The sequence below is a fragment of the Megalobrama amblycephala genome, linkage group LG12, assembly GCF_018812025.1.
Source record: "Megalobrama amblycephala isolate DHTTF-2021 linkage group LG12, ASM1881202v1, whole genome shotgun sequence".
NCBI lineage: Eukaryota > Metazoa > Chordata > Actinopteri > Cypriniformes > Xenocyprididae > Megalobrama > Megalobrama amblycephala.
Genome location: NC_063055.1, coordinates 37,180,147 through 37,285,939, shown reverse-complemented (window position 1 = coordinate 37,285,939; position 105,793 = coordinate 37,180,147). Strand labels below are relative to the sequence as shown.

The 105,793-nt window shown below is 36.6% G+C and overlaps 4 protein-coding genes across 9 annotated transcripts; 3 read left to right on the top strand and 1 right to left on the bottom strand.

Moving 5' to 3' along the window:
- Window positions 1-670: 670 nt before the first annotated feature.
- tgoln2 (trans-golgi network protein 2) lies at window positions 671-13,431 on the top strand. Its single transcript, XM_048210987.1, has 4 exons — window positions 671-819; window positions 2,464-3,470; window positions 3,576-3,659; window positions 11,941-13,431. The coding sequence occupies exons 1-4, from the start codon at window positions 771-773 to the stop codon at window positions 11,941-11,943; spliced, it is 1,143 nt and encodes a 380-aa protein (XP_048066944.1). The 5' UTR covers window positions 671-770; the 3' UTR covers window positions 11,944-13,431.
- A 2,513-nt stretch (window positions 13,432-15,944) lies between these two features.
- On the top strand, window positions 15,945-29,319 carry stambpb (STAM binding protein b). Of its 2 annotated transcripts, XM_048210981.1 has the most exons (10): window positions 15,950-16,149; window positions 17,836-18,073; window positions 18,455-18,530; window positions 18,648-18,743; window positions 20,684-21,050; window positions 21,130-21,254; window positions 23,774-23,911; window positions 24,142-24,254; window positions 26,555-26,654; window positions 26,737-29,319. In XM_048210981.1, exons 2-10 carry the CDS (start codon window positions 17,868-17,870, stop codon window positions 26,791-26,793), a joined length of 1,278 nt encoding a protein of 425 aa, XP_048066938.1. In that variant the 5' UTR covers window positions 15,950-16,149; window positions 17,836-17,867; the 3' UTR covers window positions 26,794-29,319. The 2 variants fall into 2 exon arrangements, with proteins under 2 accessions (XP_048066939.1, XP_048066938.1); XM_048210982.1 differs by lacking the exons at window positions 26,555-26,654; window positions 26,737-29,319 and having other exon boundaries at window positions 15,945-16,149; window positions 24,094-24,235.
- A 165-nt stretch (window positions 29,320-29,484) lies between these two features.
- On the bottom strand, window positions 29,485-66,035 carry fkbp15b (FKBP prolyl isomerase family member 15b). 3 transcript variants are annotated; one of them, XM_048210957.1, is made up of 30 exons: window positions 65,832-66,035; window positions 62,469-62,575; window positions 58,836-58,914; window positions 57,929-57,998; window positions 57,771-57,845; window positions 57,590-57,688; window positions 57,364-57,513; window positions 56,565-56,633; window positions 56,346-56,489; window positions 55,789-55,916; window positions 55,635-55,683; window positions 54,180-54,305; window positions 53,919-54,009; window positions 53,706-53,782; window positions 51,768-51,810; window positions 51,512-51,621; window positions 51,330-51,428; window positions 51,163-51,257; window positions 45,837-45,939; window positions 43,982-44,014; window positions 43,137-43,308; window positions 39,942-40,078; window positions 39,695-39,850; window positions 39,416-39,568; window positions 37,551-37,643; window positions 37,135-37,224; window positions 36,143-36,250; window positions 35,455-36,041; window positions 33,075-33,210; window positions 29,485-30,016 (listed from the first exon to the last, which is right to left on the bottom strand). In XM_048210957.1, exons 1-30 carry the CDS (start codon window positions 65,879-65,881, stop codon window positions 29,936-29,938), a joined length of 3,510 nt encoding a protein of 1,169 aa, XP_048066914.1. In that variant the 5' UTR covers window positions 65,882-66,035; the 3' UTR covers window positions 29,485-29,935. The 3 variants fall into 3 exon arrangements, with proteins under 3 accessions (XP_048066914.1, XP_048066917.1, XP_048066916.1); XM_048210960.1 differs by lacking the exon at window positions 33,075-33,210; XM_048210959.1 differs by lacking the exon at window positions 43,982-44,014 and having other exon boundaries at window positions 65,832-66,034.
- A 397-nt stretch (window positions 66,036-66,432) lies between these two features.
- LOC125280443 lies at window positions 66,433-74,596 on the top strand. 3 transcript variants are annotated; one of them, XM_048210996.1, is made up of 8 exons: window positions 66,433-66,563; window positions 68,388-68,509; window positions 68,646-68,781; window positions 68,857-68,929; window positions 69,020-69,132; window positions 71,171-71,246; window positions 71,617-71,770; window positions 71,830-72,089. In XM_048210996.1, exons 1-8 carry the CDS (start codon window positions 66,559-66,561, stop codon window positions 71,835-71,837), a joined length of 687 nt encoding a protein of 228 aa, XP_048066953.1. In that variant the 5' UTR covers window positions 66,433-66,558; the 3' UTR covers window positions 71,838-72,089. The 3 variants fall into 3 exon arrangements, with proteins under 3 accessions (XP_048066953.1, XP_048066952.1, XP_048066951.1); XM_048210995.1 differs by having other exon boundaries at window positions 71,844-72,088; XM_048210994.1 differs by lacking the exon at window positions 71,830-72,089 and adding an exon at window positions 74,390-74,596 and having other exon boundaries at window positions 66,434-66,563.
- The last annotated feature ends 31,197 nt before the right edge of the window (window positions 74,597-105,793 follow it).

Genomic DNA, 105,793 nt, shown 5'->3' with positions numbered 1-105,793 from the left:
TTAGGTGCGTATTAAGAAACCAAACATGTATGTATGACAAACATATATAGCATGTAAAAACTGCAGCGTTGAAATAAATCATATTTTAAAAGACATCCGTCACCAGACTCCAGTCCGCATTTTATATCTCACCACGACGCTCTTTGTGTAAATTTAATTTTCTTTAATTAGGTGCGTATTTAGAAACCAAACATGTATGTATGACAAACATATATAGCATGTAAAAACTGCAGCGTTGAAATAAATCATATTTTAAAAGACATCCGTCACCAGAATCCAGTCCGCATTTTATATCTCACCACGACGCTCTTTGTGTAAATTTAATTTTCTTTAATTAGGTGCGTATTAAGAAACCAAACATGTAAGTATGTATGACAAACATATATAGCATGTAAAAAATGCAGCGTTGAAATAAATAGCATTTTAAAAGACATCCATCACCAGAATCCAGTCCGCATTTCATATCTCACCACGATGCTCTTTGTGTAAATTTAATTTTCTTTAATTAGGTACGTATTAAGAAACCAAACATGTAAGTATGTATGACAAACATATATAGCATGTAAAAAATGCAGCGTTTAAATAAATAGCATTTTAAAAGACATCCGTCATAAATCACATTTTAAAAGACATCCGTCACCAGAATCCAGTCCGCATTTCATATCTCACCACGACGCTCTTTGTGTAAACACGGAAGTCGCTGCGCTGTACCGGAATCGCGTTGGCTGTCAGTCTTGTGCTCCTGAATTACTGTATCACCGAATCAAGCCATGATGCGCTTAATAACGCTGTGTTTCGTTGTCCTCTTCCTGTCTCAGGGTAAGTTAGTGTATTCCTCTCTAGTTACACTGCTAGTCAGATGATGTTTGTGGGATTGGCTGACAGATTGATAAAGCTCGTGACGTGTTTACTTGTCAACCATTTCACTGTACTGAGAAATCTGTTCGATTGCTTCACATGTTAGCTAATCATTAGCCATCTACAGACATTTCTTTACACTTTTGCAAGATTTGAAGTAAAAGTGTTGAAGAATGTGACGGGATCATCCACATTCCTGCTTCAGTGTCTTCCTGTTCGAGGCCATTGTTTACACGTGTTGCCTGTTGAAAGTCACCCTGTATTTCTTAGTAAATCAGTTTAAAATGACAGACTGGTGGCAAATTAAAGGGAAAACCCACATTAAGTGTCTTAGTTATGTGTTGGGCCTTCAGAACAGCTTCAGTTAAAGGGTTAGTTCACCCAAAAATGAAAATAATGTCATTTATTACTCACCCTCATGTCGTTCCACACCCGTAAGACCTTCATTCATCTTCAGAACACAAATTAAGATATTTTTGTTGAAATCCGATGGCTCAGTGAGGCCTTCATAGCCAGCAATGACATTTCCTCTCTCAAGATCCATTAATGTACTAAAAACATATTTAAATCAGTTCATGTGAGTACAGTGGTTCAATATTAATATTATAAAGCCACGAAAATATTTTTGGTGCGGCAAAAAAAATTAAATAAGGACTTATATAGTGATGGCCGATTTCAAAACACTGCAAGATTCGGAGCATAATGAATCAGCGTATCAAATCAGCGGATCGGAGCACCAAAGTCACGTGATTTCAGCAGTTTGGCGGTTTGACACGCAATCCGAATCATGATTTGACACGCTGATTCATTATGCTCCGAAGCTTCCTGAAGCAGTGTTTTGAAATCGGCCATCACTAAATAAGTCGTTATTTTAGTTTTTTGGCGCACCAAAAATATTCTCGTTGCTTTATAATATTAATATTGAACCACTGTACTCACATGAACTGATTTAAATATGTATTTCGTACCTTTATGGATCTTGAGAGAGGAAATGTCATTGCTGGCTATGCAGGCCTCACTGAGCCATCGGATTTCAACAAAAATATCTTAATTTGTGTTCTGAAGATGAACGAAGGTCTTACGGGTGTGGAACGACATGAGGGTGAGTAATAAATGACAGGGTGAAATAACCCTTTAAGAGTTAGTACTAATTAGTGCATTTATATTAAGTGTACTTAAGTACCACAGTTGGGAAAATTTACTTATAACCAGTACATTAGTAATAAAATCAATTTAACTATTAGTGGTATTTAGTATACTTTTTTGAGTGCACTGAATTACTACTAAAGTAGAAATATACTTTTGATTAGTTTATTTATAGTGTATAACTTTTTCATTTAGCACAAAAAATAATAATGTACACTTTCTTGTATTTAAGTATTTTTTAGTGCATTCAAGTATACTTTTTTCCCACCTGGGAAGTTTTTTTAAACCCATCACCTGACAGATATCACTGAAGAAATCACACTTGTCTGTTTGACATTTGTCTAAACATTTGCTGTGTCAATAAACAAACAGAACAGTCTGTGCTTTCTAGCCACTCCGTAAACTAACCCTTTAAACTTAAGATTTTTTTGTGATTCTCTCTCTTGTGGTATTTTTCAGTTTGCACCAGTCCATTGCCAGATGTAAATAATGGCGCTTCAGAAGACGGTCATGAAACAACGGTTGAGAAAAAAAGTGATAATCCGCTAAAAACATCAAAGGGTATCCCTGATAGTAATGGTTCTGATGATGATAATAATAAAGCAAATAAAACATCTTCAAATGAACAACTGGATGAAACAGATGTTACAGACGCAAAGAAAGAAGAGAAGACCTCATCTGAGAACGAAACACAGGTTAATCAGGTAACTGCCCCTAAAACTTCTAAAGATGGTTCAGCTGAAGAGAAGCAAACCCCACCTAACCCTAATAAACCAGTGGGAGAAAACAAACCCACAAAAACGGCTAAAGCTGAAGGTGATTTGTCAAAAAAAGGTGGAAGTGATAAAGACGGTCAAGAAAACAAACCCACAGAAACGGCTAAAGCTGAAGGTGATTTGTCAAAAAAAGGTGGAAGTGATAAAGACAGTCAACAAAACAAACCTGTACCTGATGGCACAGATGTATCAAAGGAAGACTTAAAAGACCGAGATGGCAAAGCTGCTGTAGAACAAGCAGTCTCTAAAGCTGCTAAAGAGGAAGAAAACGAAAAAGATGATCCTAAAAAAGATGAAGGGAAGCAGAACACACCTGCCCCTGATAAAGAAGGAGATGAACCAAATGGAGGAGAAAAGAAGCAGACCACAGCTGACCGAATTGCAGATGTTAATGCCGAAACTGTTGAAGATGTTGACGAGGGTGATGAGAATCAGTCTGAACCCGAGAACCCTACAAACAGTGAAGAACAACAAAAGGAAGAAATAGATGTTGATAATGACGGTTTAGATGGCACTGATGATACAGACCAGGGTGCATCTGACCACAAGATCGAAAACGTGGAAGGTAACAAATCAAATGGCGGTCAGCAGGTCGAGCAGAGCGCAGAGAGCAGCCACTTCTTCGCCTATCTGGTGTGTGCCGTCATTCTGGTGGCGGTGCTGTATATTGCCAGTCACAACAAGCGGAAGGTTAGTGCGCCTCCTTCCGTCCCGGAGAGATGTTTTTTAGTTTGTGCTGCTGCATTTTAAAGATGTCAAATAAATGCTTATTTTTCCTTTCACCCTCTCCTACAGATTATTGCTTTTGTCGTCGAGGGCCGGAGATCAAGAGGCTCACGGAGACCCAAAACATCAGATTACCAAAAACTCGACCAGCATGTAAGTAGCGATATGTACACACGGAGAGTTAACGCTTCTGTCTGTTAGTTTGTTCAAAAATATGATATGATATGATTGAAAAACATGTTTCTACATGCAGTACCAGTCAAAAGTTTGGAAACATTACTATGTCTCTTATTCTCATTAAGGCTGCATTTATTTCATAATAAATACAGAAAAAACAATAATATTGTGAAATATTATTACAGTTTAAAATTATGGTTTTCTATTTTAATATATTTTAAAATATAATTTATTTCTGTGATCAAAGCTGAATTTTCAGCATCATTACTCCAGTCTTCAGTGTCACATGATCCTTCAGAAATCATTCTAATATGATGATTTATTATCAATGTTGTGCTGCTTAACATTATTTTATAACCTGTGATACATTTTCAGGATTCATTGATGAATAAAAGGTTAAAAAGAACAGCATTTATTCAAAATAGAGATATTTTCTAACAATATAAATCTTTACTATCACTTTTTATCAATTTAACACATCCGTGCTGAGTAAAAGTATTAATTTCTTCCAAAAAAAAAAAGAAAGAAAAAAAATTACTGACCCCAAACTTTTGAACAGTAGTGTATATTGTTAAAAAAAGATTTCTATTTTAAATAAATGCTGATATTTTTTTAACTTTTTATTCATCAAAGAATCCTGAAAATGTATCACAGGTTATAAAATAATGTTAAGCAACACAACTGTTTCCAACATTGATAATAAATCATCATATCAGAATGATTTCTGAAGGATCATGTGACACTGAAGACTGGAGTAATGATGCTGAAAATTCAGCTTTGCATCACAGAAATAAATTATATTTTAAAGTATATTAAAATAGAAAACCATAATTTTAAATTGTAATAATATTTCACAATATTGTTGTTTTTTCTGTATTTATTATGAAATAAATGCAGCCTTGATGAGCAGAAGAGACTTCGTTCAAAAACATTAAAAATAGTAATGTTTCCAAACTTTTGACTGGTAGTATATGTTTATCAATTAAAGGCACAATATGTAAGATTTTCATACTTGCAAACTAAAGCTGCATGATTCATCGTAAAAAGATCGCGATCTCGATTCAAGCGCCCACGCGATCCTACTTTATTAATGACATCGATTCTCCCGTGTCTATTAAACCTTTGACAAAATCAAACCGGAATGTTCAAATCTGTGTTCGCGCTGACAGAGCCAGAGACAGCCGTTTTGAATCATAGATATTAGATATTTCTGTGTTACAAATATTCACATTATCACAGAAGTACTGAGATATAAGTTTTATAAGTTAGTATTTAACACCGATGTCTATGATAGCGATCAAAATAGAGCAAACTACCTTTTGAAATGAACTTGGCACGTCAAATAACGGTTGCATCTAATTCCACTGGGTGGCGACAACTGACTGTTAAAAAATGTATTTGTCATTGAATCGTTCATTCAATTGATTCGTTCAAAAACACTGATTCATCCAGCAATGAAACAAGTATTTATTAATGAGTCATTGAATTCACTCAAAACCATTTTTAAATAATTAATTCAAACATTTTTCAGCAATTAGAGTCAGCACCTGACAGAACCTAGTAAATTACATGTTATTTTATTTGGTTTTATATTAAGAATCGTGGGAGAATCGTGATCTCTATTTGAAACCAAAAAATCGTAATTCTCATTTTATCCAGAATCGTTTAGCTCTACTGCAAACTAGTCGCTTTTTTTTTGAGAAATTCGCTGTTTTGACACTATATATATATATATATATATATATATATATATATATTAGGGATGCCACAATTCTCAATATAATATTGAACCGTTCGGTACGACATCCACAGTTCAATACGCGCTTGTGAATTGCGTTTTTTTCGGTTTTACGTTTAAATAATTTATGTGCGTTTTATTTCTCTCCGAATTGACTGTTTGTGTGTGCCTGTAAGTCTACGAGTACTCCTCCCCACGAGTAAATATTCAATCACTATGCTCTAAAGTTAGGGGGCGCTGAACCATCATTCCACACTTTAACATGGCGAGCGGCGGGGAAGTGAGGCTACAGTACGAGGAAGCGCCGGCGTCTTTCAAATCCGTGGTGTGGAGACATTTCGGTTTTGCCGTTGAGTATAATCAAAGACTATAGAATAACACAAGACGCGTCACTCGTATTGTTTTGAATGGGAGAAAGTGAAACGCGCAATATGGTGGAATAAGTCCCGCCTTCTAAATAAGAGCCAATCGCTGACTGATAAAGTCATCGCGTCACTGCAGCGGCCGTTAGAAGCACCGGTTTCTATAGAAACAGTCAGACGAGTGTCTCCTAAATGAGGCACAAGAGACGCGCATTAGCTTGATCCAGCCTGAAAAGTACAGATTTTTTGTCATGATTCCAGCGTTTGAGAAAAAAAATAAAATAAAATGAGGCAGTTGTTGTCAGATTTTATTGGTGATTTCAAATATTAAATTTAATCGAAAGCTTGGTAAACAGCTTTGGAGAATTTGTTTGTACAGTTTGTACATGGGCTACCAACAGCTGTGAGATGTCAGTGTTAATTTTAAAATAAAAAAATATTTTATATTATACAATACACTAGAAACTAGTGGACTTTTCTTTGCTTTTAAATAAAATAAAGGAGTATTGCAATAAATCGTTTTTACTTTTTCTACTAACCTCTTACTGTTCCTATTGCCTAAGCATAGAATAACAAACTGAACCGAACCGAACCGAAAACCGTGGTTAAAAAACCGAGGTATGTATTGAACCGTGGGCTAACTGTATTGTTGCATCCCTAATAAATATATATATATATATATATATATATATATATAATTTATGTGAATCGTGTAGATTCAAAGAGGTTTTTTTTGTTGGGGGTGGGGTGTCACGGTGAAATTGCAAGCACAATAATAACCTCACAAGAATCGAAAATGGGCTGCTTTCCCATAGACTGGAGTGAGACCATAGACGCCATGTTTCTTGAGCTGTTGCGATCTTTTCTGCCGCTCTGTGGCGCTTAACAGTGCATCAGTTCACACAGAGTGCACATGAACTGACCATCTCTTCCGCTTTACTAGTTAAAACATGAAATAAACATGCATGAACCTTGGAAGGTACAGTACAGTCCAAAAGTTTGGAACCACTAAGATTTTTAATGTTTTTAAAAGAAGTTTCATCTGCTCACCAAGGCTACATTTATTTAATTAAAAATACAGTAAAAACAGTAATATTGTGAAATATTATTACAATTTAAAATAACTGTAATTTATTCCTGTGATGCAAAGCTGAATTTTCAGCATCATTACTCCAGTCATTACTACTCAGTGTCACATGATCCTTCAGAAATCATTCTAATATGCTGATCTGCTGCTCAAGAAACATTTAATGTGTACAATTGTACAAAATATTTGTGTACAATATTTTTTTTCAGGATTATTTGATGAATAGAAAGTTCAAAAGAACAGTGTTTATCTGAAATCTAATCTTTTGTAACATTATAAATGTCTTTACTGCCACTTTTGATTGATTTTATGCATCCTTGCTGAATAAAAGTATTCATTTCTTTAATTTCTTTTCAAAAAAATAAAAATAAAAATTCTTACTGACCCCAAACTTTTGAACGGTAGTGTATAATGCTACAGAAGCTTTGTATTTCAGATAAATGCTGTTCTTTTGAACTTTCTATTCATCAAGGAATCCTGAAAAAAAAAGTACACAACTGTTTTCAACATTGAAAATAATCATAAATGTTTATTGAGCAGCAAATCAGCATATTAGAATGACTTCTGAAGGATCATGTGACACTGAAGACTGGAGTAACGATGCTGAAAATTCAGCTTTGCATCACAGGAATAAATTACTTTGTCAAATATATTTAAATAGTACACAGTTATTTTAAATTGTAATAATATTTCACAATATTACTGTTTTTTACTGTATTTTTAATTAAATAAATGTAGCCTTGGTGAGCAGACGAAACTTCTTTTAAAAACATTAAAAATCTTAGTGGTTCCAAACTTTTGGACTGTACTGTATGTTGAAAGATATAGTACAACTTGACAAAATCTGTATCATGTCTCATGTAATCAATCAGTGAGTGTTTCAACCGTGAAAAAATGTCAATAAAACGGATAGTAAAAATGTTACATTCACCATCACATTTACCTCAGAAAAGCCGTTCAGTGTCCAAAAATGCATTAGTCAGCTACAAAAATGAACTTAGAGAAGAGCATTTTTGCTACATATATGCACTATAGGCTATTGCATATTCCTTGTATTTGTACTTAACATGTGCTTCAATATTGAATGCATGTTTGAATAAATCCGTTTTATGACAGCCACCATTTAAATGTTTTATATAGCCTAAAAACGAGTAAAAACATAATTATGTCATTAAAAATGTATTATTAAAAGTTATAATAACTTTTTTTTGTAGTAGCTTACAAATCAATTAATTTTAACCTTTAATAAAATAATGATGTACCAACTGTGGTTCCCTGTATAGTTTACAGAATTAGTTGAGAGATATTTTTTTTCTTTGAGGAAATTTGCCATGTACTGTACCTGATAGGCCCCAAATGAATCAATACTGAATCAAAGGTAATCAAATCGAAATCAAATCGCAAGCTCCTGAATTGAAATCCAATCCAATTGTGAAATTTGAGTCGGTCAGTAAATGTTTTTTTACTTGAAGCAAACGTTGCCTTTTCCATTTATTTTCTTGTCAAAAAATGCACCAGAATGCTTCGTTTACATGTTAAAAACACAGTTTTCTCATGGGGAAGGATGTCCCCACACCCCCCTACAAATATTTAATTAGTCACCTTTTTTACCTCTTGTGAGTTTGCAGGTCTGGATTTTTCTGACAAAATATCCAAAAAACACTTGCACAGTGTGATATATTTCATGCAGCTGTGTACTTGCATTATCCCAAAAGGATTTGTAAATCCAGAGAAACTCTAATTTGAGATAATGGCTTGTCCCTTGTCACGGTCGCCTATCAATGACATAATATCCGCACTATCCTCTGGCACGCAGCTGTTGTCGTTCAGTCATCATGGATCACGATTATTCATTGGCAAGTGCAGAAAAAAATAAAATAAAACGTAAACGTAAGTCAACTAAGGCAAGCACGCTTTTGGACAAGTGGAGAAATAAAGCAAGGATCAATATTGGCGTGCCGTTTTCAAGATTGAGAGAGCTTTGTGACAAACTTAGACTTGACAGAGACTCTCGCATGTTTTAATAGACAGCTAAGCAAGTATATATTATTTATTGTACAAGTAATAGTCATGTACAGATGATTTGAATAGATATAAATGTCACTAATAGCACATATAAACAATGTGAGATACAGATATCGCTGATAATGCATGAATTGTACATAATTCTGCGTGGGTTATGCTGATGAAATTACACATACAGTTATATTGCATATTGTTTGTACTTCAGTAATGCTTTTTATCAAGTCTGGTGAACATGTATGTGGCAGTGAAATTAAATACAGTACGTGTTGCACAAAAATATTCAGCCATTACTTGCAAATACTGTGGGTTTGTTCAAATTTACTTTTAGTATGATTGTTTTAAACACGTAAACTGCGCAGCATTAACCCACCAAATCATTTGACAAATAGTCACACATCAGTAACAGGCTAATATAGCATTACATTTCACGTTCCTTGCAGCAAATTCATTACGATGACATAAAATAGTGTGATCAAACGTGCAGGTAAAACAAAAACTAATTCATTACCTCATCCGTGAACATGATTTGTGAATTCCATACTTCTCTGCATCTCCCATCATTCCTCTCTCCTTCATAGCATCATCAAGCTTCGCCTTTATTGTTTTGAAAATGATCTCTAGTGACAAAAACGTACATATTGTGCCTTTAAACTTCATTTTTATTTATTTATTTATTTATTTTTTGGTGGGTAAAGTCACAAATTCCAGGGTAATACAACTGTCCAGTATCATAATGAAGAAAAAATAATAAAATAAAATAAATACCTTTATATATTTAACAAAAATGCTTATTAATATTTAAAAAGCCATCAAATCATTCATGTTGTGTGACCAACATGCAGAAACAAAACAGGAAATGATGTCATAGAGAGAAACCTCACTATATGTCCAGAGCCACTGAAAAACAGAGTTGCGACGCTCCCATAGACTTCCATAGGAATGCGGAAGTAACGCGTGTCGCGAGGCAAGCAATAGTTCCAAACACTGGATATCTCTGGCATTGAACTGCATTCGTTTCAGTTTCTCGAGCATCATGCCGTTGAGTGACATTTGACATTTTAACGCATTAGTTGACCTCTCAGGAATCTAGTCGGTGCAGTATTTTATGTAGAGCATTGTAATTAATGCTTATTGCGAGATAATAGATAGGTATCTAACGTGAGCAACACTTCAATAGCTACCCTAACCAGATGCTAGTTGTCATATTTTTAACAGTTTTAGTCTTTCTGCAATCTTTCTCTCTCTGTAGGAGGTCGAATGAGTTTCTATGAAGAACAAGGAAAAACATCTTATCTAACCCCTTCACTGGATATATTACATAATAAAGAGTTTTGTTGAATGCAGTTGCTTACCTTGTTTTAAGCTTCTTTCTTGGGCTAAATTCAGTATTTGCTTGCATTCATTAATATTATTTATGCTTATGTGACTATCTTAAAATAACATTAGGATGTGAGTGATTAACTTTTTTAACATTTAACAAAAATCTATAGCTACTTATCAAAATCTAGTGTTTGATAATGTCTAAATATATTTTCAAATGCAAAACCTAAAAAAATATACAGGTTATTATGACCGGAAATACTCTTTTGAGCAACTAGACTAGAGCTATACAGTATACATGTACATTTATTAAAGAGACATACAGGCATCTAGTATGGCAGCACATATGAATATTATTTTTCCGGCCACCAGATGTCTCTGATTAGCCAATTTGCATTGGAATTTTCATCCAATCAATGACTCGACACCGCAAATATGCAAATAAGAACGTTAACCTAGGGTTTAATCCCAGATAAATTGTGAGCAGTGTGAAACGTGAAGCAAGATAACCCAGGATTCCATTTACCCGGGGTTTAGAATGATCCAGGGTTAACTATTTCAAGTGTGAAAAGGTCTCTAGGGTACGTTTACACAACAACAATGTACTAAAAACTGAAGTTTTCCTTTGTGTCTTTCACGTACAGATGACACCATTGTCAAAGCGATCTCTGTTTACATGGATTTGCAAAAACGAATTAAAACGCTGGTATTATTCATGCCAGGCCAGTAGTTGGCGACGTCACTTTGTAAAGAAACTACGCATCTATAGACTGAACGTATAATGTTTTTGTAGTTTACACAGAGACGATAACGGTATCGCTTTCAAAAACGTGCACTTTGAAACCCGTTTTCAAAAGTTTGCACTTTTAAGCCCCCAAAATGCCGTTTTCGAGTAAATGAATGGCCAAACGCATTAAAAGTTTTTTTCGTTTTTAGTTGAAAATGGTGTTGTGAAAATGCCCCCTTAAAATATTTGACCTTTTTATGACAAGTCAAGGTTAGTTCATGTAGTAAAATGTGTGGAAGCTTTTTGCTGTTAATTGCATGACTTTTTTTTTTTTCCCAGTTGTGAGTTTATATCTCAATTCTGAGAAAAATAGAAGAATTGTGAGATAAAAAGAGTAGCAATTACCTTTTTTTTCCTTTTTTTTTTTCTTTTTCTTTTTTTCTTTTCATGGCGGAAACAAGTTTCCATACAAATGTCATGTGGTGTCTTCACAAAACATAGTAATATTTGTAAAAAATGTTTTTTTGAGAAAATATGTTTAAAAACTTGAATATGTTCTCAAATGCATTCAGGGTGTTTGAAGAAAATATGTCATTACATGGTTACACAACATGACATTTTCGAATGCGGAATTTTAGAGAATCTAAAAAGTTAACATAAAGAGAATGTGTTTTAAAGTAGATTTTAAAATGATTTTTCCCTATCTTTATCATGAATGCTCTTGTTTGTCATTTAACCCGAATGCAAGTTTAACTCAGTTATGGCAAGTAAATAAAAAGTATAATGTAACCTCATTAAGAACTGCACCATATTATATGGTTTCTATTAAATCATAAGAACAACAGTCCAATTTTGCTTATTAAACTGATCAGAGTTAATCAAATAAAATGGTCTAATGATGTTGCAAATGGAACGTTATGTAATTTTTTTTTGTGGAATTTGTCAATTTTCTTCCATTGAAATGAAATGTTTTGTGTCTTTTGTGTTCTGTTTTCCAGTGAGAAGACCCAGTCAGATGAGTCAGCAGTGGATGAACCGAAATATCTAAACTGTGATCTTGAAACTTGAATTATTCATAATGCGGCGTATATTAATACTCATAAATATTGTTCAGCAATCGTCACTAACTCATCTAAAATGACATTAATGGCGTGTCCTCATCCGTTCATAGCATGTCAGGTATGTTGGAAACAAAGTCTGTCATAGGTTACTGGGGTCATGATCTTTTGTCTTTTAGCATTAATTAACTACATAAATAATGTTCCCTAAATCGGTACATACTGTAGATGTTGGTTCAATCTGTGGCCTCTCTTTCTATTTAATTACCGAGCCTTGTTGGTAGAGTTTCCTTGTTTGTTTGTTTTTTTTTCTTTTCTCAATTTATTGCTGGGCGAATTGTGTAATACAGAAGGAAACAATATATATTTTTGAAAGTATATGTTAGCTGTTGATGTTTTATGGGAAACTGGGAGTGATTGATTTTTGAATTGCTCTGAGATGTGCTGTATGAGTTCTTGAAGCTGATCACATTTATAGGGAATGTGAATTGCACTTTCTATCAGTATAGATTAGTAAAGGAGTGTGCTTTTGACATGCTCCTACTTTACATATATTGTACACACTAAGAATGCTAAATCATCTTCGCAGGGCTCAACAATAAGGATATTTTCTGCTGGCCATTCAGTTCAGATTCATACTTGCCCTTTTCACTGGTCCCGCAACAAAAAATATATATTTATAAATATAAATATCATTTATATTTTCCGTTAAACCGTTACGTTTTACATTTACGTTAGATTTTAAAACATAAAAAGCCATAAATTATACCTTTTATAATGTAACACCATAGTCCAAAAACTCCTCAAAACGGCCCTTTCTTGGAGAAAGAAAAACTGATTCTGATTCTGACAAGATGCACTTTCATTCATCAAAAAGCTTTGATGTTCAAACAAGCCATCCTGTTCCAGAGTAAATCCACTGTTTAGCTGATGAAGAAGCCACCGTCTTATTGTTTTATTGTTCTTTTCAGCAGTTTATGATTAATTTAAAGATGTGTTTTTGGTGTGCAGTAGTATTATAATTACCCATGCTTGATTCATGAAGTGAGATTCCTGTGCCAAATCCAGACATTGCCCAGAAACGAGCAACAAAAGGAAAGATACTCATACACCTCTTGATCCTAAAGATGGGAAATGGATATTTTATTGGGTGCCGTGTTATAAGTTATGTCACTCTGGTTGTGTCTATTGTGTGTATTCTCTGTTGAGCCTGTGATTTGATGTTTAACCAGTGGCTTTGCACAACCATTTTTCTTGAAATAAAGAACCTATTTTGAATTATTACATGGGTAACAAAATACGACGGGGTTTAACTTACCTATTTACTGTGGTCTATCTTTTACCACTATTGCAATCTTTTCACGAGTGATACTCTTTCTACGCTGAAAAGAAAATTGATCAAATAAAGGTTTGATTTTTTTTTTCCTCTGACTCGTCTATTTTTGTCACCTGAATCAAGGTTATTATTGACTAAACCTAAAACCATAAAAAAAATCATTACTTAAATAGTTAATGCTCATAATAAAATAAACATTGCCTAAAATAAAATACAATATAAAAAACTAACTTATTATATTTTAGCTAGTTTCCAAGGCAACGTTTCTCTTAGTTTAAGTTAAAGTAATAAAATAACTAAAGTAAAACTTAGTTTAAAAAAACTACACTGAAAAAAAAAAAAAAGATTTTTGATTCTTGAAATAAGCTAAAATGAGCTAAACCAACACAATTGCTATACACTTTGCCCTAACTTAATTTCATTGTGTTCAATCCACTTAAATGAAATTTGTGTTGGAACTACAAGAATGATTTTCACGTGCTATATCGGAAATGTCCCACTTCTTAAGTTGATTACAAGCTTGTTGCATTCAAGTGCTTTGTTGTCGGAAAGAATAGGAACCATGAACACCAGGTTTATTCTTGCCTATGGAACTTGGGTATCAAAAAATGTGCTGCCTTCACGTATCTGAATTATGAGTTTCCTAGTAAAAAAATGGACATGAGTACCGTATCTCAAGCCGTATTTTCCACTGGGAAGCTAAGGAAGCCAGAGTTGGGCGGGCCATAAACGGGTTAAAGGGTTAGTTCACCCAAAAATGAAAATTCTGCCATTTATTACTCACCCTCATGTCATTTCTCACCTGTAAGATCTTTTTTCATCTTCAGAACACAAATTAAGATATTTTTGATGAAATCCGATGTCTCTGTGAGGCCTCCATTGCCAGCAAGATAATTAACACTTTCAATGCCCAGAAAGCTACTAAAAAAACATATTTAAAACAGAATTTTCATTTTTGGGTGAACTAACCCTTTAAAGTGGTGCATATTTACATATATGAACAATCATTTGACGCATACTGTATGTTTTGACCGAAATTCCAGAATCGTCAGCAAGTGGTAAATGTTTATGGTTGTCAGTGAATGGTACGCTAAATATAATTTTAGCTTTAAGTAAGCAATAAGGTACTTGAGGCTGTGCTGTATCGTGAATAAGTCACGGCTAATGGACGTTGTTAGGCACGACGCGAAGCCGTAACTTATTCACGATACAGCACTAGCCTCTCGTACCTTAATGCTTTTATAAAACGGGTACCACACAATACAAATATTAAAGTAAAAAAATCAATGCAACTTCCATGAAGCAAACTTCTTCTAAAAGCCTTCTTACCGCCGGAAAAAATAGTCCCAAAGTAGTCCCAGCAACAGAAGTTACATTATTACGCCATTAGATGGCGGCAAAGACTGTCTTTATGAGAGTGTCAGTCAGTAGCGAAGACTTTTACATTGAAAAGATGAATTGTTGTGAAGACAGAACAAGACGCAACTGACAAATGCTTTGACTAGCGCTGTCAGTCACGGGAAAACCCCTTAACTGTTCAAAGGACAAGATATCGCAGCGGACATTTAAACAGATTTTTTATTATGAACCTGAAGGAAAATGCTAAATCTGAATGCAGGTAATAAACTCGCTCACTCGATCTCTTTCTCACAATACTCTTCTACATATTACAGTGAGCTTCAATGAACAATATCAACTGAGAACATACAGTTTACATTGCTAAGAGTGTTATATAGTGATACATTGGGTGAAGCTGATTGCCATTTTTATTGTGAATAAAACACAGCTATTGACCAATCAGAATCAAGGACAGGAACTCCTCCAGGTCTCCTTGATTTGATTCCTGTTCGTTCCGACGACAAAGGACTTGAATGCGACAAGCTCGTAATCACGACTTCAGAAGTGGTCGGAAATTTCCGATAGCATGTAAAGGCAGAGATATCCCCGAACTTCCACAACCTGAGAAGGTGTTCATGTCCAATTTCCAACTAGGAAACTCGTATTTACAATAATTCCGATATCACGTGAAACTGGGGCGGTGGATTATAATTCCCATCATGCTTGGCTGGGTTAGCATAATATTGAAATTAAGTGTTATTATTTCATGTGTTTGACTTGTTAGTTAATGTTCAGTTATTTAGGCTATGACATTTAAAAGAGTTTCTGTTAGACTATGTTGAAGGTTTTGTGGTTTACCACAGTGCTGATGGTTAGGTTGATGAGGATGGCTGCATTTTACAAACATATTAAAAAAAGAAAGCAAAAGCTAATAAATTCAACAAAATTATTACAACTTTAACAAAAATTAAAATCTAATTCAAAATATTATCAAACTACAATAGTACATCAGTGATACTAAAATAACACTGACCTAAATGCCATATAATTAGCCTAACTAAAATATAATAAAACAATACAACAATAACTGCAACATTATTACCACTATCAAGAATAATTATAGTAATAATAATAATGTCCTATAAATTATTTATTTAAGAATGCTTCCTGGTTTAATGGCAGTACATAAACAGTTTATCAGTCAAATATTAACTGACACACCCTGAATCTGATCGATCGGACGAGCATGAAAACCTTCCCACGCCTGTGGAGGGAGACAACACTGATCTGAGAACAGCTTATCCTGCTGTTTGCGTCACACAGGAAGAGGAAGTGAGTGAGTATTTGAGATTAAGGATGGACACAGAGCTACAGAACGTAGCTTTTATTTACATGAAGTACAGCTAAAGGCAATGTACGGGTTTTCCCAGCTAATGTGATTGTGATCTGAAAGACAGACTGCCATTATTACCAAGGTAAGGCTTGTTAAAGCTTTAACATTAGCCATATTCATAAACATCACACATACACCATAACAATTAATAACCCTAACGAAGGTATAGCTGCTGGTTATTATTATTTATTTTTTTTTATATGACGCAAAATAATGTAAAGTATATCACTTGTTTAGAGCTTTATTTTACATCTTTATTTGATCCATTCTGTCAGCAGCACAGAAAATAGTTCACTACTCAGTGGTTACTCACTAGAGTAAGAATGTACACATACATTAACACCTGGGTTTTATTGATCAACGTATAATGCTAGTAAATGTTTGCACCAAAACGTTTAATTTACATGATTGTTTCTCTTTCTCTGAAGTAAACGTTTTTTGCTACTGTACCTTTAAGACTAATATATGTAAATGAAGTTGACGTTTATTAAAGAGACAGTTTAACCAAAAATGAAAATTCTCTCATCATTTACTCACTCTCAAGTTGTTCCAAACCTGTATGAATTTCTTTCTTCTGCTGAACACAAAGGAAGATATTTTGAAGAATGTCGGAAACCAAACAGTTGTGTTTGACTTCCACAGAATTTTTTTCCCTATACTATGGAAGTCAATGGGATGCATCAACTGTTTGGTTACCCATATTCTTCAAAATATCTTCTTTTTAGTTTAACAGAAGGAAGAAATTCATACAGGTTTGGAACAACTTGAAAGTGAGTAAATGATGACAGAATTTTTAATTTTGTGTGAACTATCCCTTTAAGTTGCTGAGTTCTTAGTGTTTATAAGGATTAGTTCACTTTCAAATTAAAATTTCCTGATATTTTAATCACCCCCATGTCATCCAAGATGTTCATGTCTTTCTTTCTTCAGTCGAAAAGAAATGAAGGTTTTTGATGAAAACATTCCAGGATTATTCTCCATATAGTGGACTTCAATGGAGCCCAAATGGTTGAAGGTCAAAATTACAGTTCCAGTGCAGCTTCAAAGAGCTTTAAATGATCCCAGACGAGGAATAAGAGTCTTATCTAGTGAAACGATCTGTCATTTTCTAAAAAAAATTAAAAGTTATATATGTTTTAACCATAAATGCTCATCTTGAACTAGCTCTCTTCTTCTTCTCTATTAGAATTCCAGCAGTGTAGACGCTGCTAAGTTTATTACTGCCCTCCACAGGTCAAAGTTTGAACTAATTGTTATATACTTGCACTAGCATATTGTATATGACAGTTTAATTCAGACTTTGACCTGTGGAGGGCAGTAATACATTTAGCAGCGTCTACACTGCTGGAATTCAAATAGAGAAGAAGAAGAAGAGAGCTAGTTCAAGATGAGCATTTATGGTTAAAATTTTAATTTTTTTTTTAGAAAATGACTGATCGTTTTGCTAGATAAGACTCTTATTCCTCATCTGGTATCGATTAAAGCTCTTTGAAGCTGCAGTGAAACTGTAATTTTGAGCTTCAACAGTTTGGTGCCCATTGAAGTCCACTATATGGAGAAAAATCCAGGAATGTTTTCATCAAAAACCTTAATTTCTTTTCGACTGAAGAAAGAAAGACATGAACATCTTGGATGACATGGGGGTGAGTAAATTATCAGGAAATTTTAATTTGAAAGTGAACTAATCCTTTAAACGTAATAAACATTAGAATAAATGTTGAACTCTTTCATACAGAAATCTTGTTTTGTCTGTAACGTTTCCTCACAGGGTTGAAGGCCTAGATTGGAGACATTGTCCACATGATGTTGGACCACTCCGATGTGAGTTTGACCCCAGAGGAGCGGGTGCGGGCCTTGACGAAGAAGGGCAGCACGGTGGACATGAACGAAGCCGTGCCCGTCCGCAGATACTTCCGCTCGGGCATGGAGATGATCCGCATGGCCCACGTGTACGGCGAGGAGGGCAACACAGAGCACGCCTTTGTCCTCTACAACAAATACATCACGTAAGAAGACCTCTGAACGCTGCTCTAGTGCTTTCCTTTCTGTGTTAAAGTGATACTCCACCCGGAAATGAAAGTTCTGTCATTTACTCATTCCAAACTTGTATGACTTTCGTTCTTCTGTGGAACATAAAATATGTTTTGCTTGGGGGTTTTTTGTCCTTACAATGAAAGTTGATTGGGTCTAATGTTGTTTGGTTACTTCTTTTCTGTTCTCTGCAGAAGAAAGTCATGAGGGTGAGTAAATGATGACAGGACTTTAATTTTTGGGTGGAGTGTCCCTTTAACTTGAATGGGAGTCTCAGTTATGGGAGTGTGAGTGATATTAGTAATGTTCCAGTTTAAATGCAACAGGTTTAACTCCTGTTCTTTTTAACCCGGCAGGCTTTTCATTGAAAAGCTTCCTAAGCATCCAGAATATAAGCTGTCTAATATTCCTGAGAAGAAGGAGACGTTAAGGGTAATGTAGTCTAGTGAAGTCTAGATGGGAAATTATTGATTTGAATGTCACCAGACTGATCAATATTCTCATCATACCATGTTAGTTGTCTTAGTTTGTCTGTTGCTCCTCACACAGAAGCTGAAGGAGACGGCTTTCCCTCAAGCAGAGCTGCTGAAGAAACATTTACTGAGAAGATATGAGAGAGAGTATGCAGAGTACATCAACAAAAAGGTGAGGCACGCTGGTCAACATTATCATGGAATAAAAGGGAATTTTTGAAACAAGTCATATTTCACCCCAAAATCAAATATTATATTTTGCATGAAGAGAATGACTCGAAAATTAGGACTAGTATTGTTTTTGTGCATTGTCACTTTATTTCCGTGATGGTTTTAACACATTTTTTCCCCTATTATCTTTATCATAATGCACATTTATTTACTTAAAAAGGACCTATAATGCCCCTTTCACAAGATGTAATATAAGTCTCTGGTGTCTCCAGAATGTGTCTGTGAAGTTTCAGCTCAAAATACCCCACAGATCATTTATTATAGCTTGTCAAATTTGCCCCCATTTGGGTGTGAGCAAAAACACGCCGTTTTTGTGTGTGTCCCTTTAAATGCAAATGAGCTGCTGCTCCCGCCCCCTTTCCAGAAGAGGGCGGAGCTTTAACAGCTCAACAACAACAAAGCTGGAGAATCTCACGCAGCCAAAATGAGGATTGTCAGTAACGGTGTTCAGCCTTACATTGTTCAAACCGGAGTCGACACTGATGGAGAGACTCAGGAAGAAGTTACAACTTTTAGACGTTTCTGAATGGTTAGTGGATAAATTTATGTAGTTGCTGTGGAGTTGATTCAACTCATCCACTAGCATGTGCCGTCATGTTCATCTTTTGTGTTGAATTGACCCTCGTTTGTGAAGCAGTCCGGCGTAAAATGACGGCATGGTAACAACACTCGACTATAAGAACGCTTTCTCTTCTCTAAAGCAGCCCAACATGACCACACCCCCTTTGTTGCATGTTCTCGGGGGCGGGGTTTATGTAAATTTTAGGGTTTGTGATGTCACCAACCCAAGAAAAGTCATTGTAGTCCCTACCAGCTGTTTGTTGTAGTCCTTAAAAAGTGATTTCTGTAAAAGAAAATATCTTCCTTTGCATTGAACTTTGAGCGTCGTAACTTTGCAGATGTTGTTTATGCTCAAACAGCAACATTACACACTAACTAAAGTTAAAAATGTGAAATCATAATCAACCACCCCTTTAATTTTCAGTTTCCATAATTCCACATGAGTGTATTCTATACACATGTATAAAAACTTGAAAAAAGTGATTATATTGTTATAGTTAAACAACAAGAACTATTATTAATTGAGCACCAATAATAATAGTATATAATAATTGAGTAATAATCATCATATTGGAATGATTTCTGAAGGATCATGTGACACTGAAGACTGGAGTAATGATGCTGAAAATTCAGCTTTGATCACAGGAATAAATTACATTTTAAAATATATTCACATGGAAAACTGTTATTTTATATTGTAATATTATTTCACAAAATTACTGTTTTTACTGTATTTTTAATCAAGTAAATGCAGCCTTGATGAGCAGAAGAGACTTCGTTCAAAAGCATTAAAAAACTTCAGACTTTTGACTTCCAGTGTATATATTGTAAATTAAATTAAAACATTAAAATAAAATGTTAAATAAAAATACATGTATAATTAGTTTATTTTAATATATGTATTACAGTAATATTTTATTCTTTTTAAATTAATGATCAATTAGCGTCGCACACCTGTAGGTCATAGATAAGTGCGTAGGATAGAAGACTAGTGTAGTCAAAATACGAAAAAACAAGGAAAATCCTGCACACTATCAACTTGAAAATCATAAAAAAGTTCTTTATTGGCAACGTTTCAATCGTATGATCTTCATCAGGCATCAACCTGGCCTGATGAAGATCATTTTCCTTGTTTTTTCATTCTTTTTAAATTAAAAATATGAAAAACAGTCTGTTATTTTTTAAAATAATAGTCAAATAGTAATTTTCTGTATGTATTATTGATTTTGGGAATGAAATATGGGCGTTTTTGGTGCGTGTCATCTCAAATTTAAAGATGCACGTGTTTAATCAGATGAATCTACTTCTGTCATCCACCAGCGTGCGGAAGCACAAGCACTGGAGCGCGAGTTGTCTCGGCAGCGAGAGCTGGAGGCGGAGCGGCAGCGTGTGGCGGACATGCAGAGGAGGCAGCTGGAGCAGGAGCAGTTCAGCATGTTCGAGGAGATGATCCGGCAGAAGGACCGTCAACAGCGTGTCCACGAGTTCAACTCGCCAGCGTCCCCACAGGACGACACGCTGCTCATTCCTGGGATCCAGGGTCCACCGCTGCCCTACCTAGAGTCCCCCACTCCCCCTCAGAGTCCGCACTACCCCTCGGCCAATCACAGCACTCCGTCAGCTCCCAGCCCGGCTGCTCCCCCGACCTTTGACCGCTCACTTAAACCGGGTCACCTCAGCACCAACAGTACGGCTCGCTCTCAAACCTCATTAGACATGAAGCAGCCTCTGTTTCTGTTGTCACAGTGTTTGTCTTTGTGTTTCAGCTACAATGGTTGATGGTTTACGGCACATTGCTGTTCCCGCTGAGCTTTGTGGCAAATTTCTGCGACTAGCCAATAACAACACCATAAGAGCAGTGGAGACCTGTGGGATACTCTGTGGGAGACTGGTATGACTTTGTTGCGATATCAAGTTCCGAAACACTTCAGATTATTTCGGATAATTTGATGTTATCAACAAATTGCGATGAAGTATGCGATAAACATCTTAATATGAATGATTGGCTGGTGGTAATGGTATACTTCACCCAAAAATGAAATTCTCCCATCATTAACTCATCCTTACCATGCCGTCCCAGATGTATATGTCTTTCTTCTGTGGAACACAGAGATTTTTAGAAAAATAATCCATAAGTGTGCAGGACCCCCAAATCTGATGCTTCAAAAAACACACAAAATGAACACGGCGGAAATCCTTGATGTAACACTTCGCGAAAATAACACTTGACAAATGTCAGCATGTTGTTATTCATGACATAAGCATGTTTTGTACAGCACAGAGGACAGTCACTTCTCACACGAGTTTCACAATGCGCTTGCTTCAGACTTCACAACATGCTGACATTTACCTCAAGTGTGAGCTTATAAATGCACGTATGGAAGTTGGCCGGAAGCGAAGGTTTATAAAAGTTAAAAATTGGATTTTTCTCACACACACTTACTGTTTTGCTTCAGAAGGCATTAATTAATCCACTGGGTTGTTTGGATTACTGTAGTGTCCCATCCACTCAATTATATGGACTCACAGAGATGGATTATTTTTCTAGAAATCTTCATTTATGTTTATCTCAAGAAAGAAAGTCATATCCATCTGGGGCGGCATGAGCGTGAGTAAATGATGAGAATTTTCATTTTTGGGTGGAGTATCTCTTTAATGTGACCTTTCAGAAGGACACGAACCTTCGTATGACATCAAAACGACAGATTTTTAAAATATCTATTTTTATCAAGTAAAACTACAAATAGGACTGGTCAACCAATAGGATTTGTGCTTTTGGTCATGTTCCCAGAGCTGCCGCTGTTACATAAAACTATTGCTGCGTCCTACTTATACTACATCCTAGAAGTATGTACATGTTGAATAAAGTCGTTATTTTTGTTTTGTTTTTTTGCGCACAAAAAGTATTCTCGTCTCTTCATAACATTAAGTTTGTACCACTGCAGTCACATGACTGTTTTAAAGGTGCCCTAGAATGCTTTTTAAAAGATGTAATATAAGTCTAAGGTGTCCACTGAATGTGTCTGTGAAGTTTCAGCTCAAAATACCCCATAGATTTGAGCTGCTGGGCATCATTAAATATGCGCCGATTCAGGCTGCTTCCCCTTTAAATCCTCGCGCTCCCCGCCCCTGAGCTTGCGACTCTATAATACATTACATAAAGTTCACACAGCTAATATAACCCTCAAAATGGATCTTTACAAACTTTTCGTCATGCATGCTGCATGCATGCATCAGATCATGTGAGTATAGTATTTATTTGGATGTTTACATTTGATTCTGAATGAGTTTGATAGTGCTTCGTAGCTAAAGCTAACATTACACACTGTTGGAGAGATTTATAAAGAATGAAGTTGTGTTTATGAATTATACAGACTGCAAGTGTTTAAAAATGAAAATAATGACAGCTCTTGTCTCCGTGAATACAGTAAGAAACGATGGTAACTTTAACCACATTTAACAGTACATTAGCAACATGCTAACGAAACATTTAGAAAGACAATTTACAAATATCACTAAAAATATCATGTTATCATGGATCATGTCAGTTATTATCGCTCCATCTGCCATTTTTCGCTATTGTTCTTGCTTGCTTACCTAGTGTGATGATTCAGCTGTGCACAGATCCAGACGTTAATACTGGCTGCCCTTGTGTAATGTCTTGAACATGAGCTGGCATATGCAAATATTGGGGGCGTACATATTAATGATCCTGACTGTTACGTAACAGTCGGTGTTATGTTGAGATTCGCCTGTTCTTCGGAGGTCTTTTAAACAAATGAGATTTATATAAGAAGGAGGAAACAATGGAGTTTGAGACTCACTGTATGTCATTTCCATGTACTGAACTCGTTATTCAACTATGCTAAGGTAAATTCAATTTTCAATTCTAGGGCACCTTTAACAATGTCTTTAGTACCTTTCTGGACCTTGAAAGTGTTGGTTATATTGCCGTCTATGGACGAGTCATAAACCTCTCGGATTTCATCAAAAATATCTTAATTTGTGTTCTGAAGATGAACGAAAGTGAACTGTGGGTGAACTAACCCTTTAAGTTTATATGTAATCTTTAGCAAACCTCAATTTTTTTTAATACTGTACTTTATAAATCATATTTCTAATCTAGTTGTCTAATAAACATTTGGATAAAAGTATTGGGACACACCTTAATTATTGAATTCATGTGTTTTAATCAGATCCACTGCTGTTATAGCTGCAAACTCCATATTAATGTCTGTAATTAGAATGCGATGTCATTGCAGTCCCTGTTGGCATAATGGTCAAGTGTCCCAGTACTTTTGTCTGTGTAGTATTTTATGCATATATTTTTGGATAGGCTTTATCAATATAATGCATTAAGACATCTAAATAGAGTGTGTGTGTGTGTGTGTGTGTGTGTGCCTGTTGCAGAATAGGAACGCGTTCACGGTGACACATGTGATCGTGCCGAAACAGTGTGGCGGTCCAGATTACTGTGACACAGAGAATGAAGAGGAGCTGTTTCTGGTGCAGGACCAGCACAACCTCATCACCCTGGGCTGGATACATGTCAGTCTCAGCCTTACATTTCTGCCTTCTCTGCTTATGTAATTGATATCAACCATAGAGATCCAATAGCATGCAATGTTATGAAGCGATTTTGAATATCATTTTCTCCTCCCACTCCCTATTGTTGAGCTCCATGAGCAAGTAATGATCTTGAAATGATTATTTCCCCATATGTCCGTCAGAGGCTTACAGTTCTCTCAGATGTGTGACAGATCAGATCTGCTCCACAGACGCACCCGACTCAGACCGCCTTCCTGTCCAGCGTTGACCTGCACACCCACTGCTCATACCAGATGATGCTGCCGGAGTCCATCGCCATCGTCTGCTCTCCCAAATTCAACGAGTAAGTCCAGCAATGAGAGAGATGAAGTGGCTGGACACCAAGTCACACTGTCACTGCATTAGATATAGACTAGATGAGCGAAGTTTGACGACAAACTGAAGTTGGCTTGAAGAAACCAGGCCAGAAAGTTTGAAAAAGTTTCAAACCCTTAAAGTTTGAATGTTTTTGGTTTGAAGACGTTTGAAGTTTAACATAGTTTTAGAGTTAGTTTATTACCTTCAAAACATTCTATCACAAAAACAGTTTAACATGTTTCTAGCATGAAATAGCATGTCACTAGCATGTTTCAACACGTTGCTATCATGAATTAGCATGCTAACATGTTTTAACACTGTTAACATACATAAACACGTTTTTAGCATGTTTTATCATGTTGTTAGCATGTTTGCTAACATTAATTAATATGCTGTTAGCATTATTTAATGTTCAACAATTACCACATTGTTACCATGTTAATATATTCCTAGCATAAATAGCATGTTCGCTAGCACGATTTAACATTTTAGCATGTTCTTAATTTGAATTAACATTTTGTTAACATGATTAGCACATTGTTAACATGTTGCTAACATGATATAACACGTTGCAAGCATGTTGCTAACATGGTTAGCACATTGCTAGCATTATTAACATGTTGCTAGCATGATTTACCATGTTGTTAACATGATTTAACATGTTGTTAACATGATTTAACATGTTAGCATTATTTTGCAGGGTGAAATAGCATGTTGCTAGCATGAATGTCACTAGCATTATTTAACGTTGCTATCGTGAATTAGCATGCTAACATGTTTTAACACTTAGCATAAATAAACACGTTTTTAACATGTTTTATTGTGTTGTTAGCATTATTTTAACATGTTAAATAACGCTAGCACCATATTAATTCATGTTGCCAGCATGTTCAATTCAACAATTAACACATTGTTACCATGTTAACACATTCCTAGCATAAATTAGCATGTGTGCTAGCATGATTTAGCATTTTAGCATTTTCTTAATTTGAATTAGCATTTTTTGCTAACACGATTTAACATTTTGCTAACATGATTAGCACATTGTTAACATGTTGCTAGCATGTTGATAACATGGTTAGCACATTGCTAACATGATTTACCTTGTTGCTTGCATGATTTAGCATTTTGTTAGCATGATTTAGCATGAAATAGCATGTTGTTAGCATTAATGTCACTAGCATTATTTAACATTGCTATCATGAATTAGCATGTTAACATGTTTTAACACTTACCATAAACACGTTTTTAGCATTTTTTATCATGTTGTTAGCATGATTTTAACATGTTTTGCCAACATGAATTAATATGGTGATAGCATTATCTAACATGTTCAATTCAACAATTAGCATGTTGTTACCATGTTAACAATGCTAGCATAGATTAGAATGTTTGCTAGCATGACATGACATGTAACATGTTAAGTCATGTTAACAAAAAATGTTAATTCAAAATAAGAACATGTAGTTAACGTGATTTAACATGTTGCGAACATTTAACACATTGTTAACATGATTTAACATTTTGTTAGCATGATTTATCATGTTGTTAGCATGATTTAACATGTTATCAACATGATGTAACATGCTAAATCATGTTAGCAATGTGCTAATCATGTTAACATACTAGCAATGTGTTAAAATGTTGTCAACATGATTAGCACAATGTTAGCATGATTTAACACATTGCTAACTTGTTGATATGGTTAACACATTGCTAGCATGATTTTGCACACTGATAGCATGTTGTTAACATTATTAGCACGTAGCTAGCATATTGTTAGCATGATTAGCACACTGCTAACATTTTTACCATGTTGCTAGAATGATTTAACACGTTCCCTCAACAACTGTCAACGTGAGAAAATTGTAAAAGTGTGGTTTTGTCAGTGCCGATAGCCTCGTGGGCAGCGCGACAACATAGCTCCGTTGCGCATCGGGTGACCCGAGTTCGAGTCCCGGCTCACGGATCTTTCCCAATCCCGTCCCCCCTCTCTCATTTCACTTCCTGTCTACATATACTGTCCTATCATAATGAAAGGCAAAAACGCCAAAAATAACAGAAAAAAACTGTCATTTCATTTTATAGGGTAAATACAAACATTATAGCGAATAAAAAACATGACTGACTTCGTGACACACGGGTGTCAGACAGAAATTTGTGTAGTGCTGCGTTTACCATATTTCTGCTTTTTATAAGCGCCATCTACTGTCAGGGAGTGCAATTGCATTTTCATTGAGTCTGTGTGCCGTATTGGTCTGAACGGTGATGTTGACGTGTGCGCAGGACCGGCTACTTCAGACTGACAGACTATGGCCTGGAGGAGATCTCAACCTGCACGCAGAAAGGCTTTCATCCTCACCCCAAAGAGCCTCCTCTTTTTACGGTAGTGCCCTCAACTACACCATTCATTCATTTGCATGTGTTTTGAAATGACATGAAATGACCCGTTCGATGTTTTCCCTCAGGGCGGCAGCCACATTATAATCACAGAAGGCACTGTATCGATGCTTGACCTTCGATGAGCCCTCTCTGGTGTTTACACAGCGGTACCAAGAAGCTTATTTTTCTTACTTTTTAACAGCTTTCAGTGGTGGTGGGATTTCTTGAAGAGACGGACATTTGCCTACAACAAGCACTTTTTGGAAACTATGAACACACATCCGTTGGGAGCTCAGGAATACAAACTCCTCCACAGGACTGCAGCTCATACATGTTTCAGTTTGCTTTGTCTTAATGATCTAGTGAGCAGTAAGCTAATGTTTTGTGGTTATTTATGCTCTGATCATACACACTAACATATCTCATCTGTTGAAACCACATTAAAGCAAAGGGTTTTTTAAACTACTGAGTATCTTTGGGAGCAGCTGAACGGGTCAGTCCTGTCATGAACGCAGCAATATCACTTTAAATATTTTCTAAAAACAACTTTTTGATAACAATAATTAGTCCATGATGATGTTGAATTTTTGCTTTTGATTGGTTCACAGACTTTCTGAGGGGCCGTTCACACAGAATGCGTTTTAACATTTAAAAATTCAAGATGCAGGGCAGTGGAATGAAAAAAATTAGTAAGGTCTATAGACGGGATTTTAAAGTCAAACTTGAGCCATGTTTTTAGAATGTCATTGTCATGTGTGAGATGCTACAAAAGACACATTTTTGCATTTAAAAATGCAAGATGCAAAGTCAGTGGAATGAAAAAAATGCAAGGTATAGGAAGGTATTGAATTACTTTTAACTTGACAGTTGACAAAAATGTGGCTCATGCATGAGACGTTTACTTTTAATTTGGGCTGCATTTTCAGAACACTTTATCGTGTGCAAGATGCTGAAAAAGACGAGCACAGCGGTCAAAGGGGTGATTTGCACTAAATAAATTTTGTTTAAATGTACATCATGTAACTTTTTTTGCTCAAAATTAACAAATTTTAATTTGTCAATACATTATCAATCCTTCCAAAATGTGTTTTTGTCTTACACTTAGGCTTTCCATGGTGAATCAGAGTAAGTGTATTTTAGACCTAGCGGGATGGTTTTTGTGGGAAATTGCGTATATGCATCACTCGCCAGTGTGTCTTGTCATATCCCTAAATAGAGAGACGTTTCTCCAGTTGCATTGTCGTGTGTCTGGTGTGGGAGTGGCAGAGGTTAGTTGTCACAACGAGAGAGAAAAATTGTCTGCTGGTAAAAGGAAAAGGAGACATAGATCGTAATAAAACAAGAATCAACATTGGCTTGGCTTTTCAGAGATGACGAGAACTGAGGGATTTGAAATGTAAAAGCAATGCAGAGATGATGCTGTTTTTATCACTCAATGGATAAATTGTCATTAGAAAGTTGTAAAGCATCATCTATTGCGAAAGCTCATATTTATCAGTTACGCAGACCTGAAGCACAAACAAAATGTTCTTCCGCAAAATGCATGCAGTTTTGTTTTTTAACCGCTAGAGGGCCAAAAGTTACATGGTGTACTTTGAAACATTGAAAAACTTTGTCTAACGCTGCGTTTTTATAATAATGTATAATGTGCAAGAATCTGAAAAAGACAAACAAATGTTGCGTAGAAACGCTCCTACATTTGATCTTATGATCATTTCTAGTAAATGTGTGTAGGCCTCTCTTTCAGATGTGAAATCTATAAATCGCAAATGATCTTGAACTTGCACGCAGCTGAATGGTAAACAACGCCTAATTAATGTCATTTACATTTAAAAATATCACCAGTCTTCGTCCAAATCCTTTAATTCAGAATAGAGCGCTGTAAGAATAGCTCAGATTTCCAAAAACCTGCAGTACTCTGACAAGGAAAAGTGTGCTTAGACCCTGACCCTGACATGGAGATAAGCACTTTTCCACGTCAGAGATTGTTTTTAGAAATACGAGCGTTGGCATGAATTTAAGCATATGCACACTCTAAGATCAAATCTGTGCATACACACACACTTTATAAATGAGGCTCCCGATTCTCAACTAACACATTTTTGTGTTTAAAAACACAAGACTCGGGCAATAGAATGGCAAAAAAAGGCAAGGTATAGAGATGTTAGTGATGATAGTTCAACTATTTTTAACTCTGGCGTTGTTTTTAGAATGGCGTCATTCGTGAGAAGCTGCAAACGATGGCATGGTCAAATGTTCGTCTTTTCGCTTTTTTATATAGAAAAACTGGTAATGTAGCGCAGTGGAATGACTGAAAACATTAGTTGTGTGTGAACGGCCCCCTAAAGTTTTGATCATCTTTGTGCAAGTTTTAGATCCAGGTTTGTTTGATATGCAAACAGTTTCACAGTTTCATATCAGGAAATGAAGGAAGTAGTTGTTGGGGAACAACCCTGAAATTTATTTGCTTTTTTTGTGTAAATCTTTGTGATGTAAATTGTTCTGTTGAATTGTGAGGAATTAGCAAAAACACGTTCTGCTTGTGTTTAATGAAAGAGGCCCATTATATAGATGTATCTGTGGTAAAGGTGATAAAGGCAGAATGACTGAAGTTGGACCGTGTAATTATTAAAACATTGCACACATTGTGCATTAATTTAATTATTCAACAGACTGTCATTCCTTACTGTAACTGACAAAGGCATAGGAAGGACTCATATCACTACTACTTACCTATTATTGATGTAATTGACTGTTTATTACTTTTATACATGGCTTTCCCCTCTTTTAAAATATGAACTGATGAACAAATCAGTCAAATGCTAAAGGAAGAGTGACAGTCTCATTTCTTTAATATGTAATTGGTTGCTGTTAGTACAATGTATAAATATTAAGAACAGAGACAGCAAGCTAATGTCATCAGAATTAAACATGAAAACTGTTTTAAAGATGGGAACACTGAATCATAAATTAAGATTTTTTTTAAAAAAAAGAATTCAGTTGTTATGATTTACAGTATTTGTAGATTTAAAGATGATTTTTTTTTGCTGTATGTGCAGTAAATCAGTTTATAAGCAGCACTCAGTTCATATCGCCATCAAGATTCATTCAAATGCGTTTCAAGGTTTTGGACAGGAAGTTACTCTCTTTGATCACAAAATCCTGAAATGTTTCTCGCACCATCCATCCCCACAAATTAAAGTCCCTGCTGGTCCAGCACACAAACACAGTTCATTTGGCCTCCTTGCCAGCAGTCATCTGACACTGGTGTTCAGAAGGGTCACATCAGCCCAGCCAGTCCAGGTCATCATCATCATCACTTTCATCACCAAAGAGAGGGGCGGGAGGGGGCCGTCCTTTTAAACTCTGAGGACGTTCACAGACAAGTATGAATCAGTTCACATATTAGTTACTGACCAAACACTTTAAATGGGTGCATTTACTGACTAGTAATCTCTACTGTTTTCATACTCCCCACACCTATCATTGGTTGAACAGAGTCCTGCCACCAAACTCACACCATTGGTCCAATATATTATAGTTTTGGGCTGGTTAGGATACTCAAACAAAAAAACCCTTTTTCGCAACAGAGCCACACAATAGCAGCAACATTGGAAAATCTCCAGAGTTAAATCAACTCTGCTCAGAGTACATTTGGTCCCACTCTACAAAGTGTTAAAGTAACATTAAAGCAGAGTTAAAACTAATGAGATGATTAAGTGAAGATTGAGCATTAGTGATGAACACCTGCTGTTAACAAGCAGAATCTCTGAAGAAAAGAGAAACAAGAACTGACTTCAGTCACAGCCTTAGATGAAATCAACTGATGATAAAAGACATTAAATCTCTCAAGATCTGATTAAACAACTCCACAAACAGCATTACAGGCTTAACTTATTACTGACAAGATTGACTTTATTTCTGTCATATGTCTACAGAAGCTCTTATTGAGAATTAGATATTGATGTTTTATTGGTCAAGAAAAAAAATGCCACCACTATGGAGATGAGTGTTTGCTTTAGTTGGGCTTGTAACCCTTGCCTTCTTGTTAGATTTTTCTTTGCAACAATGCATATGATGTTGAAAAGCATTAAGATCAGTACTTTACAGTGAGCAGATATTAGCTGCATTTATGATGATTGTATCCAAAGTAACTAATCATACGTTCTGTCGTTGGCATTACCAACCCTGTGAAACTAGAGCATGAGAACAAAGTGCAACAAACAGTTCTTGTGAATGATTTTAAACCCGTAGTGCATAAAAGAGAACTACTGCATTATTTAAACACACACAGACATCAAGAATCAGCAAATGAATCTCAAAAATGGTGACAATCAGCAAAACACTTCACGCTGCAATGCATGCTGGGTATCACCATAGTACAATACTCCCATCATGCACTGCAGTAAGAGTAACTATTGTCACCACTGTTGAGGATAGTATGTAAGTGTATGTAAGTGTTCATGTCAGTCAATAAACTGAAGAAAGAGAGAGACCACTTTGTGACATTCATTCAAATCTTTTACAAACAGAAAATAAGCTGACCATGGTCAGTGCTTGCTTTTTTTGACCAATAAAACATCAACATCTAAACTTCTGTTAATTCTCAATAAGAGCTTCTTTAGACATAAAGAAGAAATAAACAACGTCAATCTGGTTAGTAATAAGTAAAGCTGGTAATGCTGTTTGTGGAGTTGTTTAATCAGATCTTGAGAGATTTAGGCCCCGTTTCACAGACAGGGCTTAGACTAAGCCAGGATTAGGCCTTAGTACAATTAGGGAATTTAAGTAGCGTTTATAAACAAACTCTAGAAAAAAAAAAAAACATTGCTGGTGTGCATCTTGAGGCAAAACGATGCCACTGACATATTTTAAGTGATGTCAGTACAAGTTGCTTTCAGCTAAGACAAATGAAACAAGCATTTTAGTCAGGGACTAGCTTAAGCATTGTCTGTAAAACCAGGGGATCATGTCTTTTTTTAGTTCTTGTGTTTGTCTTTTCTTCAGTAATTCTGCTTGTTAACAGCAGGTGTTCATCACTATTGCTCAGTCATCAATTAATCGCTTAATTAACGCTTATTATTAATCTCATTAACTTTAACACTATATAGAGAGGGACCATAAGTACTCTGAGCAGAGGTGATTTAACTCTGGGGACTTTGCTGTGAATCTAACTGATTTAGATTTAGCTCTTCGCTAAATCACATTATTTATCATGAAATAAGCATTAAGTTAAGTATTTTTTTGTGGGAGTGAAATAAGTTGTCACAACAAGCAAAAAGGTTGACATTGAGCCACTAAATCTCCAATCTCCGGAGAATCACCCATTTTAAACAAACACCGAACAGAGGAGAGTCTGCTGGGAAAAGAGAATGAGACAGAGCTCAAAATAAAACCAGAATCAATGCTGGCTAGGCTTTTCAGAGATGAAGAGAACCGAAAGATTTGATATGTTGTAAAAGCGACGCATGATGATGGAGTTTATTACTCAAAAGGTGAGTAAGGTATTTTATTGAACAGATTAATTGTCATATGTTGCTCTAACAGAGTTCATTGTAAAGCATTATCTATTGCGAACAGTCTTTTCTTTATGGTTGTTGTAGTGCTGTATAGTGCTTATTAATGGGTAAAGCTACAGTAAGCACAACTAAAACATTGTTCTTCTGTTAAATGCATGTTTTTTAACTGCTAGAGGGCCAGAAGTTACATAGTGTAGCTTTATATTGCTTTATTTTTTCACGATATTACCGTTATTGTATTTTTGTTCAAATAAATGCAACCTTGGTGAGCAGAAGAGACGTCTTTCAAAAACAAAAAAATCTTACATACTGAAAACCTTTGAACGCCTGGTGTGACGACTTACAATGTAGAAAAATATTCGCAAAATACAGTCTGTATCCAGTCTGATGAAAATTACTGCATTTTGGTTAAGTAATTGTGTGATATATTGGGTAATATAATAGTAAATTATAATAATATAACACTGCAGTAATATTAAAATATGTTAGTAGAGGGATGCACTGATATATATGGAATCTATGCATCGCATCGCAATGCATTTTAAAATTTCAGAATAGAATCTTTTTATTACCATTTTTTTAATTTATGATTTATTTTATTTATGATGACTTTCATGTGCTATTGTCTTAGAGAGGAGCCATGAGTTGGTTACAACAGAACCGCTTTCTTGTTCCTTGTGGGCATCAAACCAACAACCTTGCCTGACAGCACACATTAAGCACATTCATTCACACTATATTGAGAAATACACTGGGGAATTGTCAATATTAGATGATCTGGAACTTTAATGACACATACAAAGACAATATTTTACTTAAATGACAATAAAAAGATTAGTTTGTGAGAATGAGCAACAGAAGAGCAGCAGGTGAATGTGGAGTGTGTGTGTGAGAGCGCTGCTCACCAGCTCCTCCTCCTCTTCATCGGCCGCTGTGGGTGCGGCTGCGGGTGTGGTTGCGGGTGGAGGTGCGGGTGCATGCGAGACGGGACTCTGGAAAAATGGTTCCTCTCCATTTTCCTCTTCTACCCTCTCAGATGAACTGAGAGAATAGCAGGATGAGCACAGATGAGACGGGAGACAGAAAGGAACAGGACAGAGCATTCAGAGGACAAACACATGATCTGGGCACATGCTCACAGCGACGGTTAGAGCGGGTGTGGTGTTAATAAGTTCATTTACAGTGTTATACAGTGCTGAAAAGATTTCTGAGGTTTACCAACAATCATAAAACTGATTTTATTAGATGGGACGTCAACAAAAAAATTCAATTTTTCACAATAATACATGCTGTGAAATCTAATTACCGTTTCCTATTTACTCGCTCACATATGAGAAGATGATCAATTACATACATTTTAGGCATATTTGACCCTGAAATTAATTCTTATCAACATTTACGCACAATCACGTCAATCCAAGCCTGTAAATCTTTCTTTTTTCCATAAAACAGAAAGGAAATATTTTGAAGAAGGTTCTAGTTGCTCTCTTTCAAAAGAGTGCTATACTATATTTCAAGTCTTCTTAAGCTGTACAATAGGTTGTGTAAGTAAAGGACGTGTGTGCCTCATATGTCCTGAACGGTGAAGCTGCGGGCTCTTTGATCGCCCCCTGGAGGCTGGATGCAGTACAGGTCATAAACCCCGCCCTCTCAATGCAGACGAATGAGACTTAAGTTAAAACATAAAAATAAATTATGCTTCAAATAAAATTTTCCGAAAGATGGTTTTGGTCATTTAAGGTAGTTGTTATCACGCTGATTTATATTCAATTGTTCGTTTTTGTGATAAGTTTGATTTTAGCTAGCAATTTGGTGCTATAGAAACGGGGCGTGTCGTCGTGATTCACAGTTGATTGACAGCTTGTCTGAGGACTGTCGGAGATTCGAGGGGAGATTGAAGATAAATAAATAACTATTAATTTTCAATTTCTGTGTTATTTCACACCGACAAAATGAGCTGTTCAGCAGTAAACTGTACTAACTGACCTACAGGATCAGACGGATATCTGAGCTTTTCTCGGTAACGTTAAATGTGGGCTTCATAATAAACGTTATTAGTTAAGATAACACACCTAACGTTAGCCATGACGGGAAAAAAAGCAGGTGATCGTTATCTGGCAGTTACTAATTATTTTTATGGGTATAAAATAATAATTAGCAGGACAAAACTAATGATAGCCTACTCTAATTACAGCAATCGATCTCCTGTAACGTTAGTTTAACCCTTTATTTAAAATGGCAGGACCGTTTCTGATGATTTAGAGTTGTTTCTAGAGGCATATTATATTGAGTTTATCTACTGAATTTGCTGTTTCAAAAATATTATTGCTCTAGAAACAGAATAGCCTATTACTCCGCCTCCGGCTCCACTGACGATTCCTTCTACGCATGCCCAGGCTCCAAACTTTTTTTTTTGACGTTTTTGACGTTTTTGCGTCCGTTTTGGCTTCAGTTCAATATAATGGAAGGAAGCGGCATCACGTCGTCCATCTTTTTTTACAGTCTATGGTAAAAGACCAAAGTTGAAGTTGTTATTCACTTCTTTAGAAGACTGAATAAAGTCAAATTAACTAGTTTTATGGTGTTTTCTGTCCTGTTTGGAGCTCGACCTGCTCACTGTATAGAACACGTCGCAAAATATCTGGGACAAATGACAAATGAGTGCAAAATAACAAAGAAAAATCGATTATTTGTATTCATGTTGGTTCATTGTGGTTCTAAAAAACATTTAATGTAAGAAAAGTTAAAATTTTAAGACTAAAATTGTCGATCTTATGAATAATCTTAATCAATACATGTACACAGCTTAATCATAAAAAAAAAAAAAAAAAAAAGGTTTTGAATAGAGATACACTGTTAGGATTTTTTGGGCAGATACCAATGCTGATTTTAACAAGCAACTATTGGCTGATACTGATATTTGTCACTTGCTCTCTTCTTTTAACTTTTTATCATTCAAATAGATTAGTTTTTGATCATGTTTTAAATGAGCAAAGATCAAAAACACATGCATTAAGGTACACTAGCTAGTTTACTGCTGCATCATCAAAACATTTCTAATGAATATGGCACTGACACACCATCTTAAAATATGTCAGTGCCATAAAATTTTAAAATGTCTCAAGATGCACACCAGTGATGTTTTTTTCAACGTTTATAAAAGCTGCTTAAATGTCCTAATTGAACTAAGGCCTAATCCTGGCTTAATGTGAAACCAGGCCTATGATTTTTAATTTGAGTGAACTCTCTTTAAACGACCTGGGCAACTGTTGCAGATGTTCATACCTGTCGATCTGTGCAGGTGTGGCGCTGGAGTCCTTGTGTAGAGCAGCAGGGGGTGGCGGCGGGTTCTTGGGAGGTCCGCCTAACGTCAGTGTACTTTCTGCTTTATCTACAGGCCCTGCGACACTCTCATCAACTACCTTCACTTCCTGTGGACTGATGTCATCAGGCAGCTTTGCGGCCACTTCCTGTGTGGGTGTGACGTCACTTTCAGCCTCTTCTTTGTGTGTCGTTTCACGGTCCTGATCTTGCACATTGTGTTCTGTGCTGACATTAACTTCTACCTCCTTCTCTTCCGCAACTTTCTCTTTATTGCTTTCTTCTACAACTTCCTGTTCACTTTCGATTTCCTCCGTTTCTTCTTCCTTCTTCTCTTCTGCTGGTGTAACGTCTTCCTCCTCCACTTGTGGCAGTCCATCTTCAGGATCTGTGTCCGTCGGCTCCTCTTCCTCTCTCTGCCCGTTCATGTGCGCCTGACTGTGCTGTGCGTCGCTCTCTCTCTCCTCGTCATTCTCCTCCTCGTCCTCCTCTTTTTCACTGTGTTCAGGTGAAGATCTCTCAGGTTTAGTGAGGAGCTGCAGTGTGACACTCTGTGAACGGAGGGAAAACACACTGTGACATTTCTATCTGCAGCATGAGGTGTTTGTATGTCAGATTCTGAGTACAAAGACACACGCTGTGTTTCACAGACCTTGATAGTGTTGACCAGCACTCGGAGAACAGCACTTCCTGAGTAGGTCTCGTTCAGATCAAACTCCCCTCGGAGCGACTGAAACACTCCATTCATCACACGCTTCACCTGAGAACATCATGACTATAATGACTATATGAAATAAAAATAAAATGCTTAAAAAATATTGAATAATTTATTTTAATAAAATATGTTCAGTGCATCTATTACAGCACTATAATAGTTTAAATATTACAGCAGTATTATATTATTTTAATACCAAATATATCACATGATGCTTCAGAAATCATTCCAATATGATGATTTGCTGCTCAAGAAACATTTATGATTATTATCAATGTTGAAAACAGATTTTTGTGGAAACCATGATACATTTTTTCAGGATTCTTTGATGAATAAAGTTTATTTACTTGAAATAGAAATTGTTTGTAACATTATAAATGTCTTTACTGTCACTTTTGATCAATTTAATGTGTCCTTTCTGAATAAAAGTATTAATTTCTTGCAAAAATCTTACCCACCCAAAATTTTTAACAGTACTGTATATATATAAATTAATAAAAATAGAGGTTAGTTCAGAAATGTCCAACAATTTTATGTTAAAATTATTTAAATTAATTTATTTAAACAAAATAAATGAACTGTCAATGTACATACTGTACGTTTTTTTATTCTTCCAACTTTATTTCAACTATTTTTTTTTTAATCCACAAAATTAAAGTAAATGTTATTAAAAGAACACCTCAACTGAATTTACAGTTTAACAACACCAGCAATAATCAGTTAGGAAAACAAATGTTAAGGACTTCTATAAAACCAGTTTACAAAAACAAATGTATGAAGCTTCTAATGGTTTAATTTATGCCACACTTTTTTCTGAACTGAGAGCTTCTGATGCCTTATATGAACAAGGTATGGTAATAATAATAAGGTGCATGCTCTATGATCAGTGTCAGTATAATCCAGATGTAGTTGGAGGTCAGTAAGTTCACCTCTTCTGCTGTGTCCGTCTGCTGCTGCTCTGAAACACGCGTCTCCTCCTGCTGCTTCAGCAGCGCCGCTCTCTGCTCCAGCGCACGGCACTGAAACACACAAAACTGCTTTCACTACAGGGGTCATGGCATGGATCCTCCCTGCTCTTATGAAGTAAAACACCCGGCTGGCACAATGTAATGCAGGCTGTTACTGAAGACTGAGGTGGAGAATATGTACTATATTCTACCTGATAATAAACTAACCATCTATAAATAACTGCAAAGAGGTCATAAAATCATTTACAAGTCTTAGATACAGCAGAAAAAAAAGATCAGAGAGAGAGGGTAAAATGATTGCATTAAACTGAATTCACAGAGTTGTAAGTGAGGAGAGGAGGAGGCTGAGGTGGGTGTGGCTTTCCTCAGTGTTTCACCTTTTCTCTCAAGGCCTGTAGCTCTTCTCCCTGGTCCTGCTGCTGAAGTAAACGCTGTTCCTCTGACTCACGGGACTGTTTGAGTGCATTAAACTGCAGAGGAGATAAATAAGAGTGTTAGCTGGATTAGTTTAGTGATTGTCTAAGTGATGCAGATGTGGACTGATGAGGACGTCATTGCTGCCGTATGTGTGCCTTCATCTGCTCTAGCATTCACAAGTTTGGAATAATGTTTTTTTTTACGTTTTTGAATCTCTTCTGCTCATCAAGGCTGCATTTATTTAATCATAAATACAGTAAAAACAGTAACATTGTGAAATATTATTACCATTTAAAATAACTATTTTCTATGTTAATATATTTTAAAATGTAATTTATTCCTGTGATCAAAGCTGAATTTTCAGCATCATTACTCCAGTCTTCAGTGTCACATGATCCTTCAGAAATCATTCTAATATGCTGATTTGCTGCTCAATAAACAGTTGTGCTGCTTCAGATTTTTGTGGAAACGGTGATGCATTTTATTTTCAGGATTCTGTGATGAATAGAAAGTTCAAAAGAAAAGCATTTATTTGAAATCGAAAACATATCATCATGTCTTTACTGTCTTTTGATCAATTTAATGTCACTGAAGAATGAAAGTATTTAATTTCTTACTTGTAGCAGTTTCCACAAAATCATTAAGCAGCAAAAACTTGTGTGAGTGAGTGAGTGAGTGAGTGTGTGTGTGTATGTGTATGTATGTAAATGTGTGTGTGCGTGTGTGTGTATATATATATATATATATATATATATATATATATATATATATATATATATATATATATATATATATATATATATATATATATATATATATATAAATATAGGGCCCTATGAAATCCGTTTTATTTTTTCACAAATTCCGTTTTTTCCGTTTCAATTTTTCTGGATTCCGTGTTTTTCCATTTTATTTATTTTTTGACTCCATTTTAATGGTTAAATTAAATTTTAGTAATCAAAAAGCATGTCTAATTTATTGAAATAATGAATCTTGTCCAATTTACCAACAATTTAATAAAAGTTTAACAAAAAAATTACATTTTTTTTAGGGCTCTACGTTTTATTCTTTCCCTTCAAGTTTTATTTTTACCAAATTCTGTTTTCTGGATTCCATTTTAATGGTTTAATTCCATTTTAATAATCAAAAAGCATGTCTAATTAATTGAATTCTGAAAAACAACAATATTAATTAATTAAAAAATATATTTTTATGAATTTTTTTTTTCTTCAGAAGTTCTGTTGTGCATTTAAATTTTTCTGGCAATCAAATGAACGCATACCATTTAATTTATCTTTTAATCATTAAATTAAACTTTTTGCCAAACAATGTGCTGCACAACAGAGCTTTACTGTTAAAATTAAAACACGGAAGAAACACTGAGATTATTGTTTAAAATATATTTTAATAATTTATTATTAAATTAATTTATCTAAATTCTACTGTACAGCAGTAATATGTTTCTGTAAAGTTAAATCGAACTTTTATTTTGACGGTTTGCCAAGAGCTTTGAGTTTCTCTGTGTTTATGACGGTAGTTTTCTCAAACGAAGCAGTTAAATGCTGATGAAGTGACTTTCAGAGCAGCTCTGGAGATGAATTCATGCGTTCATATAGTGAGGAGACAGAGGACGAAAACACCGCGAGCGTCACGTGCTTCAGCGTGCGTGTTTGTGTGTGAGGTAAATGAAACCGCGCTTCCGCATCATTCATTTCAGAGTCACACAGGCATGCAGGATTCATGTTTAAATAGTCTTTTTACAGTTTAATATTCACAGACACTGGTCTATGTGTGTGTGTGTGTGTGTGTGTGAGTGTGTGTGTACCTTCTCCTGCAGCTGTGTGAGTTTGAGCTGCAGTGCGTCTCTGTGCTCTGTGAGTTCAGTCGTCTCTCTCCTCTGCTGTTCACGTGCCGCTGCCAGAGCCTGATCACACTTCACCTGCCACTCCTGCTCTAGATCCGCCTGCAACTGAGACAGCTGCACACAAACACACCCACAGTCACAAAACTACAGCTACTCTCAGTCAATGTAAGGAATGGGTCATGACTGATTCTGATTGGCCACGGATGTATTCTTCTCATCTAGGTATGCAAAAACATTTACCTGTTCTGCTGCTGCGTGGTCAGTGCTCGTTCTGGCTTTACGTAATTGGCTCCTGAGGCTGTCCATCTCCTGCTGGCCCGCCCTCCTCACCTCTTCCAGTTCCTCATCACAGCGCTGTCTCTCGGCCTGCCACTTCCGCTTCCTCTCAGAGAGAGTCTGAACATACAGTTCAATACACAAGATTCTCCACATGAGGATTCGGTCATTCTCACACATGTACACACAGACAGAGGCATCAATAACTCACTCGCTCCAGACTGTCCTTCTCTGTTTTCATGTCCTGCAGCTCTTCCTCCATGTTGTTGAGTTTGAGCTCCAGTTCCTTCCGCTTCTGCTTCTCCATCTTGTATTGACCCTGTACTCTGTCTGCCGTCTCCTTCAGCTCTGAAACACACACACACAGACACTTACACCATGGATGCAACCAGTGTTGCCTCACTGCACTATCAGGCAATGACTCTGCAGGCAGCGTTTGTGTACGAAGACACCTCACGAAGACAGATTTCTGAGGCGAGGTAACGGGTTAATGATCTACAGCAAAATAGCGCAAGCTTTGATGATAACTATGCGAATATTTAATAACTATAAAAGTAATTTCTTGCTAGAAATGACATCAGAAGTGGCAAACGTTGGTTAAAAATGTGCATTTACACACAAACTGACCAGAAACCACAACTATATTTTTAATTCAACTGTCACAGAATGGAAAACACAGGATTGTGGGATATCAAAGGCAGTGAAGGATACATCTATGCTGCCTTTAAAAATCGATTAGATGAAGGCATCACATGAGACAAGAAGAAGCGAAGCTAACATTGGATTCCGACGTGCTTTGATGCCTTCCTACCTTGAAATACATCCTCCGAAGGCAGCATTTTTACGTTTTCAGACGCAGCCCATGTCATAATCCTGTGTGATGGAACAGTTTCCCATTGCCAATAATTTTTCTGTCCTTACGGAAAGCAAAAATGGTGCCAACATAAAACAAAACAAAACCCAAAAGAATATGTCCTGGTTATTTTTCTCCCCAAAACAAAAAATAAGAGAAAAGAATGAAATTATATTTTTTTCCTAAACATTATTCTTTTTTGGCACGGTGACATTATTTTCAAGACACTATTTTACCCTCAAATTCACATTATTGTTGTAATGCAGACAAAAATGCAATGATATACCATTTAAATAGTAAATTATTTATACATAACGATATTATTTGTATTACTGCCTTTGTTTTTTTAATTAAATAAAAAAAAAAAAAAAAAAAAAAATCACTGCAATTTTACAGAAATTGATTCTAAAGCTTATTTATATTACATTTTGGCCCGGTTTCAAAGACAGGGCTTAGACTAAGACAGGATTAGTCCTTAGTTCAATTAAGATATTTAAGTATCTTTTATAAACTTTCACTAGAAAAAAACATCACTGATGTGCATCTTGAGACAAAACAATGACACTGAGATATTTTAAGAGATGCCAGTACAAGTTACTTTCAGTTAAAACAGCTCAAACATGCATTTTAGTCTGGGACTAGCTTAAGTCTGTGAAACCAGGGGATTATCTTTATATATTTATTAGTGCTGTCAATCAATGAAAAAAATTAATTAATCCCACATTTGTCTGTAATTGATCGCAATTAATCGCACCTAATGTTAAAGTTTTTAATATATGTTTATACAATAATAATTTCACAGTTAATCTCCAAATTAAAGCTGCAGTCTGCGATGTTTGGCCCTCTAGCGGTTAATAAACAGAACTGCACGCGTCTTGCGGAAGAACATTGTAGCCGGAGCTACTTTTCTCCGTGTATGTCTATGGCGAGTCACGCAGTTACTGTGATGCTCTGCGGCGAGTCGCACCAGTCCGGTCTGAAATAGTCAGAATATAAACACTTATTATAAGTGTACCATAATGATTCAGAATAAGACAAAAACACGGTTTGGAAAATGGATTCATGTTGTATATTCTCATTATATAATTTTTGTAAATTTTGAACACAAGCAGCTTTAATGTAGAAACAACATACAGACAGTATATTTTAAATATTTGATCAAACCAGAGGGAAATATACAGAAACAGAATAAAATTATCAAACACTTCACAGTCTTCACTGCAGAAATGATAAATTAAATGTAGATTAATGAGTGAGTGATTTTCTCTTTGTCTTTTGTTCTTTGATTAACATTAATAACAGACGGCAGCAGGTTTATTAGGCTGCTGTCACTTTAAGATCTGACGCACATGATACATATTTGACAAGCATCCTATTATTTCACAACTCTTTACGTTCATTTAAGACTTCATATAACTCATTTTAAAACGGTGTATGAGGATACTCGACAAAGCAGGCATTTTGGCATACTTTTGTGTGTTTTTGTCTGTTCAAGTGCGAAAGAGAACTCAATGTGGCCGGCTTTCTGTGCACCTGAGTCCTGTGTGTGTCTGTCAGCATGCCAGTACAGATTTAAGTTCTTCTGTTGCGTGTTATTACACTTGAATTGTTTTATAGCGTTTGGGATGATGGGGAAAAAAAAGGATGACGAAAAAAACAGATGCTGCATTAATTCCGTTAAATATTTTTAATGCATTAAAGGGATAGTTCACTCAAAAATGAAAATTTTATGTTTATCTGCTTACCCCCATGTTTCAATGAGTGCGAGAGATCACTGCCGTTGTCAGAGCGCGTTCAGACCTCACCAACCGGATGCTCAAGGCAGTTGGACATAGTGGTGTATTAAAGGTAAAAAATTATATAAATACTGTTTGGTTTCTCGCACAAACCGATCGTTTCGTGTCTTAGGACATCAATGTGTCATCACGAGCCGCAGGGTTTAATTTGGATTTGTCTGTGCATGTTTTTTTGACTCTTATAGATGGTGTTCCCATTGACATGCATTATAAGGCTGACAAACGGCAACGGTTGCAGTTAAAAATCATCATTTGTGTTCTACTGAAGAAACAAAGTCACCTACATCTTGGATGCGCTGGGGTAAGCAGATAAACATCAAATTTTCATTTTTGGGTGAACTATCCCTTTAAACTGAAAACATGTATTGCATGCATTAACATGTTAATTTCGACAGCCCTAATAATTATATTTAAACTATATGTAACTTAATAATAACTCATCAATTAAAATTGTACATGTTCAATGGATGTGTAAGGGTATAATAATTACATAAATAATATCTGAATCATACAAAAAAATAATTATTATAAATAATCATCATTAAAAATAAAGCCAGATGATTTTGTCTTTAAAAATCATTTATTACGTAGTGACCTTTAAACTGAGGGCGTGGCTTTATTGCATCAGACATGTGTCAGTTTGCTCACAGCTGATTGGTCCAGTTTCAGTTTGAGATCTCTTACCCCAAACATAACCTGCCTTGGAGCGCAAGTTACAGCCTGTTTCACTCGTGGTCATCAGACAGAGTAAGCTCACCCAGTGTCTGAGCCTCCAGCGCTGTGATCTGTGTGCTGTGCTGCTGACCGTCCTGCAGGGCCGAGTTGAGTTTGGCCTGTAGTGACGCGGCCTTCTGCTGCTGCGCGCTCAACTCCAGCTGCAGCTCCGACACGCGCGCTGTCGACGACGCCAACTCCTCGGTCAAACGTGCCTTCCAGAGAGATGAGGAGAGACTCACGTTAAACCAGCTAAAACACAACTGATGATACAGCAGGACGACTCAGATGAAATGATGATGGGACTATAATGGAAAGAAAAAGATACAAGGAAAAGAAAGCAGTGACAAAAAGAAAAAATACGGTGGTAGAACTATCTACCCCTGCTGAGAGCTGAATGCTGATTGGTTAGTGAGTGGTGCCTGTTCAAAACAAAGAGTGAAAACAGAAATGGAAAATGCTTCATTAAGCATAAACGATGGGAACGATTGTGAAGACTATTTGCTTGTTAAGTCGTGATGTAAGGAATGCCGTTTCTGGGTCCAAGCCCCGGCTCATTTCACTTGAGAATGCCATCTCGACAGCATTTATTTATTCATATTAAACATTTTTAAAAGTTTTAAACATACACAACCGTCTCTGTGCTCACAGCGTCACAGACATTAATTTATAAAATGAATCACTATCTGGCCATCTGGGATTTTGGTATGGAGATAAAGGTCATGATTATAATTTTTGGGTAGTATTACACCACATCATGTGTGTATATTAGCACCGTTTGTTGTTTTCTTGTGGTATGAGCGTTTGGACCCGGAAGCGCTGCAGCATGACGTCAGACTTAACAACCGAATGAAGAAATGGATGAGGCGGGACAGCGCTTTTGCTCACCTGATCCCAACTCAATTCCAGTGGCAGTGCATGCTGAGAAAAGAGAGCAGTCACCACTAAAGGCTCTCAGCCAATCAGAGTAGCGTTAATTAACCAATCAGAGCAGAGATACATAGCTTAGAAAGAAATAGTGTTAGCAGTAGAGATATTTGAGAGTTGTCATTGCATTATGAACATCAGATTCTTCTGTAGTGTCCTTTTGTATTGGTGGAGAGCAAGTAAAGAGTGATTTTGTGGTTAAAAAAAAAACATTAAAAAAGGTACAATATGTAAGATTTTCTGTCTGCCAGAGGTCGCTAGAAGCCTATTCAAAACAAAGGTGTAGCTTGATGACGGCAAGTTTGAGCGCAAATCTTGGGACATGTGGTCTTCACCTTAACGGGCGGTGGAAAATAATCGGGATAGGACTCGGGAAGAAATCATGTTCATGGATGCGATTATTAACGTTACTGTAGTATGAAGCAGAGCAGGAGCGAGTGTTGTGGAGCTGAACGAGGAGCTGGAGCGATTGATCAACACACGCCTCATGAGCAGCGGGACTTTTATTATGACACAGTCGCCGGCGCTGCTTCCGCTTTTCCGGTCATGAGTATGAGGTAACGCAGCTCTGTTTATCATATTAGATACATTTGAGAGTGTTGAAAATGATGTTATAACGTTACTCTGTGCGTTCACTCGGCGGCTGCTGTGAGACACTGTTACACACTGCAGTAAGATAGATCGATTTTACAATATCATATTAAATGCTGGATGGCTTGTGTTGATAAATGACATGCAATTAATTTTAAAACGTATTGTATGATGGAGAAAATGCTGTATTACTGTTACTAAAAATAAAGTTGCATCTGATTATGCTATGTTAGCTACTTCACTAAATAGTGTTTTTCTCTGAGGCATGGTTCTCACTCGCAAAAAATCATGAAAATTAGATTTAAACAATAAGACTAAACGTGTTGAGCTATATAACAATAATTAGTTTTCTGTCTATAAATATATAAAATCAGTTGTTCCCTAGTCTATTAAAACATGTAAATATTAAAGCATCGTTGGTGTTTCATGGTTTCTACAAAATAAACAGGAAACCGAGGGTAACGCGGGTATGACGCCATTGACAGGCGACTCCTCACACGTCCCGGAGCCTTGATTAAAATTGCAATTTTCTCATGATTTACAAATAGTTGCAAACATTTGGGATATTGTAAGTACTCATGTGAACAAAATATATAACACTGGCCTAGTGGATTTTGGATATTTTACTGCAAAAATCTTACATATTGCACCTTTAATTCAGGGAAAACATCCTCATCTGCTTAGAAACACTGAGAAAAAGAAAAAAAAACATAAAACTTTGATTATATCATGCTGCACCACGAAATATACTTCATATTTCATCCCAAAACAAAAAAGAGAAGAATTAAATGATATGTCGCTTATGAACAAAGTCACCATTAAATCAAAAATGACAATTCTTATTTTTATGGTATACTGCAGAAGCCGTTTCACTTGCATACATGTCACAATAGGGAAGAAAAGACTATCACAACTTCTGTTTCATGCCAACCTTTCTTTTTAGCATTGTGAGTGACAGTCACTTGATGCATGCGCAATAAAAAGTTTCAGTGTCTGCGCTATTTCTCTCCAGAAGTTATAAGCGATAAAAATGTCTTTGTTCTGTTTAAAATAGAGTTGTGAGTATCTCTAAACTGCCTCACACAAGCTCTTGGTAACATGGCCGTCTGTTGTTGTTGTTACGTCTCCAGGTGTTTGTTGTTGTTGTTCCATTTCATCCATTTCTTTTTGAGTGTGAAACAATGTGTCATTGTGTGTAATGAATTGGACTGTTTACTAGTGTTACCTTGTCTTGCTCTGCCTGCAGTATTCTGGTCTGATTCTGTTCACTGCTGTTCTTCAGAGAGTCGTTTCTCTGCTCCATCATCAGATTACTCTGCTCCACGTACCTACACAAGCACAAACTCCCCTTGAGTCAAAGCACACTGTGTTATTTTGACATTTCTATCCATTTCTATTGATAGTGATAGTCAAAACAGGAAAAGAAGAGACAAGAGCAGATAGCAACATCAATAAGCTTAACTAACTTCTAAGGCTTCACGATATTGGGAAAAATTATATTTTGTTTAGCAATATTTTGTTTTTCTGCTTCATAAAGTAGTGGCCAAAAGTGATGTCTGGACAGGGTTGGTATGGAGATTTGTTTTTATTGACCCTACAAGTTCAATTAAACCATCAAAATATGAGGAATAAACACTACTGCTCAAAAGTTTGGGATCGGTAAGATCTTTAATGTTTTAAAAGATGTTTCTTCTGCTCACCAAGGCTTAATTTATTTAATTAAAAATACAGTAAAAAACAGAAATATTGTGAAATATTATTAAAATTTAAAATAACTGTTTTCTATTTGAATACATTTTACAAAGTAATTTATTCCTGTGATCAAAGCTGAATTTTCAGCATCGTTACTCCAGTCTTCAGTGTCACATGATCCTTCAGAAATCATTCTAATATGATGATTTGCTGTTCAAGAAACATTTCTGATTATTATCAATGTTGAAAACAGTTGTGTACTTTTTTTTCAGGATTATTTGATGAATAGAAAGTTCAAAAGAAGCATTTATCTGAAATATAAAGCTTTTGTAACATTATCACTACCGTTCAAAAGTTTGGGGTCAGTAAGAATTTTTAAAGAAAAAACTATTTTTTTTTAAAAAGAAATGAAAGAAATTAATACTTTTATTCAGCAAGCATTAAATTGATCAAAAGTGACAGTAAAGACCTTTATAATGTTACAAATGATTATATTTCAAATAAACGCTTTTCTTTTGAACTTTCTATTCATCAAAGAATCCTGAAAAAAAAAAACATTGTACACAACATACTGGAGTAATGATGCTGAAAATTCAGCTTTGCATCACTGGAATAAATTACATTTTCAAATATTTTCAAATAGAAAACAGTTGTAATATAATATAATTGTAATAATATTTCACAATATTACTGATTTTACTGTATTTTTAATTAAATAAATGCAGCCTTGATGAGCAGACGAAACTTCTTTTAAAAACATTAAAAATCTTACCGATCCCAAACTTTTGAGCAGTAGTGTATATATAATAAGTTTAGTAAAAACACTAAAATTGAATAAGGTTTTTATCTTGACAAAACTATTTGGAAAAAAAGGCAAACTACACTTTATCATGGAATATGGGTTTTATTTTACTATGCAAAACAAATTGCACAGAAAAACAAAACACTCATAGCAAATAAAGCTTACAATGACTACAATATAATTAGTCATTATTTTGTTGGTTCTCCCTTGTTTTTGATTACAGCAGCCATTCTCCTGGGCGTTATTTAATAAGCTTTGCTCATGTTTCGTGTAATTTCTCTAATTTCTTGCTAAAAAATTCTACCTAAAGCTGAGATTCATTTATCAGCTTCAATTTAAGTTTAGAAATTTTCCAAAGGTTTTCAATTGGATTAAGGAACTCCTTCATTGCACGTCTTTGTTGCGTGCGTTGTGTGTTTGTAATTGTGTTCGAAATTACATGTTCGATCTCCAAACAGTATATCCTCCTTTGTTGCAGAAGACATCTCCTTCCTCTGGGCCATTTTCACTAAAACCTACAAAATAATGTCTAATAATATAGCTACAGGTAACACCTACCACAGTGAGTGACTGAATTATAGGTTGGGAATAATAAATGCTAGCTTTTATGGCAGCTTGGCCAAAATTTATGTCTGCACAATTTGTCATGTTTGGTTGCTTTAGTGAAATACAGACCGCGTCCATTCGTTTTACACAAGAACAACTATGCAATATGCTTACAAAATCTTTAATACATGTTTAAAAATAAGTGTTAATAAAGGGCAAAGATGTCCATTTTCCTAGGCCAGACATCACTTTTGGCCACTATAGTATTTAATTAAATCACAGCCTTTGTGGTTTGATTGAATCACAATGTTGATTTTATTCCGATACATGGCTATAGATTGCAACAAAATTTTATTGTTAGAGGTCGCACTGGTGCCAGTACCAATTTGCCTGATAAGCACTGCCATTTCTGTAGCGTATGAGAAACATTAAACAGCGCGAGCTTATTAGAGCAGATGTGTTTACTTGCTGACCGACTCAATCACGCAATCCAGTCAGAAGGCTTTTCAATCTACAAATCACCAGCATTTACCATGGATTTACTGTAGTAACACTAACTGTAACCATGGTATTGTGGCAGAAATGAGGGATATTCATATTGAATTTGATTATATTATTGATGTAGACATGTATTAAATGTATTGAAGAAATGGAATATAATTACAGTATTATCTGTTATTCCCACTCTAAGCCAAATGTCAAATTCCCTGACTTTCCCTGACTAAAAAGCTGAATTTCCATGACCTATAATGAATGGAAAAATTGTTGTTTTGAGCACTGAGCAAACCAAAAACAGCCACAGACAGCACATCCATCCATTTGCAAGCTTTATTTACTTGTTCACAGACGTTTTTAGAACAAACTAAGTTAAACACACTACTTTTTTTTTATACTTTTACCCGTTAAATGCACTTTGATATTTTTCTGTACTATTTCTATAGAAATGTATTTATCGTTTTTATGCTTTCAGGGGTTAAACACTTTAGAGGATTTTCTGTTTCTCATCAAGTTCATCATTCAGTGTATTGATTTCTTCACATTTAGTTTTTGCAGACCGTCTTAGACTGTTTGACACTAACATATTTCTGTAAAATGGTTATGATTATTTAAGTCTGAAATAAATAATTAATAATTATTAAAAAATTAAGTCCCATAATATTTTTCCTTCAGAAGTAATATTGGTAGTTTATCCAATGTGTATATATTCATTTATTCATATTTATTCATTCTACCATGGTGAATAAACGAAGGTAACGGCTACGCACGACCAATTGGAAAATTCTGTGCGACTGCCACTAGGGGGCGAAATGCGACAATCGTGCAGTGAAAAGGCGGCTTACCGTGTCCCTTTTTTTTTACCGTGTCCTAACCAGACGTGACAAAGCTATATGTGCGGATGTCCTAATCGCCAAAAACAATGACGTAAAAGTGCATTACCAACGCCGACAGATGAAAGGATTCAATGGAATCAATTCAATGGAAAGGAATCCGGAAGAGAAGACAATTCTGAATAAAGTCGTAGTTTTTGTTATTTTTGGACCAAAATGTATTTTCGATGCTTCAAAAACTTCTAACTAACCCACTGATGTCACATGGACTACTTTGATGATGTTTTTATTACCTTTCTGGACATGGACAGTATACCATACAAACACTTTCAGTGGAGGGACAGAAAGCTCTCGGACTAAATCTAAAATATCTTAAACTGTGTTCTGAAGATGAACGGAGGTCTTACGGGTTTGGAACGACATAAGGGTGAGTCATTAATGACATCATTTTTATTTTTGGGTGAACTAACCCTTTAATATTAAAATGTTTTGAGCTTGAATATCATTTTGCATGACTTTAATAGCCACTATGAGAGCAACAATGGGCAAAAGGGAAACAAGAACGTTCAAACTGTAAGAAATAAACACTTTTCTTTGTGCATTTATCTCCTTGTTCCCTCTCTATGAACTGAACTATTAGCTGCAAAATCCCAGAAATATAGAAACCATTTCAAAAACAGAATCCCTTGTTGTGTCGCGGAAGTGGTCTTTGAAGTGGTCATTTTGTAGCCAAAGCTCTTGAAATGTACATTTTCCTGGCATGTTTGCCTTAGTTAACAGGTACAGGTGACTGCATTTGACTTAAAGGGTTAGTTCACCCAAAAATGAAAATAATGCAATTTATTACTCACCCTCATGTCGTTCCACACCCGTAAGACCTTCATTCATCTTCAGAACACAAATTAAGATATTTTTGATGAAAAGCTGATACATAACGCTGCAAAGCTTCCTGAAGCAGTGTTTTGAAATCAGCCATCACTAAATAAGTCGTTATTTTGGTTCTTTTGGCGCACGACGAAAGACAAACCAACAAAATAATGACTAATTATATTGTAGTCATTGTAAGCTTTATTTGCTATGAGTGTTTTGTTTTCCTGTGCAATTTAATTTTTTTGCAGAGTAAAATAAAACCCATATTCCATGATAAAGTGTAGTTTGCCTTTTTTTCCCAATAGATAAATACCTTATTCAATTTTAGAGTTTTTACTAAACTTATTATATATACACTACTGCTCAAAAGTTTGGGATCAGTAAGATTTTTAATGTTTTTAAAAGAGGTTTCGTCGTTATTTTGGTGCTTTTGGCGCACCAAAAATATTCTCGTCGCTTTATAATATTAATATTGAACCACTGTACTCACATGAACTGATTTAAATATGTTTTTAGTACATTAATGGATCTTGAGAGAGGAAATGTCATTGCTGGCTATGCAGGCCTCACTGAGCCATCGGATTTCATCAAAAATATCTTAATTTGTGTTCTGAAGATGAATGAAGGTCTTACGGGTGTGGAACGACATGAGGGTGAGTAATAAATGACATTATTTTCATTTTTGGGTGAACTAACCCTTTAAGTTGATGAGCGGGAAGGGAATAAAATGCCGCTGAAAAATAGCCTAACCATAACAATACTCAAAACACGTGAAAAATACGCAATAAAAAATGCATATGTAGATATGTAATAGAAAAATTACATTTTGATAAATGTAAGACAAACAAAAATCCCTGATATTCCATGACTTGAAAAAAAAAAAAAAAAAAAAATTAGAATTCCCCGACTTTCAATATCTGGAATAGACATTTTAAAATTCCATGATATTCCAGACATTCCGTGACCCCGTGGGAACCCTGTATGTGTCTGGCTTCTGTTTTTCAGAACAAATACCACAGAATCGATATAGTTTTACCATAGTAATGAGGTGCCATGTGTGGTTTTACCTGTAGTTATTGTGATCTACAAATAGATGATATTATGGAAGACCAATTTTAATAAGAAATTTATAAATTTTTTAATTTTACCCTATAAAAACTAGGATGTTAAAATGTTTACATATGTTACTATTTTTGTCTGGAGCGCTGCGATATATTGTGAAGCCCTATTTTAAACCAGAACATTTAAAGAAGGAGACAGAAGATACTAAAACTATAATACAAAAAGGGAAGATGGCATATATAATGTCTGACCTCTGGTTCTGATTGATGAGCTCGCCGATCTTGCGGTTCTGCTCCTCTATGCGTGAGCTTTTCTCAAACACCTCTTTCTTCAGACACTCATTCTCCTGAATAAATGATGTTCATTGAGTACTGAGAACTGTGAATGAAGGTTCGATTGACCGATCACTGCGAATTACCTGTATGATTCTCTGAATGTTGTGCATGATCATGGCTGTTTCCATGGACATGTTCGATAAGCCCAACGAAACACTGCCTTGCTTTTGTAGGTCATCAATCTGGAAAAGTAGAGAGATTTCTCAAAAGGTTGTTCAAGTGTAAAATGAAGTTACTTACAATTATCTGCTAATTATGTACCAACCTTTGAGGACAAGTGGTCCAGTTTGTCTCCCACTTTCCCAACAGCCAATCGGATTTCAGTGTTGTGTTGTCGAGCCTCGGTCATCAAGAAGGATGTGACATCACTAGATCCTTAAAGAGACAGGCATCATTTATAATCCCAACCTTAACTTCTTGAATGTGTTGACATCTGGAGCCAATAAACAACGAACTAATGCAATGTTTTTGTCTAGGTGGTGAGATGTTGTTGGTTGTACAGGTTTTGTAGTGATCTTTACCTTGGTAAGGCACAGTCTGTGTGGGGTACATCTGGCTTACAGGCTGCAAAGAGGAAGTCACAGTCAACGGATGTTTAATACTTTAAAATGTAAATAGTTAAGGTTTGTTAAAGTAAATAGTTAAGTTAAGTAAAGGTTTGTTTGACTCTATATATGAGCTGAGCAAATTGCTAATATGAGCAATAATAATACTGATGCTGGTCAACCGTCAACATTTGTTATCAATCATGTTATTTAAGTTATAAAAACATCAGTTCCTCCAGGATTTTGCGATTCTATCACAGAATTAAACGCAAAATCAAGGCAGCTTGCATCTTATTTCTGCAATTTTTCGGCAAAAAAACATTAACCTGAGAGGCTGAAAAGCAATATTAGATAATAAAAATACATAATCCATAGTCAAAACAAGTGAATTAATACTGTCATCTGTCCTGTCATTGTAAAATGAGCAGGGATGGATCGACCATACGGAGCACCGGGACACATAGTTATATATACAAAAGAAAGAAAATGAGGCCCATACAAGTAACGGAGATCTCTCTAAATCACTCATTCACAACCTTCACTTGTCTACTGTCTTTTCAACCTGTGTGCTTCCCAACCAAGAGAGATGCAATCCAAAGCTTTGTTTACATGTTAAGAAATTAAAGTTTATACAGGTTTAATGATACTATTAAACTACTATAACAGTATATAACACTGGAAATAAGGTATATTAGTCCACATATTGCCAGATTTCACCATTAGATTTAATACATTATTTTACTGAATAACCACTTTTTCAATATTTCTAGAGAATGCACTCACTAGCTATATTTCCATCCACCTGAATTTCTATGTGAATTTTGGGGTACTGAATAAAAATAAAAAAAAGCACTGAATGGAAACGGCAAGATGACCATAAATTATAAAAATGTGCATATAAAACGTTTGTGCTAAATTGAGGTGGATTCATTTTTTTCCAATAAAAAGCATTTATTGTGTTTCACTTGCTGCTCTGAGATACAAGTAATGAATGATGGAGGAAAAAACTTCAGATTGCAGCAACTTCTATTTTAATTACAAATATTTTGTGCCAATTTCCCAAGAACTGACGATTTAGTTTTTTTGAAAACATGGGATTGAAATGCTGCTTTATTCACAAATGTTTTACACGATATTCCAATTTTGTGCACAAGTTAAATTCACAACTTTGGATGGAAACAGCTACTGATTATACTATTATATATTGTAAAAAAAAAAAAAAAAAAAAAAGCAACAACAATATTACAACAATAGACATTGATATAACTGTTAATTTGTAAAAACATGAAATAATAATTTAAAACACTTTGCATTTTTCACATACAGATGATGTTGTCAAAACAATCCCCGTTCACACGGAAAACGACTGAAAATGTTGTATTCTGCTGTCAGGCCAGTAGATGGCGATGTCACTTTATAAAGAAACACTACGTGCCTATAGACTGAACACGTAATACGCATACGCAGCGTTTTCACAAATTAATGTTTTTGTAGTTTACAAGGAGACGATAACAGTATTGTTTTCAAAACCTTTGAAACACGCTTTCAAACGTTCGCGTTTTCAGGCCCCCAAAATGCCATTGTCATGTAAATGAATGACCAAAATGCATAAAAAGTTTGAAAGCGGTGTCGTGTAAATGGCCCCTTAGTGACTATTGCTTTTGACACAATTCAGCATTTCCACCAAAGCAGAATTATGAGTATTTATTTAATACTGCCACTAACACTAACTACACACGCACATCATGATTACTGGTGGGTTTTCAATGCAAAACAACAAAAAAGTGCAGCAAACGTCACTGCAATATTTGGGAAAATCCACAGCAAATTCAGTCATTTTAGGCAGCATAAAGTCCTGGTAAAATCCAGGTGGGACTGACTGATGCAGTTACACAGCAATAGGGAATTACCGACCTGAAAGGCATGTACGACTCCCGGCATCATGGGCTGTGGATTGGCCGTTGCCAAAGAAACAGGTAAAAGGGCCGTACCTGGAACGGAAAGAGCACTGAGCATTTGTGTGCTGTTTATGTGGTTTCCTGCTACATTTCAGCTAAAACAATTAGTTTTTTTTTAATGCATTAAACTACTGGCCTTCATAAGAATATGATTTGATACATGTGTTACCCTGCACTGAAGGCGGAGGGGCGGAGGTCATGTGTACAGGCTGCGGCGACGGTGCACTGCTGCGTTCCTTGAGTCTGGACACACTCGGGTCCTGCAGCAATAACAGGATCATCTGTAAACCTTCACAGGCACTCATATACTCTCTCACATTTATACTTTATGTCTTTATTAAAGGTAAAACACAGATTACAGTGTCAGATATTTCTCTTTTGTGTCTGATAGGAGACAGTGTAAATCCACTGTAATGAAACACAGTCTCGCCTCGAGTTCGGAGTCGCTGGAGTCTGGGTGTGAGGGTGATGAGGCTGGGCCGGCGATGAAGGGCAGCATCGGCTGACCCATTCTGGCCATGCGTGAGATCAGTTTAGCTTTAGTGGCATCAGGATTCTGGAGACAATGCAAAACATGTCAGAAAACATAAAGATAGTTTATAATTAGGGATGAATTGATATTAAAATTCTAGTTTTACTAATTCTGTTAATAAAGTCTATACAATTTTGTTACAAAAAAAAAAAATAATACAAGTGAATTTTGGCATCAAAACAATATAACAACTATGAACGATGGCTATTTATTCAGAGATTTGCTAAAGATTGCATTTAACAGTGTTATTAAATATTAAATAAAATACCAAAGTTTGGGGTCGGTAAGATGTTTTTGAGTCTCTTCTGCTTACCAGGGCTGCATTAATTTGATCAAAAATATAGTAAAAACAGTAATATTGTGAAATATTTTTACAATTGAAAATAGCCGTTTTCTATGTGAATATTTTTTTGTAATGTAATTTGAAGCTGAATTTTCAGCATCATTACTCCAGTCTTCAGTGTCACATGATCCTTCAGAAATCATTCTGATATGATGATTTGCTGCTCAAGAAACATTTCTGATTATTATCAGTGTTGAAAACAGACATGCTGCTTCATATTTTTGTGGAAACTGATACTTTTTTTAGTCTTTCAGTCTTTGAAAGTTGATGAAAGTTCAAAAGAACAGCATTTATTTGAAACAGGGATCTTTTGTAACATTATAAAAGTCTTTACTTTCACTTTTGATGAATTTTTGATGAATTTTGATGAATATCAGCCAATAACCAGTATAGCACAGATATATTGTACATACCTATTTATTATAACTGTATGTTATTTATTTTTGGCCTTTTGTCATTTTTATTGAAAGCGGGAAAGCATCTGGATATGTTGCAAGCTACACTGAACAAAATTATAAATGCAACACTTTTGTTTTGCTCCCATTTTTCATGAGCTAAACTCAAAGATCTAAGACTTTTTCTATGTACACAAAAGGCCTATTTCTCTCAAATATTGTTCACAAATCTGTCTAAATCTGTGTTAGTGAGCACTTCTCCATCCACCTCACAGGTGTGTCATATCAAGATGCTGATTAGACAGCATGATTACTGCACAGGTGTGCCTTAGGCTGGCCAGTGGCCACAATAAAAGGCCACTCTAAAATGTGCAAAAGTGAAAAAGTCTTAGATCTTTGAGTTCAGCTCATGAAAAATGGGAGCAAAAACAAAACTGTTGCATTTATAATTTTGTTCAGTGTATATTACAACTTGCAATGCCCATATGAACACTTCAAGCTCAATGTGTCTTGTGCACTAACCACTAAGCCAGATATGCTTACTTCAATAAAAGTCTGCATTACAAAAAAGCTAAAAACAAATATGTGATCCACCTGAAAAGAACCAAAACTTACACTGAGCTGTTCACTGAGGGAGTTTGATTTTGCTCGAAGCGGCGGTTCACTGTAAACAAAGAAGAGATGTAGCAAACAGAGAACCTCAATCAAATACTATTCATTTAAAATATAATCTAAAATCAGGCTCCATCAAGAGGCCAGTCGGGCTCACCTGGGTTTGCCGGGTTGTGGGGCAGAGCTGAGCGGCTGGTTTAGCTCAGAGGGGCCCAGACTCTCAACGCTGGGAGCCGGAGATGGAGCCGCCGAATCACTCGAACTTCCATCCTTTGCAAACTTAACCTGCACATGCATCAAGAGAGAACACATATGAAGAGTGCAGGGCTGTATCTCAATTTGCATACACTACAAAGTATGTACTGGGTCAGAGGATGGTAAAGGACATACTTTTGTTTATGTATTAATGAGATCCTATTGTACTTTTTTTACATGATCATCTTTCTTTAGTGTGTAATGTTGCTGTTTGAGCATGAAAAACGCCTGCGAAGTCCCTCCAGTGGGAGATATTCTATATATCAGTGCGCAGTGTCTCTGAAAAAATGTATTTTTTGAACATTCGAGCATGAAAACATGCTCTAGTGCAGCCTAAATCAAGCAAAAACTTTGAAAAAAGGCATAATAGGTCCTCTTTAAGACATTGGAACATATAACATCATAAAAAGCTGACACAACTTTGTCAATCATGAGAAAGTAAAAGTAAGAATGACGTACCCGGCGGATCTCTGCTTCAAAGACTAGTATGCTGTCCGGCGGCACACGGTTGGGAACGCCCTGCGATCCGTATGCGAGACCGGGCGGAATCACCATGAGGCGCCTTCCACCTTTGCGCATGTTCAACATCCCCTCCTCCCAGCCCTGAGAGACGGAGAGAAATCACTTTAGAGTGCCATAAAAGTGATAATGACACACAAAAGTCAACTTCCCCCTCACCTTGATGACCTTCCCAGCCCCGAGCTTCAGTCTCAGGAGCTTGTCTTTATTCAGATTGGAGTCAAACATCTAGAAAAGAGGAAAATAAACAGATAAAGCTAAGTAGCAAGAAATAAAGCAAATTATCTACAAATAAAGTGTTATTGTTTTTTATTTTTAAAGAAATTAATACTTTTATTCAGCAAGGACACATTAAATTGATCAAAAGTTACAGTTAAGACATTTATAATGTTACAAAAGATTTATATTTCAAATAAAAACTTTCTATTCATCAAAAAAAATCCTGAAAAAAAAAAAAAAATGTATCATGGTTTCCACAAAAATATGAAGCATTGATAATAATCATAAATGTTTCTTGAGCAGCAAATCAGCATATTAGAATGATTTCTGAAGGATCATGTGACACTGAAGACTGGAGTAATGATGCTGAAAATTCAGCTTTGATCACAGGAATAAATTATATTTTACTATATATTCAAATAGAAGTTATTTTAAATATTGTAATAATATTTCAGAATATTACTGTATTTTTGATCAAACAAATAAAGCCTTGGTGAGCATACAAGAATTATTTTTAAAAATTAGTATTGTTGCTCTATAATTCTCATAAAAAAACATGTTTACATTCACAAGAATATTAATCAGAAATATCATATTCAAATTATGTTTGCATCATGTGATTAACTTGCTTCACATGTAGTATGTTTTAGTTTATAATGGCAGCTTATTAACTTCCCTAAGCCACGTCCATTTTGAAACCTGTGCGCACATAAACCTGGTAAATGATAAACATCTTTACCTGTCCGACGGTGTGGTTTTGCAGCAGCCAGCCAGAGTAGGCCACCTCTAAAGAGTCTCCATTCTCCACAGCCTGACCCTCACCAAGAAGAAGATCCTGGGTCAGGACAGAATCTACCGGACCACCGCAGTTCACTTTGGCAAGACAAACCTGAAACAATGACACTGCTGTATAAGAATCTCCTCACGCAACACCAGGTGACCAAGAGAACCCATAAAATACAAACCTCTTTAGAAAAGTCTGTAGCCGCTTTCTCCGATTCAAACATCAGTGACCAATTCTGCCTCTGATCATCATAAAACGTGCAGTAGTTACTGGGCTGGACCTGAATGTGAGAGAGATCATTACAAACAACATACAGAAAACAAACATGATGCCTGTCTTTAATTGTGTGAATAAGAGCTCACAGTGAGGATGAAGCCTCTGTGGATCCTGGCGGCCGTCACCTGCTTCTGTTGACTGACATACAGCAGGATCTTGTACTGAAGAAGAGTTCAGACATGTGTGTTTGTGTGTGTTATAAAACATTGCTATTTAAGACTCAGTCAAAAAACATCATTCTAACCTCTTTAGTTGTATGATTTCCAAGGACCGCAGCTCCCAGCTTGCCTTGTTTCGCATACTGTCCGTTAACACTGCACAGAGAAAACAGCGATCACTGCATTAATCTGCAAACTAACCACAGACAATCAGTGCTTAAAATAAATCTAAATATGTAAATTCTAGCATGTACTTTGCTTTAGAAATCAAGTTTACAGATCATATTTCATGCCCTATTCTTAATCACACAGAAAATTAACCTGTTAACTATCCCCACCCTTTCTGAGCATAGATCTGAACAAATATGGACGTAATTCATGAATGCTTTTGGGATACAGAACTAAGGTCTCTTTTAAAGAAGACACTGATTACAGATTTCTGCTGAAGTGAAAGCACTTCAAAAAATGAAAGTGTAAAAAAGTTAAGTTTACTGTAAAGCAAATGTACTAAACCCGACATTTTGTATAATACAAAACGTATATTTTACTAAATAATATGGCCTCTAAAATTGCTCCAATCAAAGCACTCGCTGCGCTCTCCCAGATAATTAGGTGCTAAGACCTATGTATCAGTTGTTAAAAATGCAAAGAAGGTCTGCACTCTAAAAATTGTTTTATTAAGTTCAGGCAGGAGATAAAAAACTGTGCAAATATTTCATCTTTCTGCGTTCATCAGCCTCTAAAATTGCTAGAAAATCAAACCTCAAAATTTCAAAATTTGAAGTTATGACAAAAATCGAGCCTGCTAAAAAGGTTTTTAATGCAATGTCCAATTTCAAAGCAGTTTTCATAGGATGAATTTTGAGTGTTTAAGCTTTCGAATGATACCTAATTTAGCTATAAAAGGGCAATAATAAACCAAGTACCCCACTACCATGATGCTGACAGCAAACAGACTAAATAACAAATATACAATTTTCTTTTCCAACTTACTATCTGTAGGCATGCACTGCAGTAGCAAAGAGAACAGCAGGAGGACTCTGAGCAGAGGCTGGCTTTTGGGTTGGGGGTCCTGTAAAAATATTGTCAGAAATATTTGCGTTAAAGAAATTCACGAAACAATTTTGCCACTTTAGCACAGCACAAACATCTGTGTCCACTAACCACTTGAAATCCAGTTTAACGGACACAGTACTGAAATTGTGTTGAGTCTTTAATATAAGTCATTCACATTCAAACACGGCTCCTATGTAAATTAGGCTCATTATAAATTGCACTTTATTCACAAAAAATGCCCAGTGCAATCATGCTATTGTCGCCAAATGAAACCTGGCATTAAATAAATGTAATCTAAGCTAAAAGGAGTTTGCAGTTCAATGTTAGTGAATTAAGAATATCAGTGTTTCATTCTTAATGAACAAGAATACATATCATTGTTAGCGAATCTACTGCCCGCAACTGCCCAAAATAGGTGTGCCAAGCTTGTAGCATCACCTACAAAGGTGCTTCAACAAAGTATTGAGCAAAGGCTGTGAATACTTGTGTACATGTGATTTTTTTTTTTTTTTTCGTTTTTTTTTTTTAATAAATTTGCAAAGATTTCAAACAAACTTCTTTGACGTTGTCATTATGGGGTATTGTTTGTAGAATTTTGAGGAAAATAATGAATTGAATGCCTTTTGGAATAAGGCTGTAACATAACAAAATGTGGAAAAAGTGAAGCGCTGTGAATAATTTCCGGATGCGCTGTATATGCTTATTTTGCAATAATTGTAAAATATATTGTTTCTATACATATATATATATATATATATATATATATATATATATATATATATATATATATATATATATATATATATATATATATAAATCAAAATCTTTCAATCATATTTCAATCTATATTCCTCCATCTTTAATTCGATTGTCATTCGCAATGCTTCATGGGATTGTAGTTCTTTCCTCTCATTAAAAGCCATCAAGTTCACAGACTTTCTGTCTGATTTTCAAATACCATTTTGCTTCTAATAAAACTTTTTAATGTTGATAATGATTCACCTCACAGCTTGTTTCATGGTTTATAACTCTTGAACAAAAGGAGTACTTCAACACTGGCAAAATGGGCTTTCAATAAAACTGGGCTGCCTATACAGCAGAAAGGCTAAAAAAATTGAAATCAGTGCTATCTGACTAGACAAAACAGAAAAGGGCTGTTGTCTTCCTTTTTGCCAAATAGGTAGGCAAACTTCAACACCCATAATGCACAGGGCATGTTGCCATCCAAGGCCACTCCCATTGTGCTATGAATGCTCACCAGAGTCAAATACCACCTTGCTTTAGTAGGAAATACTTCTTGGCAAACTTTTAGACATAATGGTGTCGACTTGTATTGTTCCCGCGGGTGCAGGAATTCAAAGTTTAGCAGAAGTGAGTTACTTCCAGTTTCCGGTGAAGGATCCAGCAGGCTGTAGGCAGCAGCGAAAGGCTGCAAAGAATCATAAATATGGAGAGAAGGCCTAGATGGAAAATCTGAAACACCTCTGTGTTTGTAGTCATCATTTCAAACTGGATGACCATGAACATTGTTTTAGGCCAAATGGAGGGGAAAAACTGAGATGTAACATTTTTTGTCCTGCATCTGAGCCCAATTTGGGTTTTGGGTGTGCATACCTTTTTTGTTTTGATCATTACAAATGATATCATCATAAAAACTGAAGTTAAAAAAAGGAATAAATGTCTTAGTATTCATTTTGTTCCCCAATCTGGACAGCAGCACTTGAGCAGCATATTGCAGTATATGAACGTATAAGTCAAAAGGGCACTGCAAATCACACTACAGCACTTATGTTTGCATCCAAAGCCGCAAAATTGGAATACCGGATAAAACATTTGCGAATAAATCACAGTTTCCATCCCATGTGTTCAAGAGAACAAAATTATCACTTCCTGGGAAATTGGTGCAAAGTATTTGTAATAAAAATGGAAGTTGCTGAAGAAACTGTGGCTCTTTTTTCCTTTATCATAAATTCCTTGAAATAAACTGCTGTTCTGTCCGAAGCAAAACATAGACATAGTATGATACAATTTTCAATGATAAACCTACCCTTACAATAACTTTAACTGTTCTGTTAACAACCCTCTGTTGATCTGACTGTCCGTGGGCGGGGATACAAAAATGCCCAAGTATAATCTGTAGTTTTTACGAAACCTGTTAAAAGTCCGCTGAATGCCACATTTTGCATCATCTGACGGACTTTTGCTGATAAACAGGAATTTCTCAGTCCAGGTAACATGGAGAAACAAAACTGCTCATGTACATATACTACCAGTGCTTCCCACACATAGACTTTACTTGGGTGGGCCGCCCAGGTATAATAACGGCCGCCCAAGTATATTGGAGACACAATTTTGCTTTTATTATTTTTATCCTCTTATACTTTTATATCCGCCCAAGATAATGAAATGTTGCATGTTGCAAAGTCACAAGGGGGCGCTGTTGCGCGTTCTACAAGCTCACGCAACAGTGCTTCAGACTGCTTCAAAGTGATTCTCAATCAATGAAAAGTGCAGATTTATGCCAAGCGATTGCTAATGAACTCAAGTTAATGAATTATTACAAAGTCTACTTTATGGCCTTTATATAAAACGTTTTATACGGTTGTAAGGATCAGCCTGCAATAGTACAGACATTTCAAAATAAGAGTCCCGGTGTATTTCGGGCTTGTTTATAATTAAAAGTCACACGCTAAGTTTTTTCTTTTTCTTTTGGGCATTATTGGTATTTTGGTTACACAATAAATTGTATTTAATTTGATTTCCATTTAATTCATAGAAAATTATTGTAGTCACCCCCACAGGAAGAAAAGACTAAGAACATTATTTGACACATATATTATTCATTTTATAAATTTTACTAGTAAAATCTGTGTCCCATTCACTGAAAGAGACACTATATGACTGCAAGGAGACCATAGGAAAAGGAGAACCATTTAAATGCTGTAATTTTGCATAATTTACAATGCATAATAATGCATAATATTAGTATGTAATTAAATGTAATAGTATGCTATGTAATTAAAATTAAATGAATAAAAATAATGTTAAAAATCACACATTATTTGTTTGTCACATGTAGTAGACCATTTTTGTGCCGTGGGTAATAGGAGGATTTTTCACCCGGCTACCACCGCAAGTATATTTCAAACCTGTGGGAAGCACTGACTACCGACACTGTAACAATACAACGCGTGTTGAAAAAAGCTGAACTTATACTTTAAACAAAGACTTTCTTATGAGAAAAATACTTCCAGAACAAAGGAAATTAAAACAGTGGGCGGGCACTGATACACTCTATAAGACATCCTGACATGTAAACTGGGATGGTTATGTTTTGATGCATTCACCTGTCTGAAATCTGAACGCTCCAGTACATTTAGTTTTAAAACCTTTTACAAGGGTGGAAATCTTAAGTTCTGACACCTGCTGGACATTTTCATGGTTCTTTAACAAGTTATTTTACCTCCCCACAAAAAAGGAAGTAAAAATAAAAAAAGGAAACTTTGATTCCTCATGATATGAGCACTTTAAAGTGGCTGTGTCCACTCGCAGAGGTTCCTCTAGTCTTACCTGAGTTGGCAGCGTTCTTGCGGGGCTGTTTGGGTGCCGTGTACTGGAAAGACTCATTCCCCTTGCTCGATGCCTGATCCAGTCCAAAGAGAGAGGCTAACTTTGCTCTGAAATCACAAAAAAGCAGCAAGTTAATCCACTATTACACTTCTCCACTTGTGTGAGATCACGAGTCTCAGAACGATGCTCAGTTCTCAAATTAAAGCTGACCTAATTTTGAGTTTTTGATTAAACTTTACACAGAAAAACATCAATGAACACCTGCAACAACATAAATGAAACTTGGAAAATATACAACCTGTGTAATATCATCAGTAAGCTACATACGGTAATAAACACATACGCCACTGACCCACGGATCTCTCTCCACTTGTAGTCATTGTCCTGCTGTCCTGCCATGCTCAGCTAGGCCATTTTGACCTGTTGCCTCAGGTCAGCAAAGCTAAAAGCTATGGAATGACAACCAGCAAATTTCTCCACATGTGCATGTGAGCTTTGTGCCACTTTTCCAACTCTGTGTAATATCAGATCTCACAGGAGCTCCTCGTGACTGTGGGCGCCCCGTTCCCAGACTGTGGCCCTGCTCTGATCCGGGTCGTCTAACTACCAGCATGTGAGCGGCATTAACACGCCGACTCTCCACCTCTCCACAATCCTTCCTAACAGCTTCATATTCCCTTGTTAACACACGTGCACACTAGGGCCGGGCGGCGTGATGAAATATCGTACCGAATGTCAACACCAGATATTTTCAGAATTTACACTTCATCTACAGCACTGTTCTTTGACAGCATTTATTGTGTATATAGGAGGGTGAATCTCACAGAACATGTCCAAGTCATATTTGCCTTAAAGGGGTGCTTGATTATGATTTCACTTTTTTAACTGTAGTTAGTGTGTAATGTTGCTGTTTGAACATAAACAACATCTGCAAAGTTACGACGCTCAAAGTTCAATGCAAAGAGAGATATTTTCTTTTACAGAAATCACTACAACAAACGGCTGGTAGGGACTACAACCAGCTTCTTCCTGGGTTGGTGACGTCACTAATCCTAAAATTTACATAAACCCCGCCCCCGAGAACACACAACAAAGGGGGTGTGGTCATGTTGGGCTGCTTTAGAGAAGAGGAAGAGTTGTTGTAGTAGAGTGTTGCTGTCATGCCGTCATTTTACGCCGGACTGCTTCACAAACGAGGATCAATTCAACACAAAAGATGAACATGACGACAAATGCTAGTGGATGAGTTGAATCAACTCCACAGCAACTACATAAATTTGTCCACTAACCATTCAGAAACGTTCAGTTTCATTCTAAAAGTTGTAACTTCTTCCTGAGTCTCTCCATCAGTGTCGACTCCGGTTTGAACAATGTAAGGCTGAACACCGTTACTGACAATCTTCATTTTGGCTGCGTGAGATTCTCCAGCTTTGTTGTTGTTGAGCTGTTAAAGCTCCGCCCTCTTCTGGAAAGGGGGCGGGAGCAGCAGCTCATTTGCATTTAAAGGGACACACACAAAAACTGTGTGTTTTTGCTCACACCCAAATAGGGGCAAATTTGACAAGCTATAATAAATGATCTGTGGGGGATTTTGAGCTGAAACTTCACAGACACATTCTGGAGACACCAGAGAATTAAATGTATATTTAATTCATACAGTGAAGACTATTCAGTATTTTATTTTTTACATTTGATAATTCAATTTCTGTATTTATAACTACATTTTAAATAAACTCATTGGACAAAAAAAAAACACTTAATTTGTTTAATTCATATGTTTGTTATAATGCATTTGTCCTATATTATTTGTAATTTGCTTCTTTGTTAATATTTTAATAACAAAAATAGCTATATCGTGATATATATTGTTATCATGAAATAAAATTACGTGGAAATGTATAAAAAAGTATAATTAAATAAATAATAAAAAGACTAAAATAAATAATTAAAAATATAAACTATACTAAAATAACTAAATAAACAATTAAATAAATAATACATCAAACAATTAAGTACTATAGTGAGTAGAAAAATATGTAATAATGTAACTTAAAGGATCCACTCATTTCAAATAAAATTTTCTTGATAATATACTCACCCCCATGTCATCCAAGATGTTTATGTCTTTCTTCAGTCGAAAAGAAATGAAGGTTTTTGATGAAAACATTCCAGGATTATTCTCCTTATAGTGGACTTCAATGGGCACCAAATGGTTGAAGGTCAAAATTACAGTTTCAGTGCAGCTTCAAAGGGCTTTAAACGATACCAGACGAGGAATAAGTGACTTATCTAGAGAAACCATCGCTCATTTTCAGAAAAAAAACTGTATATGCTTCATAAACACAAATGATCACCTTTCAAGTGCTTTCTGTTTTCCGTATTCTTCAAAAAGCTTACGCTGTATGTCCTACGCCTTCCCTATTCTACTTACGGAAAAAACGCGGCGAAGGACTAAGCTGCACTGAAACTGTAATTTTGACCCTCAACCATTTGGTGCCCATTGAAGTCCACTATAAGGAGAATAATCCTGGAATGTTTTCATCAAAAACCTTAATTTCTTCTCGACTAAAGAAAAAAAAACATGAACATCTTGGATGACATGGGGATGAGTAAATTATCAGGAAAATTTTATTTGAATTAAGCGGACTAATCCTTTAACAGAAAAATATTTTGACATATTCACAGTATAAACTGGGTTTTTATACAAGGCAAAAGATAGGTGCCTTGAGAATGAGAATCATCATATTTAAAGGCTCATGGCATCTAAACCCATGATTTAATCAACACTTAAAAATCTCTGAATGTCCAGCATTACATAAACTGAAGTTAATTCAGAGAAAACTAGCAGGATTTGTTTACAGATGCCACTTGTTTTGATATTTTGTTGTATAATGCAATCACACTGAGACATTAATAAGTGTTTAGTGTTCTGATGTGTTTAGGGCCACTAGTGGTCCTGTTTATAGAGAGTTGATAGTTTAGAATATGAGCTATATTACTTCACTGATTTAGTGAAACTGATGAAGGAAACACCCAACAGAGTTACCTTCAGCACGACTGCTAAAGATCATGTGATCGAGGAAGTCATGCCAGAACAACAAGTGATGAATGTTGGAAAAATCATTGTTTTTAACACAACAAAAGGTTGACATGTCTGTTAATGTACACAAAAGTTTCTCCAAGTTGATCTGTCTGCCATAGCAACATATCTGCTATATTAACAGCCAATGAGTGACACTCACTTTCGGTTTATCTGGCACCATAACTGCACTAGAGCTGTTTCTGTAACTTTATTCATATCAGTAAGCTGAAGGAGAATGATGTTTTCCTGCATGATTGTGTCTTTGTCCGTCAGGAACTCACCCTCCAGTGGGGGACAGAAAGTCTCCGTCCTCCTCGTCTGCTGCAAACATTCCTCTGGCTGATCTTCACACACTTATATTACAGATATGAAGCGATGATCGCCTGCACGCGGCGAGTAAATATTAACATATAATAATTCTTTCCAAGTCGCTTCCTGATTGTGCTGGTATCAGCTGACCCGCCACATGACCACACGCGCTCTACGTCACTCAGCACTTCCACTCACTCAAACTAGCGCGAGAAAACAAAACTGGTCATATGGAAAATATTATAAAATATATAATATTATAATTTATAATAATTTTTTTTTTTATAATTTGTGATTATATAATATTTATGTAATTGTTATAATGGTACTTTAATTATCCTTTATGTTGTTATTTTTTTATATTATTATTTATATTATCATGAGAAAATGTACCGTGTTTTTACGTGTTGTAAAGGTTGTAAAACGCGATTTGCGGAAACTGCGTACGTCATAATCTTTAAGGATGATGAACGAATCTACTTTATTTGTATTACAGCTGTTTTACAGTTTTGTATTAAGTTTGTTTTTCATATCAAATACCATTGATGATTAAAATAATTAAAATAATTAAATATTATCCGGTTTGCATTAGCGCGTGGAAAGTGAAAGTAGCCCAGTGAACTTCTGCTGTTGCTAAGCAACCAAACTTTACACAAGCTGACGACTGCGAGTATGTGCTGTGATATTTGTTTTTAACAGATGAGGTAAGTGTTTAAAAGAGCATTTTATGTTTGTGTAGAGCGATTAAACTGCTTTGAATTCAATTCGATTCAGCTTTTCGCTTCACGAATCATTTTAAATAGAAAACAAATGAATAACTTACCACAATAATAGAGTTGAGGCATTGTCGTTTTGTTTATTAATCGTCACACTGTCATTTTATTCAGTAACTGAATTGATAAAAGCCTGTGTGAACGTATCTTAGGCCTAATAATAATATTTTATAGGCTAGAAATATTTAATATAGGCTAAAAAGACGTCTTTTCACTCACAAATCTGATCAGGTTCAATGTAACGTTACGTCTCTGAAAATTCACATAGAAATATTTAATATTATATAATATTATACAAAATATAATATTCATAGTCTAAAAAAGCATCTTTTCACTCACAAATCTGATCAGGTTCGATGTACTTTGAAAACTCATCTAGAAATATTTATATAATATTATATAAAATATTTCATATTTATAGACTAAAACTCATCTGGAAATATATAATATTACATAAAATATAATATTCATAGGCTAAAAAGACATCTTTTCACTCACAAATCTGATCAGGTTCGATTTACTTTGAAAACTCATATAGAAATATTTATATATTATATAAAATATTTCATATTTATAGACTAAAACTCACATAGAAATATAGAATAATCTAGTATATTATATAAAACTCACAAATCTGATCAGGTTCAATGTACTTCTGTGAAAACTCATCTAGAAATATTTAATATTATATAATATTTTATAAAATATATTATTCATAGGCTAAAAAGACATCTTTTCACTTACAAATCTGATCAGATTCGATTTACTCATAGAAATATTCAAATAAACTCATAAAAATATTTATATAATATTATATAAAATATAATATTTCATATTTACAGACTAAAACCATCTAGAAATGTATAATATTATATTTTATATAATATTCATAGGCTAAAAAAGCATCTTTTCACTCACAAATCTGATGAGGTTCGATGTACTTTGAAAACTCATCTAGAAATATAATATAAATTAAATATAATATTATAAAAATGTAATATTTATAGACTAAAACTCATCTAGAAATATTTATTATTATGTAATGTTTTATAAAATATATTATTCATAGGCTAAAAAGACATCTTTTCACTAACAAATCTGATCAGGTTCGATTTACTCAGAAATATTAAAATAAACTCATATCAATATTTATATAATATTATATCAAATATAATATTTCATATTTATAGACAAACTATCTATCTAGAAATATATAATATTATAGAATATTATATAAAATATAATATTCATAGGTTAAAAAGACATTTTCACTCACAGATCTGACCAGGTTCGACGTACAGTACTGTGCAAAAGTCTTAGGCCACCATCAGATGATGTTTTAGCAATGGTATAATGACCATATATAATTAGTTCTCAGTCTCTTTATTAGAATATAACCAGAAAATGCAGGAAATTTGTATGCAGTATTAAAAAAATCAGAAAAAACGGCTTCTATATGCTAAAGTGGCAAGTATTTATTGTCCTCCACACACTTGAGCAGTAGCAGGAACCGGCTCTCTTAAACATAAATGATTTGGAAAAAGACTGGAAGGCCAATTAAACTTTCAAAATATAATACATTTCTCAGAGTTTCTTCTTTGACAAACTGGAAGAAGTCCAGGAGGTCACACTAAATACTGGTTTTTGCTTAAAGAAGCCATATTATGTTTCTTTTCTGTTTGTATCTTAATAAAGAGACTGAAAAATGGTCACTGTACTCATCTGAAAGCTCATCTGTTCTCACTCATCTTCCAGTGATCTGGATGGAGCTCACTGTTTTAGGGCGCTGTGTTCGCACCCGTGCTGCTGGGACACTGAGCACAGAGGAATCACACGCCTCACTCCAGCACGCGTGAAGAGATGCTCTCTCAAAGAACGTGCGTTTGCCTTGCGTTTCTGATCACTTCTGTGCATCTTCTGCTGGATACTGCATAATAACATCCAAGCTCCTGTTCATTATCATTTTGCCTGTATATGCCATAATGTTATTCTGCTTTCTTGTAACACCAACAGAGCTCTTTCCATCTCTGAGTATTGTCAATGTCTCTGAATGGGCTGGACGGAGGAGACCGATTAAAGAAAGCGCTGACACAGATGCTTCTTTGGATGATCTCACCAGACAGACAAAAGACCCTGGAAAGATGAAGAGGTGAGTGTAATACATCATGGCATTAGTGAAGTCATCAAAACTATTATTACTCCATCTCTGGTTATTTTCTGGCAGGGCAGATCTTTCCTTCCCAGAATCCACGCTGCCTATTTCCAGCACGCCCACTGATACTCAAAACAAAACAAAGGTATGTGGAGGTTACACTTGACTTCCAGAACATACATTTCCAAATCTGTGCTGTTTTTGATAAGTATTAAATTATGGCTTGTTTGTGCAGTTACACACAGTTCACATCAGTCCTTTCATGGGCTGCTCTGAGTTGCCGCAGTGTCCAGTGGTCACATGGATTCCCAACCCGCGCCACAAGCCTCAGTGGCTCCACCAAAACAAGTAGGCCTGACCTCACAATAATTATACCAATAGTTGCTTCCCATTGCATCACTCTGAGAAGAAAAGGTTCTATATGGAATCTTGAAGGGTTCTTACATATATAGAACCATCATGGGATCCATTTATGGATTTAGTTTTATATCATTATTTTTGTTTTAATTCATTTTAATTACATTTTATGAATTAAACAGCTCGAAATGAATTAACCTATTACACATGAAAGTATTATGCAATCGTTTAAGACAATTCTTCTTATATGGGTCATTCTACAGAATTGATTCAAAGTCAGAGTTGAAAACTTCTTGAAAAAAAATTTATTTTTCCACAAATGTTATATGTATGCAAATTGTATATTATCCAAGGTACACATTTCTAGTAATTGTACGGTTAATTCTCATATTGTATTTTCAGAAGGTTTTGGAATATTTTTCCTCTCCCCAAATTTGTCACTACCGAAACACAATAATAAATAATTTAATAAGAAGGGTTACATTGACCTATTAAGATTTTGTTTACATCTACCTTGAAAATATATATTTTGCAATTTTTTAAAAAAAAGTTTTCACAGGTAAAATCAATAACAATTACAATTTTAATATTTCAAGTGTAATTTATGAGATTTGTTGTATTTTGAATCCAATTTTTCTTTGTAAAAGCCATAAAGTTTATCATACTGATTTCAAAGTGAATGATTCATTAGTTTGAATAAACATTGAACCAAACACTATCATAACATCTTAGTTGATCATTCAATATACTTCATTTTTGACAAAATTTGTGACTGCACATTTTCGGTAGTGACAGTAATGTGTTGGTAGTGACCACAAAACATTACAGAATTTAAACTCTTGTTTAACGATTAATAACAATTATGTGTTCCCTTTTGTCACTACCAAAACTATCACGACTGAAACATGGTGAAGTTTTGGTAGTGACAATTTTAGGTATTTTTGAGCCGCTCAGAGATGCTAATCAGCACATGGTTATCTAGCACAGTTCTGAACAGTTGAACACACATGAAAACTACATTTTATGGAATAACACCCAAAAACGTTTGCTTAATCGCAGAAAAAAGGTGTTTAGTGACGTTCCTTAAAGTTAGACACAGATTTTTGAACACATTTAACTCAGAATGATGGACCGATCAACTCTGAAAGAGAGGCTATGAGAGGGAGGGACACAGGAATATTTCCTGATCAGAAATGTAGAAGTGTGTTAAAATCAGTCTCAGACAATGACTCAAACATACACTGTTTCGGTAATGACATGAAAATGCGGGACACATTTTTTTACATAAAGAAAAATCATTTCATGCTTTAAAAATAAAATATAAAATATATTTTTTAACTTAACTTTTTAAAAAAATCTAAAAAATATATTAAAAACAACAATGGAAAAAATTTCAAAAATTATTTCAATAGACCCTTTTCACATTTCCGGGTTTCTCAGAAGCAAAAGTCATCATAGTTGGGTAAACTATATAGCAGTGAATGAGAGGAATACATTAAATATATTTTTTTGTGTTTTCATTTGCTCAAATAGCAAAAGAAAAACTACACTGTAGTGTTTTCACAACTTTCAAAAAGAGGAAAAAAATAAAGAGCGATTGATAACGGCAGTCAGAAGAGAGAAAGATGTCATTTTTCACTCCCATTGCTGCTGTATTAGAAACACCCTCACAGCAGCATTAACTAGATTTTTGTAATTTCATGCAAAGATAATATAATACTAAGCATAGTGTTAAAAAGCAATGTAAAAAATGAAAATTTAAGTAGCAGCAGCTTGCACCAGTTCTGTAGAATGGCCCATATAGAATCTTTTTGGCATTAAGTCAGAAGTCAGGAACCCTAGAGTTCTAAATAGAACTTTTTTCTGAGAGTATACAGACTGGTTATATAAATCATATAACTAGTATTGCATGTTAGTATTTATGAGCATGTGTTGCATATTTAATAGTCACATGTATCGTGTAATTTTTATATGTGCAATGATCTTTATTCATATTTAACTGATGTTTGGCATGCTCTTCACCTGATAGGTCTAAATCTCCAAACATCACTATAAAAGAGTTAATCTGCCTTCCATCTTGCCAAATGTCCAAGTCATCCAAAGCGGTGAGTAACTAGACAATGTGATACAGTTATACTGCCATAATAATATGAAGACATCCACACAGAGCACTTTTTCAGAGATTATAGAAAAAGAAAAGGAATTGGTAAATGCATTTAATATATTTACTAAAAGAATTTATAAAGAATTTAATTTATTAGTATTAATACATATTTGATATATTCAACTATTTAAAAATAAATACATAAAATTATCTGTATAATTATTGAAGTATACGTTTTTAAATAAGTGATTTATTTATGTTTTTACTTTAAAATAAATAATAATGTATTATTGCTTTTATTTTATGTGGCACACTTATCCTTCCGTTTGTCCAGTATAATTCTGTTGTTTTTGTTTGTTGTTAATATTCAGGCTAACCTGCGGAAGAGGTATGTTGGTAAAAGGAGGGATCAGAGAGGTAACTCTACACTAGAGGGCGCTGGCACTCCACGGTGGGTGGGCATTGGCTTTAACCCCATCCCCAAACCCACCCCACACCACCTCTCCCGCAGCATTCCCTTCAAAGGTGAGCAGATACAGCTGCCCTTTGCCTAAATGACACATATTAAATAAAATAATTCTCAGTTTTGTAATTTCAGTGGAATATTAGAGCACTACCAACTTCTCAAAATGAATGCATGTGGCCATATCAGGAAAACAGCCAATAAGGGCTCCAGAGCACAACAGCACTTTGTGTTATTTATATATAAACGGACACAGTATAGTACAAAATGACTAATATTTAGGGTGTGTTGAGTGTTCACACTTGTAGACTGGTTCTCTTGGTACTAAAAAAGAAAATGATACATTTAGTCCTGGTTCACTTAATGTTCACACTGTCATTTAATAAAACTGAACCTAAATAAACAAAACAAAAGTATCTACCTTATTCCTACGCCCCATGACAATCAGTGAAAGGCTCACTCTATGAACGCAATAAAACATTTATTTTAAACTGGGTACAATGAGATGACATTATACTCACTCTTCAACCATTGAACATTAAAAGGACATTTAAAAGTGTAAAAGGTTCAACAAGGTACTTTCAGGATGTGTTAAATATCACTGTTGTGAGATTTATCTGTGTTATGTAACATATGTTGCCTTAATCAAAAATGTACATTAACTCCAGCATTGCGTGATACTATTTCAAAGTGATTTCTGTCATTTTGACAGATAATTAGTTGTATCTACCTGTGAAAAACCTGGAAAGAGGATTTGAGGAGAAAACAAGAGATTCTTCGATCATTCCAGTGAATTTTTAAAGGGTCAGTTCACCCAATATTTAAAATTCTGTCATTAATTACTCACCCTCATGTCGTTCCACACCCGTAAGACCTTCGTTCATCTTCGGAACACAAATTAAGATATTTTTGATGAAATCCGATGGCTCAGTGAGGCCTGCATAGCCAGCAATGACATTTTCTCTCTCAAGATCCATTAATGTACTAAAAACATATTTAAATCAGTTCATGTGAGTACAGTGGTTCAATATTAATATTATAAAGCGACAAGAATACTTTTTGGTGTGCCAGAAAAACAAAATAACGACTTATTTAGCGATGGCCGATTTCAAAACACTGCTTCATGAAGCTTCGGAGCATAAATGAATCAGCGTATCGAATCATGATTCAGATCGCGTGTCAAACCGCCAAACTGACTTTGACTATGGCACTCCGAACCAGTGATTCATAACGCTTATTCATTTGTGCTCTGAAGCTTCCTGAAGCAGTGTTTTGAAATCAGCCATCACTATATAATCATTATTTTGTTTTTTTGGCGCACCAAAAATATTCTTGTCGCTTTATAATATTAATATTGAACCACTGTACTCACATGAACTGATTTAAATATGTTTTTAGTACATTTATGGATCTTGAGAGAGGAAATGTCATTGCTGGCTATGGAGGCCTCACAGAGCCATCGGATTTCAACAAAAATATCTTAATTTGCATTTCTGAAGATGAACGAAGGTCTTACTGGTGTGGAACGACATGAGGTAATAAGTGACAGAATTTAAATTTTTGGGTGAACTAACCCTTTAATGGGATATATCGTAAATTAAATTGGGAGAACAGACCACAAATGTGCAGATTATGTTGTCCTTTTTCATACTATTACAGCGGAATGCAAAGTGTAAAAACAAAATAATCACAAGGAAAAGAATGCAACGACTGAAAAGTAGATATTCTTGTTATAACGTCACTTTAAAATACCAAGCGTTACGTTATTCTCGTGATGTCTGAAAATAAAACATGAAGGAATATTAACAGCTCGTTCAGTCAAACTGACGGATAAGCTTTATTTGTAGGGCAACCTTATGATTTGAAATTATTTGTTGCAGTCATTTTGAATGGAAGTTTCCCAAACCGGAAGTGCAAACCATAATTCAAAATGGAGTAGGCTCGTCAGGAATAAGGTGGATACACTGCAACAGAACTGATCGAACGTCCAAAGCAATGCTGTGTGCTGGGCTAAATGCACTTCTTGTAAAAAAAAAAAAAAAAAAAATGCACTTGTTGTGTGTGCATACATATGATGTCTTTTCACCAACTGAGAACTCAAAAAGAACTTATCAAATGTGTAAAGGAGTCAAAACAGCACATAAACACAGATCTGCTGCAAGAAGACGATGAGAAAAACAAGGTATTCTTGAGCATTCTGTCCTTTTTAGGGTCACATCTTGTGACATCATGTTCGTTTAGATGTGTTTGGTCCATGCTGCGTTCATATTTCAGTCGAACTGCACCAGAGTTCATTTGGAAGTGGATTGAGGTCAAACTTTTCAAAGGTCTCAGTCTGCTTGTTTGGTGCACACCAGGGTTCGGATGGCAGCGTTCACACTTTATCAGATGAACCGCACTAACAGAGCAATCGCACCAGGGTTCATTTTAATTGAACCAGACCTGCCAAGTGTGAACACACCCTTAAAAAATCTAATTCCGCTTTGATCCCAGAGGATTCAGTATTTGCTCTGCTTGCACCAGATGCTTCACACATAGATAGGGTGAAGCCGGGTAAATTTACAATGTTCAGTTTCTCAATGTGCTCTTTTATGTCAAAAAAAACCCCCAATTTACCGGATTTCATAATACGTCTGTTTTCTTTCCTTTTCTCTCTGTCTCTCCCACTCATCTATCCACAGATAGTGGGTGTGGATCACTGGACCAAAAACTGCCAAGCCTAACCACACCACACCCAAACCATAGTAGTGGACTCAGTCCAGCCTTAAGCCTGAGTTTAGGATCAGTGAGGTGCTGGAGAGGCAACTGAAACTGACCTTTACATACTTGAGCCACACTTAGATGACAAAAGTTTTTAACAGTAAAAATGTGCAAAATCTGTTCCATAAGAGTTAGTTGTGTCCAGTGATTGAGTGCAACTTTGTCTTGAAAGACTATTCATGTTTTAAGACTAACTTTATTCGTGAATGATTATAAACAGCAGGTGACAGGCCAAATCAGGGCGATTCAAATCCTAACTTATTTATTCTAAATTATTTCTCTGTGCACATCATCATTTTTGTTAAATTCATGTGCACTCGTAATCTTGAATCAGAATATCTTCCCCTCCCTCTTGCAGTGACGTTTCTTCTCTTCTCTGATGATGAGGGCGGGGCAACCTGTCACTCACAGGAGATCCACCAATAGCAAACCACAACCATCCAATCAATGGACTATATGCACGGTTACTTCCTGGTTGTCGTTAAGCCAGCTCGGGCATTTCCAGTGAACTGTTATCTGTTCATTCTGTACTCGCTGTACATCGACACAAAACCATCAGTGGTTGACTTTTTAATGTTGTATTCATATTTTAATGCAGTTCTCACATTTACCTAATTTGCCAATAAACCAATTTGATTGATTGCAATAAAGACGAAGCTATTGGGACCGTTTAAAAACGCTGTGTCTGTAATTAGACACACACAGGCATTTTTCCCTCAGCACTTCAAATGTTATTTTTAATGTGATGACCACAAACATTATCTGTTCATCCTTCCATTGTAAAAGCGGACGTTTAAAAATGTAGGAAATTCAACATTTGATAGAAAACACTTATTTAAAAATAAAAAAGACAATAATTACCACTTTAACCAGCAGGTGGCGGCAAAGTAGAATTTATTTGCGCATGTATCAGCCATTTCCTCTAATCGTTTTTCACTTAATTTTTGACTCGTGAGTATTTAATCATTTTTGACTTTTCAGTCTAAGTTAAATCTCTTTTTTGGCTCATTTTGCCTGTAAAAGCAAACCTGCCTAATAATTCTGCACACCTGAATATAAGGCATTTTTCATTTCCAGCCTTCATGAACAATTATATATCACTTATAAATGATTAAAAACATTATTAATAGTAGTTATTAAGATTGATGTGGATTGAAATTGGTAAAATGTGTTTGGAAAAAAAATATGATCAGAAAGTTAGCTTGCCTAATAATTCTGCACACAGTGTAATGCTATGCCTGACTATTTAAGTGACTATATTCTGATTATAAACTAAGTATTACACTACTGATGCTCAACACACCAGCACATGACTCTCACCGGACGTTTTCCAGCTGGCTTATATTAATGTGGAAGTTCTAAAGAACTGAACTGAAGATAAAGATTTAATTCTGTTTTTAAAATTAATTAGTACACAGCTTATTAAAAAAAACCTCTACAAATCCTTGAGTAGCTCTAAGCTTTGCTTAATTTAATCATTATTGGTGCAACCCACCCTTAGTGCTTTCCAACCTTTGAATAGTACATAAATAATAATAATATGCATTAGTGAATCATATACTAACTATAACATAATAAAATGTTGTTATGCATCTGTTGCTTGCATTAAAAAACGTAATTGTCCACCAGTGGAGAAAGAAGCTTTCTGTGTCCAGATGGTGTAGTTTCTACATCTACCAGCAGAGGTTAACAGGGTCATGCTATTAACAAGCCAAACCTTGACCCTTCAGTACACACACACACACACAGCTGCAGTGTCCACCCCGGGCCGGTTCTCACACCCAGCGTCTGTCTCTGTTCCAGGTAACCTCCCGTCTCACCGCACACATGACCACACACACCCAATGCACTTGTTTTTCCATTAGCACAGAGACTCTGAGTGTGTTTATACAGGAGAGAATGGGCAGAAACACTGTGAGAGTGAGTTCTGTGCGCTGGGATTTCCACAGCTGACATCCAGGAGAGGATACGGGTTGTTCCTCACCGGTCACAGATGCTGAGGCACTATAAACATAATGTTTGTGGCACAAGCCAGGTGTGACCCAAGAACTGTGCACCGACTACAACTCTGGGTGACGTGCGACATCCACCCAGATGAGTAGATCATTTACTGACGTGTGTTTGTCATGAGGTTCCTCCCAGTGTGCAGGTGTTTCCTCTAATTATGCATCTGAATCATATCATTTATTATGGCTTCAGAATGAAATATTCATAAATACAGTACAGTGTGTATTATATACACTGTCTGTTATTGTAAATACAATTATGCAATAATAATGTTTGATAATCATATGTAATTTAATATGAAATAATTATGACAAAAGCAGTGTGTTATTAGTGCTTGCATCACTATTGTTCTCTTGCATACTTATTCTTCTACTTCTAGACAAACCTTTGGCGTTACTCGTCCCGCACTGTTCATCATTGACCCATGAATGAGGCATCCAATCAGTCTCTCAGGGTCATTGTGAAGCTATCAAGCCACGCCCTAGAAACCATTTAGAGCACCCTAGCAACAAGTTCCATAGGCTTCCATTCAAAAAGATCAAAGGGATATCTTTAGATAGAAGTGTCATAGAAACATGAGGGTGGGCTCGTTTGACTCGGGGCAGCAAACAGCCAATCACAAATCACCTTGACTACTTCCTAGCCACACCCTAGCAACCATTTAAAGCACCCTAGCAACCCAAATCCAAAGATGGATATTCTCAAATCTAAATGTAACAGAAGCATGGGGGTTGGTTTACATCATTCATACAGCATTTGGAGTATCATCATTGGTAGCTGCCTAGCCACTCCCTAGCAACCAAATAGAGTACCCTAGCAACTGTTTAGCAAGACCTATATCTCTGCATCAGAACATCGTATTGAGATGGTGTTGGCTCCTTTGACTCACGCTTGAAACCGGACTTACAACGCGCTACACATGCTAGTAGTAAATAGATACATGCTAATAGCAATTAGCTTAGGGTTAAAACATGATAAAACAAGTAAAAATGTGTTAGCATCATGCTAACAAAATGCTAATTGTGTTAGCATTATGTTAGCTATATGCTAATTGTGTTAGCATTTTTTTTTACAAAAATGCTAACAACATGCTAATCATGTTATCATGCTAACGACATGCTAATTGTGTTAGCATCATGCAAACAACATGTTAAATTTGTTGGCATCATGATAACAAAATGCTAATCATGTTAGCATCATGTTAACAACATGCTAATTGTGTTAGCATCTTGCTACAAACATCCCTACAACATGCTAATCATTTTAACATCTTGGTAAAAACATGTTAGCAACATGTTAATCGTGTTAGCTTCTTGTTAAAAACATGCTAGCAACAATCATGTTAATCATGTTAACATTATGCTAACAACATGTTAATCATGTTAACACAATACTAACAAAATGCTAATCATGTTAGAATCTTGCTAAATCATGCTAGCAACAAGTTAATACTGTTAACAATGCTAACAACATGCTAATCATGGTACTCAGGTAATAAATGTTAGCAGATGTAGGAAGTGTAGTTGCACATGGCAAGCACCACTCACATTTTCTTCAGGAAATGAACATTCTAGTTATAAGTTTGCTCTTATTTTTACATGACTTTTTTTTTTTTTTTTTTTTACATTTGTGAGGTGAAAAAGACATAAACCGCTCGAACACACTCTGATGTCTAAACTCGTAAGAAGGAACTCCAACACTAAATTGAACAAACACAGCTCAGAAGGACAAACAGAGCCGCAGCTCTTCTCCTGAACAGAACTGCAGTGAAGTGTTATGCACACAATGGGCCGAGACGCGTCACTGACTGCCAGTGTTTGTTTTGAACAGACGCTCAAAGCCATCAGACTGACCACAAGCCCCTCTGACCTTCAAACACACTTAAAAGAGACGTGATGAAATCACAATACCAGAGAGATTTGTGTGGTTGCTTGGAAGAGGACCTCACAACTACTGTACTCTTAAGGCCTGCACCAAGAGCAATAACTATAGAGATAACTGTGATGATTACTACACTCATGGACAAAAGTATTGGGACACACCTCTTAATTCTTGAATTCAGACCCACTGCCACAGGTGTATAAATCAAGCCATGCAGTCTGCATTTACAAACAGTTGTGAAAAATGAGTAATTCTAAAGTGTTCAGTGAATTCAAGCTTGGTACTGTGATAGGATGCTAACTTTGTGAGTCATCCCTGTTAGATATTCCATGGTCAGCTGTAAGTGGTAGCAAAGAATATACACTAACAAGAAGCGACACTCAAAAGAACGTTCCATTGAAACACCGGCGCCCAGCAGCAGCCCTGCGTTTCCACCATTTTGGGGTGAAAGCGAGTCTGCAATCGACTAGTTTCTATGGCAATATCAGCTGCTTTGTTAAAAAAAAAAACGTACATTAAAGCTGAAATCCAACATGAATGATGACAGCACAGAATAAAATACTATCACTAGTGATCATCAACTCCTTTTAACAGTTTATTTTACACACTTTGTGTTTAAGTCTTCCACTTTTTTCACAAAACCTTTGCTCTAGAAACCCAATGGGTTAAAATTCTTTAAAAGGCTTATAAACACAATTATTACCAACATATGAAATTAAATTAAGGACATGCATCAGAAAAATTGGGAATGTTGGACAATAAATCTATTAATATAACAGCTTGTTTTTGCAGTGTTGTATTTTAAAGCAAAAGTGTCCAAAAGTGAATTATGTGATAACGGACACAACAATGTATCATGTATTATAAGATCATTATGTTTGTAGCGTGATCCATTAAAATGTACAATATAGCCTATTTCAATTCAGACCTAGTGATACTATTTGTCATGATCACCAGTGAGAGTGCCCTATCAGCCACTAGAGGGCACTCCATCCCGGACTCTTATTTCCACCCGTTACATACACTACGTATCCCATAACACACTGCCTGGACTCGTCATCACTTCATTGCACCCAGCTGGATTGGATTATGTTATTAGTGTCTGTCTATTATTACTGAGTTGTTTCTGTCTTTGGTTGTGGTTCGTTGTTTAATGTTACGCACACTTCTGTTCCTTGTGTTTTCTTGTTTTTTGCTTGTGCTTGTGCTTTGCTTGTGCTTTGCTTGTGCTTTGCTTGTGCTTTGCTTGTGCTTTGCTTGTGCTTTGCTTGTGCTTTGCTTGTGCTTGTTTTGTTTGGACTGCCTTTCTGGATTCTGACCTTTGCCTGTTTTTGGAATACGACCTTGGATTACCCAATAAACAACCGCTGCAACTGGATCCTATCTTCTTGTTTTTATGTGCACCGTGACAGAACGAACCACCACAATGCAAGGATCCAGCAGCGAGGGAGTCTGGTCCCCGGCCAAGGCACAGGGAGCTTGGGGCAGTCCCCAGGATTTGGCGGCGCTGTGTCAGAAGGGTGTGAGGATACGGCCATTTATCCAGAGGTTCTGGTCACGGGCAGAGAAGTTTAGCCTCCCTGATGCGGTCTTCAAGGAGACTTGCAACGGCTGTCTGAACGACCCTCTACCGCAGTGGGAGATGGAGCTGGTGGGGAGGTTGAATTTTTGGAACTTTGCCAATTACCTATACCTACGTAAGAATAAGCCGATTCGGAGACCTCTTGTTCCCGCTCCAGCCCGTGTGTCTGCTCCAGAACCCTCTCCACACTGTGTGTCCACTCCAAGATCCGCTCCAGCCAGTGAGCCCGCTCCAGTCAGTGAGTCCATTCCAGAGCCCACTCCAGTCAGGGAGTCCGCTCCATCCAGTGAGTCCACTTTAGAGCCCGCTCCAGTCAGTGAGTCCACTCCAGAGCCCACTCCAGCCAGTGAGCCCGCTCCAGTCAGTGAGTCCATTCCAGAGCCCACTCCAGTCAGGGAGTCCGCTCCATCCAGTGAGTCCACTCCAGAGCCCGCTCCAGTCAGTGAGTCCACTCCAGAGCCCGTTCCATCCAGTGAGTCCACTACAGAGCCCACTCCAGTCAGGGAGTCCGCTCCATCCAGTGAGTCCACTCCAGAGCCCGCTCCAGCCAGTGAGTCCACTCCAGAGCCCGTTCCATCCAGTGAGTCCACTCCAGAGCCCGCTCTAGCCAGTGAGTCCACTCCACTCCCGCATGCTCTCCCTGTCAGTCCTATGATGGCCAAGAGGACTGTCTTCACTTTTTATGCTTTGGCGGTCTTGCGTGCCTGGAGGATGCACTCAGAGCAGCCCGAGCCCGCTCCAGCCCGTGAGCCCGCTCCAGCCCGTGAGCCCGCTCCTGCCAGTGGGTCCACACCAGTCCTGCATGCTTTCCCTGTCAGTCCTGTGATGCACTCAGGGCAGCCCGAGCCCACTGCTGTCCCAGAGCATCCCGAGCCCGCTGCCGTCACCGAGCTGGCCGCTCTCCCTGATACGGCCACAGAGCACCCTTGGTCTGCCCTGCCGCCACCGCCCAGGCCTTCTGCCCTGCCGCCGCCATCCAAGCCTTCTGCCCTGCCGCCTCTGCCCAGGCTACCTGAACCGTTGAGACCCGCCTGGTCTGTTCCTCCAGCACCGCCCTGGCACTCAGCCAGGAATCCAGAACCGCTGGAACCAGCCTGGTCAGTTCCTCCAGCACCGCCCTGGCTATCAGTTGGGCACCCTGGATCTGGCCCGCCATCCCTCCCCCTGATCCTCCTCCTGTCCACCTCCCTCCTGAGTTTTTGTGTTTTTGTTTTGTCTGGTGGAGCGTCTGGTAGCCGCTCCTTTGAGGGGGGGGGGTAATGTCATGATCACCAGTGAGAGTGCCCTATCGGCCACTAGAGGGCACTCCATCCCGGACTCTTATTTCCACCCATTACATACACTACATATCCCATAACACACTGCCTGGACTCGTCATCACTTCATTGCACCCAGCTGGATTGGATTATATTATTAGTGTCTGTCTATTATTACTTAGTTGTTTCTGTCTTTGGTTGTGGTTTGTTGTTTAATGTTACGCACACTTCTGTTCCTTGTGTTTTCTTGTTTTTTTTTTTTTGCTTGTGCTTGTTTTGTTTGGACTGCCTTTCTGGATTCTGACCTTTGCCTGTTTTTGGAATACGACCTTGGATTACCCAATAAACAACCGCTGCAACTGGATCCTATCTTCTTGTTTTTGTGTGCACCGTGACACTATTATTATACTATTACTCCACAAGGTCTGAAATATATTCTTCGCTGCAAACATGGTGATCTTAAATGTATTAATAATTAATTTACTATTAATAAATGTGTAAAGTTGCATAAAATGGAAATACTCAAAGTAGGCTAACTACATGGATTCCTCAACTGGTAAAATAAAACATAAAGACAATACAGCATTTACTGTAGGATTCATACAATTTACTGGTGACTTAATTTAAACTGTTCTATTGCGCTTCTGATTTGGCAGTGAAATTCGATTTTGGGTGCGTAAGATGGATTCAATGGTCCAGTTAGTATTTTCACCCCATAATGGCGGCCGCGCTACCGGAGTGCCATTTAGTGGCTGTTACCCAAAAACTATCAAAGTGTCGCCTCTTGGGTTCTAATCTCTTTACTATTGGAAGCGTTTAGAAACAGCAGTGGAAGACCATGTAAAGTCACAGAGCGGGTCAGCGAGGCACATGGTGTGGATAAGTTGCCAACGCTCTGCTGATTCCACAGCCGAAGAGTTCCAAACTTCCACTGGCATTAATATCAGCACAAAAACTGCGCGGCGGGAGAATGATGGAGTGGGAGTCCATGGTCTTGGCAAATTTTTTAGGGCACCAGAAGCAATTGCAACATTTTTTTTTTCTTAAATCATTTTGATGATTTTCAGTGCAGAGCTGGGTAGATTATTTACAAACTGTAATCAGTTACTGATTCCACATTACATGACAAAAATTATAGTTAGTAATGTAATTTGTTACATTACACATTTTAGGTAATGTAATATGACTACTTTTTGATTACTTTTAGATTACTTTTGACAACTCGTTTATCATGTTATTTGAATAAGATAATCTTAAAAAAATACATATATATATATATATATATATATATATATATATATATATATATATATATATAAATATAAAATGTATAAAAATACATATAAAAAAATATAAAATATAAAATATATGATATAAAAATACAAATAAAAAGAAAATATATTCCATTTGTGAACAACATGAAGTGTATTAAATATTACATTAAGTCAGGTTTTCCCAGACAGGGGTTCATATACACTACTATTCAAAAGTTTGGAAACATTACTATTTTTAATGTTTTACGAAAGAAGTCTCTTCTGCTCATCAAGGCTGCATTTATTTGATCAAAAATACAGAAAAAAAGTAATATTGTAAAATATTATTACAATTTAAAATAATGGTTTTCTATTTTAATATACTTTAAAATATAATTTATTCCTGTGATCAAAGCTGAATTTTCAGCATCATTACTCCAGTCTTCAGTGTCACATGATCCTTCAGAAATCATTCTGATATGATGATTTATTACAAATGTTGTGCTGCTTAATATTTTTTATAACGTGATTTTTTTTTCCAGGATTTTTTGGTCAATAAAAAGTTAAAAAAAAGAGCAGCATTTATTTAAATTAAATCTTTTTTAACAATATACACTACTGTTCAAAAGTTTGGGGTCAGTGTTTTTTTCTTTCTTTTTTTTGAAAGAAATTAATACTTTTATTCAGCACGGATGTGTTAAATTGATAAAAAGTGATAGTAAAGATTTATATTGTTAGAAAAGATGATATTTTTTGTTTAAATGCTGTTCTCTTTAACCTTTTATTCATCAAAGAATCCTGATAAAAGTATCACAGGTTATAAAATAATATTAAGCAGCACAACTGTTTTCAACATTGATAATAAATCACCATATTAGAATGATTTCTGAAGGATCATGTGACACTGAAGACTGGAGTAATGATGCTGAAAATTCAGCTTTGATCACAGGAATAAATTATATTTTAAAGTATATTAAAATAGAAACCATTATTTTAAATTGTAGTAATATTTCATAATATTACTGTTTTTTTTCTGTATTTTTGATCAAATAAATGCAGGCTTGATGAGCAGACGAGACTTTTCAAAAACATTAAAAATAGTAATGTTTCCAAACTTTTCAATGGTAGTATATATAAACATATACAATTTGATTACCTGCATGTCATGTGACAATTAACTGACATCAGAGAACCGTGAACTTAATTTTATTATTATTTTTATTATTATTATTTTTATTTTATGATTGGCCTAACTTATTAACTTAATTCTCAGGAGGTTCAACTGACAAAAAATGGGGGAATCCCTGTACTGCATGTAAATATGAAATGACATGAATTTGTACATTTTAATATGTTTGAAAGACAAAAGCCTTCCAAATACACTAATACATGGTTAAATGACTGACTGAGTGATAATTCAAATAATGATTAATTTGTTCATCAGGAGCTGATTAAATGTGCAGTTGCAATGTTGAGAAAACACTTGTTAAAATGAAATGATTTCTGTAGATCCAGTGGTCAAATGCTGTGGGTCTCAGTTTTCAGTGATAGTCACATGACTAGTGGCTGGTCTGTGTGTGCGATTCCACAAACCTGGAAGACCTTCTGAACAAATATAAGCAGTAGACATTTATAGAAAGAAAATTAGTGGGGAGAATAAATGAATTGTGAATAATTTACTGTCATTGTGGAAATAACATGTAACCATGATGTAATCAATAAAAAAGTAACTGTAGTCTGATTAAGAGTATGTTTTTGTAATATAATATATCTATATTAATTTTTAGAATCTGATTACGTAATCCAGATTATATGTAAAGAGTTACTACCCAGCTATGTTTGAGTGTCAGAAGTAAATGCATTTTTACACAAAATTAAAAATACAAAATTATTTTTATTTCCAAGTGCTTAGTTTTGAAATATTTGTCATTGCATACGTGTGTGTGTGTGTGTGTGTGTGTACAGGTTTGGCTATATTTGTGAGGGCCAAATATCCTCTCTTATATAGTGAAATATTATGACAACTATAGTGAGGACATTGTACTGGTCCCCACTAATTAAAAAGGATTATAAATCAGCCAAAACATGTTTTTATTAAATCTAATGTTTTGCACATGTTTCTGTGACGGGTTAGGACTAGAAGTTGTGTCAGGCCATAGAAAATATCATTAACCTGATATAAAATCAATGGAAGTCTATGCAATGTCCTCACTAATATAGTGAAACAAACGTGTGTGTGTGTGATTATATATATATATTGACCTAATTGCAGCAGGTATGCTCTGACTTTGCAGAGGATAAAGGCATCTTTTGATGGCCGGTGACTCAGGGAAAGTCTGAGAGCCTCCACAGGCAAACAGATTTCATTCAGGCCGGCCGTCAGCTCTCATAGTTAAATTAGCGTAAGAACCAACCAAGCAGTTTAAGCAAATAGATGACCTGATGGGTAGAGCGGGAACACGAGTCATTAAAGTGAAATAAATAACTACTTGTGGGATTGTGGATTGTAAAAGTGCCATAACGGTGATGTGAACTTGTATTTCCCGATTTCATTGCTGTTTGCTCCTATTGCCATAATTATCAAGCTAAGGGAAAATCATACTGGTCAGCTCCTCTATGATACAGGCTACATTCATCTGAATACATTTAAAAACTTACTTGCAATTGCTTTTTAAAATAAAAAAATGCCATTTTCAAATGTATTTGGATTAATGTAGCCATAGACTACTCATTGGGCCTAGAGGTAAAGGGGCTCACCCATAAAAATGTCTTGTGAATTTGGATAGTTTGATAAAGATTTGGCCATGAGGTCAACGTTCACAAGCAAGCTTTCACTGTGTCCTGTGTGAGGATGTGTTCTCAGCAGTGTTTGTTTGCTGGAGCTCTCTGTGATAACATTTTTCCTCATGAAATCAACAGGCTGTGCTCTGTAAGAGGAACTGGCAGACTGGTTTTCCCCGCTCCGCTCCTCCGCAAACAGCCAGGCCTGTGTGAGAGCATGTTGCCTCACAAACCCCGACACTTTACTCGCTTTGAAAACACTGTTTACCTTATTTTCTGTGTGCTCAGCACTGCATATGAAGCCACCTCAGATTCACCAGTAGAATGACCAATTGGAATTTTGGACACTGGATTCTTAAGTAATAATTGATGATGGGCCGTTGAATTATTAGAAAATAATGCACACCCGAGGGCAGTGTTGGGGAAAGTTACTTTTAAAAGTAATGCATTACAATATTGCGTTACTCCCTAAAAAAGTAACTAATTGCGTTACTTCGTTACTTTTTATGAAAAGTAATGCGTTACTTTTTCTCACCGAAAAATGTTATGTAGCTTTTAACTATTTTACTGATAAAATTGACAGAGCAGCGCTGACAACACATGCGTTTGAGTGGGAAATAGAGCAGGAAGAGTGCTTTCAGGACATAATAAAACATAATTTTGTGGCAAAAACATGGAAATAATTTGTTGTTTTCATCATAATGTTTACTATATGTATTTGCTTGGTCAGTGTCTTTGTGGGTTTTGTTTCTTTTGCTGTTGTCGGCTGTAAGCACCTTTGAAATGACTGAAATCATTTGGCGAAGTGATATGTAATGCAGTCAAGACCTGCCTGGAACTACTTTAGCTGTGCGTTTCCCTTTAAATAATTGCATTAGAATGTTCGTCAACCAATCAGATTCAAGCATTCAACAGCCCCGTAGTATGAGTAAGCAATAAGGTACGAGAGGCTGTGCTGTATCGTGAATAAGTCAAGGCTGAAGGGCGTTGTTAAGCACGACGTAAACTCTTTCAGCCGTGACTTATTCACGATACAGCACTAGCCTCGAGTACCTTATTGCTTTTATAAAACGGCTACCACACAATACAAATATTAAAGCCAAAAATATGTATCAGTGCAACTTTCATGAAGTAAAATCACTAAAAGCTTTCCGTCCACCGGAAAAAATAGTTCCTGACCATGAACAGCTACTGAAGTTACATTATAACGGCATTAGATGGCGGCAAAGACTGTCTTTATGAGTGCGTCAGTCAGTAACGAAGACTTTTACATTGAAAAGACTGAATTGTTGTGAACACGGAACAAGACGCAACTGACAAATGCTTTGACTAGCGCTGTCAGTCACGGGAAAACCCCTTAAATGTTAAAAGGACAAGATATCGCAGCGGACTTTAAACAGATTTTTTATTATGAACATAGGACTGACCTGAAGGAAAATGCTAAATCTGAATGCAGATAATAAACTCGCTCAATCTAACTCTTTCTCACAATACTCTTCTACATAATACAGTGAGCTTCAATGAACAATATCAGCTGAGAACAAACAGTTTACGTTGCTAAGGGTGTTGTGTAGTGATACACAGAACTGTTGGGTGAAGCGGTCATAGCCGTGTTTAATCGTGAATAAAACACAGCTATTGACCAATCAGAATCAAGGACAGGAACTAACCGTTTTATGAAGTGCAATTAATCAACGTCCAATTATTCATCCCAACACTTGTGGGATGAATAAAGGATCTGACAAGCCCATAGACATTCAGATCATCATTTTGCAACAAAATGGCAAGACCTGCCAAACTAGCAAGCTGTAATCTGATTGGCTATCTTCTGTGTCACTTCTTGAGTTCTGGGTGAGGTCTTCCAGAAAACACTTAAGTTTTAATTTTTCAAAAAAACTTAAATGCATATTTATAACACTATACTTTGTATTTTATTACCTTGGCATTTAATTACAGAAAACTGCTCCTGTGTGCATGTCTCTAATAGAACGGCTGAGGGAATGACGGCAAATTCAAATTTGACATCCTTCTCTCTTCTGACCAACACAGTCAATCTCTCAGTCTCAATAATTTTTTCCTCTTTTGGAAACATTATCTTTTGCTATTGAGGCATATTGTAACACAAAAATTATTTACAGATTTACTAACATCTTGCACCAGCACAAACCCTCCTTTGGCGTTAAAAACTACTCTCAGAATTCACTAAAGACACGCAGTGCAAAATTAGAGCTGAAAAGTCATGGATACAGTTATTTTTGCGGCTGACCTTATTGTATATGCATTTGTAGGAGTTTCCCTTTCAGACGCAAAATTTCGGGGAGAAATGCATGGATATTTAAATGCATCACGCGAGGTGATTTACTAATGTTTGCGCTCATCAATGTACTGGTATTTGTGCCGTCATTTATCGCCCCCAAAAAAGCACGTCTTAAACCAGACATAAATTTGCGCCGCTCTTGGAAGATTGCGTTGGTCATTATGGAAATGATCCGGCTGCGTCTGTGTAATCGTTTACACTTTTACATTTTTAAAAGCTAATACAGGTGTCAAATGCTATTTCATAATTAAATGCCTTTTTTTCTTTTTTTTCTTTTTTGAATGTTTAAGACTTCTAGAAGAATAACAAAGTGCTGTAAATGGTAAAACTATTTGCACTGAATGAAATCAAAAAAATATGATAACAAATAAAAGCTTGCAGTATAAAGCAGTATAACAAACTGTTTTTGTACAGGTACAACTGGATGCGAATGACATTGGAAGCCAGACTCATTCAAGTTACAAATGGCTGTGAAAAATAAGATGGAAGGAGGGAAGGAGGGATTTTTTTTTTCAAGAGCAAACATTTATGGACCTCAGCTTGCCAAAAAGAAGCACACTCATACTCTGAAGTGCTTTGCATTTTTGTGCACTTACACACACTGTGTAGAACTAATCTCTCTGCACACCTGTTCAGCTGGCTGAAAGAACAGTGAGTTATTGCTGTGCATCAGCTGTGATGAAGGAAGAGGTGATCTCAGAGGAGCTGTCATCACTGCTAATAGAGTCAGAGAGACATGCATATGTTGTACCTTCACGCATCTGTCAGGCCAACACAAAGCCACAAATCTATGGAATGATCATAATAACTAGAAGCTAAATGAAAACTTTTTGTTGATCATTAATTGAGATTATGGAAATATTATAAGGTATTTAGACTGGCCTGTATTAAAAAAGTAACTATCACTCTATCAAACTCTTGGAATCATATTTTCCACACAATTTAGGGATTTCGATTTGATAAATGTTTGGTTATCATTCCAAGGAACATCATACTATGTTTGCACTGTGTCTTGAGTTTATAATCTTTCACCATAGAGACTACAGCTCTGTTCCAAAACCAAGTGTGCTGCCTTGCTGTCTCCTGCCTTCTAAGGGGCCATTCATACAGGATGGGTTCTTCCATTATTCCAATATTCAAATTTTTTATTTAACAGCCCTACAAGAATCCTGTTGTCATGACACCGTCTGCTCCTGTCAGTTCCTGGACTTCATTTCCCACAATCCTCCCTGCCAGTCACATGTTCACACTAATCACTTATCGCCACACCCAGCTGCAGCTCATCACCAGGACTATAAAGGACTTTCACACACACCACCTCACCACGAAGTCTTGCTAACTCATGTTACAATTCCGAGCGTTTATTCCCTGTCTGCCTGTCTGTTCTCGACCTTGACTGTTTACCCGTTTATGATTCTCTGCTGCATACCTCTGGACTGTGTATTGTTTCCTGGACTGTGAATGATATCCGCCTGCCTCGATCTACTGCCTGTACCTTGACCACGATTCTGTCTGTCCCCTGCTGTTCCTGTTTGCTCCTGTTCGACCCTGCCTGTACGACCACTCTTACTTCTAATAAAAGCTTGCAAATGGATCTCTGCCTGAATCCCGCTTCGTTACACCTGTGAAGTAGATATTAGACCATGTTCTAAACAGATCCAATGCTATAACATTCCAGCGACAAGTAATTTGTCTGTCCACACCAGAAGTGACAGTCAATCAGAAGAGAGTGTGGGCGGAGCAAGTGCACTGCTTTCTCACACTCACAATGAAACGGATAAGTATTCAATTAATAATTTTAACATTATTCAAAATACATATTCAGTGACTGATACAAACTTTGTCACGGAATATACTTGTTTGTTCACATAAAGTTCACAGGTCCAAGATCTGAGGTAAATTATCCAAAGGTTCGTGGAGCTCTGGCAACAATACTCCTGCCTTTATGATGATTCTTCGAAGGACAAACACGACAGAGTGAAAAAATATAAATGCTGGCAAATGATAGCTGAGGCTGGCAAATGATAATGATAAATGAATGCAATTCCAGTACTCAACCGGTGAGTACTGGAATTGCATTAAAGGGGACCTATAATGCCTCTTCTACAAGATGTAATATAAGTCTCTGGTGTCTCCAGAATGTGTCTGTGAAGTTTCAGCTCAAAATACCCCACAGATCATTTATTATAGTTTGTCAAATTTGGCCCTAATTGGGTGTGAGCAAAAATGCGCCGTTTTTGTGTGTGTCCCTTTAAATGCAAATGAGCTGCTGCTCCTGCCCCCTTTCCAGAAGAGGGCGGAGCTTTAACAGCTCAACAACAACAAAGCTGGAGAATCTCACGCAGCCAAAATGAGGATTGTCAGTAACGGTGTTCAGCCTTACATTGTTCAAACCGGAGTCGACACTGATGGAGAGACTCAGGAAGAAGTTACAACTTTTAGAATGAAACTGGACGTTTCTGAATGGTCAGTGGATAAATTTATGTAGTTGCTGTGGAGTTGATTCAACTCATCCACTAGCATGTGCCGTCATGTTCATCTTTTGTGCAAATCCAGTGTTGAATTGACCCTCGTTTGTGAAGAAGTCCGGCGTAAAATGACGGCATGACAACAACACTCTACTACAACAACTCTTCCTCTTCTCTAAAGCAGCCCAACATGGCCCCGCCCCCTTTGTTGAGTCTTCTCGGGGGCGGGGTTTATGTAAATTTTGGGGTTTGTGATGGAAGAAGGAAGAAGCTCATTGTAGTCCCTACCAGCTGTTTGTTGTAGTCCTTAAACAGAGAATTCTGTAAAAGAAAATATCTCCTTTGCATTGAACTTTGAGCATCATAACTTTGCAGATGTTTATGCTCAAACAGCAACATTACACACTAACTAAAGTTGAAAAAAATTAAATCATAATCAACCACCCTTTTAAGCCAACAAGCGGCTTCAGTAGTTTGTTTACGCTCGTTTCCAGAAGTCAGTCGCTAGTTCCGCCTTCTCTATGACATCACGCATGTTGTTAAAGATGCCAAATGATGTGTTTAATCTGACATGTTTCTTGTCCACAACAAGAATTTAGGAGTCAAAATCACATAATCTGACACAGTGACTATCATAACAGACAAAAGTATTCGTATTCTGAACCATTGGCTCTCCATTCTCGTTTATTTGACTGCAAATGTCCAATGAACGACGTAAAATGCATCATTCAGCAGACTCTTGACCAGTGACCAGACTCGTGCCTAGTGCATTATGGGTCTTGAAGTTTTCCTGCCTTTTTGGCAAAAGGGAATGCCACAGCCCTTTTTCTGTTATCTCTAGTCATGTAGCACCAAAAAAACATAAATCGCCTTTTTACTGCATAGACAGCCAAGTTATAGTACAAGCCCATCTTGCAGGTGGTGAATTACCTCTTACATGAAATACATGAAGTGCTGCTCTAGAATGTTTTGGGACAAAGCCTTTCACACACACACATTTGTCTTTGCAGTTTCTAAGTGCGAGTGCAGTGTGTTTTCTAACATGCGTGATGCTCAGGAGATCTTCAGGACGTTCTCATGAGGAATGTGCATGACCTTTGACCTGTAGAGGGGGTGTCAGTTGCAGGGTGAGGGCTCTGTGAAGCGCAGCTGATTCTACACACCCTGACTTCTGACACCAGCATGTGCGAGATGAAGACTTGCATTGCTTCAGCTTGATAGATCGTCCATGTCTTTGGAAATTTTTGAAGGAACACTTCAAAAGCGTTTCTAAGTGAGGCTTTTTTAATGTGGTTTTATTAAACATTACTTAATTGTGTTCAATCCTGCAGATGGATCTTTTAAGAGTTTATAATGTGTCAGCGTTGCTATAATATCTCTTTCTGTAAACATATCCTCGCAGTCTGTATTGCTTGTCCCGATGAGTCAGTCATTGAAGCACAAATTCCATTACAGTTCTGTGGAAAAACAAACCTTCCATCATACACACTTCACACACCCAACATCCTGCTGACTCACTGCACCCTCTTATCCATCTTTGGCATTATATGAAGTGTTTATAAGCACACTGGTTTGAACAGAGGTCACTGGATTGACACAGACACAAACACATAAACCCTTTAATGAGATTTCTTTATTAAGTTCTGTGGAACACAGTTTCTAGTTTATACATTACTAGATTTTGACATTTCTGAAGAAAGTGTGAGTGAGTGATGCATGCTGTGTAAAACAACACTGCTCAAAAAAATTAAAGGAACACTTTGAAAACACATCAGATCTCAATGGGGAAAAATATCATGCTGGATATCTATACTGATCTGGACCTGGTAATGTGTTAGGAACGAAAGGATGCCACATCATTTGAAGGAAATGAAAATTATCAACCTACAGAGGACTGAATTCAAAGACGAAAAAATGATGCAGCAGGCTAGTCCATTCGGCTGAAATTTCATTGCAGCAACTCGAAATGGTACTCAGTAGTTTGTATGGCCCCCACATGCTTGTATGCATGCCTGACAACATCGGGGCATGCTCCTAGTGAGACGACGGATGGTGTCCTGGGGTATTTCCTCCCAGATCTGGACCAGGGCATCACTGAGCTCCTGGACAGTCTGAGATGCAACCTGGTGGCATCAGATGGACCGAAACATAATGTCCCAGAGGTGTTCTATTGGATTTAGTTCAGGCGAGCGTGGGGGCCATTCAATGGTATCAATTCCTTCATCCTCCAGGAGCTGCCTGCATACTCTCGCCACATGAGGCAGAGCATTGTCGTGCACCAGGAGGAACCCAAGACCCACTGCACCAGCGTAGGGTCTGACAATGGGCCCAAGGATTTCATACCGATACCTAATGGCAGTCAGGGTGCCATTGTCTAGCCTATAGAGGTCTGTGCGTCTGTTGCAGTCTGTCAGTCAAATAATGGGAGTGAACTTGGATCAATAAGAGTCGAAAAACCTTACATAGACAAATCCAAATTAAACCCTGCGGATCGTGACGACACATTGATGTCCTAAGACACGAAATGATCGGTTTGTGTGAGAAACCGAACAGTATTTATCTGATTTTTTACCTCTAAAACACCACTATGTCCAACTGCGTTCAGCATTCGGTTAGTGAGGTCTGATCGCGCTCTTACAATGGCAGTGATGTCTCGTGCATATACTTCAATGAGTGCTATACATCACTTCCGTTGTCAGAGTGCAATCAGACCTCACGAATCGAGTGATGAACGCAGTTGGACATAGTGGTGTTTTAGAGGTAAAAAATCATATAAATACTGTTCGGTTTATCGCACAAATAGATCGTTTCGTGTCTTAGGACATGAATGTGTCGTCACGAGCCGCAGGATTTAATTTGGATGTGTCTATCCAAGGTTTTTCGACTTTTATTGATCCAAGTTCCCATTCACTCCCATTATTTGACTGACAGACGGCAACGGTTGGAGTTAAAAATTTGTGTTCTACTGAAGAAACAAAGTCACCTACATCTTGGATGCGCTGGGGGTAGGCAGATAAACATAAAATTTTCATTTTTGGGTGAACTATCCCTTTAAGATGCACACCAGTGATGTTTTTTTTCTAGGGTACATTTATAAAAGCTACTTAAATGACCTAATTGAACTAAGGCCTAATCCTGGCTTAGTCTAATCCCTGCCTGTGAAACCAAGCATATATCTCGCAATTCTGACTTTATAACTCGCAATTCTGACTTTATATCAGGCAATTCTGACTTTATTTCTCACAATTCTGACTTTATAACTCGCAATTCTGACTTTTTCATGTAATTCTGACTTTATAACTCGCAATTGTGAGAAGAATCATCACGATTGTGGGATAAAAAGTCGTAACATGCTACTGTGGAACACAAACAAAGATATTCTGAAGAATGTTGGTAACCAAACAGTTTTGGTTGCCACTGACTTCCATTTTATGGACAAAAAACTTGGTGACATTTCTCAAAATATCTTCTTTTATGTTCCACAGAAGAAAGTAAGTCTTGGAATGACATGAGGATGAGTAAATGATGACAGAACTTTCATTCTTGGCTGAACTAACCCTTGTGAAGAAGTACATTTTATCATACATTTAAAAAGCGTATTTATTGTGGATGAACTATACCTCATAACAATATACTTAAGTGTGATCTCAATGTAATGTTTTTGGACGCTTAATTACATGTTAATTGCAATCAAATGAAAATGTATCACAGTTTATACAACAGTTCATTCTGGTTCTTGAATCTGATATCTGAAAGGTCTTTCCAGCCATGCAATATTCTACCAGTATCACCACAGGAACCGTTTCTCCATTTGAATCGCTCCGCTTTCAGCATTCTCAGTGAGTGTCATGGTGGACGAGCAAACCCATCATTTTTTTTACAGATACTAATTTTATTGTGTCACAGAATGTAGTTTGTTTTAGGTGAAAATGTAGTTATTTAGAATAAGTGATTTATATATAAACATAGCTTTTATATATAAACATCACTACTCGTGTGATATTGTTTATTTAAATCCAATTAGTTGAACTTTTACTTGACCCACTTAAGCAGGACTTTAGTACATATTAATTTAATAATTATTTCTATTGTCTTTGAAATACACTACAAGTGCACATTCAGTACAATTATGCACAAGGTATCCTTTCAAATATAAAGGTTTCCTCAAAATAAAGATCCTTCAGTGGATCTTATGTTCTTGAGGTGGCTATATTTGGTTCCTCTGACCATTATTTTGGTTTCAGGGCTCTTTACTGCCAGTACATTGATATTTTCTTAAGAACTAGACAATAAGGAGGATATTATTTAACCTGTTGAGGTGTGCAGTATATAACCTTGTCCACTTGACCTCTCCTTTGGAAATGTTTGTCTGGTCCAGTAACAATGGCTGGGATTGGGCCAGACTGTCTAATAACAAATGTTCACAACACCCTCCCTCTCTCTAACCCTGGATTTAATGACCTCTTCTCTCCGTCATCATTCATCGTGAGAGGGCCAGTGCACATATCCTGCTTTTGTGGGACAAGAATCTCTGGAATTCTGGCCACCTCCTTCCCTTCTTCTTCTTCTTCTTCTCTCCAGGCCGACACACGGCTCTCCCAAATAGTGCAAGAATTACTACTGAACTGACCCTCCTTGTGATTGCTATGTCTGGGTATTTGCGTAAAGGGCTGCGTGTGTGGTGCATACCACACACACTCACACACACACACATGCACGCAAGCTGACAGATGCACAATCATACTCACACTGTCGGTTCTAAAATCCTCCAATACCTGCTCTGTAATGTCTTTATGCATTCTCACACACACACACACACACACACACACACACACACACACACACACACACACACACCTGTTCCCCTCCTACCTGCAGATCATGTTTGGCTTCACTCCTCACCTGTCTCTCAAAGTTACTCGCTCACATTTCTCACCCTCTCATATAATTCATTCCACAGTATCCAAACCCCCACCACACTGAATTCAGAGGACGATAAGCGTGTATTTATTCAATTTTATAGTAACAGCTATGATGCACAGCACTTGTTTAGTTAGTGTGTATCACTGCACAGCACCCATAGTAGATGCCAACTATTAACCTTACTTTACAAGATTAACCCTTAAATGCACGAATGTTTCTCCAATCATTATTACATATTCAGGTCTTTAGCAACCCACATCTATATCTAACAAGGGTTGGATCTCTAACTGCTGCAGTGGTATAAATCTCTCCTGATATTTTCATAACAATTGCAAAAGAATGAAATAAAGCACAATTCATTACTTTTTTGATCTTCAAAGGGTTAAATTTGAGCAGATTCTTTTTCCCATCATCACTGTCATCGTCAGAGCTCATTTCTCCAGTACATTCAGCATCTGGCTCATATTCACAGTCTCAACCATTCTCAAAACTATAATTTTCAACATCTTTAAAATCAGTAATTTTGATTGATCCATCAGATCTTCACCAGATCCACCATCAAGTGACAATATGCAACTTACATACACCAAACTTTCAATGTTTTTATCGTCTAATAAAGATGCAACAAATGTCAATAAAATGCCTCAACATTTTTGAGCCTCATTAAACTGTGTAATGCACCAGTCGTGGTGCTTCTGAAGAATCGATGCTTCGAAGAGAATCAAGAGTTGAATCGATTCCATGAGACAGGTTCGGGCTGTGTTTCCTGGTAAGCAAACTTCTACTTATCCAAGAGAAGTTGTAACAGCAATTAATGAATTGTAATTTTTAAATATATATTTTTTGCTAAGGGATGGCAACTAAACAATAAAAAAATGTACGCTGACCTCGCCCCTGTCCTATGGCATGTGGGTATTTATTCTAGGATACTCACATGCATCAAATATCTAGTTCACTCATGAAACTTTATATGAAACAGGCTGATGGTACTTCACATGCAATCTGCAAACACATCATTACCGCATGGCACAAGCTGATTGGCCTGCTGATCCTGCAGCCAATGAGACTGATTCATTGTTAGCTGTAAGCTGGTCCTGCAGCGTGATTCCTCCACCTCCCCAGCTCCACCTGCCTAGATCTGCTACAGGATTTATGTATGTCTATTTATGCAGCAGCAGCAGATCTTACATGCCCACAGCAGCATTTTATAATTTACTGGGAAAAAAACATAAATTGACATTCCCAGAATTCCATGTGTGATACATCATATTTTATGGTTCTTCATTGAAATTATGTTTCTTCTTAGTTTTTTTTTCCCTTGGGTTTTATGTTACATCTTATGTTTTTAAATTAATGTTTATTGCATTATCATCTTTTAGGAAAAGCTACTTATAATGAGCTTTACCCAGTTTTCAGTATATTGCAAAAGATACAAACAGATTTTAGCACTTCACTAGGTTAGTACTGTAGCACTTTATTTCGATAGTCCACTTTAGAGATTCTACATGTCAACTAGCAGTCATTAGTACGGTGGCTGAGAGAGCTCAACGCTAAAACTTTCTAATTAAGAAAAAATCTTTATCAATTTGAGAATACATGCTGCAAATAATCAATATGCAACCAAATAATACAGAAAAGAGCTGCAAAGGTTCACAACACACCCAAATTCAGAAAAATGCTACAAATAGCACAGATGACAAAGGAAATGTTTCAAGTGGACACCAAACAAGTGACGAACCTGGCTGGGACATGCTTATTGTTCAGTGTCTACTTGTCAGTGGTGTTGTTGATGACCTGAAAGATGAGTTTTTTTGTTTATTTTAACATCCACATTGTATGTGTGATGTGAGTATTTGCTGCGCATTTCTGTATTTGGTTGTGTTGTGAGTATTTGCAGCGCATTTCTGTATTTGGCTGTGTTGTCAGTATTTGCAGTGCGTTTCTGCATTTGGTTGTGTTCTGAGTATTTGCTGTGTGTTTCTGTATTTGGTTGTGTTCTGAGTATTTGCAGCATGTTTCTGTATTTAATTGTGTTGTATTTGCAGCGTGTTTCTGTATTTAGCTGTGTTCTGAGTATTTGCGATGCGTTTCTGCATTTGGCTGTGTTGTGAGTATTTGCCGTGTGTTTCTGTATTTGGTTGTGTTGTGAGTATTTGCAGCGTGTTTCTGTATTTAATTGTGTTGTATTTGCAGCGTGTTTCTGTATTTAGCTGTGTTGTGAGTATTTGCGATGCGTTTCTGCATTTGGCTGTGTTGTGAGTATTTGCCGTGTGTTTCTGTATTTGGTTGTGTTGTGAGTATTTGCAGCGTGTTTCTGTATTTAATTGTGTTGTATTTGCAGCACGTTTCTGTATTTGGTTGTGTTGTGAGTATTTGCCATGTGTTTCTGTATTTGGTTGTGTTGTGAGTATTTGCAGCGTGTTTCTGTATTTGGTTGTGTTGTGAGTATTTGCAGCACGTTTCTGTATTTGGTTGTGTTGTGAGTATTTGCCATGTGTTTCTGTATTTGGTTGTGTTGTGAGTATTTGCCATGTGTTTCTGTTTCTGTATTTGGCTGTGTTGTGAGTATTTGCAGCTGTGTTTCTGTATTTGCAGTACATTTCTGTATTTGGTTGTGTTGTGAGTATTTGCAGTGTGTTTCTGTATTTGGTTGTGTTGTGAGTATTTGCAGCGTGTTTCTTTATTTGCAGTGCATTTCTGTATTTGGTTGTGTTGTGAGTATTTGCAGTATTTTGCAGTGTTTCTGTATTTGGTTGTGTTGTGAGTATTTGCAGTGCGTTTCTGTATTTGGTTGTGTTGTGAGTATTTGCAGCATGTTTCTGTATTTGGTTGTGTTGTGAGTATTTGCCATATGTTTCTGTATTTGGTTGTGTTGTGAGTATTTGCAGCGTGTTTCTGTATTTGGTTGTGTTGTGAGTATTTGCAGTATTTCTTTATTTGCAGTGCATTTATGTATTTGGTTGTGTTGTGAGTATTTGCCATGTGTTTCTGTATTTGGTTGTGTTGTGAGTATTTGCAGCGTGTTTCTGTATTTGGTTGTGTTGTGAGTATTTGCAGCATTTCTGTTATTTGCAGTGCGTTTCTGTATTTGGTTGCGCTGTGAGTGTTTGCGCATGTGTTTCTGTATTTGGTTGTGTTGTGAGTATTTGCAGCGCGTTTCTGTATTTGGTTGTGTTGTGAGTATTTGCAGTATGTTTCTTTATTTGCAGTACATTTCTGTATTTGGTTGCGTTGTGAGTATTTGCAGCATGATTCTGTATTTGCAGCGTTTTTCTGTATTTGGTTGCATTGTGAGTATTTGCAGTATGTTTCTTATTTGCACTGCGTTTCTGTATTTGGCTTGTGTTGTGAGTATTTGCAGCGCGTTTCTGTATTTGGTTGCGTTGTGAGTATTTGCAGCATGTTTCTTTATTTGCAGTACATTTCTGTATTTGGTTGCGTTGTGAGTATTTGCAGCATGATTCTGTATTTGCAGCGTTTTTCTGTATTTGGTTGCATTGTGAGTATTTGCAGTATGTTTCTTTATTTGCACTGCGTTTCTGTATTTGGCTTGCGTTGTGAGTATTTGCAGCGCGTTTCTGTATTTGGTTGCGTTGTGAGTATTTGCAGTATGTTTCTTTATTTGCAGTACATTTCTGTATTTGGTTGCGTTGTGAGTATTTGCAGCGTGTTTCTTTATTTGCAGTGCGTTTCTGTATTTGGTTGCGTTGTGAGTATTTGCAGTGCGTTTCTGTATTTGGCTGCGTTGTGAGTATTTGCAGCGTGTTTCTGTATTTGCAGTACATTTCTGTATTTGGTTGCGTTGTGAGTATTTGCAGTGCGTTTCTGTATTTGGCTTGCGTTGTGAGTATTTGCAGCGTGTTTCTGTATTTGCAGTACATTTCTGTATTTGGTTGCGTTGTGAGAATTTGCAGTGCGTTTCTGTATTTGGCTGCGTTGTGAGTATTTGCAGCGTGTTTCTGTATTTGCAGTACATTTCTGTATTTGGTTGCGTTGTGAGAATTTGCAGTGCGTTTCTGTATTTGGCTGTGTTGTGAGTATTTGCAGCGTGTTTCTGTATTTGCAGTACATTTCTGTATTTGGTTGCATTGTGAGTATTTGCAGTATGTTTCTTTATTTGCACTGCGTTTCTGTATTTGGCTGCGTTGTGAATATTTGCAGCGCGTTTCTGTATTTGGTTGCGTTGTGAGTATTTGCAGTGCGTTTCTGTATTTGGCTGCGTTGTGAGTATTTGCAGCGTGTTTCTGTATTTGCAGTACATTTCTGTATTTGGTTGCGTTGTGAGAATTTGCAGTGCGTTTCTGTATTTGGCTGTGTTGTGAGTATTTGCAGCGTGTTTCTTTATTTGCAGTACATTTCTGTATTTGGTTGCGTTGTGAGTATTTGCAGCATGATTCTGTATTTGCAGCGTGTTTCTGTATTTGGTTGCATTGTGAGTATTTGCAGTATGTTTCTTTATTTGCAGTGCGTTTCTGTATTTGGTTGCGTTGTGAGTATTTACAGTGCGTTTCTGTATTTGGTTGCGTTGTGAGTATTTGCAGTGCGTTTCTGTATTTGGCTGCGTTGTGAGTATTTGCAGCGTGTTTCTGTATTTGCAGTACATTTCTGTATTTGGTTGCGTTGTGAGTATTTGCAGTGCGTTTCTGTATTTGGCTGCGTTGTGAGTATTTGCAGCGTGTTTCTTTATTTGCAGTGCATTTCTGTATTTGGTTGCATTGTGAGTATTTGCAGTGCATTTCTGTATTTGGTTGCGTTGTGAATATTTGCAGTGCATTTCTGTATTTGGTTGCATTGTGAGTATTTGCAGCATGTTTCTGTATTTGCGGTGCATTTCTGTATTTGGTTGCGTTGTGAGTGTTTGCAGCGTGTTTCTGTATTTGGTTGCGTTGTGAGTATTTCAGTATTTCTTTATTTGCAGTGCATTTATGTATTTGGTTGTGCTGTGAGTGTTTGCAACGTGTTTCTGTATTTGGTTGCGTTGTGAGTGTTTGCAGCGTGTTTCTGTATTTGGTTGCGTTGTGAGTATTTGCAGCATTTCTTTATTTGCAGTGCGTTTCTGTATTTGGTTGCGCTGTGAGTGTTTGCAACGTGTTTCTGTATTTGGTTGCGTTGTGAGTATTTGCAGCGCGTTTCTGTATTTGGTTGTGTTGTGAGTATTTGCAGTATGTTTCTTTATTTGCAGTACATTTCTGTATTTGGTTGCGTTGTGAATATTTGCAGCATGATTCTGTATTTGCAGCGTTTTTCTGTATTTGGTTGCATTGTGAGTATTTGCAGTATGTTTCTTTATTTGCACTGCGTTTCTGTATTTGGCTGCGTTGTGAGTATTTGCAGCGCGTTTCTGTATTTGGTTGCGTTGTGAGTATTTGCAGTATGTTTCTTTATTTGCAGTACATTTCTGTATTTGGTTGCGTTGTGAGTATTTGCAGCATGATTCTGTATTTGCAGCGTTTTTCTGTATTTGGTTGCATTGTGAGTATTTGCAGTATGTTTCTTTATTTGCACTGCGTTTCTGTATTTGGCTGCGTTGTGAGTATTTGCAGCGCGTTTCTGTATTTGGTTGCGTTGTGAGTATTTGCAGTATGTTTCTTTATTTGCAGTACATTTCTGTATTTGGTTGCGTTGTGAGTATTTGCAGCGTGTTTCTTTATTTGCAGTGCGTTTCTGTATTTGGTTGCGTTGTGAGTATTTGCAGTGCGTTTCTGTATTTGGCTGCGTTGTGAGTATTTGCAGCGTGTTTCTGTATTTGCAGTACATTTCTGTATTTGGTTGCGTTGTGAGTATTTGCAGTGCGTTTCTGTATTTGGCTGCGTTGTGAGTATTTGCAGCGTGTTTCTGTATTTGCAGTACATTTCTGTATTTGGTTGCGTTGTGAGAATTTGCAGTGTGTTTCTGTATTTGGCTTCGTTGTGAGTATTTGCAGCGTGTTTCTGTATTTGCAGTACATTTCTGTATTTGGTTGCGTTGTGAGAATTTGCAGTGCGTTTCTGTATTTGGTTGCGTTGTGAGTATTTGCAGCATGATTCTGTATTTGCAGCGTGTTTCTGTATTTGGTTGCATTGTGAGTATTTGCAGTATGTTTCTTTATTTGCAGTGCGTTTCTGTATTTGGTTGCGTTGTGAGTATTTACAGTGCGTTTCTGTATTTGGTTGCGTTGTGAGTATTTGCAGTGCGTTTCTGTATTTGGCTGCGTTGTGAGTATTTGCAGCGTGTTTCTGTATTTGCAGTACATTTCTGTATTTGGTTGCGTTGTGAGTATTTGCAGTGCGTTTCTGTATTTGGCTGCGTTGTGAGTATTTGCAGCGTGTTTCTTTATTTGCAGTGCATTTCTGTATTTGGTTGCATTGTGAGTATTTGCAGTGCATTTCTGTATTTGGTTGCGTTGTGAATATTTGCAGTGCATTTCTGTATTTGGTTGCATTGTGAGTATTTGCAGCATGTTTCTGTATTTGCGGTGCATTTCTGTATTTGGTTGCGTTGTGAGTGTTTGCAGCGTGTTTCTGTATTTGGTTGCGTTGTGAGTATTTGCAGTATTTCTTTATTTGCAGTGCATTTATGTATTTGGTTGTGCTGTGAGTGTTTGCAACGTGTTTCTGTATTTGGTTGCGTTGTGAGTGTTTGCAGCGTGTTTCTGTATTTGGTTGCGTTGTGAGTATTTGCAGCATTTCTTTATTTGCAGTGCGTTTCTGTATTTGGTTGCGCTGTGAGTGTTTGCGCTGTGTTTCTGTATTTGGTTGCGTTGTGAGTATTTGCAGCGCGTTTCTGTATTTGGTTGTGTTGTGAGTATTTGCAGTATGTTTCTTTATTTGCAGTACATTTCTGTATTTGGTTGCGTTGTGAATATTTGCAGCATGATTCTGTATTTGCAGCGTTTTTCTGTATTTGGTTGCATTGTGAGTATTTGCAGTATGTTTCTTTATTTGCACTGCGTTTCTGTATTTGGCTGCGTTGTGAGTATTTGCAGCGCGTTTCTGTATTTGGTTGCGTTGTGAGTATTTGCAGTATGTTTCTTTATTTGCAGTACATTTCTGTATTTGGTTGCGTTGTGAGTATTTGCAGCATGATTCTGTATTTGCAGCGTTTTTCTGTATTTGGTTGCATTGTGAGTATTTGCAGTATGTTTCTTTATTTGCACTGCGTTTCTGTATTTGGCTGCGTTGTGAGTATTTGCAGCGCGTTTCTGTATTTGGTTGCGTTGTGAGTATTTGCAGTATGTTTCTTTATTTGCAGTACATTTCTGTATTTGGTTGCGTTGTGAGTATTTGCAGCATGTTTCTTTATTTGCAGTGCGTTTCTGTATTTGGTTGCGTTGTGAGTATTTGCAGTGCGTTTCTGTATTTGGCTGCGTTGTGAGTATTTGCAGCGTGTTTCTGTATTTGCAGTACATTTCTGTATTTGGTTGCGTTGTGAGTATTTGCAGTGCGTTTCTGTATTTGGCTGCGTTGTGAGTATTTGCAGCGTGTTTCTGTATTTGCAGTACATTTCTGTATTTGGTTGCGTTGTGAGAATTTGCAGTGCGTTTCTGTATTTGGCTGCGTTGTGAGTATTTGCAGCGTGTTTCTGTATTTGCAGTACATTTCTGTATTTGGTTGCGTTGTGAGAATTTGCAGTGCGTTTCTGTATTTGGCTGTGTTGTGAGTATTTGCAGCGTGTTTCTGTATTTGCAGTACATTTCTGTATTTGGTTGCATTGTGAGTATTTGCAGTATGTTTCTTTATTTGCACTGCGTTTCTGTATTTGGCTGCGTTGTGAATATTTGCAGCGCGTTTCTGTATTTGGTTGCGTTGTGAGTATTTGCAGTATGTTTCTTTATTTGCAGTACATTTCTGTATTTGGTTGCGTTGTGAGTATTTGCAGCATGATTCTGTATTTGCAGCGTGTTTCTGTATTTGGTTGCATTGTGAGTATTTGCAGTATGTTTCTTTATTTGCAGTGCGTTTCTGTATTTGGTTGCGTTGTGAGTATTTACAGTGCGTTTCTGTATTTGGTTGCGTTGTGAGTATTTGCAGTGCGTTTCTGTATTTGGCTGCGTTGTGAGTATTTGCAGCGTGTTTCTGTATTTGCAGTACATTTCTGTATTTGGTTGCGTTGTGAGTATTTGCAGTGCGTTTCTGTATTTGGCTGCGTTGTGAGTATTTGCAGCGTGTTTCTTTATTTGCAGTGCATTTCTGTATTTGGTTGCATTGTGAGTATTTGCAGTGCATTTCTGTATTTGGTTGCGTTGTGAATATTTGCAGTGCATTTCTGTATTTGGTTGCATTGTGAGTATTTGCAGCATGTTTCTGTATTTGCGGTGCATTTCTGTATTTGGTTGCGTTGTGAGTGTTTGCAGCGTGTTTCTGTATTTGGTTGCGTTGTGAGTATTTGCAGTATTTCTTTATTTGCAGTGCATTTATGTATTTGGTTGTGCTGTGAGTGTTTGCAACGTGTTTCTGTATTTGGTTGCGTTGTGAGTGTTTGCAGCGTGTTTCTGTATTTGGTTGCGTTGTGAGTATTTGCAGCATTTCTTTATTTGCAGTGCGTTTCTGTATTTGGTTGCGCTGTGAGTGTTTGCAACGTGTTTCTGTATTTGGTTGCGTTGTGAGTATTTGCAGCGCGTTTCTGTATTTGGTTGTGTTGTGAGTATTTGCAGTATGTTTCTTTATTTGCAGTACATTTCTGTATTTGGTTGCGTTGTGAATATTTGCAGCATGATTCTGTATTTGCAGCGTTTTTCTGTATTTGGTTGCATTGTGAGTATTTGCAGTATGTTTCTTTATTTGCACTGCGTTTCTGTATTTGGCTGCGTTGTGAGTATTTGCAGCGCGTTTCTGTATTTGGTTGCGTTGTGAGTATTTGCAGTATGTTTCTTTATTTGCAGTACATTTCTGTATTTGGTTGCGTTGTGAGTATTTGCAGCATGATTCTGTATTTGCAGCGTTTTTCTGTATTTGGTTGCATTGTGAGTATTTGCAGTATGTTTCTTTATTTGCACTGCGTTTCTGTATTTGGCTGCGTTGTGAGTATTTGCAGCGCGTTTCTGTATTTGGTTGCGTTGTGAGTATTTGCAGTATGTTTCTTTATTTGCAGTACATTTCTGTATTTGGTTGCGTTGTGAGTATTTGCAGCGTGTTTCTTTATTTGCAGTGCGTTTCTGTATTTGGTTGCGTTGTGAGTATTTGCAGTGCGTTTCTGTATTTGGCTGCGTTGTGAGTATTTGCAGCGTGTTTCTGTATTTGCAGTACATTTCTGTATTTGGTTGCGTTGTGAGTATTTGCAGTGCGTTTCTGTATTTGGCTGCGTTGTGAGTATTTGCAGCGTGTTTCTGTATTTGCAGTACATTTCTGTATTTGGTTGCGTTGTGAGAATTTGCAGTGCGTTTCTGTATTTGGCTTCGTTGTGAGTATTTGCAGCGTGTTTCTGTATTTGCAGTACATTTCTGTATTTGGTTGCGTTGTGAGAATTTGCAGTGCGTTTCTGTATTTGGCTGTGTTGTGAGTATTTGCAGCGTGTTTCTGTATTTGCAGTACATTTCTGTATTTGGTTGCTGTCGGGAAATGAACACAGAGAGAGGATCCAAGTGCAAGTAAAACAGGATTTATTGACAGAATACGCTGTACAATAACTTCACTCCAAAAGGGCAGTCGTTGCAGTCACAAAGACGAGCTGACGCGGTGGTGTGTTGAAGCAGATGAACCGGGTGGCGCAGGGCTGCAACAGGTATCAGAAGCCAAGGAATAATCCAACCCAGACGCGGGCACAAGACGAAGGTCCAGAACCCCAGGATAACAGGAAGTGAAACACAGAACACGACAGCGGGACAGCCTGCAACGAACTGACAAAGACGCCATGTAGACACGCACAAGATAAAGCACACACAGAACAAGACACGGCTGGCAGCACATCACAATCAATCAGGTGGGTGACACCCACACAATCAGTAACCATGCAACACACACCACAACCACACGAGGGCGAGTAAGTGAACCCATGAATCGTGACAGTTGCGTTGTGAGTATTTGCAACGTTTCTGTATTTGCAGTACATTTCTGTATTTGGTTGCGTTGTGAGTATTTGCAGCGTGTTTCTGTATTTGTGGTGCTTTTCTGTATTTGGTTGTGTTGTGAGTATTTGCAGCACATGTGTTGTCAAACTGATGAAGATATTTTCTTAATTTGCTGGTGTTTTTTCTATTTGTATGTGTTTTCTTCAGTTGCAGCATGTTGCTCTATTGGCCACTGTATATTAGAGTATTAGTAGACTGTCTGCTTAATATCTGCAAACACTTTATTTTGATGCTCCCAACAGACATTCAACTGACTATAAATAACTTTGCTACTTCATGTCAGTTTAATCTACTAACCCTAACCTAACAGTCTACTAATACTCTAATGAGAGTTAGTTGACATGTAGTTGCAAAGTTACTTAGTGAGTAGAATGTCTGAAGTGGACTTTAGAAATAAATTGTAACCTGTTATTATGTTAACATTATATCAGTTAATGAAATAGTTTTTACTGTAAATTTAAGGTAAATCCATAAAACCTAAAAAAGTTCTGGCAACCACAGCTGATGGCTTTTTACTTTAACTTTGATTTGTTTTTGTTTTTTTACACTGCATATTATTATTAATCAATCATATTGTTTCAGATTTGAAATAAAATAAAAATATCTGCAGAAATGGTGCAGAAGTGACGGCCTGAAAGTTCTAAGGCTGTTATATGAATTCTATGAAAGCAATCTCTGGAGATCTTTCTCCCTTCCCATGTTTCTCTTCCTGGGTTTCATAACACAAACCTGAGGCCCAGTGGAGAGCTCTTCCTGCCACTGAATACAAAACACTTTTCATGTCCTTACAAGATGACAATGAGAATGTTTCG

Excerpts from the sequence above, each read along its gene's own strand:
- tgoln2 (XM_048210987.1), top strand. The coding sequence starts at position 771 with ATGATGCGCTTAATAACGCTGTGTTTCGTTGTCCTCTTCCTGTCTCAG. Across the intron at positions 820-2,463 it reads TGTCCTCTTCCTGTCTCAGG|TTTGCACCAGTCCATTGCCA; the intron begins GTAAGTTAGTGT and ends GGTATTTTTCAG. Across the intron at positions 3,471-3,575 it reads CCAGTCACAACAAGCGGAAG|ATTATTGCTTTTGTCGTCGA; the intron begins GTTAGTGCGCCT and ends CCTCTCCTACAG.
- stambpb (XM_048210981.1), top strand. The coding sequence starts at position 17,868 with ATGATGTTGGACCACTCCGATGTGAGTTTGACCCCAGAGGAGCGGGTG. Across the intron at positions 18,074-18,454 it reads CTCTACAACAAATACATCAC|GCTTTTCATTGAAAAGCTTC; the intron begins GTAAGAAGACCT and ends TTAACCCGGCAG. Across the intron at positions 24,255-26,554 it reads TGCTCTCCCAAATTCAACGA|GACCGGCTACTTCAGACTGA; the intron begins GTAAGTCCAGCA and ends ACGTGTGCGCAG.
- fkbp15b (XM_048210957.1), bottom strand. The coding sequence starts at position 65,881 with ATGTTTGCAGCAGACGAGGAGGACGGAGACTTTCTGTCCCCCACTGGA. Across the intron at positions 57,514-57,589 it reads CTACAGACTTTTCTAAAGAG|GTTTGTCTTGCCAAAGTGAA; the intron begins GTTTGTATTTTA and ends TCATTGTTTCAG. Across the intron at positions 56,634-57,363 it reads AAAACCACACCGTCGGACAG|ATGTTTGACTCCAATCTGAA; the intron begins GTAAAGATGTTT and ends CCTCTTTTCTAG.
- LOC125280443 (XM_048210994.1), top strand. Across the intron at positions 68,930-69,019 it reads ATACTCAAAACAAAACAAAG|TTACACACAGTTCACATCAG; the intron begins GTATGTGGAGGT and ends TTGTTTGTGCAG. Across the intron at positions 69,133-71,170 it reads CAGTGGCTCCACCAAAACAA|GTCTAAATCTCCAAACATCA; the intron begins GTAGGCCTGACC and ends TTCACCTGATAG.